This window comes from Primulina eburnea, chromosome 15 (genome assembly GCF_022965805.1).
Source record: "Primulina eburnea isolate SZY01 chromosome 15, ASM2296580v1, whole genome shotgun sequence".
Classification (NCBI taxonomy): domain Eukaryota; kingdom Viridiplantae; phylum Streptophyta; class Magnoliopsida; order Lamiales; family Gesneriaceae; genus Primulina; species Primulina eburnea.
The window spans coordinates 1908104-2048450 of record NC_133115.1 but is presented as its reverse complement, the minus strand read 5'-3'; the positions used below and the strand labels follow the sequence as shown (position 1 = coordinate 2048450).

General features: G+C 34.2%; 19 protein-coding genes, 1 non-coding gene and 1 pseudogene across 30 annotated transcripts in view; 10 read left to right on the top strand and 11 right to left on the bottom strand.

Annotated features, from left to right (window-relative positions):
• The window catches only part of LOC140814670 (LL-diaminopimelate aminotransferase, chloroplastic-like), a 3645-nt gene extending 1920 nt beyond the window's left edge, over positions 1–1725 (top strand). The window contains exons 8-10 of the mRNA XM_073173725.1: positions 1–303; positions 419–625; positions 1263–1725. The exon at positions 1–303 is cut by the window's left edge and continues 18 nt beyond it. Coding sequence (XP_073029826.1) covers positions 1–303; positions 419–625; positions 1263–1556 — 804 coding nt within the window. The 3' untranslated portion in view covers positions 1557–1725. The remainder of the gene's footprint in view (positions 304–418; positions 626–1262) is intronic.
• Positions 1726–3221: 1496 nt separating this feature from the next.
• On the bottom strand, positions 3222–7380 carry LOC140814922 (squalene monooxygenase SE1-like). Its single transcript, XM_073174016.1, has 8 exons — positions 7053–7380; positions 5896–6007; positions 5587–5761; positions 5228–5396; positions 4893–5111; positions 4074–4349; positions 3702–3980; positions 3222–3523 (listed from the first exon to the last, which is right to left on the bottom strand). Exons 1-8 carry the CDS (start codon positions 7293–7295, stop codon positions 3419–3421), a joined length of 1578 nt encoding a protein of 525 aa, XP_073030117.1. The 5' UTR covers positions 7296–7380; the 3' UTR covers positions 3222–3418.
• Positions 7381–12656: 5276 nt separating this feature from the next.
• LOC140814329 (uncharacterized) lies at positions 12657–15059 on the bottom strand (annotated as a pseudogene).
• Positions 15060–17702: 2643 nt separating this feature from the next.
• Positions 17703–20120, bottom strand: LOC140814959 (protein TUNICAMYCIN INDUCED 1-like). The gene is made up of 4 exons (XM_073174055.1): positions 19781–20120; positions 19351–19698; positions 18506–18869; positions 17703–18402 (listed from the first exon to the last, which is right to left on the bottom strand). Exons 1-4 carry the CDS (start codon positions 19931–19933, stop codon positions 17933–17935), a joined length of 1335 nt encoding a protein of 444 aa, XP_073030156.1. The 5' UTR covers positions 19934–20120; the 3' UTR covers positions 17703–17932.
• Positions 20121–20236: 116 nt separating this feature from the next.
• On the bottom strand, positions 20237–20310 carry TRNAV-AAC (transfer RNA valine (anticodon AAC)). The gene has a single exon. It is a non-coding gene; the product is annotated as a tRNA-Val (tRNA).
• An 8223-nt stretch (positions 20311–28533) lies between these two features.
• On the top strand, positions 28534–30782 carry LOC140814733 (transcription factor bHLH25-like). Its single transcript, XM_073173817.1, has 4 exons — positions 28534–28648; positions 28826–29275; positions 29896–30261; positions 30483–30782. The coding sequence occupies exons 1-4, from the start codon at positions 28610–28612 to the stop codon at positions 30558–30560; spliced, it is 933 nt and encodes a 310-aa protein (XP_073029918.1). The 5' UTR covers positions 28534–28609; the 3' UTR covers positions 30561–30782.
• A 1954-nt stretch (positions 30783–32736) lies between these two features.
• LOC140814629 (protein RMD5 homolog) lies at positions 32737–35673 on the top strand. Of its 6 annotated transcripts, none has more exons than XM_073173667.1 (4): positions 32753–32898; positions 33471–33524; positions 33686–33768; positions 34387–35673. In XM_073173667.1, exon 4 carries the CDS (start codon positions 34400–34402, stop codon positions 35549–35551), a length of 1152 nt encoding a protein of 383 aa, XP_073029768.1. In that variant the 5' UTR covers positions 32753–32898; positions 33471–33524; positions 33686–33768; positions 34387–34399; the 3' UTR covers positions 35552–35673. The 6 variants fall into 6 exon arrangements, with proteins under 6 accessions (XP_073029766.1, XP_073029768.1, XP_073029767.1 ...); XM_073173666.1 differs by having other exon boundaries at positions 33445–33524; XM_073173668.1 differs by lacking the exon at positions 33471–33524.
• Positions 35674–46387: 10714 nt separating this feature from the next.
• Positions 46388–48950, bottom strand: LOC140814207 (uncharacterized). Of its 2 annotated transcripts, XM_073173122.1 has the most exons (5): positions 48727–48950; positions 47573–48616; positions 47208–47287; positions 46838–47102; positions 46388–46767 (listed from the first exon to the last, which is right to left on the bottom strand). In XM_073173122.1, the coding sequence occupies exons 2-5, from the start codon at positions 48318–48320 to the stop codon at positions 46505–46507; spliced, it is 1356 nt and encodes a 451-aa protein (XP_073029223.1). In that variant the 5' UTR covers positions 48321–48616; positions 48727–48950; the 3' UTR covers positions 46388–46504. The 2 variants fall into 2 exon arrangements, with proteins under 2 accessions (XP_073029223.1, XP_073029224.1); XM_073173123.1 differs by having other exon boundaries at positions 47573–48950.
• Positions 48951–55097: 6147 nt separating this feature from the next.
• LOC140814393 (uncharacterized) lies at positions 55098–56250 on the top strand. Its single transcript, XM_073173351.1, has one exon. The coding sequence runs from the start codon at positions 55297–55299 to the stop codon at positions 56149–56151; it is 855 nt and encodes a 284-aa protein (XP_073029452.1). The 5' UTR covers positions 55098–55296; the 3' UTR covers positions 56152–56250.
• Positions 56251–63414: 7164 nt separating this feature from the next.
• Positions 63415–67166, top strand: LOC140815124 (gamma-glutamyl peptidase 5-like). Its single transcript, XM_073174236.1, has 4 exons — positions 63415–63832; positions 66213–66362; positions 66440–66607; positions 66881–67166. Exons 1-4 carry the CDS (start codon positions 63524–63526, stop codon positions 66980–66982), a joined length of 729 nt encoding a protein of 242 aa, XP_073030337.1. The 5' UTR covers positions 63415–63523; the 3' UTR covers positions 66983–67166.
• Positions 67167–67996: 830 nt separating this feature from the next.
• On the bottom strand, positions 67997–70722 carry LOC140814291 (uncharacterized). Its single transcript, XM_073173230.1, has 5 exons — positions 70591–70722; positions 69259–69318; positions 69018–69101; positions 68728–68906; positions 67997–68272 (listed from the first exon to the last, which is right to left on the bottom strand). The coding sequence occupies exons 1-5, from the start codon at positions 70610–70612 to the stop codon at positions 68174–68176; spliced, it is 444 nt and encodes a 147-aa protein (XP_073029331.1). The 5' UTR covers positions 70613–70722; the 3' UTR covers positions 67997–68173.
• A 1360-nt stretch (positions 70723–72082) lies between these two features.
• On the top strand, positions 72083–82665 carry LOC140813509 (dynamin-related protein 3A-like). The gene is made up of 20 exons (XM_073172008.1): positions 72083–72592; positions 73744–74026; positions 74148–74176; positions 74259–74360; positions 74817–74885; positions 74966–75025; positions 75304–75417; positions 75488–75536; positions 75942–76051; positions 76538–76630; positions 76744–76836; positions 76916–77053; positions 77675–77788; positions 77888–77983; positions 78086–78128; positions 78735–78916; positions 79015–79161; positions 80864–80916; positions 81582–81681; positions 82123–82665. Exons 1-20 carry the CDS (start codon positions 72215–72217, stop codon positions 82399–82401), a joined length of 2532 nt encoding a protein of 843 aa, XP_073028109.1. The 5' UTR covers positions 72083–72214; the 3' UTR covers positions 82402–82665.
• Positions 82666–83627: 962 nt separating this feature from the next.
• Positions 83628–86353, top strand: LOC140813636 (probable glycosyltransferase At5g03795). Of its 2 annotated transcripts, XM_073172241.1 has the most exons (6): positions 83628–83842; positions 83930–84205; positions 84642–84928; positions 85190–85410; positions 85493–85650; positions 85748–86353. In XM_073172241.1, the coding sequence occupies exons 1-6, from the start codon at positions 83711–83713 to the stop codon at positions 85844–85846; spliced, it is 1173 nt and encodes a 390-aa protein (XP_073028342.1). In that variant the 5' UTR covers positions 83628–83710; the 3' UTR covers positions 85847–86353. The 2 variants fall into 2 exon arrangements, with proteins under 2 accessions (XP_073028342.1, XP_073028341.1); XM_073172240.1 differs by having other exon boundaries at positions 83628–84205.
• On the bottom strand, positions 85945–89900 carry LOC140813637 (GATA transcription factor 24-like). 2 transcript variants are annotated; one of them, XM_073172242.1, is made up of 7 exons: positions 89456–89900; positions 88924–89007; positions 88698–88831; positions 87727–87831; positions 87432–87540; positions 86521–86592; positions 85945–86353 (listed from the first exon to the last, which is right to left on the bottom strand). In XM_073172242.1, exons 1-7 carry the CDS (start codon positions 89813–89815, stop codon positions 86264–86266), a joined length of 954 nt encoding a protein of 317 aa, XP_073028343.1. In that variant the 5' UTR covers positions 89816–89900; the 3' UTR covers positions 85945–86263. The 2 variants fall into 2 exon arrangements, with proteins under 2 accessions (XP_073028343.1, XP_073028344.1); XM_073172243.1 differs by having other exon boundaries at positions 87432–87537.
• Positions 89901–90045: 145 nt separating this feature from the next.
• On the top strand, positions 90046–93046 carry LOC140813638 (uncharacterized). 2 transcript variants are annotated; one of them, XM_073172246.1, is made up of 7 exons: positions 90046–90184; positions 90289–90524; positions 90608–90703; positions 91426–91466; positions 92066–92183; positions 92310–92390; positions 92705–93046. In XM_073172246.1, the coding sequence occupies exons 2-7, from the start codon at positions 90336–90338 to the stop codon at positions 92759–92761; spliced, it is 582 nt and encodes a 193-aa protein (XP_073028347.1). In that variant the 5' UTR covers positions 90046–90184; positions 90289–90335; the 3' UTR covers positions 92762–93046. The 2 variants fall into 2 exon arrangements, with proteins under 2 accessions (XP_073028347.1, XP_073028346.1); XM_073172245.1 differs by having other exon boundaries at positions 90047–90524.
• Positions 93047–93595: 549 nt separating this feature from the next.
• On the bottom strand, positions 93596–96082 carry LOC140815103 (uncharacterized). Its single transcript, XM_073174215.1, has 4 exons — positions 95923–96082; positions 94898–95069; positions 94209–94325; positions 93596–93985 (listed from the first exon to the last, which is right to left on the bottom strand). The coding sequence occupies exons 1-4, from the start codon at positions 96030–96032 to the stop codon at positions 93812–93814; spliced, it is 573 nt and encodes a 190-aa protein (XP_073030316.1). The 5' UTR covers positions 96033–96082; the 3' UTR covers positions 93596–93811.
• Positions 96083–99577: 3495 nt separating this feature from the next.
• LOC140814351 (guanosine nucleotide diphosphate dissociation inhibitor At5g09550-like) lies at positions 99578–103726 on the bottom strand. The gene is made up of 13 exons (XM_073173300.1): positions 103481–103726; positions 102795–102857; positions 102518–102601; positions 102198–102305; positions 101951–102123; positions 101581–101692; positions 101272–101352; positions 101115–101177; positions 100751–100852; positions 100528–100652; positions 100207–100417; positions 100012–100086; positions 99578–99943 (listed from the first exon to the last, which is right to left on the bottom strand). The coding sequence occupies exons 1-13, from the start codon at positions 103565–103567 to the stop codon at positions 99890–99892; spliced, it is 1338 nt and encodes a 445-aa protein (XP_073029401.1). The 5' UTR covers positions 103568–103726; the 3' UTR covers positions 99578–99889.
• Positions 103727–105158: 1432 nt separating this feature from the next.
• On the bottom strand, positions 105159–115415 carry LOC140814260 (MADS-box protein AGL24-like). Its single transcript, XM_073173190.1, has 9 exons — positions 115270–115415; positions 114735–114928; positions 113660–113744; positions 106922–106983; positions 106731–106830; positions 106431–106472; positions 106291–106338; positions 105477–105601; positions 105159–105360 (listed from the first exon to the last, which is right to left on the bottom strand). The coding sequence occupies exons 2-9, from the start codon at positions 114914–114916 to the stop codon at positions 105354–105356; spliced, it is 651 nt and encodes a 216-aa protein (XP_073029291.1). The 5' UTR covers positions 114917–114928; positions 115270–115415; the 3' UTR covers positions 105159–105353.
• A 12974-nt stretch (positions 115416–128389) lies between these two features.
• On the top strand, positions 128390–130388 carry LOC140814513 (uncharacterized). Its single transcript, XM_073173528.1, has one exon. It carries the CDS (start codon positions 128468–128470, stop codon positions 130205–130207), a length of 1740 nt encoding a protein of 579 aa, XP_073029629.1. The 5' UTR covers positions 128390–128467; the 3' UTR covers positions 130208–130388.
• Positions 130389–132221: 1833 nt separating this feature from the next.
• On the top strand, positions 132222–136095 carry LOC140815179 (beta carbonic anhydrase 5, chloroplastic-like). Of its 2 annotated transcripts, XM_073174296.1 has the most exons (10): positions 132222–132347; positions 132425–132536; positions 132650–132717; positions 133676–133825; positions 133901–133949; positions 134027–134140; positions 134279–134332; positions 134600–134688; positions 134770–134875; positions 135716–136095. In XM_073174296.1, coding segments are annotated over exons 1-10 (945 nt in total). In that variant the 5' UTR covers positions 132222–132345; the 3' UTR covers positions 135917–136095. The 2 variants fall into 2 exon arrangements, with proteins under 2 accessions (XP_073030397.1, XP_073030398.1); XM_073174297.1 differs by lacking the exon at positions 132222–132347 and having other exon boundaries at positions 132354–132536.
• A 2714-nt stretch (positions 136096–138809) lies between these two features.
• The window catches only part of LOC140815377 (uncharacterized), a 15011-nt gene continuing 13473 nt past the window's right edge, over positions 138810–140347 (bottom strand). The window contains exon 3 of the transcript XR_012114364.1: positions 138810–139016. The gene's annotated coding sequence lies outside the window, so the exon portion shown is untranslated. The remainder of the gene's footprint in view (positions 139017–140347) is intronic.

Below are 140347 nucleotides of genomic sequence, written 5' to 3'. Positions count from 1 at the left end.
GTGATTTTGGGTCAGACTGGGCAATTTCAGAAGGACATTGAGCAGTTTGAAAAAATTGAATACATGAAATGCACCCCAGAAAATGGTTTTTTCCCTGATTTATCCTCTGTTGGTCGAACCGATGTCATATTTTTCTGTTCACCCAATAATCCGACTGGTTATGCTGCCTCAAGAGACCAGCTGACAAGACTTGTGCAGTTTGCTAAAGAAAATGGATCCATCATAGTCTATGACTCAGCTTATGCTATGTATGTATCTGATGATAGTCCAAGATCCATTTTTGAAATTCCTGGAGCCAAAGAGGTTGGTTTGGAAACTGATTTTTGCATGTAATTCTTCCATATTAGTTCTCGTCTTCTGATCTTTGTTAGTTTCCTGCCTTGACGTTCACTTTTGGATTTTGTTAACCGTCTTGTAGGTTGCGCTCGAAGTTTCTTCCTTTTCCAAGTACGCTGGTTTCACCGGCGTTCGGCTTGGTTGGACTGCAGTTCCAAAAGAGCTCCTGTATTCTGATGGATTTCCTGTGGCGAAAGACTTCAACCGCATCGTCTGTACTTGTTTTAATGGTGCATCTAACATTGCCCAAGGCGGTGGTGTGGCTTGCGTTTCGCCTGAAGGCATTAAGGTTAGTCCCTTCTCTCATTTCAAGATGCATACCCGCGAAGAGTTTGCTCCTGTAACTATAGAGGCGTGAAATTTTTAGTCCTGTTTGTTTGCACGTATTGACTAGCCCTAAATTTATGCCTCACCTGCTACTTTTGTTTCTTAAAGCTGAAATCACTCAATTTGGGAACGTGACTCGTTCCTTTCTGATACTTTATTTACCTTTCAACTGAATTGAAACTGAGTTGGTGATATAGTTTTGGTCGAACTATACATACTTAAACTACGCACATAGTTTTTGAAACAAATCATGCACAAATTGTAGTTTAAAATCTTCTACCTACAGTTAGATCTTATATCAAATGAAATAACATCCTCACATGCAGCATCATTGACCACCTGATTTATGTATGGTTCGATCAAAATTGATGGTAATTATTTGGTATTAAACTGGCATTAATTGAACCACCCTGAAAGAGAAAATTGAGTGATTCCTGCAATGAACAGAAGTGATATTTGGAGCATATTTATAGGACACAAATCGATAGGTGATGCATGATAAACTATGCAGCATCACTATAGTTTTGAGGTCAAAATTGCATTGTACACAAAAAGCGCATCCAATCATTGAAAGATCGACATGACTTCTCTATTGACAGGCCATGCATGAGGTGGTCGGCTTCTACAAGGAAAACACCGGTATCATAGTCGACACGTTTGATTCTCTTGGATTTAAGGTCTACGGAGGTAAAAATGCACCGTATGTTTGGGTACACTTTCCCGGCCAAAGTTCATGGGAAGTCTTCAGTGAGATTCTTGAGAAGACCGATGTTGTTGTCACTCCTGGCAGTGGTTTTGGACCTGGTGGTGAAGGTTTTATCAGAGTGAGTGCCTTTGGGCACAGGGAAAATGTTTTGGAAGCCTGTAAAAGATTCAAGCAGTTGTACAAGTAAACCATACAACCTGTCTGATTAGAACAGGTACGTTGGTTCCGAGCCATTTTAACCTGATTTTGCAGAATCAGAGTTGATACATTTAAATACCTCTGTTTTAATAATTTTAAAAGTTGTATTTATTTCCAAATGTTTGATGTTTTAATAATTATTAAGCGATTTGGAGCCATAGTGTACATGTCCAAAGCTGAGCTCACTCTGAGGAATAGAATTAATAACAATAACAGAAAAGAGACTATCATCTACACGATGTCGCGGGTCCGAATTAGGACTTATATGGTTAGCTCTAGATTTCTAGAGAACAAACTTGCAACTTAAATCAACATTGCTTGCATGATTTTAACTGGAAGTTGATTTAATATTATTGAAATGTTTATACAAGCAATTAAATCATTAACACAAAAATATTAAACAAGGTTAACATGTATGCAAAATATTGCATATATAAGCAATCCTTTAGTCACCCTGTCCTTTTGATATTTGACACAAAAAAATCACACGAAATGGACTAAACATATACGGGTTCGATTTAAAAGAAATTACAAGAATCTTGCACACAAGAAATAGAGGGCAATTCGCATTTATGGATTGATTTGCTCAAAAGATGCAAAATGTGGAACTGATCAATCACGCTTCTTTCGTTTTTGAGACTTCAATTACGCAAAGCAGTAACCCTTTATGGACATGTCGTGTTTGCCAGCATTGATCTTTTGTATTGAAATACAAAAGATTTACGTACAAGAAATCTTTCAAGTTTCTTGTTTGTATGGGCTCAGATTCTGATGTATGTTAATGCTTTATCTTTTCCCATATTTTAAGGAAAGTGAATACTAACAATATTTTTTTTTGATAGTAATAGTTCAACTATTCTTTTATAAATATGCAAAAATATAACATGAGCTGACAAAATCGACTCCAGACTTGGGCATTTGCTTAACAAGAAAGCTTGGTAATATAATTGGAACCAAACATTTGACTCGACGATTTATTCGAGAATATGTCTCTTGTGATACGGTTTCACGAATTTTTATCTATGAGACTGGTTAACCCTACCGATATTCACAATAAAAATTAATATTTTTATGTAATATTTTTTCATAGATGACCCAAATACGATATTTGTCTCACAAAATACGATCTGTGATACCGTCTCACTTACTCTCACATAAGTTTTTGCCGTTATTAAACCCCTGTGACTTAATTGTGATTCGGGTAAATCAAGAAAAATAGAACAATTATGTAGGAAAATAGATGTTCGTAGTGTTGTGTATTGAAAAATTAGAACTTTTTTATGAACAATAAAGAACAAACAAAACTGGACTTGTACTTGTAATTCACTCCAGGGACTCACCAAAAGAAATTTAGCTCCCTACCAAATCCTTTTGGGAGAAGGAATCGGCAGCAGCAATAATCCTTTTTAATCATGAGTACTTATATTTTTTAAATTATGTTTTAAATTTTAATTATGTTTAATTGTATTTTTTCTAATTATGTGCAATTGTAATTTTTTTTAAAGTTTTTTTAAAATAAAAAATTAATACTTCAATATTACTTATACAACGTCTTCACATATAAACACACAGAGAAGATAACAGCTGCAGGAGTTTAACCGTGCAAATCGAAAGATAGCAACTACGAGTTCTCATGTTGTACGCTTAAAACTAATGAACCAAACCGAGCTCAAACAATTCAAATATTTTTTGAGCCGAATTATTCTATTTGATAGTGAACGTGTTCTAATACAATGAAAACATACATATATCATACGAGCTTATGAACTCAAGAATGAAGTTCCAACCAAACAATTTGATCGAGCTCAAACTCAGTTGTCAGAGAATAATGGGATATATTTTATTTGTGATTTAATTAAATGGAGGAGCTCTGTAGTACGCTGGAACAGTAGCAGGGAAGAACATTTGTCTGACTCCCTCTGCCTTTATAATCGGCAAAATAATTCTTGATGCACCCTGTGAATTGAAATTCACGAAAACAGATAATTGTTAGCATTCTTCATTGAGAAAATATAACTTTATATGAACAATAAATAACAAACAAAGAGCCGATGACTTATAGTCCATCTAGTAACCAGTTCTTCCAAATTCAGGACAAGGTCTCGAGTTCGGAAATGAACCTATGGAAACTCACCGAGAGCAATGTAACTCCCAACCAAATCCTTTTCGGAGAAGGAAAGGGAAGCAACAACCGGCCAACGCCATAGACTGCAACCGCGAAGAAATGGAGGACGAGGCTTAAAGGGCATGGATTCAGACCAGAAAGCAAAGACACAGGGCCATTGGAGAAGTTGCCTCCAAGACTCAAATAGTCGAAACATGCTTGTCGCATTTCCTGCCTTGCTTGGTCGGGAGATGCACAAAAGACTTTGTAAAGAGCTCCAGCTAATGTGTTAATTGTAGATGCCACCGGCTACAAACCACATAAACATACAGAATCACGAGTCGAAACCGGTAAAAATTTATTAACTAGGGAAATAATGAAGTTTGGTGATCTTGAACACACCTTTCTAAGGGTGTAGAAGGATTCAAGATACTTGCTTAGTGTAGTTGCATCGTGTAAATCATATATAGGTTTAAGAAGATTACGAAGAATGACAATATCTGATAGAGCGACAGTCATTCCTCCCCCAGTTAGAGGATGCCGCATATTAAAGGCGTCTCCCACCAAAAGTGCACCAGGGGTGGGATAAGGATTCGCAGGCATGCTTCTGTTTGGCATGGTTCTTATGTTTCCTTTATCAATCGCGGCGTTAAACGAATCGTTCAGCTGCGGAGGAATCTGAGGTAAAATCCATTAGTCAGTTCATATGAGAAGTTCATGCCATGTAAAAGATAATGAAACGTTTGTGTCACTGATAGAAAACTGCACTTCTTTTTCCATTTCATACTTGAGGTAGTACCAAGATAGGGTCCATGGAACCAAACTTTAACAAACGAACAAAATAAATTTATCTATAATTTTTTAACCGAATGAAATTTTTAAAGAAACTGAACTTGACAAATCGAAGTTTCGCAAAGCCAACCTAATGGACTAGCCTATACAGTTGAATTAGCAGAACTAGCCAAATCAGAATACCTATAAAAGCAAATTTTCTCTAAAGTTTTGTTGTTCAGTTTATGGGATTCTTACTTCTTAGAGAAAAAAATTAAAGTCAAAATGGAATTACTTGATAGTTTTTAAAAATAAAACTTCGATTTACCATACTAAATTACTATTTCCATTTGCTGGATAAGTTCTGTAAACCAAAATATTGCTTGCCTAGCTGCTTTCTCACTGCTTTTCAAGGGAATTTTCTTTCACCTCAACATTGATGAAGAGTACCTGTGGAGCCACCACCGTCTTCAAGTAACTAGCCATTTCACCATTGGCAATGGAAGGCACCTTCTGTCCGGGGATATCAACCAGACAACGGATCTCAGTACTGCTGATGGGATAAAATAAGACTGGTGACGGATCTCCAAGAACAACGTGCCCATGATTAGCAAATGGGAGTTCACAATTTTCCAGGACCAAACCAACGAAACAAGAGGGGTTTTCCACCTGTGATCATATCATGTAAAAGACCCTTTTCTTCAAGAACAATCACGAAGTAAGATTTAAGATAATGGCGCAAGAGGGCACAACAAACTTTCCTCGAGCCACATCTTAATTCTCACCTTGGGAGTGCAGAGAGAGCGTCTCAAGTTCGAAAAACAACCATCACAAACAATGGTTAGAGGAGCATAAGCAGTCATTTCTTGACCATTCTTGTTTCTGTATTGCACTCCTTTAACCGTTCCCTCTTCTTCAAGCAAGGACGTCACAGTTCCTTGTTCGAGCCTAACACTGTCGAAAGCAAATGGTTAAACACGAAATGATATCGGCCTATTTAGAAGAGTAATCACCAGGGTCCCTTATAAAAAAAAAACCCTTAAATTTTATGTGCAACATTTTTAAGATCTTATGTTTCACTCCTGTCGTCAAACTTTTTTGGTCCGCTCCTGCTGACAGTCTAATAATAACAGAAAGCTCATACTTTGAGAGAGTGCTGGCCTTTTCTCGCATCCGCTGTATGAAACGGCCATTGTGAAAGCTTCTCCCCGAGACATCTGAGTGAAACTTTTCCAAAGGATAAGATAGCATGGCATTTCTACCATCCTTGTAAAGGGCATATCCAAAAACTCGTTGAGCGTCGATGCCACCAACACAATCTGAGTTAAAATATAAATTTTACACAATATAAATATGGAAGTCCAAACCAAAGAGTACCATACATAAATGCAAAAGTGGAGGCAATAAAACTGCAGATGTGACAGAAATTTATTTTCGAAGCTGTCGGTGTCACCTTCTAAGCCCAACTCCATTAATTTTAGGTACCCTCCAGGCTGTAGAAGTTCCCCAACGATACGATCTGGCTCGCTCAAGTCTCTTTCAATGACATGAACTTGACGGCCCTCCTGCAATTAAATATCAAAACATAAAAAATGAGTAGATTTTACAGATGATCCCAGAATAATTAAGACTTAGTTTATTTGAACTGTTTATGCTTCGATTCATGATTAGCTAGCTTCATTGATAACACCAAAATGAGATGCGGGTCCTTGAACACTGTATTATCCTCTGGCAATATTCTGATCTTTGTTTCTTTGGAAGAAAATTTGAATGAAAAACTATACAAAAACCGTTCCAAAAATAGTTTTATACTTTGCCACGCGCATATTATGATCGATCAAATGTAAGCTGCAAACTGGATATGTGTTCTTGAAATGAAATCGACCTAAAAACTAGCTCATATTAGACAAACTTTATATACATACGAGATTTAGGTAGTGTTTAAATCTCATATTAGACCTAAAAATTAGCTCATATTAGACCAACTTTATATACAAAACTCGGCAATCTGATGTCTTCAGCATCAACTTTCTCATTCAGGCCTAGCTTGGTTAGTATTTAAATCTTATTTACTAATCGTCGAAACATTGCGAAACCGGTGATGCAGTGACATGAACATCTCGTGATCCCAGGTTATAAAGTAAGAAACCTCATGTCCATTGTAACATAAAAATGGAAAGAAATATCAATATGTTGCTTTCTGCAGAAAAATTGTTGGGATGCAACCAAAGTCCCACATTGGAAGATCTAGAAAAAGATCATGGGTTTATAAGATGGAATGATATCTCCATTGGTATGAGGCCTTTAGGGTGGTTCCAAAAGCAAAACCATGAGGGTTAAAACCCAAAGTGGACAATATCATACCTGTGTGGAGATATCCGGATTCCATTGGTCCTAACAAAACTGATCAGACATAGTATAAATTCGCATTGATTCACATATGCACTCTCGGTAAACGTAGAAAAACAAAAAAAAAATAATAATAACAAACAAATTTTGTAGTTCATAGAAAATTTATCATTTGAATATGCAACGGCCCAGCTGATTTTCTTGCCATAAAAAATAAAAAGAAAATACAGCAAACTGAAAGCAGTTATTTCCTGATCATACCTTGGCTAGAGTATAAGCCAGAGCCGCCCCGGCCACACCGGCTCCCACAATGATAATATCAACCGCTCCGCCTGCCTCCGCCGCCAAACCACCTCCAGCGGCAGAGCTCTCGTTGCACCCACCTTTACGTCCAATCTTTGAACCTATGGTTCTCTCATCCTCTCTACGCAAGCTGTGAAGCAAAACGAACCCCAACAACAAAGCAAATAAACCACCAAAAATATACTGATCCATCGCCACCATTTCCACAATCGGTCTAATTTGAGATCAGTACAGATGAACAAAAATTCCAAGAAACAAAAAAATTAACAGTGTCGTATTGAAACGTGTGGGATTTTCTATGCTGGGAAATGTGCAATGTTGGGATTTCTATCATGTGCATGAAACGTGTGAGCATCAACCAACCCACTGCCTACATACAGTTCCATTTAAGATTTTACCTCTTTTTGCTTTAAACTTGGATTCCTCCGCTTCATATGCTGGATTTTAGACATTTGATTAATGAATCTTTACATTCACCTCCTAAGTATTTATCGTATTTGCACGAAAATTACCGTAACACTGTCTCCATGGGCCGCCTGGGCGGAGCTTATTCAGGCCGGGCCCAAAAAAATTAGTATATATAGGTGGGTCAAAGAAATAATTTTTTAAATAATATGCTATATAAGTCCTTATTTTAATCATTTTCTTTAACTTGCAATTCGACTAATTACACAATTCACAAATCACAAATCATTTCTTTCCGGCCAAAAAATATCAGTCCAGTCACCATGCTCGTCAATTTTGCTAATTTCATTATAGATTGGGCTTCTTGCTTAGATATGTAAAATAGATTTAGGCAAAAACTTGTGTGAGACGGTCTCACGGGTATTATTTGTGAGACGGATCTCTTATTTGGGTCATCCACGAAAAAGTATTACTTTTTATGCTAAGAGTATTATTTTTTTATTGTGAATATGAGTAGGATTGACCCATCTCACATATTAAGATCCGTGAGACGGTCTCACATGAGACCCACTCGCAAATAATTTTGTTTGTGATAAGATATTACGTTTCAAACTGAAATTTTGAATTAAATATTGTCATGAAATATGAAATAATTTTGTTTATATGTCCAAATTTGTTCAGTTTTCCAGTTTTTTTTTTTTTTTATATATTTTTACTTTTTCCTTTGTCTTGAATGTAGAAGCCTACATTGAATCAAAATTCTAGCTCCGCCCCTGACTGTCTCGTTGTCAGTTTTGTGAGACAAATCTCAAACAATATCTAAAATATTATTTTTCGCTTATTTTTACTTGATTGTTGATTTTATTTTTATATAAAAATATTATTTTTTATTATAGGTATAAATCGGGTCGACAATGAGTCCGTTGCATGAGAGATGTCTTTTCATGCAAACTTATGTTAGGACACTGGTGTCATTTTATGCATGTTAGTTATTTTTAATTTAAATACATCAATGCTGTAAAATATAGTGTAAATACATCAATGCTGTAAAATATAGTGTAAGCAATTAAAATATAATTAATTTTACATAAATACCTTTAAACTATCATTTTCTTTTAAATATTCAATTTTTTCTTTTATTTCTATTTTATAATTCAGTCATATCTTATTTATATTTTAAAAATATTAGTTAGTCCATTACTTCTAATAAAAAAATATGAAATAGTCATTAATTTAAAAATTACAAATTTTTTAAATAAATCCAACTTTTCATTAACTTTTCGTATCTCTCAAAATAAAAATATTTTAATTAATCCAACTTTTCATTAAATACTCCACATAAATATAGAATCAATACATTTAAGGGGAAATTTATCACAATATATTATGTTCCATACTTCTTAAATTTCCTACATAATAATACAATATAGAATAAGTCTTATGTAAAACGAGTTCAACAAACTGCACAAGACTTCTCCCACTCGACGCTATGTACCATTATTTGCACAAAAATCTTCTTCAAGTGATGCCAACCAAGCATCTAGCTACATCACATGTTGCCCTCCATTGTAACAACTTTGGCCAAGTACATGTATCAATAAAATTTCTGTAAAACAGTCTCATGAGTCGATTTTGTGAGACAAATTTTCTACTTAGGTCACGATCTTCTATATCAAAAGTTAGAATTTTCTAATTAGAAAGTAGAGTGAATCTCATGTGAAACCGTCTCACGGATCATAATCTGTGAGACGGGCCAACCCTACCCATATTCACAATAAAAAGTAATACTCTTAGCATAAAAAGCAATACTTTTTCATGGGTGACCCAAATAAAAGATCTGTCTCACAAATACAACCTGTGAGACCGTCTCACACCAGTTTTTGTCTAGAAAGTAATATTTTTTTTATATGAGACGTTTTACTTTTTATTTTGAGAACAACATTCACCTACCTTTGTTTGTTGCAATAATTTTTCTTTAATTTTAAGGGAAGTAAACATATCAGAGCTCTGAAATATGAAGCTGGATCAGAAAGAGATCATTTGATCCGAATAATCTTCAGGAAACTCAATACATGGAGATTCAGATAAGTTTACACATCAAGAGCATTAATGGTAAAAAGACAGATAGTGCAAAGAATTAATGAGAATAGGACAAGTCGTTCAACGTTGGTGTCGAAGACTTTTGATCGTTGAAGATTAGACTATATAAATAGATTCAATGAATTTGTATTTTTAGTTATGTAATTTGAATTTTTTTATATCTCACGACTATATCTGTTAGACGGGTCAACCCTACCGATATTCACAATAAAAAGTAATATTCTTAACAAAAAAAATAATATTTTTTCATGGATGACCCAAATAAGAGATCTATCCCACAAAAGATGACATGTGAGACCGTCTCACACAAATTTTTGTCGTTCTAACAAGCCATTCCATATTCTTTCCTTATTGGAACTCTAAACCGATCCTGTTATATGTTATTTTTTGTCAGCTTTATTTTTTAGATTTGTCAAGAAAATTTTAAATACTGATTTGAAGATTTTTTGAGACAATGAGATAATTAAAGAAGATAAACGTTTGAATACATGTTTTTGATGTGTTGATTATATGATGAAGATATTTTATGACATTATCTTGAAAGATATATTGCAAGATTTAAAAAGATAATTAATGTCTATGCTGGATATGATGGAGCTTTCTATATAAAAGAATGTTAATTAATTTGAAGATTGTCGAGCGTGGTCAAGTGAAGTCCGGGGAATGTGTTTTGATCAAAGCGGAGTTGAAGAAGAGTTGTGATTGCCAAGTGCAGTGAATGTCTTAGGCATCTCCAACCCATATTCTCTATTTTTCATCATCTATCCTCTAAAATAGAGATTCACGATCTCTATTTTCAAAACCTTCTCCAACCCATATCCTCTAAATATTACCAAATACTCTATTTCTTTAATTTATTTCATTTTCAACCCATTTCCTTTAAATATTAAGAAATATTCTATTTTTTTTAATTTATTTCATTTTCAACCCATATATTTTAAATCTTACCAAATATTTCATTCGACTCGTTTATTATTTAACTAAACTTAATTAATTCGCTAAACATAATACAACTACATGTGTATTCGACTTGTTTATTTAAAACAATACATTTATTTTGTCATCAAATTGCAAACAAAAGACAACATTCATCAAACAGACATAAAATATAAATCAAGACAAACATAAACGACATATGATTTAAAGAACAACACACAAATTGACCATTAAAAATACTAATATTCCGAATTACTGTACTCCTCCCACAAATGGTCAATAAGAGCATCTCGGAGTGCATAGTGAGCTGATTTTGTGAAGGCCCGAAAATCCTTACTTGAAAATTTGCGGAAAAATTAAAAATTTTCTTTTAAACTAAATGAAGTATCAAATTCATAAAATAATCCGTTAAATAATGTTTACTGTTTAAAAATAGCAGCGGAAGAAATGAATACTGGCCAAAAGAACCAGTTAAAGTATTCCAACGACTGATAAAATATTTGAGCAATAAAAATAAAATGGCAAGTGCTGAAACTGAGGTCCTCGGGTGCCACTACTGCCGACCCAAGCTAGCTCACTGGTCCCCGCCCTCGGTCCCAACATCATCAGTACCTACAACAATCAAGTCTAGTGAGTCTAAAGACTCAACATGCATATATCGTAAATAGCAAGTAAATACTACAATAAAATTTGCATGGGATAAAATATCATGTTCTGAACAATTATAATACGTGCATAGCTGAACTGAAAAACTCATGATAGAAATGTTTGCTCCTTAGAGCGCTGTACTGAAATACTTGTAATAAATTTTCTTGTGAGATTATGGTCTATGCAAGTGGTCCCTGAACTGAACTGAACTGAGCTGACCGATACTGGGGACCGGACCGATACTGGGGATCGGATTTGCGTCTGATCAGACTACTGCCACAGTACTGGGTGAAACAACTGAAATAACCGGTAACTGGTGACCGGACCGATACTGGGGACCGGATTTAATACTGATAGTAAAGTGACCACAAGCAATATCGCATAAATCTCAAAATGAATATTTTTGCACGTAATATAATTAACCAACATAATTAAATATGAACAATTTCGATTTTCTTGCATTAAAATCATGTACTTGCGATATTTAAAAATATCTATATGGCTTGATTGAAGAGTGAAAGAAGATATAAACATGCCTTGGTTTGTTTTGACTGAAAACAAACAAAATAACGACTCGGCGCGGCGGAGACGGAGTGCTCTTCTCTTCCTCACTTAATTCCTTTAAATTAAGCATGCACCATAATTATTAAAATAGCATAAAAATCGTAAACGTGATGCATGAACATTTAAAAATATTATGATTCGTGCTCGGGGCGCTGCTAGGACAAAAATCTCGCCCCGGGTGCAAAATTACCATTTTGCCCCTGGAAACCCAAAAATTACCATTTTACCCCTGGACCTCTAAAATTGACCCGAAGCTTACCAAATTACTTAAAACATCCCAAAACATATTTAAAATATTCCTAGACGTAAATTCGAGCCAAAAGTCGCAGCTTATTTAATTCGTTTTAAAATTCGGACCGGAGTCTCGGTTTTAACCCGAATCGACTCGAAACTTTACCAAAATTTTCCCAACTTTTTACCATACTATAAAAACATCTAAAAGGTTCTAAAAACCTCAAAACCAGACATTTAGACACTTGAATAACAGGCCAACAAGCTGCTGTAGTTTTCGTGGCTCCTACCTCCAACACCCTAGTGCCCACTTCCCATTATTGCACTCCAGCATACAACCCAATCGATCCAGCTCTTGACTCAATTCTCCTAGACCACCCTAGTACTGTACTGAACCCAAAGGAAGCACGGCTACTCCCCCATGCACGAAGCACAGCCCACCCGATCGGAATTCACCTCAACCGCATTCCCGACAAATCTTCTACCCTATGCTTGATCGGCTTCATGGCTTGTCCCAGCCATGGCCGAGCCTTCCTGGGACGTAGCTCAGACCCAAGGGTCTGATCCAAGGCTCAGTTCGGCCCTTGCACCGCTGGACCAAGTCACACCACCGGTCCTCCCACTACAAGCCAAAATCCCAAGAAAACTCACTCGGCCCTTTCTCTACTCACCAAAGCTTCATCTCCAGCCTATATGCTCTTTCTTTTCTTGGTGAAAACAACCCCTTAACACAAGGTACAGCCGTCCCTTTGCAATAATTCAGAGAAAACATGAGTAGTGAACAAATGATGCATGTATTTGAACAAAAATCGAAAAGCTTCCTTGTACATGGCTGGATCGGAATTTACACACACACAAAAAAAACACAACAGCATGTATATGACATAAATGATGCAGAAATAAGGGTACATTGCGTGCCTTATGGTGTTTTGGTGATCAAAAACGAGGGGGGTGAAGCTCCTTTAGCAAGACAAGAGGCCACCGACGGTTTTTTGTTGGAGAATGGTGCTGAAACCGAGAGGGGAGGCAGCTGGGGTAGGGTGTCGGCTGATGGGATCTTTAGGTTTAGGTTAACCACACTTAGGTGCTAATTATATAGAAAAACTATAAGTTAATGGGCCTAGTTTGTTTAATTTAAATATTAAAAAGATGATTAAGCCCTATCAACTCAAAAGTAGGCCCATTAAGCTCGAACCCACTCCCGAAAAGTATATCGAGTTGAAAAGATTTTAAAAATATTAGCCGAACCATTAAAAGTTCCTCGATTCGATAAAATTTGCGTACCGTTAAAAATAAAGTCTCGCAGGTAAAAATACTCTAATAGAATCCTATTTTAGAAAAGTACACTTAAAAATATTTTAACTTAATTTATAAAATTAAATCATGTAATAAAATAATTTTTCTGAAAATTCCCCGGTCTCCGATCCTCGATCGAACGTGAAATGCACCTAGAAATCCTAATGCATGAACTTTTAAAATTTTAAGAACTAAATTCTATCATGCATGAATTATGCATAGAATGCATAAAATAATTAAACGTAATTTAATGAAATGAACATGCTAAATTACCACTTCTTAAATGAGTCTTTATGAGCTTATCTCAATACTCCATCTCCAGTCCGGCCTCACTTATTTAATCGAAAAGATGACAATTAAATTACTGCGTAAAATAAATAAATAAATAAATTTAAAGAAAGAGTTTAAATACTCATAAAAAAAAATCATTTTAATTTAAATACTAGGAATTATGCATGACTTATACGTAGTCTGAATTACGGGTTCTACAGATTTATCTTTTATTTTACGATAGCGTGCAAGAAACTCTTGAAATCAGACATGCTCATCACGTGCCATTTCAACATCTGGGATGGGTGCCTCGTGATAATCTGTGACTGGCACATTCAATTCTCTTTCGTCTTCAATAATCATATTATGCATTATAATACATGCTGTCCTGATATCATGCAACACTTGTTTGCTCCAATGCAGGTCCAGTGATTATCGCCCACTTTGATTGCAATACTCCAAATGCTCGTTCAACATCTTTTCTACAACTTTCTTGTCGTGCTGCAAAATATTTCTTCTTTGGACCTTGTGGATTGTGGATTGTGGATTGTTTGCACTAGAGTAGCCCACTTTGGATATATACCATCTGCTAGGTAGTATCCCATGGTATATTCTTTTCCTTGTATGACATAGTTAGCAGGGAGAGCTACACCATTGGCCAAATTAACAAAAAGATGAGATTTTGATAACACATTAATGTCATTGTTTGAACCTGGCAAACCAAAGTATGCATGCCATATCCACAACTCATAATCTGCTACGGCCTCCAAAATGATGGTTGGTTTTCCGCTACGACCAGCATATTGTCCAGCCCAACCTGTTGGACAGTTTTTTCCATTTCCAATGCATACAATCTAGGCTTCCTAGCATCCCCGGGAATCCACGTTGTTTTCCAATAAGGAGAATCCTTTCAATGTCCTCAGCATTTGGAGACCGAAGATACCAGTCACCAAAAACCTCCACCACAGCCCGACAAAATCTTTTTAAACTTTCAATCGCAGTAGACTCCCCGATTTTAATATACTCATCCGTTGAATCTGCCGCCATACCGTATGCTAAGATACGCATTGCAGGTGTTATCTTCTGGTATGGGGACAACCCGGGCCTCCCCAATGCATCTACTTTCTGTTTGAAATAATTGTCATGTTGTTGAACTGATTCCATAATTCGCAAGAATAACCGACGAGAGATTCGAAAACGTCTCTTGAACATTGATTCATTGTACATTGAAGACTCAGAAAAATAATCATTGTACAAGCGTTGTTCGGCTGCTAATCTGTCTCGATTAATCACAACATGGACAGTGATCGAGCCTCGACGGTGCAAATTATCACTTTCTTCGTAGTAATTTGAGACAACGATAACACTGTTTATGAGTTGGCTTAAAACCATTTGTTGTTCGTCAATGCGATTCAACTCATTCTGTATGTTGGCACTAGGTTGATCTTCGTCGTCAGATGACGACGAGGACGCATAGAAAGAAAAACTTGAAGGACCTCCTTCATGAAAATTCATTTTTGAACAAGTTGTGTAAATTATCAAGAAGTCACTGGTCTTTAAATAAGTGGTGACACTTATTAGTTTAGTTATGTTAGATATTTTAATTTAATTTTAATATTATATAGAATAAAAGCCAACTCATTTTTTTTTTGTCACAGATTGTGTATTTCAATAAAGCCAACTGAGATGCATTTCAAATAAAGGCAATGTGATGGGTTGTCTAGTGGTGTCTAGTCACAATCAGAGCCATGTGATGGGTTGTCTAGTTGCTATCATCTAATAAAGAAACTGAGATGCATTTCAAATAAAGCCAACAGGTTGTGCATTTCAAATCAAAGCCATGTGATGGGTTGTCTAGTTGCTGTCATCTAATAAAAAAACTCTATAGTATGTCAGAGATGCATTGTACATTTAAAGTAAAGTTCTTTCAATACACACATTTAGATCAGATTTAATTTTAATTGAGACCGTTGGTCCAGATTTTTTATCAAAATGTTTTGGCTATAAATTGAAGCATCATACGAAGCATTGAGACAACTCATACAAATTGAATAATTATTTTCAATCAAATGACTTCATCTAAACGTGGTGATGTCTTCTCAATCGAGGAGGACAAACTACTCGTGATGGCTTATCTTGATGTCTCCCAAAATCCAATAATTGGTATAAACCAATCACACGATAGGTTATGGTCACGAGTGGCAGCTACATACAACGAACAACTCGCTGGTAACTCAACAGAGCCTCGAACTACTAAGGCCCTCCAGTGTCGCTGGTTCAACATAAACAAGATTGTCCAAAACTTTAGTTCATGTGTTAGCCAGGAGGAACTTAGTCGTCCAAGTGGTGCTTCTGAGAAAGACATTGTGAGTAATTAATTTTTTTTATTTTCATATTTATGTGAAACTATATTTTTTTACTTTATGTGACTAAGATACAATTCATACCGTATTATAGTTGGATCAAGCAAAAGCCTTATTTAAGCAATCAGCTGGGTCGACTTGGCGGTTGGATCATGTATGGTCTTTGCTTAAGGACCAAGAGAAGTTTAGGTCATCAAACGCTATTTTACCGAATTTCATACCAAACCGCGGGAATATCGACTCATCCCAATCTGACTATTCTCCCAACACAGAATAACCAACACCCGATTCTGGAGGGCTATCTGGGTTTGCTATAAACCTGGATGAAGATAATCCATCAAGAGAGAGTTCTCAGCGTCCAATTGGCATAAAAAAGGCCAGAGCCAAAAGAAAAGCCACTGAAGAACACTTGAAGGACATTTCCACCATGGCCAAATGTACTGAGAAAATGGTGGCTGTTATGGAGAATGCTGAGGTACATCGACAACAACTCATTGCTGTGGAGAAACAAAGGAATGTGATAATGGCTTTTAAAGAAGAAAACAAAATACTAAGGATGAACCCTATGTGCGTTGATGAATCAGTCCGTGCATACTTGATCAAAGAACAACAAAAAATTTGGCAAAACGAATGGAGACGGGGGATGGCTCCGACGGAACTTCTACACCATTTGGACAGTTCTTCGGAGGAACTTCACCATCCGGGTCCGACCTTCCACCATACTAGTGTTCTCTCATGATTGCAATGAAATAAGAATGTGTTTATCTTTATTGTTGTGTGTGTTTTTATTTTTATTTTTGGTGATATGTTTATCTTAATTGTTGTGTGTGTTTCTTTATTGTCTACTTTATTATGTCTACAAATATTGCATGTTTATCAAGTTAAGTTAAATCGATAATAAATGTTTGTAGTAAATTATGTTATGTAATTTTTTTGTCATTATATTGTTCATTAATTCTATTTTGTGACTATTATAAATGGTAAATTATAAATAATTCATGCAAAAAAATAAAACAATTAAAATAAAATTTTCAGAATTAAATAATTCCAAATATAAAATATAAAATGGACAAAAAAATTATTTAAAATTAAAAACATTTAAAAAATTCGAAATTAAAAAAAATGGCCAAAAAAATATTTAACATTAAAAATAAATAAAAAAATTCGAAAATAATTAAAAAATTGGCCAAAAAAATTGATAAAACTACAAGGGTTATATTGCAATTTCATGATGGCAATTTTGTAATTAACTCATCCTCCATTTGCATCCTCCATTTGAACAGTTATCCTCCATTTTTAGAGGATTACTATTCCTTCCTCTAAAATGGAGTAGAGGAATGAAGATGGGTTGGAGGAGAATTGATGCTCTATAATGAAGGAATACTCTATTTTGGAGTTAGGGTTGGAGATGCTCTTAGAAACGTAATTGAAAAAGATAAAATATTTTTTTTTGAATAAGTCCTTTTATGATTGCAATCATATATATTTAGTTGATTTGCTTGGTAGTCGAGCGTGGTCTCGTGGATGTAGGTCGATAGGAACGAACGAGGTTAAAATTTCTTGTGTTCTTATTTTTTGCTTCTAGATTTACATTTATTAATTGTGCGGATTATGAAAACTAAACAAAACAAAAGAAAACCGGATCAACAAATCGGATCGACAAAATTAAATTCTTACTGCTATCCAAAATAACAACAATAATAACCGAAAGCCAGAACGACAAATCCATGGTTCCAGATTTTAGAGACGGTTCTACTATTTATGAGAAACGTGGTCGGGTCTACGTAACACATGGTTAATCTAATTAATTATATAACACAACCAATTATGATACATAAAATTACAATGCAGAGCTACCAGCTTTGCAGACCACAAGATATATGTATTTGCCTTTAAAATTATCATTTACTCCAAATTCATACAATGGAGTATGGCTCTGATTGATCCTACACGCCCACATAAAAAGGGGTAGAAAACATTACATTTCGCTATATTCCTAGACCAAATCATGTCTGCCGCGAGAATTCAAAGTGAGAACGGATTCTGAGGTGTATAAACTACAGGAATCTTCGACATAGTGATGTTACCGTTAAGGATGTTGGGTGCCACAGAATCCTCTCCTATCACGGGATTCACCGGTACGACCTTCTCTGGAACAACCTTATTCCCATCAACCTTAGCCAACACCTCAAAATGCATCATTACAGACTTAGGCTTAGTTCTCCATTCTGGGAATCCCTCGAATGAGAATTCATTCCCATCTTTTATCTTCTTCTCGACTCCAAAACTTATCTTCACAAAAGTTTGGGCAGATACATCCGCCTTCAAAAGCTTAAAGGAACCCTCCTTGTTGGCTTTGGGGCCCAAAACAGAAGAGAGCAGAGCTTCAAAACCAAGCAAGTTCGAGTTCGAGCCATTAATAGATGTGACAGGCCACAATGTGCTAAACTGGTCAGGTGCAAGAAGTGCGGTTGCTTCTCCTTTGAGATCAATGCCTGATACCGAGTGAATTTTGTTAGCTTAACTTTTCCCTTTTTAAAAGTGTTTGTCAACTATTATAACGATAACTACTTTTGAAAGTTGAGTTTTTTAACTCACCCATATTTTTTGCTTCCATGAAGTTTCTCTTCGATGCTGAGGACAACTCAACTAGACCAGGTGCAAGGCGCTTAAGCTTGAGTTTGTTAGTGGGAGAGGAGGTCGATGACAATGAAGAAGGGGACGTCAGTGATGTTGGGCCGACGATTCGAAGGGAAACGATAGGACCATTGGGGGAAGAAGCAGCATGTCGAAGATGCTTTGCCAGAGTCAAAAGGCCCCAAGCAAAACCATCATTTGTTCGATTCAAAGGGAGTGGAAGCTCGATAGGATTCCGCAGGCTCACTGATCTAGCACCCGTTACAGTGACTACCGCACCATCTGCCAGGATGACTTTCTTTAGCACACCAGCATCCACATCATGCTGCATAAAATTTTAACCAAAAAGATCACAGTCAAGCTAATACAAGCAGAAAAGAAACACTGAATTGCCAGAGAATCAGAGATATCCATAATTGCAACAGGTATTAAATAACATTCAATAAAAAACTCAATGGCTCAATCTCCAAATTTGAAAACCATTTAAAATCTACAATAGGAAAAACAAATGAAATTCGAGTGTCCATCTTGACATCAAGTTGAAAAATCAATTCCTCTAGCAACAAATGCTTCAGTAATAGGGCTCATCCACCATAGTCCTTCCACTGACTATATGCATTTACAAACAATAAAACACAACCTGCGTTTGCTCAAAGCTGACTGATCAAATTTCACACAATCACACATTGTAATGATAAATTTTTCTTCGCTTTAAAGTGAACCGAACCATGCAGATAGTGTATTATCTATCTTCAACCATATTCTTACTTCAAAACTTTTATTGATCACATAAAACAAGAGCTTACAGGCAAAGAAATTCTCATGTCCTTGGCATCCTGAATCCATAGCTCCATTGGACCCGCCAACTGAAAAGGGGCAAGAACTGGCATCTGATCATCCAATCTCCGCCCGTCTACTAACCGATTCTCGTACTGGGGCTTACTCGGATCTTCCATTTGAAAAATGGGCAGATCCACGTATTCCCAACGCTTCACATCCTCCAACAGTTTAAAGGGCAATACTTGATTATCTATCTGGACATCGAATTCATATGCTACTGACTTTCCCACCAAAGCGTCCCTCAAATCGAAACCGGATATCTTAATTTCGTCAGATTGGAACCCTAATCCCTTTACAATAGCTTCCTTCAAATCCTATACCAAACAACGAAATCAATAAATAACAAGCCCACGGGAAAATTTAGATTATAATAACGAAAACTCGGAAGTCGCCTACCTTAATAGCCTTGGGATACACAACATCGAAATCTTGTGTGGTAACCGAGGCGGCGGATGACGAAACTCGAATTGCAATCAAAACCAAACAAAACGATGCAGCAATATAAAGCGATCGCAACCTCGAATCCATCGAAATAGAATCAAAATTCATAATGCAATAATATCGAGAAATCGTCTTCGTCTCTCCTTTGCACAAATTCTATCGGACAAGAGGAATTGGGGGATTCGCGCTTCTTCACCGACCCGCGTTCACTTATATATTGAACATTGGCGGTGATGACGTGGAAGCGACGGACCAATAAGAATTGAGGGAATGATGCGCCACAGCGTCAGTCGCATTCGATTGGAGAGGAGAAATCATGGACGTGTCACGCGTACAATTCGGGGGAGGTAAACGGTGTCGTATCAAAATAGAATATTAAATAAATTAAATTCGTAAAAAGAATAAAAAATGTGGCGTCGCCCGGACTCGAACCGGAGACCTTCAGTGTGTTAGACTGACGTGATAACCAACTACACCACGACACCAATTCGGTAAATATCTCGAATTTTAACATATAATAATGTTATTAAACTAATTCTAAAGAAACACCACTAGGGATGTAAATGAGCCGAGCCGAGCAGTAGCTGGCTCGGGCTCGGCTCGTTTCATTATTTTCTCGGCTCGGGCTCGGCTCGTTCGGAATTTATGAAGTTCGGGCTCGGCTCGAGCTCGGCTTGTTAATGGCTCGTTTATCTTGTTTAATGAGCCTGGCTCGGGTTCGCTAATAGCGACGAGTTTTGATTAAAAGCGTCGCTAATAGCGACGGGTATAGACACAAACGTCGCTAATAGCGACGGGTATTTACAAAAACGTGGCCGATCTGGATCGACGACGTTTTTCTTAAACCGTCGCCAACAGCGAAGGTTATGATTAACCGTCGCCGATTTGATCGACGACGTTTTTCTACAATGTCGCAAATAGCGCTAGCTACAGACATCGTCGGCAAAAAGCGACGGTTATTTTAGACTGTCGCTATAATAGCGACAGTATGTCAAACATGTCGCCATTAGCGACGGGTTTTATAAAACCCGTCGCTAATGTCGCGACGGTTTGAACAAAAACCGCCGCTAAATGTTTTTTTTTAAAATGTTATGATTATTTAAATATGAAATAAAAATATATTGTGCTGTATAATCGAAAAAAAATTAACAAAATTTGAGAAATGTAATCATATTATTAATCTGCAAATAATAATACAAGTGTTTCATACAAAATGAATCAGGCATGTAGCGCTACATCTCCCCCTGTGATGTTGATTTAAAATGAATCAAATTGAATTTTCTTAATGTAACGTTGATGAGAATAACGAAATTTAATAAACTTACGTGGAGCAGGCGAATCGCGTGTCAACGAAAGATCCATCTGCATGTCGATGTGTGTGAACGTATAGCTCCCAAGACATTGGATCTCTGCCATGTCGTGCTCGCTAAAATAAATTCAATAATTGTAAAACATTAACATTTATAATTAATGAAATATATATTTTTTCCAAAGTACAATTCAATAAATGTCACGAACATCGTCGCTCGAATATTGAACCTCTTCTATTTCACTTTCAGTTCAAATCAATTTCGTTGTCGTACATAACATTAACATCGACTAGATTTTGAGACGATAAAAGAAATTGAGTTGAGATGTCATGAGGTCCACTTTCGTTGTTTTGAAATGCATCGTTCGCATCAATTTGATTATGCTCAGTATTTGGCTCAACATCAGTGACATAAGCTCGCCTACGTAGAGTACTCACATGCATCCAATCTAATTCTGCTCTCTTCGTTGTTGGATAAGTCAAATACACAACTTGCGAGGCTTGCGTAGGAAACATAAATGGTTCGTAGTATCCAAGACTTTTTTTTTCGATTGACATCCACAATTTTGTACTTTTTATTAGAAAACACAAATGGTTTGTAATTTCGTCTAAATATGGTTTGTTCTGATATTTTTTTCGATTGTAAGGACAACAGATATATCAATTTAATAAACACTCAAGATGACTAAGTGCAAATGTTACAAACGACTCTAAACGCGACAATTTATTTGCTAAAACCCTAAACCCGAAACCCCAAAATCGTCGCTGATATAAATCGGCGACGGTTTATTCATAACAGTCGCTATTATAGCGACGGTTTTATGTAAACCGTCGCTATAATAGCGACGGGTTTTAAGAAACCGTCGCTGATATCCCCCTTTTTTTACACCAGCAACTCCCGTGAACCACTTAAACGAGCCGAGCTCACGAGCCAGCATAACGAGCCGAGCTCAATTTTGAGCTCACGAACCTATTATCGAACATGTTCACGAGCTAACGAACCGAACATCATTAATCTCAAGCTCGGCTCCACAAAATTGTCGAGCCCAAAATATGGCTCGGGCTCGGCTCGATAAGCTTAACGAACGAGTCCGAACGAGCTTTTTAACGAGCTGAGATCCGAAAAACTCGCGAACAGTTCGGCTCATTTACATCCCTACCTACCACCCTTTTATGGGCTGGGCTTGAATTTAGTTGGGCTGTACAATTCTAAAATGGGCCATCGCCATTTCACTCTTGACAGTACTCTGAACCCGAACTTCGGATTTGTGGATTAGTTTGCAACTTTATTATTATTCAAACAATAAAAAGCCTAAGACTGCACAAGCCGTTTGACTTGATAATCCGAGGCCCTTCCATCTCAACGCCCAAAACTTCGTCCCTCCCGGATCCTACGAGTGAATCGAAGCTGACTAAGTAAATTATATTAGATAAATCTTGTGTGATAAACTCGTTCAAAAAAATTGTTGATAATAAAATTTTAACTTCTAACTATTGATTAAACGCTTACTTATTAGGCAAAAACTTGTGTAAAACGGTCTCACGTGTCATATTTTGTGAGACATTTATCTTATTTGGGTCATCCATGAAAAATTATTACTTTTTATTATGAATATCAGTAGAGCTGATCTGTCTCATAGATAAAGATTCGTGAGACCGTCTCACAAAAGAATTACTCTACTTATTACAGCAATTTGGTTAGTCTCATCGGGGAAATTGTTCTAATTTTTCGAAGAATCAGTGTATCGTTATAGGATGGGAAATTTTAGCTACATTGAAATAAAGGAAACTAATTTTTTTAACAAATCGCATACAATATCCTTTTTAAAAACAATTTAATTGGGTTCTTTTATTTAATATATCCAAACGTTGGCTAATTATATTAGAATATCGGGAAAAAAAAAATTTAATATACGATATCAATGTTAAAAACATTTTAATAAACTAATATAATATAAATTTTAGCCTTCCTCTCTCTCTCTCTCTATATATATATATATATATATATATATATATATATATATATATATATATATATATATATATATATATATATATATATATATATATATATTATATATATATTTTATCTATATATATATATATATATATATATATATATATATATATATATATATATATATATATATATTAAAATGGCGTATAAAAGGAGACCTCAAAGTTGCCCGTTTAAGCAACTCTCGCATGATTATACATAAAATAAAAACATAATCAGATATCGTCTTAGGGTATGGAATATTTAGTGGATCTATATATAAATATTTATCGTAACATATTAAAAAAATAACTATGTCATTAGAGTGAGTCTCATGTGAGACCGTCTCACGGATCATAATTCGTGAGACGGGTCAACCCTACCCATATTCACAATAAAAAGTAATACTCTTAGCATAAAAAGTAATACTTTTTCATGGGTGACCCAAATAAGAGATCCGTCTCACGAATATGACCCGTGAGACCGTCTCACACAAGTTTTTGCCATGTCATTAATCTAATATAAATCCGTACTCAAGATCAAACAACCCTATTCTACAATTTTATTGATTGAGATGAAATTATTATTTTCCACTTGTAAATTATAATTATCACAAAAAAAAATCACATGAGATCGTCTTACATATTAATTTTGTGAGACAAATATGTTACCTAATCTGAGTCACCTAACTCGTGAAAAAATTATTTTTTATGTAAGAAGTATTGATTTTCACTTAAAATATGAACCAGATTAACTAGATATATATCCGTGAAACCGTTTCATGAGATATTTATATTATTTGTTTCAATAATCTTTAACATAATAATAATACAACATGGGATGTTAAAAGTCAAAAGATTAACTTTTTTATAATAGACAAAAACTCATATGTCATCGTATCGCGGATAAATTTGGAAAATGGGTATCCTACTCAATCCTAATGATATAAAAAAATTTATTTTTTTATGTAAAAAATATTAATTTTCACCCCGGATATTTATTAGATCGATACATCTCACAAATATAGATGTGTGATATCGTCTCCCATAAAACGTGTTTTTTATAATAATAATAATAACGGGTATTGATTGGATCAACACATCTCACAAATATAAATGTATAAGATCGTCTCACATGAGACCTACTCTTTATACTAATAATAATATTTTTTGGCAATTGAATACCTTTTTTTCCAACATATGGCAGCTCCATATCCTTGATATTTTAGTAACAACGTTAAAAATGACTAAATCACAAAATAAAAATAAGGATAACAAACCAAAATTGAAGATTGAATAGATGAATCAAATTGAAAATAAATAAATATATAATATTAAAATTAGAGTTTTCCGAAAATTAAGCCTTGAAAACGACAAAAAAACTACTCGACAACGAAAGGATGAGAGTTTAATCGCAACATTTGACGTTTAATAATTAATAGTCTTTAATTGGTTAGTCTTCTCTCACTGATATTGACATTTTTTTATAGTGATAAAATCATGGAACAAATCCTGTCGTGTCTAATTATTGATATCACAATTCATAACAAGTCAGTCACATTTAATTCCATTGTATTTTTTATACACAAAAACTTTATAAGACTGTCTCATTAGTCAATTTTGTGAGAATAATATTTTATTTAGGTTACCCATAAAAAATATTATTTTTTATGTCAAATTATTACTTATTATTGTAAATATGAGCTGGATTGAGCCGTCTCGCCAGATAAATCTTCTCACAAGAGACCTCTACTATTTTTATATTGTCGAGGATAAATTTGTTTTCGGTGAATAATTTACTAGACAAAAATTTGTGTCTCATTTTGTGAGACGGATCTCTTATTTGAGTCATCCATAAAAAAGTATTACTTTCTATGCTAATATTATTATTTTTTATAGTGAATATCGGTAGAGTTGACCTGTCTCACAGAAAGAGATTCGTGAGACCGTCTCACAAAAGATCTACTCAATTTACTACTACTATAGTTACACAAATGTTGTAAAGAAATGAATAAAATATAATTTTATTTTGACTGTGTTAATGTTTATGTTAAAAATATCAGTTGATGGGGCAAACTGAATTTTATCAATTTAACAAATAGAATAACCCTAGTTTTCATTATTATTATTTTTCATTAATAAAATAGAAAATAGTTTAAATTCTCAAACCCATTAATCTAATTTTTTTCGTGTTAAAATTTAAGTACTTTTAAGTCAAATTGTTTGACAGTTTTTAGGGGAAAAGAATAATAAATTTTATTGGTTTGAATTCTTTATGTTGAAAAATAGTACAATATTGGGACATCACAACAATTGTGTATTAAAGACTTTTTTTTCTTTTTTCGAGTAATTTTTTACAAATAGATTTTGAATCTGCAACGTAGTTTCAAACTTAAGATCATAATGTCAGATAAATTATAAGTCATTCAATTGTCATATTAGAGACTTTGGCCTAATGGAATTATGAAAATGAATTAATGCCATTGTCACGGTTACGGATGTACGAGGTCGAGTGGTTTCTCGGTCCTCCACCGATACTTGTGGTTTCAAGGGTTTTATTTCATAGAGTTGAATCTCACGCATTAATAATCCCCCTAATTTCTTGTTATTTACACTCTTATATTATATTAAAATAATAAATATGTGGAGAAAGTTCAACCAATTCCAATCCGTTGTGAATTCAAAGTATAATTCTCTTACATACATCATATACTATGTTTTGATGTTTAATCTTGCATGTTTGTATAAGCATACAATTTTTATTCTAAATTATGAAGAAACAAGAAAAATAAGAAGTTGTCATTATTTGAAAATAAAAGTGAAAAACTGAAATTTCTTAAAGTATAATGTTTGATAAATACATTATTTTAATACTACTTTTTTTTATTAAAGACACAAAAAATTATATGAGAGTGTATCACATGTTAATTTTGTGGGACAGATTTCTAACCTGACCCAATCCATGAAAATAAATTATTTTTTATTTCAAAAGTATTATTTTTCGCTCAATATATGAATCGAGTTGACCCATAAAATAAAAAAATAAATTGGTAAAAACTTGTGTGAGACGGTCTCACGGGTCGTATTTTATGAGACAGATTTCTTATTTGGGTCATCCATAAAAAAATATTACTTTTTATGCTCTCACAAATAAAGATTTGTGATACCATCTCACAAGATACATACTCAAATAAATTTGTATGACCGTCTCGCAAGAAACCTACTAAAAAACACTACAACAACAAAACTTATCGCAAATAGGATTTGAATCATTTGATCTTGTGGTGTGAAATGTAAATTTATATTAGACAAAAATATTTGGATGATACCATCTTCTAGATTTGAGATTAAATCAAGTAGAAACAAAATTCGGGACAAAGATACACACAAAGAAAATGAGTTTTTTAAATGGCAAAAATTTGTGTGAGACGGTCTCACGGGTTGTATTTGTGAGACAGATCTCTTATTTAGGTCATCCATGAAAAAATATTACTTTTTATGCTAAGACTATTACTTTATATTATGAATATGGGTAAGGTTGACCCGTCTCACAGATATTCTTAAATCGAAAAGTGAATAACCATTTTTTTTAGAGGTCTCAAACCATTCCTAAATTCATGGACTAATCAATTTATTTAGATATAACTACAATCTTCTTTTCCAAACGTTTTTTACGTTTCGACATGTTGGATTTTTTTAAATAAATCTACCCATTTTCGTGGAAATCCACGACTGCCAATGTTTCACCAACCGTAGATATCAAATCAAAACCCCGTAAAATATGGGAGTTTTCCGAAGCCAAAATTAAATAATTATAGGTATGTCGACAAAAAGTCTTCGTTTAAATTAAAGTCAGCCAATTTAATTAATTATCATTAATTTAAATACAAGCCAGCTTACCCATTAAACATTTGTTTTGCCAAAGTTGCACGTTCTCATTACACACCGACCTAATTTTTTTTTTTAAAAAAAATATAGAATGTTCATTTACGGCACGTTGAGAAATTACGAGACTGGATTTGAACGTTTTAAATGTATACATAGTACGGCTCATCGATCAATTCAAGTTTCTCGTGAAAATTAAGGTTTTGGTGTAATAACAACGCGGTGATGTTCATGCGCGAGGCTCACATCGTGTTGGGTTTTTTCTTTTGATGTGATGCTAATGGAGTGTCAACGTGACATTCATGTGTGGTTAAGTGTGCATGAGCGAGAGTAATAATGAAATTTGTAACTTTATATAAGAAGTTCTAGTGCTTCAAGCTGGCGACGTTGCAAAGTTTGGTCGGATTGGTTAGGTGAACCGTAAAAGAGTGATATCACATCTTACCAGGTAATACTGAGTCTGCTGGGAACATAGCTGACGATAAGGAAACGTTAAGACTAATATTTAATATATATGAGACAACACCAGCAAATAGACAAACACCTCCACTGACTCATAGGTTTAACAGCTCGACCCATTAGAATGAAAGTAGGTGCACTCTACGCTGTCATTAATACAAAGAAATAAAGTTATGTTTTGGTGAACAGTTTTATCTGTTGATAAACGTTTTATTATAACACATCAGCAATTCTGAAGATAAATGACCAAAATCAAAAGATACATGATTGAAACCCGATTTTAACGATATAAAACTAAAATCGGAAACAAATATAGATAACACAATTGAAAAGTTTATTTAAAATAATTTTAAATCCAAATTATAAATCCCCTCTTGAAATTCAATTCCTTTATCTTGAAGACAAATTTTTTTTTTTGACCTTTTTTTAAGCGTGTATACATATATAGTTATATACTATTATTAACCATAAATTATCTACCATATTATAAAGTATTAGGGGCTTAGACTAAACGTCATTGTTATGTATTATCACACCATTTGTTTTCCAATTTTATCCATACCTCATATTTCGATACTAGGTATTTATTTTGCGGATTTATATTAAATTTAAAATTTATAATAATAGGCAAAAACTTGTGTGAGACGGTCTCACGGGTCGTATTTGTGAGACGAATCTCTTATTTGTGTCACCCATGAAAAAATATTACTTTTTATGCTAAAAGTATTACTTTTTATTGTGAATATGAATAGGGTTGACACGTCTCACAAATTATGATCCGTGAGACGGTTCACATGAGACTCACTCATAATAATAATAAATAAATAAAAATACACACACACACATGATCTGGATCGGACAATAGTGGGCAACTCGGCCTTGATCAGCTAGCCAACGACAATAGAAGACTTCCAAAAATAAAATAAGGTAACATTAATTGGAGACCAAACTAATTCATTGAATATATATATATATATATATATATATATATATATATATATATATATATATATATATATTATATATATATATATATATATATATATATATATATTTGTAGTGAAAAATATTGTATATCAGAAATAATTAGTTCTCCACGTAATTTGGCTCAATTCTCTTGCAGACTAGTACTGGTGATGATGGAGATTTCAAATTTAAGCAACTCTGCTGAATTGGTAAGAGATTCATCGTGTTAGAATCTGAACCATTTCTTGAAAACAACCTCGTTTCTGTTTTTTGTTTTCCCCAAACTTTTAAATTAGTTTCCTTGTGTAAATGTTATATATATTTTCATGATGTAAGAGTTATATATATACAATAGTGTGTTGAAAATATGCCTTCATGCCTAGCAGGGATTAATGGATGAACCGAGTTTCTTCCATCAATGGCCCCTGGAATTCGATCTCGGCTCGGTCTCAATCAGTTCCATGTTTGAAGATTCACATCAAGCTTTCTCTCTGCAGGCGGGACTGGACCATGAACGGGCACCAGAGTCGACACAATACGAATCGAACAAGCCATCCAAGTACCTCAGAAGTAGCACCTCCACCAGTACTTTTTACTTCACCGAAGGAATTTCGAAGCCTAAAATGGAAGCATGGACACTGGATTTTCCCTCTGAGTGTGTCATTTCCGAATCTTCGTTCGGGAACAAGAATCACGTGCTGAAACCTTGCCAAGGAGCTAAGAGAGTCAGCAATGACACAAGGACGAAGGACAATGTTTTAGCTGAGAGGAAAAGGAGAGAAAAACTCACCCAAAGATTCATAGATCTGTCTGCTCTTGTCCCTGATCTGAAAAAGGTTCTCTTTACTTCAACCTATACTAATCTGCTGAAAAATATTAATATAATAATAAAAAAAAACTATACCATCTATAATTTATGAAAGCTTAAACCTTATTTCTATTTCTTTTTATTATGTGATTTCGGTGCATATGAGATAAACTCATAGATTATATCAGTAGTAGCCTACAAACCATGCTACCTAGGTAAATCGCATTGGACAAATCACGTGCGACAGACTCTCGAGAATGTGTTGTTAATGAGTCAAACTCATGATCATTGATCAAACGCTCACGTACTTCTCCAGCTCGTTGAACCTTTTTTCATAGCACGATCGTGGCACGCCAGAGTTGCTTGAGCCATATTGTTATAGCAAGTTGTGCGTTTCGGGATAAAAGAGGGAACCCTAATATGATTTGCATAACATTGGTATGTTTAGCTATAACTTTGTTAGAACGACAAGTTTTCGATCATAAAAGATGTAAGTTTCGGGAGAGTAATTGTTCACTCGAACTAATATATTGATGTTTATCTGCGTCGTGAGTCCTAAATTGGACTCAAATTATCCAACTATAAGCAAACATATAGTAGGCAAAAGTTGAATCTATAATGATTAAACTTGGGTTTTTTCACAAACAGATGGACAAAGCTTCTATTCTCGGAGATGCCATCAAGTACACCAAACAACTCCAAGAAAGGCTGAAGATTCTTGAGCATCAAACCAAGAACAAATCCATCGAATCTGTCGTCTTCGCCAAGAAACATCTGCATTGTTCCGAGAATTCTTCCTCGGATCATAAAAGTGCCCCCATCATTGCAGAACCCCTCCCCGAAATCGAGGCAAGATTCTCAGAAAACGATGTCCTGATCAACATTCAATGCGTGAAAAGAAATGGTTTGCTGGAGAAAACAGTTGCTGAAATCGAGAAGCTGAAGTTATCAGTAGTAAACAGCAATGCTATTACCTTTGGAGACTCGGCTCTTTATATAGTAGTGATGGCTAAGGTACTTCCACATCCCACCTATATATTCATCTCACATCATAATGTTTCAAAACAGATTTATTTAAATATATATACATATCTTCTTGAACTTTCATATTTCGCTGCATGCATCGCCACTTACAAGTTACAGCTAGTCGACTACGACGAATATCGAACGAAATGCAAATCAGATTCACTTGAACATTAATTAATTAACTTTTTGTTCCATATAACGTTGTGCAGAAGGATGAAGACACTACCACGAACACAAGGGAACTAGTCCAGAACTTGTGTACTGCTCTCCAAACAAACCTGAAGTGAATTAAGTTGAAGAAATCTTGGTTCTTTCTGCCTCCCAAGCATTTCCTGCCTATGAATATTATTTAACCCTGCCACCTTAATTTTCACCATTTCAACCCCATTACTCATCTTGTTTTGCTCTGGCCTTCATGCTTTCTTTTTCCCCCCACCGAAAATGGCTTCTTCCACACCTCGTTTTTTTTCGATTGACCATGTTTCTTCACCCGGCCTTCTGTTTGTATAGTGAATAATCAATCGCTCACACCTTGGTGGATTGAAATCCAGAGATTTGTACGAGAATTAATGCGTTTCTTAATCAGGTCCCTCTATTTTGTGACTGATTAATCGAATTCGTTGACGTTTCATACACTAATGAATTTGCATGATGCACTGTGGATCATTTGATATGTGCGTATTATTGCAGCAATTCCTTAAATTTCCAATTGTTCTTCCTAGTTCTACTATCTTTGATATATATAGACACCATTTGGTCATTACATGCATGCATGCGTGCTTCGACTGCTCGTTTGCTTGCACCCATATTCCTCTAATTTACGGATACCACGATTTGGATGTACAGTCGGAGAATGATATAATAAATGATGTAGGATATGTAAATAATAAAATGAAAGAGGATGAAACAAAAATGTAAAAACAGTAAGGCATCGCTTGATTTATGAGATGAAATAATTTAATTGAAACTATATGAATAATAAAATTAGTTTTAACTCTATTTTTTTAAAAGTGATTATGATATGTTGGTAAATAAATAAAAAAATTATACATTCTTATCTCTAATATTTATCTAATCCAAAATTACTTTTTATATTCATTTATATTGAAGGCAAAAACTTGTGTGAGACGGTCTCATGGGTCATATTTGTGAGACGGATCTCTTATTTGGGTCATCCATGAATAAGTATTACTTTTTATGCTAAGAGTATTACTTTTTATTGTGAATATGGGTAGGGTTGACCCGTCTCACGGATTAAGATCCGTGAGACGGTCTCACATGAGACCTACTCTATATTGAAAGGACGTTGTTGATCATAAACAAACATGAAATAAATTAAACTGTATGTATCATTAGTTAATGTTGTGCTTGGATATTGTTAACACCAGAACACAACATGGGGCGACACAGAAGTATAACTTTAATAAATAGATACCAGATATAACTTACGCACAAGTACGAAGTGCAATGTCTCATATGTCAAAAATTCACTAGAAAATATGTAAATCGTTTACACAAAACAATACTAGTGATTTTAACAAAACTAAATTCTTTGACATTGTCTAAGGAATTAAAATGCATCAAAAACTCAAAGTAAATACTAGATGCATAAAACAAAAAGACATGTTGCTTAAAACCAAACAAAACCACTATTGACCCATGTAGTGTTATTCTTGAGTATCGTCGACACCAATCAGTAATACGGTAAGTATGTGAATCAATCACACAAACTCTTCACACGAAAATCTTCAACTCTGAACTCTATATATGTTCAGAAAAACTCCAGCAGCTGTGCAAAGTGATCAACCTTTCATACAAAAGCTTCTCATCAAAATATGCTCGGCTCTTGTATTTTTCTTATATGCAAAAGCTCATTCATCGACCACCCAAAGACACTCAGTCTCTCTATCTCATTAGAGATAAAACTCTTTTAAATAAGGATAAAATATCTTAGAAGTAAAAATCATATTAAAAATAAATCATATAATAGCAAGATATTATCATTTAGAAATAAATTAATCAAGATCTTATAATCTATAAAAGTAAAATACGGCAAAATAACAAAAGAATCAAATATTCTTTTCATATATAGCTAACAATACATTATTCAAACGATTTCTAATAAAAATATTTTATTTGAAATTAATTATAAAACATAATCTTTTCGAAATATTTCTCAAATGAAATATATTCTACAATGGACAACATATTATGTATAGTAAAATCCGAGACGTTTATGTTCGAAAATAAAATAAATCTTTGATAAAAAAAGGAAAAATTTACATAAATATTGTTAATAACAAATCAATTTTAAAAATAACAATACAAATTTTAATATAAAATAAATTAGTTTGAATGAGTAAATTTTTAAATTTTACCAAACCATCCTAATAGAATTTTAAATCCATAAATTTAAAATGTAATCTAAATCAGAGAATCCAAATCTAATTTTTTACTAGTCAAACATACCATAAAAGTTTGGAACTCTGGCCGAGGGTTCTTTGGTTTCGCTTGTCGTTCTACCTTCGGGCGGAAGAACCCAAAAACTTTTCTGATATCTCACGCCACTCGCTATAGTCACTCCACAGTTCCGTTCACAAATCCGCTTCGGAATCATTGATTTCGGTATGTATATCAATTTTTTTAAAAAATAATAATAATTCTTTTAACGCTTTCGTTTCATTTTTGTCAAGCTATTGATTCTTGAAATTTGAATTTTTCTTTGATTAAGTTCTTCAGTGTAGGGGGCATACATGATTGGTTGATTCTTTGATTACAAACTATTTTCCCGAGAAAGATATGGAATTTGTTTTGAATTTATTGTTTAAGCATTTGTTTCGACTTCGATGTACTTTTATTGCTCAGTTTTCTTCAAATACTTGTGGCTGTCTTGAATTAGTGGGGGGGTTTCGAGATTTGTTGAATATTTCTGCGTTTTCTGCCCTGGGAAACTGGAGGAAAACAAGAATGCTGATCTTCTTTACGTTTCAATAGATTTGGATTTTATTCATGATGAAACGAATCCATTCATTCTTGCAAGAATAAATATTATACTTCCTATTTAATTGATGTAGTCTTCTCTTCTTTTCTTCTTATTTAATGATTGTGGTTTTGTTATTCATCGCACGGAATTATCAAATCGATCAATTTTCCGGCTATTGGCCCGACTAGGTTTATGTATGTTGTGTTATATTCAGTGATCCTACATTCTGAGGTTGACTGAGATTTACATCCTTACCATTTCTGTTTAGGTGAGATTTACAATTCATGATTTTGTATTCATTCCAATACTTAATTTTTTTGTCATAAAATGGTTGGAGTAATAAAGACTACTTGGACTGGAAAACTGAGAATTAATTTGAAGGATCCAGTAAGGGCAAATGATGTATTTATCCTTGTAAATTATTTGCAGGGGACAAATTATTTGACTTGGGCATGGTAGTTTTATATTGAAAGTAGGGAACTGACATATTTCCAAGAGAGTCACTTAGACAGGTCTGTCTTTATTAATATGCTAATAATTGTTAATATCAGTGAATTTAGTAATATAGGACTTTTACAGAATCTATCCATTTTGTACCTGCAATTTTTTCAGATATTTGAAAATTTCATCTTGGAAATGAATTCAATGTGATATTCTGACATCCTTGTAGTCATTGTAAAATACTCCAACTTTAGCATTTTCTTTGCTTTTTTCCAGTTATGGAGTTTATTATCTTGAGAATATAATCTAAAATGTTCGGGCTAACCTTGGGAATGTAAATTAATTTACTGATTTTCTCAAATAACCAGTGCTCCCCTGAATGATCAGAAATAATTTGAATATGGAAGATAATATGTTATAGTTTGCGGTCTTGAACTTTACGTGAATTAGTGGAACAAGTTACTGGTTTTTGTGGATCTTTTAAATTTAAATTGCCATCTACCCACAATAGCTCTTTCCAGACTTTTTTGTTGTTTAGATTGTATACCATCCATTGTCATGAACTAGGTGTTATAGCGGCCACAATACCTTATCTGTGTAATAGTTTGATCACTGCCCAAGTACTCAGCATCCTTAATTATGCAGTATCTTGTTCCTCCGATTAAATCTATTTGAGCTGCTTTTTCCAGAAGCTTGTTAAGTATGGAGCTGAATACTTTTAAAGATTCATTTGAGAGGATAGCAAAAAAGCAAAAGCTATCATGTTCATTGACCAAAGAATTGATCGACCAAGTTAGTCAGGAAATCGAGCATACGTTATCGAGTATTCAATCAGGTAAAGCGGCTGACATTCATCAGCGATTAATTCTCGCAAATCAAAAGGCCAAGGATGCAGTGGTTGGCTCGAACAATCAATCTGTTGGAATGCTGCGAGAACTCAATATAAATATCACCAAGTTTCAGAAGCTTCTTGAGAAATTATTTAATCCTGACATATCAAAGGCATGTAGAGATATTGATTTTGAACCGGGTATAGTTAATCAGATCATCATCAACCACTTCTACCGTGAAGGTCAATTTGATATCGTAGACTGCTTACTAAAAGAAGCTGGTGAAGATGAACCAATTTCCCTGAAGTTGCAATTTAAAGAAATACATGAAATTCTGGAGGGCATTAAGTGTAGAAATTTTGAGCCTGCTCTCAGTTGGGTCGCTGCAAACCGTGACAAACTTAACGAATCTGGTTCTGATCTTGAGCTAAAACTTCACAAGCTGCAGTTTGTAGACATTTTACAGAATCAAGGCCGGGCCGGCGCTCTCAAATACGCCAGAATGCACCTTGGTCCTCTAGCTTCTTGTCACATGACAGAGTTACAAAAGCTAATGGGTAGCCTACTGTGGGGAGCAAAGCTCGAAAAATCTCCATATGCTGATTTGGTCTCCCCAGTCCTTTGGGAAGAACTGGCTGGTGAGATTATGCGGACATTCTGCAATTTCGCTGGACAATCCTTCCAGAACCCTCTGAAAGTTGCTTTGGCAGCTGGATTAGAAGGGCTGCCTACACTCTTAAAATTGGTCAACTTTATGTCTCCAAATACACAGGAGTGGCAAGATATGAAACAGTTACCCGTAGCAGTCGAGTTGGGGGAAGAATTTCGATTTCATTCAGTCTTTGTGTGCCCCGTGAGTCGCGAGCAGGCTAGTGAAGAAAATCCGCCTATGATGTTGCCGTGTGGGCACGTACTATGCAAGCAGTCCATCCACAAACTCTCGAAAGGAAATTCTCGGGGTTTCAAGTGTCCATACTGCCCTCTAGATGCTTCAGCAGCACAATGCAGGCAATTGTATTTCTGATATGGTAGGATCTTGATTTTTCTTGTTCAAACAAACATTTGACATTTTGTAGATACTGTTTTCCCAAATATGTCAATACATTTTAGCTCAAATGAGATTTCTGCTCGATGCACGGTCTCCAATCTTTTGAATTCTGTAGTGGATAATCTGATTCATACATGTCCTATATATATAGAGTTGATGAAAAATCTTATCTTATAATGTATGACACACTCGTCTTTGACATGATATATATTGTGTTTACGTATAAATAATAAAAAAGAAATTAAAAAAAAGTGACATCTTAGTTGCAAAGTAAGATGGACACATTTCAATGTTTGTTAGTTTAAACACCCACACATTTCCACTTGGCCCTCACCCACTTATTATTGTTATTACAAGTCATAAATATATATCATATTAATGAAGTAAAATTGTTACCATACTACGTTGCGACTTCTTTCTAGAGCTTTCTTTTCACAAATATAACTTTGAATGCAATGATATAGAAGAGCAGCAATTTTCTCCGGAGATAGGTTATATGGTTCTTTCCTCACTTTCAAACATTATACATATGTCAGAAATAATATAGCTCATGTCTAAAATACAGAGGCACAACCACAGTGGGCAAGAAGTGCGCACTGCACTCCTAATTTTTTCCAATACTTGAATGTTTTTATGCAAATCCAGGATTTCCCTCATTTTTATGAATTTCAAATTTGTCCATCCTACCGAAAGATTGTGGCTTTGCTGCTGTTAAAAAACTAGAAACATATGAAGACAACCAACCTCTCTTGATGAGGATACCCCGCGAATGAGCCTACGGATAGCATACGGGGCGCAGTTATTCAAGCCATCGTCCTTCTCTGCTTCCAGTTTCAACTTATCCTCTTAACTCATCTTTGTTCTCTAGCTTATCATACGCATTTTGAATTTCACTCAACTCTGTAACCAACACCTTAGCAGCAGCTTCCCGGATGCTTGCATTCGCAGCTGCCAAATCAGTAAATACCCCAATGTGGAACTCGGGCAATAGCCCGCCACTACTACCACTACTGATACTAATATTCTCAAAGCTTTGATTTTTTTTTATTCTAATTTCATTGTTTCAGAAACAAATTCTCCTTTCTTCTTCTCGGTCTTGTGCCTTCCCTTGTCCAAAGATTTCTTCTTCTTTTTTGTTTCCATAGAATTCATAGAAGGTTTGTGAATTTGCGAGGAGGTTGATGCAACATTTGCTTCATCCTGACCTCAGTTTTCAATACCTTCTCTTTCTTTCTTTCCTATCTTGACTCTCTTCTTTAATGGTTCTGTACTGGGATTCTCAGTTCCTGAGTTTACTTTCTGCTCAGGAACTAATTTTGTTCCAGATTCTTCCATGGAACTAGATTCTCTCTTTTTGCTATCCATTCTCGTCAATCTCACCTGCAATGAAGTGTGGGAAAAATTTCAGACGAGGCAGCGCCGCCGGTTGGAGAAGATGCGTAGAGGAGAGGCGCAGCGGAGGACAGAGGCGTTGGAGAGGGTGGCGGTCTGAGGGTTTTTGGCCGAAGAGTTGAACTTATATACTGTTTTTTTTAGTCTCATTTTTATATGATCAAATCATGCTAGAAATGTCTCCGTGATTTTATGAAAAAAGTGATATTTAGTTACTTGCGAGATCGACTTTGGAACCTTATTCAAAACCTAAATAGCTTATAATCTTTTCATTCTTATTTTTGTCATTGCGCATTTTGTCACACATTCGTGTCAGCATATACATTTATGTTACCGCTATCATATGCATATGTAGTCCTGTAGTAGCCCAACACTCTGAGCTATACAGTATAGATGATCGAACAATAGTCTTATTAAATATTTTCTTTTCAATCTCGCAGACATCCTTCTATTACATATGACTCCTGATGCCATCTTTCATTTCATTCACCATATGCTTTAAATATATGGTCTATAACCTCTCTAATTTCCCTTGTCTTTTAGATAATAGATCATAAATAGCGAAAAGCTTCACATTCTGGGTCTTTTCGACCTTCAATCTCGATTGAGCTACCTATTCCTCTAGATTCAGGACTACAGGTACAAGCTAAATATTCTTTTTTTGAGCTATTAGTTTAAAAACATTTACTCTCAAGAGCTTCAAATGATCTATCTAATTTTTTTATTTACACCTTCTTTAGTTTTGTCTATCAAAACAATATCATTTGCAAACATCATATATCAAGGTATCTCATTCTGAACATGTCATGTCAGCTCATCCATAATCAAAGCAAAGAGGTAATGACTTAAAACCGATCTTTGATGAATTCCTACCGCCACACATAACATCCCTCCAAAATATCTAACCCTATTGGGGCACATGTTTTCTTCTAAGTACCCACCAGATTAATTCTTTTAGATACTCTATCGTATGCTTTTTTCTAAGTCAATAACAATAATAATTCGTAATTGAGTAAATTGGAAAAAAATCTTCAATCATATATTCAAGTTAAAGGTCTCTACCCTATGGCATAAAATTTTAGTTTGCACTCCTCGACTTTGACAAAAATGATAATATATATATATATATATATATATATATATATATATATATATATATATATATATATATATATATATATATATATATATATATCTTTAATTTTATTTTGGGCTAAAAATTATATCAAAGTCTAGGTAAAATAGTTCAAACATATAATATTATTATTATTGTATAATTAAATGTTTGAGGAGGAGCTATTTTCAAAAAATATGGATCTGAACATATGCTCGAGATTTATCATTTTCATATTTAATTCCAATATTTTGGAATATTTGAGATAAGAAAATCGAACTAAGATTAGATACCAAAAACAACTAAGAATGAACCAAATTACTGAGATGAAATTATAATTCAAAGTAATATATTCTTAGAAATAGTCTCGGATTCCTCTAAACTCTTGGGAGATAATAGAGCAATCCAAAAGACTATTAAAATTATGACAATTAACTATAATATGTAGAGTTATAAACAAATATATCCCTAGAAGATATCAAAAAAAGTATTAAACAAAATTATAATCAAAATCTATGGACATTGTGGGAAAGAAACAAACTTCAAACCAGTCTTAAAATCAAGGAAAACAAAGAATATGAATTCGTAAGGCGTAAGCGTGATGAAGATACTTGATCAAAAGGATACGCATATTATTATCAAGAAACATTTGGACATTAGTTTTATAAAAGTAGAAGTATCGTCATACAACAGTCCAGATTTTCTGGTAAGAAATTATGGTGAGATCAAAAGGAACAAACTCAAGTTATTAACTAACTATCAAGAAATAAATAAAATTGTGGTGTTTTCTGGATATCTATACCCAGTAGATATCATTTAATTAGTTGTACGCACAATGCAAAAATGTTCTATAAATTTGATTGTAAGTCTGGATTTTTTCATATTCGGATGGAAGAATAAAGCAAGAAATTCACGGTTTCTCCACATCATATTGTCATTATATTTGAAAGTATTACCAATTGTTAATGTACTCCAAATACTTCAAAGAAATATAAATAATCTATTCAAATATTATTTTAAATTTATATTTGTTTATATTAATGATATTTTAATATGTCTAAAAATATAGATGAATATATTAAATATATAGAAATTTTCTCTTATGTTTGTAAAAATGAATAATTGGTCCTATATAAAAAAAAAAGCAGTCATTGTTATAAAAAAAATTGAATTCCTTGGAGTAAAAATTGATGAGTCACGAATAATTCTACAAGAATACAAAGTTATAAAATGTGCAGAATTTTTCCAGATGAACTAAAAAAAAGAAACAATTTCAAAGTTTCTGATGAGTTGTTAAATTTTTTGGAATGTTCATTAAGAACCTAGTAAATTACAAGAACATTTTTGGTTCATTACGAGAAAATGCAAGATTTACATGGAGAGAAGAACACACAAACAAACTTGGCCAACTAAAGGATATTTGAAAAAATCTTCCAAAAATTGTTGTTCCTCAATACGAAAATGACTTTGTATTATATATAGATGTCCGCGATCATTCATTCATTTGTGACCAGGAAATCTTATAAAGCTCACACAAAAGGAGAACAATGATGCATATATTACAATAGATTATTTTCAGATACAAAAGTCATAAGATGACACATCGACGAAAAAGAATTTTATGCATTAAAAATGGCTTTTGAGAAATGATCACTATTTTTACTTACTAAGAAATTTACTTTCAAAGTTGATAATACACATGTAAAAGCTTTCTTGAAAAATAGAATTGAATATAAACCCGAGAAGACAAGATTATTAAGATGACGAGTTTTATGTCAAAATTATATTTTTGATACTGTTTTTATTAAATCTCATGAAAATATTAATGTGGATTTCTTAACAAGATATGGACAACGGTGATGTCGATGTCATCTTGAAAATGCACAGGCTTTTAGGGAACACCTTGAAATGCTTCAAAACGAGTTTAACAAACTTGTCCTAAATGCAAAAATTGTGGGTAGGCTACAACAAGTCAATAAGAGCATTGTCTCTGATCAAATTACAGAATATTTACAGACTTATACTCAGTTGTAGTTTGTATCGCAAAATTTATCCTCCAGGCTATTGATAAACCACTGGATTCTCAAAATGAGAGTTTTCGAGCAAAAATATCAACACGTGGAGCATAGATTCAAGTACCCCTAGCACAAGTACTAAGCAGGGTACATCTTTAGATGAGTTGGTCCAAGGCAAAATTAAGACTACAGATCTTTATCTCGAGTCACCAAGTCAAACCCTTCACCTTAGATATTAAATAGAAAGATAGATCAAACCTTAAAATCAAGGAAAACAAAGAATATGAATTCGTAAGACGTAAGCGTGATGAAGATACTTGATCAAAAGGATACGCAAATTATTATCAAGAAATATTTGGACATTAGTTTTATAAAAGTAGAAGTATCATCATACAACAGTCCAGATTTTCTGGTAAGAAATGATGGTGAGATCAAAAGGAACAAACTCAAGTTATTAACTAACTATCAAGAAATAAATAAAATTATGGTATTTTCTGGATATTTATACCCAGTAGATATCATTTAGTTAGTTGGACGCACAATGCAAAAATGTTCTCTAAATTTGATTGTAAATCTGGATTTTTTCATATTCGGATGGAAGAATAAAGTAAGAAATTCACGTTTTCTCCACACCACATTATCATTATATTTGAAAGTATTACCAATTGAATTAACTAATGTACTCCAAATACTTCAAAGAAATATAAATAATCTATTCAAATATTATTTTAAATTTATATTTGTTTATATTAATGATATTTTAATATGTATAAAATTATAGATGAATATATTAAATATATAGAAATTTTCTCTAATTTTTGTAAAAATGAATGACTGGTCCTATCTAAAAAAAAGGGCAGTCGTTGTTATAAAAAAAATGAATTCCTTGAAGTAAAAATTGATGAGTCATGAATAATTCTACAAGAATACAGAGTAGAAAATGTGCAGAATTTTTCCAGATGAACTAAAAAAAAACAATTTCAAAGTTTCTGATGAGTTGTTAAAATTTTTTTGGAAAATGTTCATTAAGAACCTAGTAAATTATAAGAAAATGTTTGGTTCATTACTCGAAAATGCAAGATTTACATGGAGAGAAGAACACACAAAAAGACTTGACCAACTAAAGGATATTTGAAAAAATCTACCAAAAATTTTTATTCCTCAAGATGAAGATAACTCGTTATTATATATAGATATCAGTGATCATTTGTGGGGACCCGGACGCTAATCAAGTTCTTAATCATCGTTGGGATTTAATTATCTGTTCTGATAAACAGGGTCTAAAATTTTTCTTTTTAAATTATATAACTGCAGAAGGTAATGTAATCTAAATACTATACATGTCTGTATATAAAATACAATTCAGTATTAAAAATACAATAATGTACAACATTCTAATCTAAGGTTCACTACTAAAATTCTAGTATTAAAATCCAATCTACTGTAAGTCCGGAATCACCACGCTAAACTCGTCTTCTCTCATCATCTTCGTGACCCCGATCCTGCCTCCCCTGATGTCATGCACACATACAAACAAGACACCAGCCGGATAACTCCGGTGAGAATAAATCCCAGTATAAAACATGGTAAGCATGTATATAAACAAACTAATTCATAAAACATGCGATCCTGTATAAACCAATATATTTCATAATCTATGAAATAAATCAAATCAGCATGTAACTCAATTCAGATAACCATGCATATAAACGATCTAAATCATAAAAACATGCTAGCACAACTGGAAGCAATAACGATGGGTCCCATGATCTAGGAGCCACATCCATATAAGCATGAAGTCCTAATCAAATCATGTCTAGACTTGACTCGATCTATAACTCTAGGGATCCCGGTGTGAATAAGACGATCTATCACCTACCCTACCACTCGGGGTGACTGTACGTCTTATTCCTAGACTTCGGTCTGATCTGTATCCACATCTACAATAGGAGAGGTGATCTTCTCCTAAGCTGTGATATCACCGAACGTCTAGCAGTCTGGCTGATCTCCAAACTGTCCTAACTTAAATGCATGAATACAATCAGTAAACAAAGCATAATCATATAAAACATAAACAAGAATATAGTATGTGATTTATTGGGCAACTCAAGTAGTGATCTCAATTGAGTTTTTTTTTACCGAATATCACATGAATTATACCTTTGTCGTCCCGGTCTGACGAAGACGATGATCTGTATTCAAATCTGTCCATATCAATCTGAAATGACAATATCGAATACATTGTATTAGTGAATAACTCAATATACAATCTGTTTGATCAATACTTAATTCAGTATACAATCTGATCAATGTCTGAACAAGATACAATATGAGTCATATCAATAATATCCCAATCTAATCGACATCATATCTGAATCTGATCAATCTAAATCAACTGATGTTTAAACGGCATAACAACACAGTCTTGATACCCCGTCAGTCTAAACATCATAAATATAATATCAGACTTCATAATCAATAACAATACTAGTCATAATCTCAATAACAATACAATTCTGATATGAAATCTCAGTCAAATCAACTCTGAAAAACATAACAAATACAGAAACAGTCTGTTCTTTAATCTGTCTTCAATTCTACATTGTCTACGGTAGTAGAAACACCATATCTGAATCACATGCAATTCTAGCAACATCATATTCTCAAAATATCTCAAAACGTAACGAAACTTACGTCCTTACGTAGCTATAGAAGGAAGGAGCACGAATCTGCGTTCAGATTCAAATTCTGATACCCGGATCTTCCACAAAAGGCGTAAGGATTTTCACCCTTTTTCCTTAAACTTTTCTCGAATTTATGCTGTTCTGAGGAAGAGAAGAACGAGCCCCACCTATATATACTACATGCAACAGCAGGAGACGTGGCAGCATTTGTCAAGCAACACGCATGACCGCGGGTGCGGTCATGACATGCACCGCGGGTGCGGTCGTGCAATGCCTATCCTGGCATTTCTCGAAAGCTCAGACCGCGGGTGCGGTCCTTCCAATACCGCGGGTGCGGTAATGCTACGGGATTGCCACCGCGGGTGCGGTCTATCTTGCACCGCAGGTGCGGTGTGGCTACGGGCAAAATGCTCAACTTTCTGTCCGGGCACCACGGGTGCGGTCTTGTCTGAAACCGCAGGTGCGGTGATGCTTCGACCTTTCTGACAAAAATCCACAATTGCATGACCGCGGGTGCACTCCTGTTCTGGGCGCGGGTGCGGTCTTGCAAACCCTATTTTCTCATGTCTTTTCTTCCCTCATTGCATGTCATGCGTTTTCATATCTTCCGAGTCTCACGTTAATAACGATTAATAATCTGGGTTTATCAATTCTATACTTCTTGGGCATTACATCATTGGTAAGTAGGAAATCTTATAAAGCTCACACAAAAGGAGAACAATGATGCATATATTACAATAGATTATTTTCAGATGAAAAAGTCATGAAATGAAACATCGATGAAAAAGAATTTTATGCATTAAAAATGGCTTTTGTGAAATGATCAATATTTTTACTTACTAAAAAATTTATTTTCAAAGTTGATAAATGATAATACACATGTAAAAGCTTTCTTGAAAAATAGAATTGTATATAAACCCGAAAGGACAAGATTATTAAGATGACAAGTTTTATGTCAAAATTATATTTTTGATATTGTTATTATTAAATCTAATGAAAATATTTATGTGGATTTTTTATCAAGATATGGACAATGCTGATATCGATGTCATCATAAAAATGTATAGGCTTTTAGGGAACACCTTGAAATGCTTCAAAACGAGTTCAACAAATTTGTCCTAAATGCAGAAGTTGCGGGTAGGCTACAACAAGTCAATAACTGAGTATAAGTCTGTAAATATCATGTAATTCGATCAGAGACAGTGTTCATCTTTAGATGAGTTGGTTCAAGCAAAAATTAAGGCTACGGATCTTTATCTCGAGTCATCAAGTCAAACCCTTCACCTCAAAGATTAAATAGAAAGATAGATCAACCTTAAAATTCAAACTGACAAGAGAAAAACTAAGCTTGGTCCTAAAGAAATTATAATTTCTCCATTTCAGATATACCAACAGAATTGGGAGAAATTAAAAACTAGAATAGGAATCAAACCGGCCACAATACAGGTTGATATAGCAGGAAAGTTTGTGAGGGTATGAATGGAACCAAATTCATATACAAGGGAGATCAAGACATGATATGAATTTTGGGCTCTTGCATTGGTCTATACTACATCACCCATGCATCGGTCTATACTAAATCATCAACTTCCCAGACTCAGCACTACCAAAGTGGATCCAGGAAGCTTTCATGAAACGTGGGCAAACAACGATTATTTTTCCAGATGAGATAGATCAAGCTCTATTTTTTCAATGCACTGCCGAAACCAACGAAAAAAACTCACACGAAGCTTTTCGTTTCATCAATCTCATTAGACCATATATGAACATCCAAAAGTTCATCAAGGATCCTCTAGAGAATGAAACATCTATTGCTTCATCATTTACTGAAAACGATATCTCCATTCGACGAGAATGGGATTATAGGTCTGTCTCACAGAGATTGACAAAGTAAAGTTTTCATTTAAGTTTTATCAAAATTCTGTAAATGAGTATTTTTTTTTAAATAATATGACAGGAAAAACTACAAGTTTTGCATAAGAATCATTTGAAAAGAAAAGAAATTTATGTGGAATAACAAGCTACCTGAGAGTAAATAAACTTGCCAGAAATTCTGCAATATGGCACATGTGGGAAGATGGTCAGGAAAAATCTGCCCAAAATGCCCGAAACAGAAAGACTCGAAATTTGGGAATGGTTTTCAGCCCAGATTTGACCAAAAACATAATGCAGAAACAAGTTCAAGTGATAAAAGACCACACAAGTTGTGTTTTCATCGGGGACCATACGATAGCAACAGATTCCCCGACAAAAGTAAAAAAATCCAACCATTCCAATAGTGAAGAATGGATCACTCAACCATCACAAATGGACGAACCAATAACTAGTGGTTTAAGAGGACTGCCTATCACAAGATGTCATCGGTCACAACTAGCAAGAAAAACAATTCACAAGTTTGAAGTAGGAGTTTCAAATCTGGAAAGGCTTCTATAAATACCAATGCAAAAAAAAAAAGACATCATTCAACATCTTCATTTTCTTTCTAAATAAAATTCGTAATGTTTTCTTTCAGTTTTTAGGTATATTGTAATTTCAATAACAATACATCTATAAACAAGTTTCTCTTTCTCTATAGGAGGTTAATATTATGTTAATATTTTATATGTTAGAATAAAATAATCAAGGCTTTCTACCCTCTCATATATTATTTTCAAATTAAACTTATTTACTATACACTCTGAAATATAAAACGATACATGGTTGTGCTAAGTGCTATTGAAGAGATCTACTTCAAGAACTGTCTGTTACAACTTTGTGGTTACACTATGAAGACCAGTCTATACAACACGTGGATATGACCCGACGACATTCCAGTCAACGAGATAAAATGTTTAGCTTATATTACGGAAGCATGATGTGATATATATGGTATTTAGGCTGGAAAGCTGGCATAACCTTATGTCTTTAGGCATGTTCGATATGTGTAACAACATCACATGCCTAAAAAGAGACTCTAAGATGATTTTGAATTTTTTAAAATAGGTCAAGGAACTTAAACTAACTTTTGATTGGCAAAGGACTAAAGTTCAAGTAAAACAAGAGTTTGGGGATTTATTGAAAAATTACCCTTAATAATAAAATAGTAAAATATTATTATTATTAAATTTATGAAAACTTCATAATATCAGGAAATTATTAGGATCCGAATTCATTTAAAAAAAATTTAAACTCTATGGGAATTATATGATTCAATTTCAACCTAATTTAAAGTTATATCAGAAACTTGAGAAAAACAACTCATTACGATACATATATTTTTTGGAACCACAACCACTACGTATTCTTCATGCATGCACATTGGATGGATACCTTCAGGTTTGATGTTTCATTAAAAAATCGTTACATGATAGGTTCTATCGAAAAGATGGATGTGCATACCTTCAGGTTTGATGTTTCATTAAAAAATCGTTACATGATAGGTTCTATCGAAAAGATGTTGACAGAGAGAATAAAACTCATTACTCTTTAGTCTCATACCAAACTCGAACACCTCGCGGGACATCAATATGATACTTTAGTCGACTCCTTCGGAGTTCAACCTTTAGTCCTCGAACAACTCCAATATGCCGTGATGGTTCGAAAGTAATCGTATCATGATATCGATCTATTGATTCACATCACCTTTTTATAAAAAAATATGACAAGAAATTCAAGAACAAAGAATGGAACAAGAAGCTATCTGCACACAAATTTACCAGAAAACAAAGGCTGATGAATTCAAGGCCTAAAGCCGCAAGTATCCTTCCTTTTCAGATCTTTCTACCCCAGTTCTCCTGATATAGGATTTCTTATTTAGTGAATAACTTCTTTTCAAGACCTGCTTTCTACGCCACTCGGTTATACGGCCATAGATAGCTGGGAAAATGAAGCACAAGAGAACAATCACTAGCATTGTCAAACAAAGAAACATCACGTTGCGAAAACCGTCTTTCAAAGCTGGATCTCGTTGCACGGTCCAAGGAACTCCTCCCACGTTCATCCCAAAGACTGTGAAAATAAAGAGAAACTAATTACTGGGGTGTGGAAGATACAAAGGAGAGTTAGGTGAATAACTGACCTCCAGTGATTATTGATAATGGAAGAAATATGATGGAAAGGAAAGAAAGATAGTATAGTTTTCTGTTTATTTGCTCGGATTGCCAGCTGTCGAGGCCAGCTTGAATCGCTGTGACACGATTCGCGATAAACCCAACGTTCTCCTTCAGTCTCCTTATCCGTCCAATCAACTCCTCTAAGGCGTTTACATCTTCGTGGGCGAACCAGTCTTTTGATGAACATTTCTCCTTAACTCGAGGGAATACTTGCTCCCCGTGTGCAATCACCTGTAGTTTGGTAAAACATGGATAAAATCACAATGAAAGTAGAATATGAATCAGAATTTAGCTCTTTATTAACTTCATTTGACCATTTATCAAAATGTTAAGAACCTGCAACAGTCGTTGCAAGTCGAGATGCAATTTTGGAAATTTTCTGTCATCTAACATTTGTTTCTTCAAAGCAAAACCACCTGTAACCAGATCAAAAGGTTATGTATTATAAAGGAAATGTTACTCAAAAAGTCGAAAGGAAAATCAAATTTTCATCTTATTTCTTATGCTCAGAAAAGCGCAGTTGAAAATTCTATTCAGCATTATTTCTCGAATTCCAAATGCAGTCACGAGAACTAGTTCCATCTACATACTCCGGCGGCACAAGATTGACAAAACATGACATAACTTACTGATTCAAAAGACAGACCAAGATCAGCATTTTCGTCAATCAGTACACATATTGCATTCGAAACAAAATGTACCTCTGTCCAGCTCAAACTCGATCGAGTTCAGGTCAATCTCAAGCTCGGAAACAACATCTTGAAGTTGATCCACATGAGTATCGATTATATGAACAACAAGATTTGAAACTTTTCTAGGAACTGGATTATCAGCTTCCTCCGAATGATTCATAGTCAAAAGAAAATCAAGAACATGTTCTTGAATCACAATCCCACCACCCCTATCCTTTTGCTCTGTATTCTCATAACCAAGACTCTCCACGACCGGAATCTCCGACAGCAAAGATTCATATGCTGGAGAGAATCCCAGTCTCGGAACACGGCCCAAAGACACCGTAATAATCGAACGCTCCGTAACTCTTGCAGCAATTCTAAACGTAAATTTGCTAGAAGCAGGACCAGGTGAATTAACTCGGAACACTAGAGCACCATCAACATAACCACAAAAGGGTCCATTGCTAACGAGTGAGAGGATGTCTTGAAGCTTCAGGGGCGGGCAAAGAACGTCAATAAGATATTGTGCTGATTGTGAAAGTTTCTGGTTTCCTTTTGGAAGCTCCACGTGATACCAACAGAATTCTTTGCCTCTACCCTCCATAAGATCCCAATCCTTGTTATAATAATTCCCTTCACCATCAAATATATAAGCCTTTTGTCTCACAGCACCGGGGTAACGGGAGAGGTGAAAATGGTTCTCTTCAACTTTTCTGCCCGCTAGTGGTTCTCTATCTGGATCCTCACCCTCTCCATTCACAAAGTTGAGCTCCATTAATTTTCAAAAATTATCACTAATTGATAAATACAGGAACGCTAGCAAAGAATCCCAATAATGCACTCTTCTTATTCAACCTTGGCGCCCCATTTTCAAAGTTCAATTAATATGAATTGAACAAGCAAGAAAATCTACCAACTTCTGGATGAAATGTCTGAACAATAACTTTAGATCATCGAAGAAACAACCATAAATCCCCAACATATACCAAGATCAAGTCAAACCCCAAACTTGCATCATCATTCATCACTTCAACAGAAAAAGAATCAACCACAATCCAAATGACTCGCAACCTAAACAACAATCAAAGTCATCGATCATTACAGCTCACCAGAAAAATTAACGAAACCAAATGCTTCAGCTTTCATCAACGCAATTCAATGCAGAAAATCAAAGGATTTACCTTCGTAGCTGCCACCACGACTTGAAATTTAAAAGTCAAAACACTTGAATGACGAGAACCCAATTGAGAACAATCAAAACCCACGAGAAAAAACCGATCCGAAACAATAAAAAGTCAATCTTGAATGAGTCTATTCCCAATCAATAGACAGACAGACCCCGAAGATATGAAACCCAGTTGTACTTCCTCATCTGCTGGAGTGGGACAAATAGTACTATCCACACGCAACTAGGACAGAATCAATTTTATTTTTATTTTTATTTTTTTTTACAGAGTACTATTGCCTGATATTGTTTCACAAAATGGTCAATTGATTCATACTTTGAACCAAAATAACGACTCGGGTGGGATAAAATATTTGTCTAACAAAATTGATTCGTAAGTTAATTTAATATAAATTTTTGATAAAATAATCAAAGAAATTAAATAAAATACCACAATTTAATGTGATCTATATTCATATGTACTGATTAGATTTTGAAACACATATATATATATATATATATATATATATATATATATATATATATATATATATATATATATTTATATGATGAAAAAATTATTTTATATATAACAAAGGAGGCTATAATTATATACTAATATTTTTAAGAGGGTCTATGAATTTATTACAAAAACATAGGGTTTAAAATGTTGAGTAGGTTTCTTGTGAGACGTTCTCACAATATTTATATGTGAGATAGAACAATCCTATCGATATTCAAAAAAAATAATACTCTTAGCATAAAAAGTAATATTTTTTCATAGATGACCTAAATAAGAGATATATCTCACAAAATACAACTCGTGACACCGTCTCACACAAGTTTTTGTCATATACTTTGTTAACAAAAATATAATAACCCTCCACTCTTTTCAACTTTCAGCACTAAAATGTGGTATCTAAAATATTAGTAAATGTATAATTTATTTTTTATTTCCACAAATAATATTTAACTAAAAAAATTTAATTTTGTTAAATAATATATTTTTATATGTGAAGAGTTAAAAGAAATTAACTATATAATATTTTTATTCATAAATATTTTCGTTAGAAGTTATATATACTTCTTGTATATAAAAGGTTTGGCACCAAAATAGTATTATAATGGCTTTTTAAGAGCGTTTTTTCAGCCAAACAATTTTTAAGATGTACTTTTAAATCTAACTAGTATTTAACATGTGCGACGCACGAGATGATATTATTAAAAATTAGTAAAAAATTAATAGACAATGAAATTGAAAAAAATAATATAATTATAAAAACTATTTTTTCGCTAATAGTACTTAAATACAACGCATGTTGATTAGTTTTTTTGGCTAAGAATCATTATCATATATCAAAATTTTAGATTGTGTTAGCCTACAACAATTACATTATGCTTATCATGTTTAGTGTATTGATGTCGACTACCAACTTTAATACATATTTAATTCTTTAATTTTTGATAAGCTATATATTATTATTTTTTTAATATGTGATAACAAATATTTTTAAAACAAATTCAATAAATTAATGAAAAAAATTTTTTAAAAAATTCAATAATTTCATATAAATCTACATTCACAAACAATTTTGTGACATGACACGTGTTTGACACATTTGAATGATAACAATAATTGTTCCATCAATATCTTTATTAAAATGGGTTGTGATTTTATCAACAAAATCTCTTCATAATATACACAACAACCTATTATTCCTAAAAAATGAAATATGCGATTATAAATAAATTATGTATAAACAAAAAAAGTTATTTTATTAACATTTATTATGTGTATTCCAAAACAATGCCAATAAATTTTATAATATGTCTCCTAGTAAAATGCATACTTTCTTTAGAATTGGTTTAATTATTTCCATTACGAGACATTTTATACTTTCATGTATCCATGAACTTTGTAACATAGAAAAAAATTATCACATTAGTAAATACGTAATAATTAAAATTTTGTACAAATAGAAGAATAAATTTTTTTTACTTCTCCATCATGAAAGTTAGATTTCAAACTTAATGTTTCGTTGTTTCCATATGTAGGTAGTTCATAACAACGAACAAATCTAAATTTAAACGAACATTACATCTTGGAAAGATTCAACTCAGATATGGTGCTGAAAAGATGAGTCATTTCAGAATTCAATTTTGGAGTAGATAAATAAAATAAAATTGGTTTTTAATATAATATGAAATATTGCATTATTTATAATTTAAAATTCAAATAAGACATCCCAAGGGACAAAAATTATACATTGGATGTTTTTGGCATAATTATATCGTCCTTTAACTCTTTGAAATTATGAAAATCTCGAATTGCATGCATTGAGTGTCAACATTTCTAATTATTGAGGGTAGTATACATGTTTATTGAGAGTAATTTACTGTCCATTTGAAATTCTTTTGAATCTATCTCTTTTAATTTTCTTGAGTTTTCTTATTTGAATGTTTAAGAAGACAATTCAAGATATACAATATACATATGGTTTTGGAAGAAAACTACAATACATTAATTCTTTCAAATTAAGGTAATCTCGAAATAATATGCATTTGCCATTTAGGATAAAAAAATATAATTATTAAATGATAATTTAATGTCCATTGAAAAATCTTTTTGTAGGGATAACTTTTAATACTCAACCAATTTTATTTTTAGAAAAATTAAAGTAACTAATTAAATATTGTATTTTTTATTAATTATTTTAGATAGGAAATTGCTTAAAATAGCAAAATGTTTTTTTTGAATGATTTACCTCATGAGTGATATTTAACATTGCAATTATTTGTATTTTAAATTTATTTATACAGTTTTTAATAAAAATTAAATATATCATAATAACACAAAATCATATCACAAATTAAATTGATTGAAATAATCAATGCAAAACAAGCTTGAGGAAAAAAAAACAGTTAATTCTTCTAATAAAAACGATGAGAAAGAAAAAAACATTTTGGAGAGATGTTTTGAAGAGAATTATAAGAATTATAAGTAATTTTGGGTTTTGTGGAAGTAATGAAAAAACTTGATGATCATAATAGTGGAAATTTTCTAACTATATAATTCGGATGATTGTTTATTTTGATATGATCATGGAAGAGCACCTTCGGCGCATATGGAGAAAGGAGACCCGTTGTGTCCATTATCTTGGCCATAATGTTCAGATTGAATTTAAAATTTTACCAACAGTAATAAATTTTAGTAAAAAGGCAAGTATTTGTTCCTACAATTGGTATTAGATCAAGGTCATGGGTTCGAGTATTCCAAGAATTACATTTCTATATTTTTTGAGAGGATGTTGGGTTAAACATGCATGAGTGAGAGTAGTACTGTGATGGATAACCTCATGACAAGTTTTCGTGCATCAAGCTGCTGAAGTTGCGACACTTGATCTGATTGGCTAATTAAGTTGATCGTAAAAGAGTGATACTAGATCTTAACGAGTAATATTGTATCTGTTGGAAACATGGCTGACATTAAGTAAAAGGTAATATTGATCTCTAAGGGATATAAGACAATATCAGCAATAGACACATACTTTTTCGGACTCATGAACCTAACAACCTGGTCAATTAACACTCAATTAGGTGAACTATTTATTGCCACAAGTATAAAGAATAAAATTGCGCTTTGACTAACATCTATAGTTTTTGGCCTAATGATAATCGATTGATCCTAACAGTTGGTATCAGAGTCAAGGTCACGAGTTCGATTTTCACTTATTGCAAGAAGTACAATTATTAGAATGGAGACTGTTGGGTGCAATAATTATCTCTGCTTGTTAGAGAAATCAAAATATGATGCTAGAGATGTTGTGCGAATTAAAATATTTGAGTTACACTATTACCATCAGCTATAACTTTTGGTAAAACGACAAATTTTCAATCCTACTATCATGTTCATTAGAATATGCATTCTCACCATGTTGGCTGATATACCGTTTACCCATTCTCGTTTCAAGTCTCCCAACTTTTTTATTTAGATATATATTCTCATTTTTAAAAAAATATTCTGATAAAAATATTTATCATTTATCTTTTATAAATAAGGCTCGAGCTCGGTTTGTACAGAAATTACTAAGCTCGAGAAAAGCTCGAGATCGGTTCGTTAAAAGGCCGTTTATTATGTTAATCAAGTTGGACTCGAGCTTGATTCATTAATATCTCGTTTATCATGTTTAACAAGTCTGGTTTGAGCTCGGCTCGTTTTCAAGCTCGTAAAGTATAGAATTGAGCTCGAGATTGAGTTTGATTCGAGCTTATTATAAATTAAATCTATCTATAAATTAATTTTAAATCAAACATAAAAATATAAATTCATTCATAAATAGTAGATAACCAAAATGAAAACAATAACAACTGAAAAAACATAAACTCATTATATTATTGAACATCCCAAAATAATATATGTAGCATCCAGATAACAAATATTCGTCATACATTGACATCATCATATAAATAACATTGCAATAATTTCATTCCTTTAACACTCCATTCGTTGTGTTCCAAATATGTTTTATTTTTTAATCAAAATAAATTCATTATATTAATTTAATATAATATTTTAGGAAAATAATTAGTAAAGTTACTCAATGTGTATATGACTTGGTGATGTAAATTTTTTGGGGAAAATAGAATAAGTTGGTGTATTTATGTTAATTTATTATATTTTAAAGAACATTTTAGCATAATGATATGCAAGTAAGATTAAAAATATAATTGTGACTATTTGATAAATTTATCTTTTTTTTCAACTATATTTTTTGTTCAATTCCTTCTATTGACATTAGTACTAATTTTTTTTATTTGTCAACTCAACATATGAGCCAAGTTCGAGCTTACAAGCCATCTAAACAAGTCAAGCTCGAGCTCGCGAGCTTATTATCGAACATGTTTGCGAGATCAAGCATGTTTGCGAGCTCACGAGCCGAATATACTTAGGTCTGATCTTGGTTTGATCAAATTTTAGAGCTCGGAATCGAGCTTGAGCTTGACTTGATATGATTAACAAACGAACTTGTTATCGAGCCAAACTCCGAATAGCTCGCAAACTGTTTCGTTCGTTTACATCCCTAATAGTAATAATAAATAATTTTCGAATATTTTTTATTTTGATATTTAATTAATTAGTAAGTCTGAGATGTTGTCACATATCTATATTTATGATACGAGTTAATATTGTTCATATTTATAATAATAAGTAATATTTTTGACATAAAAAATAATATTTTTTATAAGTGACACAAATAAAATATATGTATCACAAAATTGACTTGATATCGCCTCATTAATATTTTTGTGTTAATTAAAATATGATTTATTATTAAAATTAATTGTATCACAATAATTTTGTTCTGAAAGGAGTAAAACCCCAATTCACTTCAGTATGACATAAGTTTAGTTATATAATATATATATATATATATATATATATATATATATAAAGTCCAATGTTTAAGCCCATCACGTTATTAATTTGTGAGTCCAATAATTCATAGACTAAATTAGAGCTCTTGATGATCATTAATTAGTTAGTTAGTTAGTTATTGAAAGGTTTTCCTTTTCATTTATTTATATTTTCTTCAGTTAAATAATATTGTCAATGGAACTGCTTTTTATTATGTGAATTTTAAATGAGTGAGTCCCATGTAAAACCGTCTCACGGGTCATAATCCGTGAGACGGGTCAATCCTACCCATATTCACAATAAAAATAATACTCTTTGCATAAAAAGTAATACTTTTTCATTGATGATCCAAATAAAAAATCCGTCTCACAAATATGATCCGTGAGACCGTCTCACACAAATTTTTGTCATTTTAAATTTCCAACTCAAATCATTAAATTATGTATTTCAAATTACATATTTTACTTCAATATTTTACTAAAGAAACGAGTACAAAAACATCGTAACTTTTTTTTTTATTTTTCCCATTAGTTGCTCCACATATTTTCATAACACTTATACCTGACTTGAGCCTCGGAACGATACCCGGAAAACCTTTTGTCTCCCTGCTCATATTTGTTCTGTTATTTCCCGTCATGATCGTATCGGATGCGCACACATTTTTAACGACTAGACTGAAAGAATTTTATATGTCGATAAAGACTTTAAAAAATATATACAAACTTTATTATATCAACTCCGACCCGTGCATTTACAACAAATAAATAGTCATAAATTTCTTGAAAATTTAAAAAAATTCAAAAATATATATGCGTATCTGCCTAATTAAAATAGCATTTTAAAATTTCCTTATTGTGACAATTTTTACCTATTCCACATTATCCTAAAATAAATATATAATTAATTAATATATATATATTAATATATATATATATATATAGAACAATAAAGTATCGTAAAAATGTCCACATGCTGCACTCGTTTCTGATTCGGGCCCGTTTCTGCCACTGATTATCAATCTTTTGGCCTCGTTTCTCTGTTCCGCATGAACATCGTCAATCTCGACATCTCTCCTTCCTGTGGATTTTGGATGTCTGGAATGAACAGATCACTGTATTTTTAGCACGTATCAATGTATCAGTGTTAAGTACCAAATAAGTTGTTTCCCAGATGCTGATTTATGTTTGTTTTTACCCTTTCATAATCGCGGGCCCTGTTCTTGGATTCCACGAGTGGTTTCTGAAGTTCATTTTGATGGATTCTGTCTGGTTGTTGAAGCAATTCACCCTGGTTTATGAATGTTTGGGCATGTTTTTGCTGTTTGGTTTTGGGTTGAAGTTGTTGTATTCGGATTGGTTCCCGTGGAGTTTGATTCAGCTTTTACGTGATCTGACCGTGAAATCCGGTGGATTAAAGAACGGATTTTGTCTAAGAAATGTTCTTGATGGGAATTGGGTGATTCTCAAATTCTTGAAGGATGATCCGGGAGTCTCGCTGGCTGATGAAACCGAGGAGAAAAGGGACGAAAAATCTGACATTTTAACTGATTCTGATCAAGAGTTTAATGCTGAAAATGATTTCGAAACGGAGGATGTTTCAGAGTTAGAAAAATTGATTAAAATTGAGCGTCGGAGAGTGAGTGCAGCTCGCGCAGAACTCGAACAAGAAAGGGCTGCGTCTGCCTCCGCTGCTGCCGAGGCAATGGCGATGATTTTACGCCTTCAGAACGAGAAGAGCTCGATCGAGTTAGAGTTGAATCAGTACCGAAGACTAGCTTTAGAGAAGCAGATTCATGATCAACAAGTGATTCAATCACTGCAAAATCTTGTGTGGAGCCACGAATCCGAAAGGCAAATGCTCGAGCATCAGCCGAAATCGTGCGGGTTTTCCAATGTCGACGAAAGGGATGAATTTGAGGGAGATTTGAGGAGTTGTTTTGAAGAAATTGAGGATGTTCTCGAAAATGTTTTGTATAGCTCCCGCTGCCTTGATTTTAACTTGTCGCAGGAGACAGTTCTTGTATAGGCACTTGGATGCTCTGTTTCGTCTTTTGTGCCAAGAGGAATCAGGATTTGGATATACTAACCTTAAGGTATCAAATGTAATTTTAGTATCTTTGCAATAACGGGCTGTGGTATCTGTATTTTTCTAAAGTCAGAAACTCGTATGAGACGGTCTCACGTGTCGTATTTTTTGAGACATATCTCTTATTTGGATCATCCATGGAAAAATATTATTTTTTATGCTAATAGTATTACTTTTTATTGTGAATATCGGTAGGGTTGACCCGTTTCACAGATAAATATTCGTGAGACTGTCCCACAAGAGACCTACTCTTTTTTAGTTATTACATAATCACAAGTCAATTTTGTGAGATATATATTTTATTTGGGTCACTCACGAAATATATTATTTTTTATGCCAAAAATTATAATTTTTATTCTAAATACAAACATAATTGACTTTATTCGTGAGATCATATTAGAGATTTTTTTTCGTTGTCATGTTTCTTCTGAGACAATTATGTTACTCTGCGCCATATAAAAAATTCTATACATAACAAGTCTAATTTCTAGAGGGAAAATGGCATCACACATTCATATATTTCAAGAATTTCACTTTTTAAAATCGATCGATATTTGCAAAACTTTACTCTTTGAATAATCATTACGTTTTATAACTTCAATCCCATTAAAAATGTATGGTACTAGAGAAAATTGGAGCAGCATTGTGAGAAAGAAGACACAGGCGTACGAGATACCCAAGCAATCCAGCAAAGGGCGAAATGTTCATTTTTACTGATATTCGTAAAAAAAAATATATATAACCATTTGCCATGTACATTTTTAAGTTTAAATTACCCTAAGTTTTGGCAATAGAAAAACAACATCGAGTTGTTGCTGGTTTAGTTGTCATTCTCATATAATTACAAGACTCTAGCTGCTAGACAAGACAAACCACTTAAGAGTTCTATCAGCAGTTCAAGCTGCAGACATCGTCAAAAGATCATCTATTGAATTTGTCTCTAACCGGATTGTTTTATCAAAGAAGTGTCTGGAGTCATACCATTCAAATCTCTAACCACACTCCAGCCGGCCAGATATTAGCAGATCAAGATGGATATAACAACTCAAGTTGTTCAATGCTACCAGATAAAATATCAATAACAGTATCCTATCAAGTTCTGATTGATATTAATGTTTCCTAAATGTCAAAAGTTTATCAACTTTTTATAAGCTAAAAGAGCTGAAGCGGTAAAAACCAAAGAAACATTAAATGTAATATACGATGAAGAGACATTGACAATACTAATATGTTGGGAAAATATACATATGACTATTGAAACGTTTCCGACCGTTGAAAAACTTTGGGTATAAATATGCACATTCAAAATTTCAGAAACACATAACAACAAGACGAATACAAGATTCAAACGTTTACAACAGTATTATACAAGAACACAAGCACACTTATTGTTCATATATCAAGCCGCTCAACTAGCACACACCTATTTGTGTATATCAGATTATTAATGATCAACTTGTGCTATCGTACTAACTCAAGTAGTTCAAAGCTTTTCATTGGAAATTTTTATTTTATTTTTTATTTTCATGAACAGATGGTTCTTAAACAAGCTAGAACTAGTTGTGTTCATTTATTACTAAGAGCTTCAAATTAGGCAATATGATAAATCCTAGTCGAAGTGAATTTGTATAAGTACTGTATAAATCAAAACTTTTTATTGAATTCTTTTCTAAGTGGAAGAAGGGGTGACGTATGAGTTGTTATCTCCGAACATCCACAAAATATTATCCATTTAAATCAAGCACTTATTCATCCTTTATTTATCTAGCTGGTGTGTTGATTGATTCCTTGCATTAAATATAGTACATCACTAGTCTAACCAGACTGTTTCCACACTCAAATTTATTTTAGTGATCCAGTTAAGTTTAGGAGTTCAAGAAATGATTTTAACAGTTAATAATTGTTAAAGCCAGCTCCATTTTTTTAAAAAAAATTAAAATAGTTTAATAATTTCTTTTAAACTCTTTTTTGATCCCAACAAGTGGTATTAGAGTGAAATTTTCATGAACTCTGATATTCACATATTCAAATGAAATCATTTAACAAAATTCATATGTTTTTCAAAAAGAATATGAAAATTGAAAAATATGTATGCTGGCACATCTAGCCGTATAAGATGATGACATTTGGTATGTCATCACGTAAAACCCGATTTAGATCCTCAAAGCCAAAATAATAATTATTTCAGAAGGTGCACCACAGCTTGTAGAAAAGCATCTGTCAGAGTGGACCCTGAGGATAACAAGAAAGCTAATCTAGACAATGTGACCAAAAACATTATCTAAAAGAACTTTGACAAGAACATGTTTAGCAAGATCAAGACTTGTTCCACTGCCGAATAAATTTGATAAAAGTTGACCCAACTCCACGAGGAAAATAATCAAATAAAGAAGAATAAGCTGACCGCCGCAATTCAAAAATTTGACAAAAGCCCGCCAAATTCTTAAATGAGTTTGATAAACGATTTAACATATAATTGAACTTGTTTCACTTAGAAAAAAATACTTTAACCTTGAACTTGACTTGAAGGTAATGAAATGTAAAGACGATGATAATGAGAGAGTCCAAGAATATCAACCAACCTGAGTTGTATTATCTATTTGCAAATTTAAGAGCATATAAATTCAAGCTAGGGATCTAGACAGAAGACGAGCCTTCCACTCCTCAACCCACAAAAGCCCTAACCGCCACAACTCTCACTCCAACCGCCTGTGAATAATCTTCATGTAGAAAATCTGCTGATCAGATAAACAATGATATTATGTTTTTATTTGTCAAGAAATTTGAAAAATGTATGATAAAAAATCAATCCAAGTTTAATTATTATTGTAAAAATGATCAAACTATCATAATCAAGCTTGTTTTAATTATAAAAAGAAGGGCTACTTCATTGCAACTTGTAACATGCCAAAGAAAGATGATATAATATATATGGGAACAACTACAATTCATCTCAATCAATTATAGACAAGATGCAATCTCTTGAGTGACAACAAAATCCAACAAGTATATTAGTGTATCATGTAATCTCAAGTACAGTGTCTCAAAGAATAGCCAGGAAAAAACTTTCATGCTCGAGGATTAAACATTAAAGAACATACTAAGTATTGTGATGTGAAACAAAGCAATCAATCCCTCCATATTTTAAAGATTGACGATGTCCTAAATGTCATGCAGTTATAAAATAAAACGAGAAAAAAAATAAAAAGTAAAAACAATTCCATAACACTATCGTAGTCTTGAATGATCCTTGGGAAGTGCCAGAAATCCTCAAGTGATAATACTTTATGTTGAAAATTCCTTGGGATACAAGCTAAACTATTGCTGAGAATTCAACATCTATAAAATAAAATAAAATAATAGAATGAAAAACACTTAAAAAATAGAAGCAAACAAAAAAAAAACATTGTTGTCTTCCAGTAAACGCTAAATTTATTGTCTATAGCTTGACTATGTGATATGAATCCACCTAACTCCATCTCAAAAGCTAGCTCATGAGAGGAGGATTGTGAATTCATATATATTTTGCCCAAGACAACTCTTGCTAACCGATGTGGGACACATCATTCCCGACCCCTTTAGACCGCACGTCCTCGTGGCAACTCCTTCGTTAACCCGCACTCCAGGGCACTTCCAGGCATTCCCGACCCCGTTAGACTGCACGTCCTCGTGCCAACTCTTTCGTTAACCCGCACTCCAGGGCACTTCCAGGAATTCCCGACCCCTTTAGACTGTATGTCCTCGTGCCAACTCCTTCGTTAACCCGCACTCCAGGGCACTTCCAAGAACATGCATCCACACGACCAGTCAAGAGTATGGCTCTGATACCATATGATATGAATCCACCTAACTCCATCTCAAAAGCTAGCTCATGAGAGAATGATTGTGAATTCATATATATTTTGCCCAAGACAACTCTTGCTAACCGATCTGGGACACATCATTTATGATACGAATCTGGCCGGGCATGACGTTCAACGGATTGGGAGGATGTTCAAGGATGCATTGCATGGACGCATGAGCGATCGAGGAGAGCTTGCAATCAAGATTTCATGTCTTGAAGAGTTCGTGATACATGGGAATGAGCTTGGAGGCCATAAAATCATTGTGGAAGTGTTAAATGAGCATGAAGGCAGAACGCTTCGCGCCCGAGCGGTAAAACATTACCGTCCGAGCGCCAAACTTACTGTGCGAGAAGTGAACTCCAGAACCATCTGCGCCCGAGCGGTAAAACATTACCGCCCGAGCGCAAACAGTCCAGAAGGCACCGCGCCTGAGCGGTAGAAACTCGCGCCCGAGCGCGCCCTGTTGCGAGAAAAATAATTGTTTCCTACTTTAGAGTTTTAATTGATTAGGTAGCTAGATTTATCATATCTTTTTGATTTGTAGTCAATATATGGACGAATTATTGATGGAAGAGACACAACTTTTGACATTATTATTGAGTTGTATCAAATTTGTGAGTTTTTCTCTCAACTTTCAAAGCTTGGCTTTGTATACACCTTGTGTGTTTCTCAAATCAAACTTATAAAAGTTGAACACTTTGTGGCGTTTGTCGATTGTTCTTCACTCGGATTGTCAAAGACGAGTTCTTTGAAGGTTTGCTTGAATTTTGATTGTTTATCTCGTTAATATTTGTTGCTAAGTTCTTCGTAATTTAGAGGTGAATATTACACACTTACTTGTTCAAAAAGATCAGGACAAAAACAAAGATTCTTTGTTCGTCATTGAATTTAGGGCGCGATTTGATTTTAATCGTGTTTGCTATTCGTTCGTACGAAGATTCACATCATTTGGTATCAGAGCTTTATGTTCCCTTTGATTCAAGTAAGTTTATCCCTTTTATTTTCATATCTGTGTTTATCCTTTATTTGTTATCAGATATGTTTTATCTTTCATTCTTCATCTTCTTGAATCTTGTGATTCTCGAAATTTTCTGATTTTTTTTCTCTGTTTATCTCGTTAATATTTGTTGCTAAGTTCTTCATAATTTAGAGGTGAATATTACACACTTACTTGTTCAAAAAGATCGGGACAAAAACACTGTTTCTTTGTTTCATCGAATCGAGGGCGTGACTCCGTTTTTTGAGCGCGTTTGCTTTTCGTGGTTCGAAGGATCGCATCACTATGGAAAAACAATCATCGAAGAGCGGCTTCCGCTCATAGTAAGTATCTTACATTATTACATATGAGACTTGTTCATGTATGCCCTCAAGCTTGACATAATATTAACATTGTAATCTCGTCGTTCCACCAACACTCGACATGAAATGAGTAATAGGGAAAAACAATCTAATGCAGGATGAACCTCGTAGATGATGTAACATTGTGGAGTTGGTGGAAATAAAGGATTTGCCGATGGAATATATGTTAGGACCATATATGAGTTCAAATCATTTATCTTGTGTCTCTCTTCATCCTCCAATTTCATCGTTGGCCCATCTTCACATTGAGATTCCTTGAAAAATTCTTCTTTATCCAGCTCAATTACTTGTAGAAGATTAGATTCAGGTGAAGTTTCTACATGATTTGAATCACTCTTCCAACTTTAGTTATTTGAGTTGTCATTGTTTAGCCACACATGATTGGTCACTAATGGATGGGCAAAAATCGCTCGTTCTCTTGGTGGATCTCAGACACTTGTTGCATAAGAAGCTCAATTTGCTCATCCAGAAAACACATAGAGTTTGCATGACTTTCTAAAAATTTCTTATTTATCTCTGTTTGATTATTCACCATGTCTTCCAACTAGGTCGCAATTTCATCCAAATGTGCACTACAAGGTTTTTTTTTTTATTCTCAAAAGGATGGTTCTCAGAATTTGGGTAGTAGAATTGACTTGGATGATATTGGTGACTCCAACTCTGAAGTGAAGGATCACAATGTCAGTGGTAGTATAAATATGCCATATAATTTAACAATTGAAGCACATTGTTGTAATCTATGTTAAACATATGACCACAAATTGCCAAAAGTCAATAAATTTACCCAACTTCTTGTTTCAAAATCCAAATCAATATAGAAAATTTGAATAAGATTATAGTTTGACAAATCATGATACCGGCATTTGTTTGTCAAATGACTCAAATCATTAAATCTCCTCCAAGCAACAAAAATTGGTTACGAGTATTATTGTGCAAAATTATTGAATATTTGCCGATAATCATCTTAAAGTACTTCACAAGAAAAAAAATTAAAAATAACATAAAAAAGAAATAAAAATAAATAAATAAACAAACAAAATGTTTTTTTTTTTTTAAAAAAATATAGTTTCAAGCAAGCAATTTATCCATCTACTGAATATGCAGATTTTATTACGTCATTATCCCAAGAATAACGATCGGAGAGAAAATCTAAATGTAATCAATTCTTTCTTTATGGTAAAAATATTTGACCACCAATCTTGCTTTATAAAGATTGATATTGTCATACTTTTACTTTTATCTCATAAACTCGTTTATTCTGAAACGTTTTCTTCTCATTTGGTAACTCTTTTAACTAACTTTTTTAATTAGGCACACAAAATTATCTTATCATTCATGACTGATTTCCACTTGATTGATTAATGGCAAAAACTTGTGTGAGACGGCCTCACAGATCGTATTTGTGAGACAGATCTCTTATTTGAGTCATCCATGAAAAATTATTACTTTTATACTAAGGGTGTGTTTGGTTGAGTGGATTAGATAAGGATGGATTAATAATCAAATATTTATCGTTAAAATTTTAAGTTGTTTTAATAATCATTTTGACCCGGTTTAAGATCTAATTTTATAGATAACTATTTGATTAATAAAATTGGATCTTAAACCGGGTCAAAATGATTATTAAAACATCTTAAAATTTTAACGATAAATATTTGACTATTAATATATCATTATCTAATCCACTCAACCAAACACACCCTAAGAGTATTACTTTTTGTTGTAAATATGAGTAGACTTGACCCGTCTCACAGATTAAGATCCGTGACACGGTCTCACATGAGACTCAATCTTGATTAATTGACCTGCATTGCCTTTCACTAGGGGTGGGCACGGGTCCGTTGGGAAACCAAAGGAATTTACTATAATCTCCTTGCTTAAGATTTAATAAGCCAATTGAGTGAGGAGCAATTCAGTCAATTGACCTTGAAGGACAGAACCGTAAATTCACTCGCGCAGGCCCCTTTATAAGAAAGCGGCTGTCGTCGTTTAAGTTCGTTCCAACCAAATTTCAACAAGATCCCCTCTCTCCTCTTCCCCCACGATCCCCCCTTTCTCTCTCTACATATACATACATATATATATAGATACAGAGAGAGGAGAGGGAAATGGGAGGCCAGAAGTTCGCCGTCCTTCTGTGCGCGGACGATTCAGACTACGTGAAGAAGGTGTACGGCGGTTATTACGGGGTTTTCGTGAGAATGCTGCGGGAAGAGGGGGAGGTGTGGGACCTGTTCAGGGTGGCCGAGGGCGAGTTCCCGACGGACGATGATATCGGCGAGTACGAAGGCTTCGTGATCACCGGAAGTTGCAATGACGCGCACGGGAGCGACATGTGGATCTCCAAACTCGTGATTCTGCTGAATAAATTGGACGCCATGAAGAAGAAGGTCCTCGGGATTTGCTTCGGCCACCAGGTTGTTATTTTTTAATTAATTTATTTATTTCTGCCTTTTTCGTTGCCTTCCATTGACAGCTCAGAGTTCGGCGCGTTTTCTGCCATCCTACTCGCCTCTTGTTTTAGCACGCCAACTACTATAGTTTTGAGTATCCCCTAATCACTGAGAATTATTTTTGTTACTAATTTTTATTGAAAATTTATTTTTTTGAGCTTCATATTTAGATTAAATTTATGCTAAATGAGGTCAACTCATCCATCTCAATTTTATGATCATTAAAATATATTTTACTTGCATAACGTTAGTAATATTCTTAGCATTTTTTTTTAAAAAAATGCTATAGAAAAATTCAACATGAATTAATAAAGAATTTTTGGTTTCGATATTGTTAAAAGTTCGATGTAATTTCTTGCAGTTCGTGGTTGTTTTTGCACAATTGTCCTTTCTTTTTCAGGTTCATGTCAGCTGCACGGGTCTTCGCTTAGTTCTAACTCATTTCTCCACTTTTTTTTATATTCAGAAAATTTATAAGATTGTTCTTTGAAAAAATATTTCTACTAGATATTTTGAAGATCTACGACGATAATAAAGTTTTGGATTTAAATCCTATATATTGCAAGATTTTCATTACATCTTCTATAATAATAATACTTTTTTTAGAAATAATTGGTGTATAAACTCATCAATCACTCCGGATTTTATTATGAAATTAAAGTAGAAAACATAGCCTTGTTCTCCACATTGCCAATCTGTTGCCGCGACGCGGCCTCGCTAAATTTATCTGATTAGTGGGGAATTGATTTTCTAGCTACTAAATAAATGTATTGCATGCCAAGTTTAAACCCTTTTTTTTCCCAGAGAAATTGAAAGTTAACTTTACGTGGCCTATCTTAAATTAAAATATAAGTTGGATTGCAAATGTAGATGTCACATTTTTCATGGAAACCTAATTGTGACCTAAAATTTTAACTAAAGGCTAGAATTTGTCTGACTCGTAGTGGTTGGAGGTTGGAAAGGTCACACTAAAGTTCAATTCAATCAGCCTGAAAAGCACCCAACTCAGATTACTTTATAGTTCTAACTAAATGTTAAAACTTTTTCATAAATAGAAAATTTCAAAAACTTTTATGTTTGGTTTCTGAGATGGAGTTGTGTACTTGTATATGATTTGGATTTGGACATTTTTGCATTACGTTCTTTTAGAAAGCCTAGAGGGTTCTTTGCTTCTTATGAATTAACAAACATATATCAAATTCAACCAAATTATTCAAAATTTATTTCAAAGTAGCTAGTAATGTCTTTGGTGGCATATATAATTGATGCCAAGATTCTGAATATTCCCTTGGATAAATTTTGTTTGGTTTCAAAAGGCAGTATAAAACAAGAAACTTGTTACACCTCTTTCACATTATCTTTTCACACTTTTCTCCATATTTTACCGTTAAATTATTGTTTAGTCTTGATGATGTAAGTTCCGATATATACCAAAAGGAACCAAGTTATTACTCTCGTGTCCAGCTCGGAGATAGTTGGCAAAACCTTTTAATGTTTTTATAATCGATCATGCTTTTCTGAGATACATATGGGATAAAAATGTATCCGTCTGTGCTTTTATATTTGAAGTTGTTCTAGATTTTTTTAATTCAGCCACTAACATGACTTCCTAGATAATTATCCTAGCTAGCAATTGTGCTTGCGTGTACGGGACGATTATAATCTTTAGTTAAGATGATATGTTTATAAAATGTTGATTAAAAATAACATGAAAAGAAATTTTGTGTGTGTCATGCTTCACACCGTAAATATCGAAAAACATATATCTCGAACAAAATAGTATTATAGGTTTTATTTTTTGCCTGCATACCTAGGAAAGAAAGTTTAAATGGTGAGTTTGATTGCTTTAAAAAATGAATTCACATCTTATTTTATTTCATTTTCATCAAAACGTTTATAAATTAGTTCCCAGTCTTGTCACACATGCTTTAAGCTCAAGAAATCTTTATGTATCAGTGTTGCACATCACTCGCCGTAGGATTTGACTTGCTTCGTGTGAATAGCAATTATGGTTTTCATAGTGGCCATGTAAGGGTGTCCGTCCCATAAAATATAAAATGGTCCAAATGATTTTAAATAAGTCACAATAATTTTCTTGAATTTTTGACTTCTAAATTTTGTGGGGTCTGCGCTGAGTATAATTGCTATGCCTTTACAACTCCTTAAATAACACAATATTATAGTAAATTAGTATACTTATTTTCATTTTTAGTAGTAGATATTAGTAGACATAATTTTCCGTCATGGGAATTCAAGAATTTGATGATATCCAAATCATACCTTAAGCTTGCTTTGTAACGACATTGTTTATACATGTAACGGATTTTTTCTTCTGTATTATTAGATTTTGGGACGAGCACTTGGTGGAAAGACGGGCCGAGCGACCACAGGATGGGACATTGGTATTAGGGAAGTTGAGTTCTTGCCATCACAAATATTTACTTCTCTGAAAATCCCTGCTTCCCTCTCTATCATTGAGTTCCATAGGGATGAGGTTTGGATCAAGAAAACTTACCGCTTCATTATTCTGATCAACTTTGTACAAATTGTAATTAACGTGGGATTATCCAGGTATGGGAAATCCCTCCAAAAGCTGAGGTCCTAGCTTGGTCAAACAAGACCGGAGTTGAGATGTTTAGGTATGGCAATCACATTATGGGAATCCAAGGCCATCCGGAGTACACTAAAGACATCGTTTTACACATAATTGATCGCCTTCTCAATCACAAGCTCATCGAGGTACTTGATTATGTCCCTAGAATTTAAAGAAGAGTGATCAAATCAAGGCAGTATATTTAGCCGGTTCTTGATATCGTGTATCGATGTTCTGACATGACTAATGAGAAAGGTTTCCCCATCTAATATATATGTTTATAGTTTGGATCCCTCGTGAAAATGTGAAGCCTATAATGAGACAGGACATTAAAAGTTGGCTTCGACAGACTGCGGTAAACATTACTTATATTTTTCGGTGCTTTCATTATAACAATTTATTCACTGGTAAATGTACAGGAGGCTCTTGTTGAAGAGGCCAAGTCTAGGTTACATGCTGGTGAACCAGACAGGGAGGCGTGGAAGAAAGTATGCCTAAGCTTCCTTAAAGGAAGATTGTGATAGGAACCCAAGAGTTGTAAATGTAAATAGATGGGGCAATTTGGCAAAAAGAATTGACTAGTTGAGGCTCCCATTAACATCTAAGGAATTGAGTTAAATTAAAGACGTCGTCGGATGTCGTCAAAATGAAGCACTGTATTTGCTTAAATTGGGCTGATCAATTTAATGATTATGTTCCATTAAATGTCTCTTTCTTCTGGTTTTATTCAAATTCTTATATATGATACATGTCACGCTCGAACCCAAGCGTCCAGTTATGTTATTATCTGACCAAATTTGCTACAAGACCGCGACCTTTCAAAATAAATATAATAATACTCATAAGATGATTTCACTGAAATATCAGTGATCTATATTTATCATGAAAAGTAATATTGACATAAAAAATATATGTCCAATATTTGAATTGGTGTCTCGGATATTTTAAACAATTTTCCGGGAATTCAGCACTCGACCGCCTGCCTTTCGTCAACGCATGCCAAATTGAATATTATTTCAATACGTTTTTATTTCTTGTTTCATTTTAAATTATTAATACTTCACATTTTTATCTTTGGTAGAAGTAATTCACCTTGAAATTAATTAATTAAAATTCTCAAAATGGAAAACACAATTTCACCTGTGAATGTGATAAAGACATTAATGTCTCACACACCTGTCTAAAGGTTCATTACCTCGAGAGTGATTCTTGCTTTGGAATAGGAAGATAGGAAATGGTCCTCGACCCATTAAAATTGTCGTTGGCAATTTCAAAAATTTACACGGAAAGGTATAATAATATTGAAAACCACGAATTTAGATGCCTAACAAGGTAGATATTCACGAGTAAGGGTGTCCTGTCCCTCTCTACAAGTCCCAAGTGTTTTCTTAAAATTTAATTTGCGGAAAATAAAAAATTCGTGATTCTTACGGCTTACCCTATCAAAAGCTAAAAATAAATTAGACAAGTTGCAGATATATAAATTTGAAGACAAGATACATAGCCAACAAATTTGAAGGCAAGACGAAACTGAATATCCAATTTACACGCGCAAGATAAATTTGATTCCACCAGATATGCTCTCAAAGCATTATTTATGTCGAGTTATGTCAAATTCAATACCAAGTGATGGAAAATTCGTCACAATAGATTCATAGCAATAAATATAGCAATTCAAGCATCAATGATGAATCTGAGAGGGAGCGATACACTTAAGAACCCATCACAGAACCAGAGTTTCTCCTGCATTCAGCCAGCATATCCATGTAGAACTGACACTTGCTGATGTCATTTCCATAGCTATTCAGACACTGGAAAAGAAAAGAGAGATGTCACACACTTGCACTCATCATCAGGAGAACTTTCTTTTAAATGACAAGGTAAGAACATATTGTCATCTACACATTCATCAACCGAAGGAAAAGAAACATAGAGAATTATTAAAGCTCCGAGAACATCGAGTCCAACAGATTAAGATTTGGTTTAGCTATCATCAATCTAACACGGGATTTAGCAATAGGTTTTAACAATCCAGACATAAATTCAAAAACACTTTGCAACATCTATTTCAGATACTGTCCAAGCAAAGAGAGATCTTTTGAAAGGAAATATTGACTATGTTTTCTAACAAGTTAGGATGATATGTTTTCAATAAGTGGATGGAACACCATGTGAAGGTTTTATAATCAAGCTACTAGCCATTCCAACTTTTATAAACGTCACAGGTTCGTTAAGTCACTAAAATAAAGTTCCTCATTGTACTTACATCTTGGAATGCCTTGGAATGCACAATACAAGCATCAGAACCACCCAAACTAGCTGAGGTTGGTGCTGGTTCAGCAGTAGCAGCTTTCAAGAGAACTGTCTCTTGATGAATTGTACGAGGACCCATAACAGCATCCACAGCTCTGTGAGCAACTGCACTTCCGGTTCCAAATGCAATTCCTACACAAATAGAAAGAAAGTAGAAAGTGAAAAAGATAGAATGTCGTCTCTCTCTTCCAATTCCCAGAGTATTCAGATCATATGTCTAAACTTCAGATAATTTCCAAGTACCTTGGCCTATGGTTGACCCAATGTTTCCAAGCATAGATCCACCAGAGCTGCTTTGGAGGGGGGCAGGAGGAGGAGCATGATTTACTGTGCATATGACAAGCTATACTATTATCTCCAAGTCCAAATAAATATGCACAACCTTGAGGTTGGGCAACAAGAACTTGACATGCTCAACAATAATTCAGTTCTTTTAGTTGTGAGGAAAGCGAGTAAATTTCGTTAAATCGCAACACATAGATACCTGGTTGAGGTGGGGGATTCCGTGCAGCTGCAGGGCGAGGAGCTGGACGTGCAGATCTTCCTGTGAGAAGTCATTCACACATAACATCAGATAACGACGAATCGAGAATCCATGATTGCTACATTTCAACTTGTAAAGCCACAAAAACAAAGCATTACTTCAGCAACTTGTTTGCTTACAAATAAATAAATAAATAGTTAAAAGCTTTAAGACTCCATATTAAAAAGTTTCAAGACTCCAAGACAACAGAGGAAAGCAAGTATACAACAAACTATAGTCATTAGTAGCCCATAAAGCGTGTGCTCGTAATGCATGTACCACATAGGTTCAAGCTATAGCGAGGCTCAGCATTTGTGCCCACCAACAAAGTGTGCAATTTGGCCATAAAATATAAGCTTTCATGCACTTTAAAGTTCTGAAGGAAACTTTTAAGCACGCACTGAGCATAAAGAGAGTGAATCCAAGATAAAATTTATGATGATGATAATTCATTTCCACATATGGGTTACTGAACATATGATTTATTTCGGGTCCATAGTTTGTAAAGTTAACAACAGATTATATTTTATTGACTTACTTTGTAGTAGCAACTCACGCGATGATTTGCACACACATATTTTACCATAATTAGTTATTATTTTTAAAAAATTTAAAATATTGATTATACATTTAAGTTATTGATTATGATTAAAAAATCATTTAATTATTTTTCAAAATTTAATAAAATAGCTTCTTAAAATAATTTTTATTGGATTAAAAGAAGTGGTGTTTTTGTTCATCCATTAAAATGACCGACAGTATATATTTTGGATTCTGATAAAGTGTTTGCCATATCTACGGCGTTGCACCTATGCTCCGCACTGCACATCTTAGCAGGCCACACGCCTCTAATAAGTAACAAATATACAACAGACTAAGAATGTTCTTCCTTCTATAAAGGCAGAATGATCATAGTGAAGAAAAAATGACAACAAAACTCAGTCGAGCTTCCAGAGAAGCCGCAGTCGCAATTCTCCAATATCAATATTTAATTTTAAAAAATTTAATCAAACTGAATGCATCTACACCACCACAAGAAAACAGAAACTTAGTACGAGAAAAAATTGGCATTTCACAAACAAAGATTACATAAGATCTCTAGCGATTAAGACTGTAAATCCAACTCAAGCCTGAAAAATTCTATATACATAAAAAAGAAGAAGATAAACACGTACTATAATGCAGCAGGAAACGAAAACTAAAAAAATCCTTGGTAGAAATAAATCCTCTCAAATCCCAAACCAATATAGCATAATATCACTAAAAAATGAAGACATTAAGCAACCGACTTACCACCGGAGCTACGGCGAGGCATGTTTGATTTCGAGCAAACGACGACGTAGAAAACCTAGGAGAGAAAATGAGGATTGGCGGTCACGAAACCTCCTTATATATATACATATATTGTGGACAAGGAGCGAGAGATTTTTTTGCCAATTATGACGTGTCGCACTATTATTGGTTAGTACTCTTGGTTCGGTCTAACTTGTCAAAAAAGCCCAACAGCATCTCCCCTCGCACATTCGGGAAGGTTCTATTTGATATTTATTTATTTATTTATTTTTATTACAAATCACTCCTACCGTTTTAGATATACATAATGTTAATTCAGACAAATATAATAGTCTGTAAATTACGTATAAGTTCGAATATATATAATAACATGTAAATCACGTGTAAATAAAGAAGATTTTTGTCGATAATTGAAACTTTGGTTTCAAATTTAACGTACGCAATAAATAAATTATAAATTACAATATATTTGATTTTTATTTTTAGACTGAAAAACATGTTGTCTGAAAAATGCCCAAGATGGAGCCCAATTACGAGGTTTTGGTTTAAGTTGGAATATACGATGATATATTCTTTTGGATTTAATTTGAAAGATTTTTATACTTTTTTTTTTCCAAGATTTCAATAAAACTTGTACATGAAAATACCTAAAAAAAATAAGTACACTTTAATTAATATCATTTCATAAAATTTTTGTATGTTTATTCAATGTAATTTTGTATCTTCATAATTTTTTTTTAAAAATACATTAACTTTGTAAATAAATTAATTCACAATAAATAAATATACATTCTGTATTTTGGTGCGGCACGAGACAAGTCTAGAACTGAGGAGGATGTACGAATTTCATTTGATTGTTAACATTTATTAGCCTCATAAAGTTTATGGTTTAAATAAATAATAAGTATATTATGAGACAGAAATGTGTTCATATTTAAAATAAAAACAATATTTTTGGTATAATAAATAATATTTTTTAATAAAATATTTGTATTATAAAATTGACATGTGATATCATTTTACAGGAGTTTTTGTGTTAAATCAAATATAAAAAATATACTGTATGATATTTTAAATGCTAATAAATTTTAAAAAATTCGTATCAAGAATAAATTTGTCATTAAATTTATATTAGTTAAAGATAATAATTAGTAAAGAGTAGGTATCTTGTGAGACGCTCTCGCAAATCTCTATCTGTGAGATGAACCATACTCATATTTACAATAAAAAAATAATTTTTCATGGATGACCCAAATAATAGATTCGTCTAATAAAATATGACTTGTGAGATCATCTCACACAAGATTTTATGTAAAAGTCATGCGATTGTAATCATATCTATGTGAAATTTAATTAAAAATGTATATTTTTGGTACCAAATTTTGTATTATTTTTAGTTTTTCCAATTATAAATTTTAAATTAATAAAAAAAATTGGGAATTCTCAAATTTACGAAAATGAGATTTCAAATTAATTTGAGAGAACCACACGAAATTCATTTGAAACCCTTTCAACTGTGAATCAATCATTTATACACAATTATTCAGCTTTAGGTTTTCAAAATCTCTCTCGATCGAAAAAGTAGTGATACATTTAATCTATCACCTAATTGTTGATCAATCTCATGGCGGACGAGCAGGCGTCGGCGTCGGCAGCTGCAGCCGGCGGTGGTTCAGCGGCGACGCCGTTGTGTCACTCTGTCATACCTATAGCGAACAAGCTGCAGGATATATTTGCGCAAGTCGGAAGCCAGTCAATGATCGAATTACCGCAGGTGGCGGTGGTCGGTAGCCAGAGCAGCGGCAAATCCAGTGTGTTGGAGGCGTTGGTGGGCCGTGATTTCCTGCCTCGTGGCAATGATATCTGCACTCGGCGCCCTCTTGTGCTGCAACTGCAGCAGACTAAGAGGAAGACAGATGGAGCGGACGAGGAGTGGGGGGAGTTCTTGCATTTGCCGGGGAAGAAGTTCTTTGATTTCAATGAAATCCGGAAGGAAATTCAGGTTTTTTTTTCCCATTAGCGTGTGGGTTTTTTTTTTTTATGGGACGGTGTTTTTAAATTCGAAATCAATTACCGTCTCGTTTTGTCAGATAATCTTTACGTGTATGCTTATATTTGCGAAAATGAAGTCGATAGCTAACTTCATATTTTTTTATTTCCGGAGGTTTAGACGGATGTTTGGACAAAATAGTTTCTTTTTTGTCCATTCTCTATTTCTGAACTAATTGGTAAAATTATACCTTGCCGTCTATGTAGATATAATTATGGGGATTTAAATCAGTATCTGCTCAGTGGGTTGGTGGTTTCGACTCTCTTTATTTCTAGGATGCAAATAGAAGACTTGCAATTTTTTTTCCTTTCGTAAAGATCAATGTGAGCATTGGCTGTACAGTTGCTGCCTTTTTCTGCATATTATTTTGGTCCATGGTGCCTGATCGATTCTTATTGCGGTTTTTTTGAGTGAACTCTTTGTTATGGTAGTTGATGGTTACATTGGTTATCAACTAGCTTCTGAAAACCAAAGATTTCAAAAGGGTTACTTATTTGTGTTTTTGGTTCGAGGTCTGAGTTTGACCGCATACATTTTCTTTTTGGCTCGTTCGGATTTATCGATTTGACCTATATGGTTTTAAAATCTATCATCTAAATCCATAGTGCAGGTTTGGCAACAAAAAAATTGGGAATTTGAACTCACCTTTTGAATCTAATATATTTTTAGTTCATATTCGTATTCATTTGACATTCTCTCAGAAGTTGCAATTGCAAATCCGCTGATTATCAGATGAAGTCATTCAAAATTACTTTGCCAAAACCAGATGACTGTGGATCAACCAAATAAAGCAAATTTACGTTGAATTCTCATAGTTAATTGAGTTATTTAAATGGTTAGAATTCTAGTACCATGCTGATTTTGTTTGCGAAAGATCTGGTCAGCATGCTTCATGGTTACCACTGGGCAAACCATATCTTTATGCTATTCTCATTTCTTTGATTGCTATAATCTTACTTTCTTCTTCACTTATTTTCAAACCAAATCTTTATGCTATTCTCATTGCTTTGATTGCTATAATCTTACTTTCTTCTTCACTTATTTTCCTACACTCTTTTTTCTTGTTGATTATTCTTGAATTTGACCGTTGAAATTTTATTTAGGCTGATACAGAGAGAGAAGCAGGAAAAAACAAGGGTGTTTCAGACAAACAAATTCGTTTAAAGATTTTTTCGCCAAATGTTCTTGACATAACTCTCGTGGATCTACCAGGACTTACAAAAGTTCCTGTCGGTGACCAGCCGACTGATATTGAAGCTCGCATTAGAACTATGATAATGTCGTACATTAAAATTCCAAGTTGTTTGATACTGGCTGTATCGCCTGCAAATTCTGATCTAGCCAACTCAGATGCCCTTCAGATGGCTGGAATTGCTGATCCTGATGGTTGGTTCTGTTGTTAATCCATTAATTTTCAGAAAAACTTTATTACCAAAACTCATTTCAATAAACAGCAATATGCTCTGTTTTGGACTCTCAAACTAATTTGTGAAGTTTTTGCCTGCAGGTAATAGAACTATTGGTGTAATTACGAAGGTGAGGAATTTAAGTACCTAATTCTCGTGTGGTAGGCATTTTTTCTAAGATATTGTTTTTTATGCTAACTTTGGTTCTTCAGTTGGATATTATGGACAGAGGTACCGATGCCCGCAACTTTTTGCTCGGAAAAGTGATTCCTCTTCAGCTTGGTTATGTAGGTGTTGTGAATCGTAGTCAAGAGGTAATACTTAAATTTCAGAAAGATGCATATGATACCTGCATATGATAGAGAACGCTACCTTGTAATCTGTTTAGCTGCTAAGCTTGAATTGTTCCTTTTCTGTTTAGTTATTAAAATGCTATTTTTCAGGTCTTAAAATTTTAGCTGATTTGAACCTTTTAGACTGTCGGAAAGCTTTCAATCTGAAAGTTTTGCATCTTCTTATTATTAATTTTTTTAATAGTAATTAGTTTACAAATCTTTCGGCATTTGTTTAGTTGTGTCTCTGCAATTGACTATGGTTTGAAAAATATAATGCACGCTGTTCAAGACCCATTAGGAAGTGATTTTGTTGTTTAATGTTCTGATGACTTGATTGGTACCTCATTTTGACAGATGAGAATCAATGCTGTATGAAAAGTTCTCAATAACTTTCAATGCTTTTTCCTTGATGGAGTTGTTTTTATCATCAAGCAGGACATTCTCTTGAATCGGAGCATCAAGGATGCACTTATAGCAGAGGAGAAATTTTTTCGCAGCCGGCCAGTATGATCTTGATATTGTTATTGATAGTTTTAATTTCCCATTCATATCCGATCACTTGAATGGGCTAATCTTCTTTGCAGGTATACAGTGATCTTGCCGATCGCTGTGGAGTTCCTCAGTTGGCCAAGAAGTTGAACCAGGTATATATGTTTGAGATTGAGCCTGACATTTGTCTTTCTAATCTATATAATTTATTGACCTTGATCATCAAGTCGAGTTAAATAGCATTTCTAGTTAGTATGTTTGTGAAGCACGTAGCTCTGTCAACATTTGGCAGTTTCTGGAGTAATTGTTTAGTCAACAACTCTACCTTGGCATAAAGTTTAGTTTGTTGCCATTCTCTCCGTCTCACTACAATTGTATAGAAGATTTTTTTCTGTGATAGGTGTACGGTATAATCTTTCTCCTTGTTAAACAGATTCTTGTGCAGCATATTAAGGCAATTCTTCCAGGACTGAAGGCACGCATAAGTGCTGCTCTTGTTTCTGTTGCAAAGGAGCATGCAAGCTATGGAGAGATTACTGAATCTAAGGTTTTTTTAAACTTGTCTACGTGTACTATTTTCTTTGTTTGCTACTCTCTGAACTTTTACTGACTTACAGGCTGGCCAGGGAGCACTATTGCTTAACATTCTTTCAAAATATTCTGATGGTATATTTCCTCTAATTATCTTGTTCAGACATTACTTTGGATATTAATTTTTACATATATTTGTTGGCCTGCGAATGAATCAAGCCATTCGCGAGCAGTTTGGTGCGGGTTTTGCGTAGAGCTCATTTGTTGTTGATGTCATTGGCTTATTTTGCAAAATAGCCTATCGTGATTCATCAGTGTTCCTTATTTGAATCGTTTGGTATATGGAACAATAAATTTTTTGGATTGATAATTATAATGCAATAAATATATTGGTTACATAGCAGTTTCTCTTCTTTCAGCATTTGTCGTTGTCGTCTAACATTTAATCAAGCATGAGAAGTCCAAGCTTGTGTTGCCTTTATTCATTTTCAGCATTACCCGGCGTCTCGTATTAATTGATATCTGTTTTGTTTGAAACAGCATTTTCTTCTATGATAGAAGGAAAAAATGAAGAAATGTCAACATCCGAGTTGTCTGGTGGGGCTAGAATCCATTACATTTTCCAAAATATATTTGTGAAGTGCTTGGAGGTTTGTGCTCTTGATTAGAATGTCGTGGATATGCTTTGTAAAATATTTTACTGTAGATCAGTTTTAAATATCTCACAAGTGTAAAATATTGTACTGAAGATCTGTTTTAAATCTCACGGGTGAAAATTTAACACTGTTTTCTTAATATAATCCATCCTTTGGTTACTCTGTAGAACAAAGAGTTTTTCCTCACTGGGGCAACCATAAGTGTTTTGTTGGGTAAGAGAAAGGAAGATTATTGAGTGAACGAAGACATGACATATGTTGAGCTGCCCTGTATTCTTTCCCGTGTGAATTTAAAGTGGCATAATTTTAGCCCTAAAAGTTGAATACTGCTGTCTTGACCAATGCTTGCTTGATCTTTTTAAGTGAAAAATATTTTTTGTCAAATCTTCTCATGGCCAGTAATTTGTTGAGCTTTGGAATTCTTGAAGATGTTAAATTGAATGTTAGATTAAACTTTTTTTTCATTATCCCTTTCTGCAGGAGGTAGATCCATGTGCAGATTTAACAGATGATGACATCCACACTGCCATTCAAAATGCAACGGGTCCCAAATCTGCATTGTTTGTGCCAGAAGTAAGTCTCAGCTGTGTCTTTTTCGTTTTTTCTAAAAAAAGAAAATCTAAGATAATTTATTTAGCATTCGACATTCCTCCTGACATGTTCTTGAAATAAATACAAACATGTAGGTTCCTTTTGAAGTTCTCATTCGGAGACAAATAGCTCGCTTGCTGGATCCAAGTCTTCAGTGTGCTAGATTTATTTATGATGAGCTAATCAAGGTGCTTGCTTTTATAAATTATCATAGTTTATAGATGTGTTTTATTTTGCTAGGGATATTAACACTGTTTTTTTTTCCAGATGAGTCATCGATGTATGGTTAATGAATTGCAGCGTTTTCCAATTCTCAGAAAGCGCATGGACGAGGTGGTTGGAAATTTTTTGAGAGAAGGTCTTGAACCATCAGAGACAATGATAGGACACATTGTGGAAATGGAGGTAATATGCAATTTTGAAGTTCCATAGCTTGTTTCTTTTTTCCATATCATTTCTGAATCCTAAAAATATAGAACATTGGTTCTGCATAGCAATCTAGGAGCATTGAGATTTGAGAGCCAGATGTTTAAAAATATCAGTGTCCGCAGTGTTATAATTGCTTCTCGTTATCACTTTTATTATTGTCGCTATTATTATCTTTTGAACTTACAATTTCAGAATGCTTGTGTTTATATGATTAAAAAATTCACAGTAATGTAGCATTTATTTCTTATTAGAGTGAAGACTGTGAAGTACATGCTTTTCCATTCTAGCCCCTTTTTTCAATAACTTTAACAATCTACCTGTATCCAAACTGGCACAACTCATGCAGAAGGATTGTAGTATGCCAAGCAGCCAACATAAATTGTGTTTTATATGTGAAACCTGACCCCCCATTATGTTTTCCTCTGACATGTATTCAATACCGTCCTCATATATACCTTGGTGCTCTTTTCTTTTGCATCATTATAAAGTAGACACATCATCTTTTGCCTTAAATTTCCTTGCAAATGTTTTTTATGGATTAATTTTTTTTATTCTTGGATATTTTTGGATTGAGATTCTTTTTTTTCTGTTCTGTAGATGGATTACGTAAACACTTCCCATCCAAATTTTATTGGTGGAAATAAAGCTTTAGAAACCGCTTTGCAACAGAACAAGTCATCAAAGTTTGCTGCATCAGTTCCTAGGCAAAAGGTAAAAAGACGTGCACTTGCTGCATTTGTAATTTATATTTCCATATGGGTTGTTAACAAGGGTATGCTCATCCATTCTTGGTTTGTATTTATTAATTAGGATGCAGTAGAGTTAGATAAATCACAAAATTCAGAAAAAAATGTAAAGTCTCGTGCTATTCTTGCTCGACAAGTGAATGGCATTGTTCCTGAGCTGGTAAGTTTGTTCGGCAATAGCCTCCAAGTTAAATCCCGAACTTTAATTTTTCCCAGTTATTCTGTTGATTAATCATGTTGACGTTCTTTCCATGGGCAAAAGGGCATTCGACCAGTTGCAGATGTTGAAAAAACTGCACCATCTGGTAATTCTTGTGACTTTTCTTTGTTAAAAATGATTATGATGCTACCATTAACTTTTGCCTGTATATTACTCTTCCAAGAGGGAAAATGTAAAAATATTATTGGTTAAATTTTATTTCACCATGACCAATACATTGATATCAAATTAAATCAAATAGTAAAACCTAATTGATCAAATTGACTGCTTGCTTGGTGAGAGTTTGACACACACCATCTGTTTACAATCACCCCAACTTGAAAGCACGTGATGACAGAGGAACTTAGACTTTGTCTTCAATTCAACAAGAGTGGAAGAATTATTAAGCTGTAAAAACAAGTTCTTCCTCTCTAAAAGCAAGCTGTTAGCCACGCGACCTTGTTCTTATGACTAACGAAATATATGTCCAAATCTAAATCCTAAATTTAGCTATTTGAATGAGATCTGAGTCTATTTACCTTGAGCATACATTCTAAATCCTAAATTTAGCTATTTGAATGAGATCTGAGTCGCTCTACCAGTCTACATTGAGCATACATTTACATTTATTTGCTCAAGTGCAATGGTTCTCGCATAGGAGAAGTTAATTACCACCTGAAAGACTTAATGTCAATTATATGTTACCGACCAGTTAGCAATGCTGGTTCAACCTGGGGGATATCTTCGATCTTTGGTGGTCATGACAATCGAACGGCTGTTAAAGATAATTCTTCAACTAGCAAACCATTCAGTGGACATGTTATGAACTTGGAGCAGATGAATGGACATGTTATGAACTTGGAGCAGAGTTTTTCGATGATTCATTTGAGAGAGGTATGTGGTATTCTTTTTAGCTGAGCTACATTCTGCTTTTATTGCTTTATTTCGTCTTGCTCGCCGTCCTAACACGTGTATTTCCTGTTCACTTAAAGCCCCCTGCTGTATTAAGGCCCTCAGAAGCTCATTCGGATCATGAGACTATCGAGATTGCTGTTACCAAGCTGTTGTTGAGGTCATATTATGACATTGTCCGGAAGAATATTGAGGATTCTGTACCGAAAGCAATCATGCATTTTCTGGTAATTTGTTTTTATCATTTTCTTTCAATTCTCTTTCTTTACTTGGTTCTTACATCCCATGGACATTCTCACTTCAGCATTTAGTGATGATTTCCTTATATGCGATAAAGAAAGCAATCATATATGCCATTTGTTGTGATCTCAGGTTTGGATCATGTTATGAGAGGATTAATGTATTTTGGATCGGGTTTCAAAGCTCGTTTCGAGAGAATGTCGTGATCTCACATTCATTATTTGATTTTAGATGTCTGGATTTATTCCTTGCAACAATAGCCATTTAAATGCAAAGACAACATTTAATTTCCTAGCAAGAAATCAGCCGTGATTCCCCCTATCCAGGGCTAGAATGGATGCAATATTAAAAAAGGAAACTAAATAAAATCATTATAACTAATTCTTTATTTCCAAATCTTCCATCAGTTGATCCTTGATTTCAGCAGTTTGTCCTTAATTATTTTGCCTATTACATCTGCCTCTCTTTGGAAATCGTGCTTGATTCCAGAATCTTCCAAATTGTTGTTGCTCTCTTGCTATTCTGAAAAATTCTCCACCATCTCAAGAACAATTGTTATAGGAGTATCTCAAGGATTAAGCGCAAATGGCGGTACTTCTTAAATTCTTCCCACTATAACTTTGGATGATCTCGTTACCATTTGGGGAATTAGGGTTCACCATCTCACTGAAAGTGGAAAGAGACCAATCCTTTCTTGTCTTTCTCTTGTCCGTGTTGGTGTCAATTTTTTTTTTCACATTGCTAAGATATCTCACCAGATCTGATTGACTATTGTACCAGGGAAAATCTAGCTTCAAATTTTTAGGTACTTTTGATTAGTCATCCTCGTTGTCTCGATGTCCTTCAGAATGCTGGTCACTGGGGCCCCGTTGACTGCTGCTGTCTTTGCCCCGATCTTCTTCGGTTATTCCAATCTCATGGTTGACTGACATTTGGATATCTCCTCCAATTGTTGAAGAAGAGCTTGCTGCCTTCTTTCATTGGCTGCCATGTCCTCTCGATACAACTTTACAAAAGCTTCTAATTGTGGTTGTAGTGCTTGGAATCCCCCATGACGACTGGTTCTAATACCAACTTGTTATGGTCTCAAGTTTGGATCATGTTATGAGATGATAATTGTGGTTGTAGTGCTTGGAATCCCCCATGACGACTGGTTCTAATAGCAACTTGTTATGGTCTCAAGTTTGGATCATGTTATGAGATGATCAATATATTTTAGATAGGTTCGAGGCTCGTTTTGAGAGAATTTCGCTTTCTCAGATATTCTTATTCCTTTCAACAATAGCCATTTAAACACATTGAATACAATTAATTTCCCCAGCGAGAAATCTGTCGTCGTGGCTAGAATGCATGAATGCATGTAATATTAAAAAAGAAAACAAAATAAAATCCTTCTAATTAATTCCTTATTTCTGAATCTTCCAGCACTTTATCCTTGATTTCAGCAGTCTGTCCTTAATTCTTGCCCATTGCACCATTGTTTCTGACCAAATTCTAATCCCGACAAATCAGTTGTCCTATTTGTGTTTTGATGGTTAAAGCTGTTCAGTATTCTCTTATTCTCTTTTTTTCCTGGGCAAATTTTTGTAGCAGTTGCTGCTGTTCAGATATTGACTTGTCCTCTTTGTGACTTTAAATTACATACATATTTGTTTAATAATTTTATTTATTGTTGTTATGGTAATGCAGGTAAACCACACCAAGCGGGAGCTGCACAATGTTTTCATCAAAAAGCTTTACAGGCATGTTATGTTTCTAAAAGCTTTGTGTAATTTTGTATAGTCAAAGAGATAAAAACCAAACAAGCAAAGTCAAATGGATATGTCAGCTTTCTTTTTTCAATCAATAGGTTATATCTGAAATCAGAATAATACACAGGCTAGCGGAGAGACACTTGCATGCCTTAGTTGGAAAAACTTTGTCACTTCATTTCTGTCTCATCACACTCTAGAATGAGTCGAAGGGATATAAATTACTACAACTTTCCTTTTCTTTCCCATCCATGTTTTACACAGAAGTTTTCTTACATGTGTTCTTCTGTCCAAACAGAAGCCTATTTTATTATCTTTTCACGGTAACTTTATTGCTTGGCTTGGGTCTGTAAGTTGTAATCTGCATTGATTCATCCTTCTCTCATCCTACTCGAGAACAAACAAAGGGATAGAAATTACTACTACAGCTTCCTTTCACATCCATGTTTTAATGAAGTTTTCTTAACCGTGTTCTTTGCATGGTGTCATTTATTGATTGGATTGAGTTCAAGAGTTGTTCAATATATAACATTTTTTCCCTGTTTGCAAGGGTTTGAAGTGTCGATTATTATTTTAGCTAAATACATTTCATGCCTTTCATAGTTTCCTCAATTGCCTAAATTTGGATTTTTTGTAATTTTTTATGTTTTGGGCAGAGACAACTTGCTCGAAGAGATGTTACAGGAACCAGACGAGGTAGCCATGAAGAGAAAGCGTACCCGGGAGTCACTTCGTGTCCTGCAGCAAGCTTTCCGGGTTAGTGCTGGAATTTTAAGTGTTACAGGCATCCCTTGTCGGCTTGTAGTACCTCAAGAGCTTACTCGAAATATTTGAATATTTCCTTCAGAAATGCCTGATCACGTTTTTATTCTCTCTTGCCCCGTTATGGCCTTGTTTGCTTTTCTTTTCAATATTTGTGATGGTTGATAGCTTTATTTCGCATAGATTTATGTTTCTTGGTGCATTGAACATTCTTGGTATGGAGTCTCATCCATTCAGAGCTACGTCAAGCAACAGTTCGACTTTTCACCAATCTTTGTTTAGAAAGTTAATGGCCGTTGAGTTATTAACACAATTAAACCAGCCGTCACATCACTATTCATAATCATATTTATGTCGAACCTATATGTGCTGTGCTGTGTTTTATTAGACGATAGAATTCTGGTTTTTTCTCACTTCTCCTTTTCTGAACGTTAGACGTTGGATGAACTGCCTCTTGAAGCTGAGTCAGTAGAAAGGGGATACAGCTTGAACACTGACCCAACAGGCTTGCCAAGGATCCACGGGCTTCCCACCTCATCCTTTTATAACACTAGCAGTGGTTCCTCCGAATCATACTCTGCATCTCCCAAAAACCCTAAGTCACGAAAGTCATCACATTCTGGGGAGCTCCACTCACCTTTTTATGGTAATTCCGATTCCAATGGTGCTGGACGAAATTCTACTACTGGTCTATATCCATCAGTTGACATCTAGATTGGTGAAGAATTCAACTACCATCACCACATTCGTGTCACGCCCACGTGTCGTTATTCCTGAAAACATGTAAATTCATATGTTTTGCTTCTGGTACTTGGTAAGACGCATATCTTTCTATTAAATGAATACATAAGTGATGTTGACCATTTGTTTTCCGACCCATATAGTATTTTTTTTGTCCTAATGATGATCGGATTGTTATAAATGCAATTGTTAAAAATGCCTCAATGAAATAGGAGATGTTGCTTCCCTCCTTATAATGTTTGTAGCAAATATTCATCCTTTTTTTTGGTTTGCCGTGAGAAATTTACTTGTATGTAACTACTGTCATATCTTTTGCTTACTTTTCTCACTTTTATCAACCTGTAAATTGTATTCTTATAGCATGTTTTGATTTCTGTCGCTCTCCTTTTCTTTGTTTTTTCGTGCACAAATTATGATCTAACAATATATGCATACTAAGGTTCTACCCTTCCATACGATTTGATTTATTTATTTTTTCTTTTTCTTGTCCTAAAGGCTAAAAGCCACAATCGACTTTGGTCCATGGCATTTGAAAGGGTTTCGACTGAATGACTGTCGACTATATGGCCAATTAAAATAAGTAGGAAATCACTCCACTTGAAGATTGCTTTTTTGTGATCCTGGATTGGAACAGAAGGCCTGTTTATCTATATTTTTTAGTTCTAGTTTCAATTGTCCTAAATCTTTTGACTGATTGTCCACTCGATTCTAATGGCATATTACATCAAGTCCTTCCGAAAGTACAAGATATATAAAACCCTCTAAAAAACTTAATATACTAATATATCTTCTATTTTTTTTTTTAAAAAAAAGGTAAGTAAGCACATTTAACCCTTATTTTAAAAAGACTTGAGCATATTCACCCTATTTGACTGTTTGTAACAAGTTCTATGTCATTTTAAAAAACGAAGGTTTTAGATGCAATTTATTTTATACATGGGGTTTTTTATTTTTTCATAATTTTAACAAGATGTACTTGTGCAATTTTTCTTAAGAATAATGTTAAAAAATACATGTATCGTTACATGGATAATATACAAATATTTAATATACGTATAGCCACTAAGCTAGTTTACCTGTACTTCACTCTCTCGCCGCACTTAACCAACTTAACTACCAAAAATTCATAAAAAAAAATCCTCATAATCCCTCTAATTTTGATTCGTCCTTCAAAATCCTCCGCTGATTTCTTCAAGAATACCACTCTCTCTCCCACACAAACACCAAAAATTAATCAAAAAGACGAAAAGCGATAATTCTTTACTTCTTCTCACAATCGACAATGCTCAGATATTTTCTTCTCCGTGCAGTTCATCGCCATCTCTTCGCCATTTGCATCTGTTCCCTCCTCTGTTATTCACTCTTGTCAATCTTTCTCGTCACCATTCCAATCTTGCCATCGGATTTCGCCACAGTAAATGCTCCCTTTCTTGTCCTTTGTCTTTTTCCTTTAACCTTTTCAAATTATTTTCCAACATTTTTTCGTGGGTTTCCTGATCAGACGCAGTGGAATGGTTCTGTAGAGATTGTTGAAGATGTTTATCACTCGGCAGATGTTTTTCGGAGAAATTACGACGAAATGGAGAGGAAGTTCAAGATTTATGCATACAGAGATGGAGATGAATATGATGATAGTACACCAAGAACGATTCATTGGAAGTATGCAAGTGAAAGCTATTTTTTCAAGAATATCAGAGAGAGCTCGTTTCTGACAGACGATCCTCATCATGCCCATTTGTTCTTCATCCCACTTTCTTGTCACAAAATTCGCCAAAAGGTAAGCAAATTCTAATTACGTACAAATCTTTATATATATATATATATATATAAATTCATTTTCTTTGTTTCTTGTTTCTGAACAGTTGCCAGCGAAAAAACGCCATGCAAATTAAACTTATATATAAGTATAATTATTTATTATTCTAAAGTTGGATTCCATAGATTCTTCCTGTAAAGAAATAGTAAAATAATTACGATAATGTGGCGGGCTGAGGCGGAACACGGCGGCTGGGGTGTGGGTCCGGTGGTGGCATTGCTGTGTGTAGTAATGTTTTTGATATTCTGCCGCTGGGGATTGGTCCGGCCCGATTCAGCCTCCGCCATTTGCGATACTCCCCGTCTTCCAATCGTAGCCTTTTATCTCCCTCTTCAAGTCTAATATTTATAGGAATTAAATTGGCATTTCTTTGGATTGACGTCCTCTGCTACGCCAGGTATCCTCGTACCAGAAAATGGAATCATATGTCAAGGATTATGTCGAGGGCTTAATCCTCAAGTACCCGTACTGGAACAGAACACTCGGCTCCGACCACTTCTTCGTATCATGCCATGAATTCGACTTAGGAGCGACTCAAGGCGTTCATATGCTCGTCAAGAACTCCATACGAGCTGCCTGTTCTTCTAGTTATAGACATGGATTCATCCCACACAAAGATTTTGCAGTTCCTCAAATAAATCAGCCATTTGCACAACCAGCTGGAGGATATGCCTTACACAGGAGGTATTTATGGCGTTTCGAGCTCAATAATCTTAGCTACAGCGATGAAACACAAAATCTGAACTATGCATAGTTCCAAGTTTTGGGGTCCAATTATTAGTTGAAGCAATCACTTTCGAGAGATTGTTGGATATGCTTTCATGACAATAATATATTAGGTTTTGCACTTGATTCGATTACGACCAAAAGTTCTTTGGCCACAATTTATCGATCAATTTCTTCTATCCAAAACATGTTGCATAGGCTGATGTTTGATAGTGGCAGGACAATTCTTGGCTACTGGGAAGGCAAATGCAATTCGGATATAAGAAAGAAGCTGGTGCATCTATGGGGAAAAGACAAAGAACTTTATTTTCAGAACCAAACAGTGCCTAAACTAAGTACAATTTACAAATTTTACAGTGCAAAATTCTGCATTTGTCCTGCCAGCTCAAGTCACACAAGTGCTCGAATCACTAGGGCGATTCATTACGGATGTGTTCCTGGTAAATCACATCATATTACTGTAGCATTTTTTCCAAATCCTTTTTTGCTTCTATAATTTGATCTGGGATCTGCCATTTGCAGTAATCTTGGGAGATCACTTTGATTTGCCATTTGTTGACATTCTTGAATGGCGAAAATTTGCTCTTCTTTTGAAAGAGGCAGATGTGTACAAACTCAAGGACATTTTGAAGGCCAAAGCAGGTGCAGAATACAGAATGTTACACAACAATCTACTCAAGGTCGGTAAGATAAAAATATGGAAAAAAAATCTATTTTAGACCCAAGAGTCAATCTTGAATATTGCAACTACTTACCTTATTTTCTATGGATCAACAGGTGCAGAAACATTTCCAGTGGAATGCGCCCCCGGTGAAATTTGATGCATTCCATATGGTAATATATGATCTATGGTTGAGGAGGAACGTCGTTAAGTAATGAGCTCCACCAAGTTGTTACTCTGTTCTTACTCTTTTCTCCAAATTGTAGTGTGAAATGACAAACCATACTTGGGATCGTTGTTACGGCAAACATGATATAAAGAAGTCGACATTACATACAAATTTTAAAGCTAATAAAGCAGCGGATTTAATACATTTCTGGTCTCCCATTATGTTTGTTCTCCAGGAACAACAAATTTGTGAACAAGATTTTCATGCAACTTAAATCGGAAAAAGAAAAGGAAAAGGAAAGGCCTATATGTACTCTAGCTGATCCCGCATATCCAACTAATAGTACGTGAAGTATATGTACAAGAAACTCTCATATTCAAACAAGTCGAAAGACGGTTCAAGTCTCACTCCATTCATCAGCATCTAATTCATCACAACTGGCAGAGTAATTTCTTAATCACCTTTAAGCGTTCAACACTGTCTTTTCTGCGTTGGAAGTAATTGCATTAGCAGCAGGGGTAATGGTATCTGCGCCGCGAGCTTCACCATTGCTCTGTGCATGAAAATGAAAGTGTACACTAAGAAAACATAAAACTCTTCATATGAAATTTAGGAGAATAAATGAAAGAAAGAATATGTGGCTTTCATCACAGATATGAGAAACTTCTCAATTCTTTCATCGCAGATATGATAAACTTTTAAATTTAAATAGTGACGTACAATTTCAACAGCATCCATAAAATGTGGTTGCACGGCAACAATTGGAACTTTTGAAAGGTCTCTAAGTACTCCCTGCAACAGCAAAAGCTTCAATATGAGTAATTTAGAGAGAAGTAATTGCATCGATTCAACAATAAGAAAATTTAGAATGGACTAGATGTGGTATCATTGAATTTTATCCACACACAATAATTTATTTGGACTTCATGAAATGAGTTTTTATTGCTATCTTGTATTTGAAGTGTTTTTCCATATAAAAAGGTCAAAATGATCTTAATGTAAAAACTGACTCGCAAGTAGCAAAGAGCAGAATCTGGGTTCAAACGCACACGAGGGAGGGCAACTTTCTTCAGCTGGTAATGTTAAATAGAGATAACCGGACTAAAAATATAAAAATGGAAATGATGAAATTTCAGGAATTTTTGTAAAAATTTGTAGAGAGAGAACACTTTCAAAGTTATGACAGAATTTAGAAATATGCTTTCAGAAGTCATTTTAGCAGTCAAGCATTTTACTAAAATGGATCATATAAAACTCTTGTGCATGAACTCATCAAAGCCAATAGCACCAAACAAAGAATTTACTGCATGCGTATAAATAACTTAAAAAAGGCAAATCAAAGACTAACACAATCAGATAGGTGTTATTACCACAGCAAGTGTTCTCGATAATGAACAAATATAAGCACTGAATTTAAATAACCAGTTGAATGACTAATTTAAATATCAAGTTTTTGTTGTGGTTGGTTTGTTTAAAACGAATGAGTACATATACATATGAGAATTTTTATTTGGACATGGCGTCGACATTTACTAAAAGTGGCATTCACAGTACGCAGATAAAGTTCCACATTAGAAAAATCAAACTCATGGCCGATCTGAAAGAAATACTAAACCAGTGATATACAACACCTTGTTGGCCCACTTGAGACCACATGCATTGCACAGTGTCCTTGGTCCATCTGGCCCACGTCTCATCATAGGAGTGGACTTCGAACTAATCCCACAATGTCTACATCTGCTATAGGCAAGGAAATCCAACTGACACTTAAAAATCCATTAACAAACTAAAGCATAGATCAATACATCTCCACTGTGGCTCAATGTAATTATTTACCTGCTATGTCAAAATAACAAGAAAAGAAAGGAAGAGGACAACGAGGCTTAACAGATAACAGAATCACAAAAGTGAAAAAATGACACTCACAAGGTCTCCCGTTCTTCTTGGCCAGCATCAAAATCTGCAGTGGATGAACCTGGTTCCTCAGAAACTGACTTGGATGATGTAAACTGACCTTTCTTGCGCTGCATCCTGGAAGATTCATAATACATGTACTATATAAAGATGCAGATTTAAAATCAGTATGTCAATGAGTTGTGCTAGCCATTGATTTTTAAATATGATAATTAGGAATTTAGGATTGACATGATTTGCTACCAGTTTCTGGACACCAATCTTATGCCGAATCCAAACATTATGATTTGAAGATATTGATCCTGAAACCATCATAAAGTATGTCTCGATGTAGAATCTCTCTTGTTACCTAAGAATAGCAAGCTGCTTAATCTCGTAGAACATAAGAGCACACTGTTTAATTAGTCAAACTAATTTACAACATATAGTATGTTTTAGAACTAGCCAAGCGCATCTTGAATATCGAGTGAAAACTTTGTTGTGACATGTTTTTAAGTCCGTAGTGACCACCAATATCACATCATATCAATTTGATAAACCATAATTGAACACACTTCAACCCAGCATAAAGAAAACAAAAAACTTATGTTGAATGGAACACAAAGGTTACACTAAACTTATCCATTGAAACAATAAATGGAAGTATACATTCTTCCCCTCTCAAAAAAATTGAGAACTACAGTGTGCTGTCTCACAAGCACAGTCACACCTAATGCTTAAATGTTCACTGAATCAGGTGATTTATACACATCACATCAAAAAAATAATACACTCTGAAAGACTCATTTTATGCAAATCATAAAAAAAAAACAATCAGAATAAAAGTTTGACAAACTGAAGCGAAACTACAATATAGGCTGCTATCCATAAAAATTTAGCATACAAGACTTTCCAATGAGTCAAGAAGCGGAAATAAGAGACTGAATATGAGAACAATAACAAATCACCCATCATTACTGGACATTCTCTGATAGTTATATTACCTGAGAGCAACTTCCTTGCGCACAATATAGCGAATCTTCTTATCAAAGCATCTTTCTTTTCTCTTTTCTCTGAAACGGTTCAAAGAAGCAACCCTTTGTGGCTGACTCGACCTTCCGGCTTGATCAGCCAAGCCCTGTTGAGGCAAATGGAAAAGTCTTAACAGGTGTAAATTCATGACATGTCAAGATATTTCAGTACACGAAAATCAAATTAATTTATCCACACCCTATGGTTTGGAGGAGTCATCCCAGGCGTAGGAATAACAGTGGGTACTTCATAGCCGCCCAACAGTAACAGTACTGCCTGAACCTGAACATAAATGAAGGGGAGGAAAACCCTTAAATTGTCACAGACAAGCTAAGCACAAGGCAACTAAAGATAAAAAGCCTAAAACCGTGGCCACATGTCACACTACAATGTCAATGATCCATAATAACCTACATTCACTTCAGATTCTCGAGTTGACCTATGAAAAATCAAAGATGAATACTTCCATTCTGTATGAGAAAACAATCTTATACCATCCATCATCTCATCTCTCTGACTAGTTAAGCTTTATTCTACAGTTAATTCAACACACAATCAGGTAAACCAAAGAGACTAGCGAATCACACCACCCACGTAAAGAATGAAGGTTCCAAAGCAACAAATTTCCAACAGCAAAGTTAATTTCAAACACGATAAACTAAATTCCGTAACTTCTAAGTCAAAAATCCATGCAATTACCAAACGAAAAACAGAATGAGGGGCAAAATACCTTCTCCGGCGTAACGGAGTCGAAAACATAAACTTCCCCCTGAAACGACAGCGTAAGCTGGTCCGCACCAACATCCCCACCAGCAGAAGCCACGACCGGGGCCAAAGCCGAATCGTAGAGCGCGTGAGGGCCAACAACCTCCACGCCGTCCATGACCCCACCTCCAGCGGAATCATGGAGCGCGTGCGGCGAGTGGGGGGCGTCGTAACCGATCTGAGATGAGGGAATCTGTTCTATGGAGTCTCCATTGGAGCACTGAATGACATCTTCTTTCTCGTCCTTGCCGGCGCGATTTGTTCCATGCTTCTGGAGGAGTTGTACGTTGGCGCTGTTCATGGAGGAATGTGGTTGTCCGTACATGGGATGTGGAGATTTGACGATACGGGGTGTCCAAGTCTATGGCAAGTCCCTCGGAGGAAGGGCTCTTTTGCAATTTTAGCACAAATCTACGGCCCAATTTTACTAATTAAAAGCAAATTAACCCCCACAAATCATTAAATAGCCGAACACACCTTTGGGTCTGTACTAATTAACAATTTGCGCCTCCTCGCTTCTCTCAATATGTATATATTCTATAACTACCATGGAAATGGGCCAACCCAGCAGCCCTTGGAGTTCCAAACCAATCCCTTCCCCCACCCCGTACGAGTATAAGAGACACGCGGCGGCTTCTACGAATTCTTAATACAGTGGAATACCATTTCTTGACCAGCTGGCGCGAGTAAAGTGGTTGTCTTTCTTTTTATATTATACAAACAATTATAATCTGTATAAAGTTGTTCATATCTCGCTAATTCGAGTTTCCCACTAACAAATCTGCTCGAGGATTGCAGAAATTCCCATTCAAACCAATAATAGCAGTGTTTTCGGGAGGACCAGGATGGACGGAGAGAGTTCGCTCGTGGGTCACCGCAACGATGGACATTCGTCCGCCCGGTCGCGGTCAAGGGGGCCGGACCTATTCTTGATTACCTGTCGGGGCTTCGGCGTCGTTACTGCGCTATCTGCTATTTTCTGCATTGCGATTAACGTCATGTCCGCCATTCAATCCTTCAGGAACGTAAACGACGTGAGTTTAAGAATTTTCTTCATTTTTTTGCGGACTTTGGGCATGCTTAATTCTTTTTTACTTTTTTTTTTTTTTGTGTTCAGATATTTGATGGGATTTTCCGGTGTTATGCGGTGGTTATAGCTATATTTGTGGTTATTGCGGAGACCGAGTGGGAATTCTTTCTAAACTTCTCCAAGGTTTGCTCCGTTTACTCATCTTTTCTCACTCTATGTTTTTAACCTAGAAACAGTGCTGTAAAATCTTGAATATAAATTTTAGTGTAAATATTATAAGATAGTTCAAGAAATTTGAGCATAAATTCAGGCATGAAATCATGTAGGCATTTTGAGAAGAGGGTCCCCTGCAATTACATCTTACTGCTAGTTTTCCAGTTCAGTTTTTTTATCTCCTTTCCAGTGAAATGATTGTACCCAACTGTTCATGGATGATTTAAATTTTTCTTAAAAGAAAACTAGAAATGCTAAACGACTTCCCTAAGCGTTTATTTTGTCACCGGTGTATATAGCTTTTTGATAAACCTAGCCAGAAAAATTGAAAGATGGTCCCATGGGGGGGGGGGGGGGGGGGAGGTTGCAATTTTAGAAAATTTACAGATAAAAATTTGGCACCTATCGGTTCTGTCCCAGCGGTATCACCTTCAAAACCAAGATAAAAAATTTCATTTGCTTCAATAGGTATGATTATTTGAGTTTGAGAATCCAGATGCTTCTGGAGTAATAAATAAAACAAAGATTAATCTGATGGGATGGGATTAAAAATTTGAAACCTGTATCTGTAAAGACCCTGTCTTGGCCACAGTCTTACCATGTTTGAAGATTTAAATGTTATTTTGTGAGATTGATATCCATACAATGCGATGAGAGGGTAAATGTATTAAGTATTCATCATAATGTTGCAGGTTCTGCAGTATTGGGTTGGCAGAGGAATGCTGCAGATCTTGTAAGTATATACCAGGGAAAATAATGCATGCATATTTCAAAAAACACGAATCTTAATTTTTTCATAAAGTGAATTTATACTAGTGACATAACTTTCGAAAACCGTTCTATCCCTTGCCGTCCAACTCTGCAAGACAGCAGTAGATTATCATCATGCTCATATTGATAGGTAAATATTAATGCTTACTAGATTAATTGAGTATGGGTGCACAGTTAGACAAAGCTACTTCCTTGTTTTATAACACAAATAGTAGTCAGTCACGCGGTGAGCACGCATGATATTTTAAAATTTAAAATGGAATAAAATATAAAATTTTCTGATGAGAGAAGTTGTAGTTGGAAAGAAATTAAAGTAAATAGCAATCGGAAAATAAAAAAGGTGAGATAAGAAGAACAGGAAAAGGTGAAAATGCCTCACCTAGAGACCACTAAGGTGGTCTTCCATTGTAACGCTAGATTGCTGTTGTTGCGTATATTGGATAATGGGTCAAATGAAATTTAACTGCATCTGTTTATTTTTGGAGACCCTGTATGTATACATACAGCGTCTTTACATCTATGGTGTCGCTGATCTTAATTATCTTATTTGGGCAATTCAAGTGTTGCAGTAATGACCAGAGCGTACCCTGAGCATTTACGGAACCATCAAGAACTTTTTATTCTCCAGAGCATAGCATCCTATTTGCTCCTTGGATGTGGTGTTATTTATGTTATATCCGTAAGTTCAAGAAATCATGTACCTACTAGTTGATATGTTATTACTTGTTAGGCTCATTGCATCAGTTGCGTATGCATAATCAAGTCAGGGCACAAATGACTTCTTACATAAATCCGTTTGTGTCAGGGGATATTTTGCCTGGGTATGCTCAAACGCACTCACCAAAAAAGCCATGTGTCACGAGATCAAGCGATAAAGGATCTCGAGGTAATCCCCTGAGTTGCCTTACTAAAGTTTAGCTGTTAAGATACTTGTTGAACGATAAAATTAGCATATAGTATTCTCATTTTCTAGTCATCTCATTCAGCATTTAGCTGTTCTTGAGATCCAAGTTTTAAAAAGTAACAAGGGTCTGTAGTTGTTCCAAATCAGAGTTCATATATTGTGAAAGATTTGATGATTCCAAACCCTTCAACTCTATTTGTTGTTCTTTCAACGCTTCCTACTTTGGATTGGATCTTGTTGTATCTGTTCCATGTTTGAAGAATCACATAATAAATATGATGCAATGACAATGACAGAAACTCCAGCGTCGTAGAGAAGAGCTTGAGGCGTTATTGCTTGAAGATCAAGCATGAAAAACCAGATTGCCACAAAGTTAATGTTGAGCTTTGTAAATCATGTCATCTCAATATGTTACAAGTAAAAGAATTAGTTTGCCAGGAGTAGTTATTTCGCTATTTGTTTGGATCCCAGATTGCATTGTGTTGTATAGTTTGTGAAATTTTAGCTCTTTTCAGTTTGTGGTTCTCTGTTCAGGAACAATTCCTGTTGTATTCATTTGATCTGTTTGTTTGGTGGTGTTACTTGGACTGAAAAACAGTAAAAATAATTTCTGGAATTTCAGTCCAATATTATCAACAGGTGTTTTTTTGTTGTATTATTGGTATTTGTGTGTTATAAGGTCTTTAAGCACCAATAAGTATCATGTTCTGATTGAAAAATAATCGAAACTAAATTGACATTTTTTCATAATCAAAATAGATCACGAGTCAATTGCAATCTCGGAAAAAGAATTATTTACGGGCTCAATTTCAGTTGAAAATAATTAACGATGGCTTGGTTAATTTCCAGTTTTTGTGTGAAAGTACACCAAACTTCGTTTTTATTATTTCAGTAGACTTTACTTGATTTTTAAATAAATACAAAATTTATACTTGGATTGGTGTTGAAAACTACTAAATATCAAAATTAAGAACTTTTAAATGGTATAAATTTTAAGAGTGTAATTTTTCAAATCATCCGTTTGTATCATTTTATTTTTAATTGATTGGATAATTTTTGAAATTTTATTTCCAGAGATTCAAAATTAATATTTTTGAGATATAATAATCACTTAATGAAGTGAGGTTTATCAGGAGGCCTAAATCTGATTGTCTAGAATGAACTTTCTTGATATATTGGGAGAGAGGTTCAAAAGCACACGTTCTTATTAAAGATCAGACACCTATATTTTCTGACTAAATCCAGTATGTCTTGGATTCAGAAACATACAAGGGAGAAATAATTCAGACATCCACAAGCCAAAGGAAAACTGTTTTTTTAATAATGCGTCACCAAATTGGTGAATATCCGAATTCAAATCTAAAATGATCTTGAGTTGATATACTTATAATAGGACGGAAAAATTACGAGTGGCCTTTCGTTTCTGATGAACTTGATTTCTGTGAAAATTTGCGCCACCTTTGCTTGCTTTTCTCCAGTGACACCTTGCTTTGAGAAAAGTTAGAGAGCCCCTGTCTAAAAGCTCCTAGATTCACGCCATTGCCCACCAAGATGCTTGTAACACCCATTTTAGAAACCTATGTGAGAGTCAAAGAGAGAAACTGTGATAACAGCCAATAACAGCAGAGGAATCATACATTTTGTTGTTGTTGTTGGGGGGGGGGGTGGATATGGGATATAAACCTAAAACTCTTAGGGGCAGCAAAAACTTCCTAGTATAGTGCATTTGCAAAAATAATTTTCCAGAATCTCTTCTTGTAAGCCGTTGAATAAATAACACAACTGGAGAAGATATCTCACCGTATCTATGTTGCGATCCTCATCATCAAAAAAAAGCATTTCATTATATGGAATGCCTGTCTTCCGATGGATTTTCTGAAAGTGGTCGGTTTTGTGGGTCCAGCTGGAAAATATCTCCTGGAATTTTTAAAATATTCAGTACATGTCTCCTTGCTAACAATATACGAAAAGTCTTCATTTGGCAATGCATGATACATCTCAAACACTAGAACTGCCGAAAATTAATTTGAATACATACAAGGATTGGCAAGTAGCTCAACTAATCACATCTTTACATCAAATCCCCATTTGAGAGCAATGTGAAATTTACATTCATGTTTCCAGGGCAAGTCGAGATTAACACAAAAATTGACATTTCACACCTTATATCTTGCATCTTAATGGTCAAACTCCCACATTTTCGTTTGCTGAATTGAACAAAAAATTTTCATTAAAATTAAAAAACCGACCAAATTTTATTCTAGTTTTGATTGAGGTATAGAAAAGTCAAAAATATCTCCATGCATACAAAAAACTAAGCCATGAGACATGTTGTCTTAATATTGTTGGCAATGTCATTATTCTCTGCACAAGCCTCTTATAATGGAGGAGCATAATCTCTTTTCACATTACTTATTTTGAAGAGGAAAATCATGGGATGCTATTGACATAAAAACTCGGTACACAACAAAATAAAATATTTAGCTCACCTGAGAAACAAACATTGATTTTACCCCTAATTTCTCAAGGAAAGTGTTCGCTATATCAGGAGTAGGCGACCTTGATGCAATAGCAATATCAACGCCTTTCTCTTCAAGAGCATTCAATATGCCTTTGGCATGAGGATATAATGATGGCATCTCGCGTTTAGAAAGACATTCACTGAAATAAATCAACATATTAGATTAGCATACCAATGTTCTCAAGAAACTAAAAAGGCAAGCATGCAATTCAGGATAAGACAATTAAAGCATATACATCAGTCACAGCCACCAAGAAAATAAATCGATCAGCATAATTTTAAAAAAATGCAATCTAGTTACCATCTGTTTGCTAATTAACATACCACCATGACTAAAAGGCACAACAAATCAAATTAAACTATTGAAGTAAAATGGTTATGTCGTTGCTGATATAAAATCCCAAAATCGCAGTTCGAATCCAGTTCTAACTGGTTATATAACAGATTTAACACATTCAAGCACTGGCATGTGGCAGTTGTGGCACTAAACTCTCGAAGCCTTTGAGGATGGGTACAAGGGTTATGAACACAACCATTAACCAACAGAGTAACAATCACCATCATTTCTCGGCCTAGAAGCTTTTCGAAATTGGTGTCAATTTCCATTACGAAGTTCATTTCAATTAGTTTCTGTGGTAAATTGGACTCGTTAACACAAAAGAGAAGATTAAAATTTTGAAATTCTTACGCAAAGTATCGCATAACTTAATCAACCTGACGATAGTTCCTTTTAAATGGATTCATAAAAACAGAAAATACAGCAACATCCATACTTGTACCACCTTCGATCATCAGCATCCCGCGCAATATAGAAACAGCTGCGGGAATTTCCAAGATTTTTTTTTTCGCAAACTGAGCCAAAAAATACACTAATACGGATGTCTTTAACATATTCCAAGATAGAAAATTTCAATCGGCACAAATCAAAATGCATCAGCGGAAAAAAATTCATAAAAATAACACGGGAAAAGAGGTAGAAAAGAAGATCAATACCAGTAGAAAGGCCAGAGGGTATAATCTAGATCGAAAACAACAAGACGCGGGAGAGCTTGAAACAATCCGAGGATCTCCATTGCTTCATTCTTCACCCCATCGTCTCCCATGATTCCCTCTGTTGATGATTTTGAGTCCTCGCGGTCTCATTTGGAATTTATACAGAAACTTTTCCCTGGATTCTTCAAATTACAGGGCCACCCCATAATTTATCACTTCTTACAAAATCACCCCAAAAAATTATTTTTATGGTAATTTAAAATATAACTTTTATTTGACCAAAATTTTGATATAAGATTATTTTCAATCTATCTAGGTCAACTTATACTTGTCCAAAATAATTATTTTACAATTCCATCAAATATCTATTTATTAATATATATTTACATGATATTTCATATAATAATTATATTAAAAAAATTAATACTTTACTACAATTATTTAAAACATAAACTAAATTAATTAAAATAATTATAAATACTTTAAGTCTATAATTAAAATCAAACTTATTTTACAAGAATTAAGAAAAATTGCGGCCACAACTGCCATCCTCGTTCAACTTTTTCCATCGACATTCTATCTAGATCCGCAGTACTTTCTACAAATTTACGCGAAAATAATATAATCTTTCTCGTACAAGTACTCGTTCATCTTTTTTCCCGCCATGCGCATCAAACCCCTCACATGTTCTTTTGCCTCTTCTTTGGATGCACTACTTTGATTCATGTAACATTGGATTGATGTTGGTGCATCACCTCTCTCCATCTCCTCCTAGTTAGATCATAAATGGACGTCACATTTTTCTAGATTTTGTCCGCAAAATGGTAACATAATCCAATTTTGGATTATAGTCTTCTTGGATTGTAGTCTTCTTGGATTTATAAACTACACAAAACTCCTCTGAGACGTCTCACGGGTCAATTTTGTGAAACAAATATTCTATATGGTCATCCACAAAAAAATATTACTTTTTATATCAAATATATTAATTTCTATTGTGAATATAAACATGATCGATCCGTTTCACGAATAAAGATCTGTGAGACTATCTTATGAAAGATTTACTCTATAAACTAATAGATACATAACAACAACACGCGGGTCGAATTCTTTTAAACACAAGCATTTTGTAGATCCCTTGGATAGTTGTTGGTGATTTAGAATTATATAGGTAGACAACCAAAAATTCAACATAAAGTTCTAGTCAACATAACAAACAAAGAGATTACATATTAAAAAGTTAGAAACTAAGAAAAAGATATATCATAATTAGAGCTGTTACACAGACAAACTCAAGGAAAGAGGGGATGGACCGCAAAAAACACGTCATTTGGTTGGGCAGGTTAGGCCAGCTTCCATCTCGACATGATGGAAATCTTCAACTCAACCCAACCCAAGATAGGTTGTGGATTAATAAAAAATAATTTTTTTATAATTAATTAAATCTATCATTTCGTAAATAAATATTTATAAAAAAAATCTCAACGAAATTATTAATTATTATTTCACATTTGTACATTTTATACAAAGTATTTGACAAAAAAAATCACAACTTTCCCTAAAAAAAATACACATATCACCATAAATCCATAATGCCTTAAAAAATTTCATTCCAGGCCAACGGACCAATCTGAGCCAGCTCACCTGGGCCCGTGCAAGCTCATTTATGTCCATCTTTAAATGAGTTGACAAAATTTTAACCCAACCTACTTAAATTACTTGCGGAGTGGATCAACCCGACAGACTCAACTCAAATTGAAAGCTCTATCATAATGATTTTTTAGTGTGTTTTATTCAAGCAACTTATAAATGTAAACCGCAAAAAAAAATGTTGGTTGCAATTTTTTTCATTTAAACACATAAGTTATATTCAACGTTCCGAAGTAAAGAGATTTAAAAATTTAAAACTTTTTTTAAAAAAAATATATCATAATTATCTTTGTGACCATATTTTATTAAAGTAATTTATAAATACAAACCATAAAAATTTAAAAAGAATAAAAAATATAAATTAAATATCAGGAAAACCACATTATATAGTTGATATTTTTTATTATATAATTTAACAAAAAAATCATATGATACAGTCTTATAGGTTAATTTTATGACACCCCGGAAAAAAAATTATTTTTTATACCAAAAAAAATATTACTTTTTATTGTAATATGAGAATTGTTGATCCGTCTCACAAATAAAGATCCGTGAAACAGTTTCACAAAAGACCTACTCTTAATTTAAACATATAATTTCTAGCTAATTGCCACAAATAGAATAAAGATATTAGAAAATTAAAAAATCTAAGAAAAACATATAAATTATATTTAAACATATAATTTATAGCTAATGACCACAAGTAGAATTAAGATATTTGAAAATTATAACTCTAAAAAAGAAATATAACTTTTATTTAAACATATAATTTTTTTATAATGACCATAAGTAGAATAAAGAAATTAGAAAATTATAAACTCTAAAAAATATATCACAAAGATTTTACCATATTTATTCGAGTAATTTATAAATATAAAAGTCATATAACTTTTATTCAAATATATAATTTTTGGTTAATAACTACAAGTAAAATAAATAAATTAGAAAATTATAAATCTAAAAGTAGATGTATCACAGTGATCTTTTATCATATTTTATTTAGGAAATTTATAAATGTGTACCCAAAAAATTTTGGTCCCAAAAAATATTTTTGTAAACACATCAGTTCTAGCCAACGTCACAGACAAATAAATTACATGTTAAAAAATTGAAAACTCTAGAAAAATGCATATAAGAATGATATTTTGTCATGTTTTATTCAAATAATTTATAGATATAGACGACAAAAAAAATTTGATTGACTCATCTCATGAATAGAGATCTGTAAACCGTATAATAAGAGACATACTTTAATTAAATATGTAGAGAGGATATAATTTAATTTAGTGAATATAATTAATATAATAAAATTGTATTATTGTCAAGTGAATTCATGTATTTGTAAGAAATAAAGGCTTATATAATGCTATATTATTTATCAACCTTGTTAATTTACCAAAATTTATATACAATGTAAGCTAAAAATAAAAATAAAATAAAACTCAGATTTTTGAAATTCATGTGGCAATTTTGCCTAGCAAAGTCCTTTTATATTAAGAGTATAGTCTATTGTCGTATTATCTCATATATCTATATTTGTGAAATGTATCAACTCATTCTATATATACAATTTAAAACAAAATTTTTGACAAAAAATAATATTTTTTATGGGTTGAATCGAATCGAAAATTTATCTACCAAAGTTAATCCACGAAACAATCTCACACGATATTTTGTGCTGGCAACTAAGAAACCAGAAAATTGTCATTAGCTTTGATGCTAGTTGTACAATCGAGCATGTAAAGTATTACTCAAATTTATAATACTTCGTACAATAATAATCGCTATCCTTTCTTTCAAGAGAAACTGCAATCATTGTCTTCCAATATTATCCATCTAAACCTACCATTTGAAGTCCTTTTTTTTTATCATTGTCTTCCAATATCATCCATCAAAACTTATCATTTGAAGATGCACGTCAAAAACTCTTACGAGAATATCTCACAAGTCAATTTTGTGATATAACTTTTTTACTCGACTCGATTCAGTATATATGTACCCACTCTTGAAGAAAATTGAAGTATGTTAATCATGTTGGTGACAAATACAACTAGACAAATCTACTTCCTTTTCAGAATTAGATTTTGAATCGAACTCCCAATTGCTTTTATGAGATCAAACTAGAGCATTCCAATGAGAAGGAAAAACAACTCTAGAAAATAGAGTAAAAGAATGAAGATACTACAGGGACCTAACACACTTGTCCTAATATATTCCTAGGAAATGAATTGTCTCAACAAAATCACGCACTCAAGTTGTCCGTATATTAGAAATAGAAGTTGATGATCCATGAAAATTCGAGGACGTCAAAAGATGTTTATTCTTCAGCACCAGCACTGGCCGAACTCAGGTCCACCGACAAATTGAGAACCTAGAACAACATAATGAGTTACATAAAATCAAGAAGTTTCTGTGATGTTGGCAAATCAAATTCACTACCTTTCCAGTTATCTTCGTGTACATGGCCAATACATCAGTAACTGTGGATTCGAAGTGTGTCGTCGCATCATAACTCTGAAACACACGATAAAAAGAATGATTTCTTGACAACAAATGGTTTGATAAGATTACATGTATGCATGTATTAATGTCAGTCTTGTACAAAAACGATAGGAAAATAGACAAGCATAACACCTTAGATATGTAACAATTGTCAGCATCATTGTCGTTGGTGGGTAGAAATGTGTCGTAGGTCTCGTAAAAGATTTCGTCAATTGTTCCAAGAAGGTCTACTCCAGGCTTTAGTTCGACCTCTGGGTTGTCAGTTTCCGCTTCTGCAGTAACAAATGCTATATACTTTCCTTTAGGAGCCACATTATGAGCATATGAGCAGCAGAACAGATACCTTTATCATCAGAGACACGATCAAACTCGAGACGAAAATGATATAATGATATACAAGATCAGTTTTTCATAGCATGCAAAAGATGGACATCAGGAAGTTAATGGACGCACATATCTGATTTACGACCAAGTTGCTTCTGTGGCAGAATGACTTGGGCTGAGTGAGACTCATTGGTGTCTGGAATTGGGTGACTCATGATACAAATAGCACGAGCAACCTTTCCAACCTTATGAACCTGTGTGGATATAGGCATTCATATTTACACTATTTTCTGGACATCAAGAACTTGCAACTTATGAACTTGTGTTATCGTATGCGATGCGTCATTCTAACCTTATCAGGCAAATACGTAGGATCGCAGACGACCTTCTTGCATTTAGCAGTTTCTCCTTCAGATGTTACTCCAATTACCTTTCCATCTGCACCAAACTCCACCTGTAAAATCGAAAATCTAAAACAATTAGAAGGATTGAAATTTTAAAGGCAAGGAACACCTCTCTTGTTTGCATTGGCATCAGCCTAAAAAATTCAGTAAACATGAAAGCTGAAGCCTCTATTGAAAACAGATTCTATATATATACTTAAAAGAAATTCGCGAAACTATTTAATTTCTTCAAAGAAGGTATGACGCTTGACAAAGATACCAAGGGAAGATAGGTTGTTCTGGTAAGAAAGACTAAATTAGTCGAAACATTACCTTACATTGTGGCTTGTTCAGCATATATGTCCCACCATAAACAGCACTTAAGCGTGCAAATGCCTGTGAATTGTGATACATGCATGCTCAATCATGCACCAACAAAATTAAGATGACTCTAAACATGAAATCGATATACAGATCGAGGCACACAAACCTGAGGCAATTCTCCCAGTCCATACAGTGGATAGATGTATGGAGATCCCGCTTGGAAGCGTGCCAAAGATTCGGCATACAGCTTTTCGGAGAATGAAATAATAGTTATTAACGCTACCTCTTTAGCAAGAAAAACTCCACTAACGCATACATATATACTGCTATATAAATTACATTCTCAAAGCAACCATACATCAACAGATTTGTTGTTGTTGCTCCTTGTTCTAACCTTAAAAGGCGAGGCTAAGAAAAGAAAAGAAAAGCTTGATATTCATCAGACATGCTGACTACAATTGATTAAAACATCTACCTTCATTCTCTTAACAAAATCCATAGCTGGCTGATCCAAGTAACTATCATTACTATGCAGTGCCAAAGCATGGCCAATAAAATCAATCGTGTCATCTTCGAGTTCATATTTTCTGCATCAGAAAGATGGTTGTTAATTTAAACTAAAAGATGTTCATACAAAAAAAAATTAAGCTAACTTTCCGTAATTCCATAACCATTGTGACACATGATCAATCAAATTCAATGGGAAAAGTTAGCTGATAAGGAGCTAATCAAAGAATAATTCCTTGTATTAACTAATTGAATAGATATTCAAATCCCTATCAAAGATCAAGGAAATGACAAAAATTGCAGCATGATTGAATAATATGAAATGCTGAAAAACTAACGCAATAAGTTCTCTCGCTGTGATTGTATCCAGATTCATCCCTTCGTGAGATTTGGGATTGTTCTCTTCAAATTCTTGCACAAAAATAAAAAACTTTCTTGCACGCCGCTTTTCAAACAGCCCCATTAATGGAGATTTTAGTGCTTCAACATCAGATGCAGGAACTTTATAGATCTGAGTGGATTAAGTTTAATAAGATAAGGAGAATGAAAGAAAAAGAACTGTTAAACTTTACCCAAGCAGCCTACCTTTCCTTTATTGTAGACAAAACTACCATCTACTGCCTTGAAGTTCAGATACTTGGTAACATTCGCATGGATAAGCACCCGTACCAATGTTCCATTTGCCATCATGAACTAGAAAAGATAAAATAATATCGAACTCAAACTTAACTATTAAAATTTCAAAAATGCAAGAAGACAATCTATTTCCAGAACTTGAAACTCAAGAGGAAAGTGGCATTGCAATAGCTTGAGATTTGATGGATCCAAATGACAGATGAACCTTGGAGCATTGAGGCAAAACGAGGAAGGCAGAAGAGTGAATATCATCAGAAAATCTCAAATACCTTTGGGATCATATCAACATTGTACTCTCTGCTTGCTCCTAATTGCTCTGTAGGCTGGTCATTTCCCCTGAAGCGTCTCCAGAGCTGTGGAACAAAATATAAATTGTTAAAACAAACAGGGGAAACCCCATCAATAATAATGTGGCTATTTACTCTAATTAACTATTTGTATATGATCAATACGGTTTTTCATAAATATTATTAAACTGACCAAAGGGCTTGGGATTTTGCATTTGTTAAGAGAGAACATATATTCCATGATTGTATCAAGTATTACCTGATTTAAATTGAGAGAGCAGGATTCTCCTCCATAGTAGTCATTTTTGTCCATGTGAAGCACCTGCTCAGAGAATCCAATATTAAATCTTTGAAGCTCCATTGTTAATAAATTCTGAAGCAATGATGAGGGTAAGCGAACATCAAATTTCACAACAGTCAAATGATCAAGCCACTAGTTAGTGGACATCAAAACATGGAAATGCCAAATTGGAAATGCCAAATTGGAAGATTCATAGCAAATCAATCCAAATTTGGGAATGACACAATCATGTCTTCGCATTTATGCAGTGCCAAACACACCATTAGTTTTACAAATCCAGAAATCATCAGATCCTGATCTTTCTATTACAAAGAAAACCATGATCGACTCTGCAAACAAGAAAGAACAAGTGATTGTGCGACTCTGATATCATACTGAAAAAGGCCAAAAAACACTCTGGGCTTAATCTAAGAAACCCGCAAACTAGACCAAGAAAATCACTGCAAGCAAAATCAAAACACGCAATCTTACAAATAATATCGCATCCATGCGTAAATCCCATATTATATTGAAATCATCCCAGAAATTACTGGGCTCGATCAAAGGACCTTTTAAATTGGTCAAGAAATCTCGCAATCACTCACACAATCCTACATTCATTCACAAAAATCCATGCATGGAGAGTGGAGATTAATAGTACTAACTTTGAGGCCATCAACAGAGAGGAGGCCACTGAGAATGCACTCTTTTAGTCCAGTTCCCAGAACAATCACATCATACTCTTCATCCATGTCGACGAACAAATTAAATTCGCCTCAAATTCCCAAAAATAAAAATACCCAGAAAAATTGCAGAGAGATAGAGGGGAAGAGAAAACAATACAACAAACGGATCAATGGAGAAAATAGAGTGAAGAAGGGAGAGAGAAGATGATTATTGGAAACGAGAACAGTGGGAGATTTACGAAGCGGACACGTTCTGTGCCATGCAGGGGAGCGAGTCTTCAGCGTGGGGGTATTTTAATTTCTATTATATAGTGTGATAATGTATTTAAAAAAATAAATAGATTTAATTTTTTAAAAAAAGATTATTTTTTTATTTAAAAAAAGTAGATTTAAAATATAAATTTTTAATTTATTGATACATGATAGATTAGAATCGTATTAGTAATCAATTCTTTTTATTAAATATTTCATTATAATTTTGTACCTCATATTCTATCACGTATTCAAAGTTCCAATAATATTTTATTGGTCGACAATTTATAAATAAATTATAATATAAATTTTAAGAGCATTTTACAGTTTTGAATTAAAAGTTAACCAATGATTAAAAATAATAATTAAATAACTGTCACGTATGATAATTGTCTAGATTTAGATAGTGATCGAAATATAGTGTTTAGATGATTTACAATTTTAAAAAATTTATTTGATATATATATCTCTTACTATTTATTAAGGCTGAGTAGGTTAGAGTAACTTCCTTGGTCTGTTTTTTAAAATACCTAAAATACCCTTCACCCCCACTCTCTACATAATAATAAAGTGTTAAAAAATAAAAGCAAGTCACATGTAGTTTAGTGGATAAAGTCTATGTTTCTTAATCATGAGGTTGGAGGTTCAAATTTTGCTTGGGTTTTTTTAATTCTTTTTTAATTTATTTTTTAGTTCATATATCAAAATTATAATGTAGCCACTCATTATTTCTTATAAATATATTTTAATCCTCATTTAAATATAAATCAAATAAATTATAAAAACATATCGTACAAGCACGCAACGCGTGCGTCGTTGTACTAGTATATATTAAAGAATAGGTTTCTTGTGAATCTGTGAGATGAGTGAACCCAACCGATATTCACAATAAAAAATAATACTCTTGGCATAAAAAATAATATTTTTTCATGACTGATTTAAATAAGAAACATGTCTCACAAAATACGACCCGTGAGACCGTTTTACACAAATTTTTACCTATATTAAAATTAAATGTACTACTTTTCACAAGTATTTTAATATAGCTTGATGCCTATAATAGTTTGAATCTTTTATATTAAGACTATTTATATTGCAATCTAAGAAGAAAATTGATATATAATTGCCTTGATTTGTAAAAATAAAAAATAAAAAAATTCATATAACAAGTTCTTTAAAATATAAATTTAGGAGGAAAAGGATATGATTAATAATTCATAAAAATTCTCATGAGATCATGAATGTCAATTTTGTAAACCAAAATACTCGATATCCGATTCAACCCATAAAAAATATTAGTTTTACGTTAAAATCATTTTTTAGTACATATATAAACCAGATCGACTCGTTTCACAAAAACAGACTTTATTCGAAGTTATTTTTGTTACCTCAATAAAGATTGATATATTTATTGCTATATTTATTCTAAAAAATGAACATCTCGAACCTATTAAGTAGTGAAATATCATGCCCTGAACCGGAAACTTCCGGTCCAACTTATTTTATACAATAATATATAAATTAGTATCTATAAACCCAAATTATGAGAACCCGGTTCTCCAGTGCTTAATGTCATCAACCCTTCACTTGATTGAATAGTTTACAGGCTGCAACAATTGGTAGTTAAGTAAAATTGAATTTTTCATTAAAATAAAATAGGTCTATACAATTTATTTACTAGAAGCACAAAAAATATTCCAAGTATGTGTAGTTCCGTACGTACCAAAGCCTGAGTGAAGTGTCGGAGTCGCTTTTGTCCTCACAGACCGCGAAGCTATGACTGTTGGTAATGGAGCTGGCTGAATTCCCTCGATCAATTTCAACTGCGATTCTCATGCCTTCATGTCTCTGAATAAACAACATTTATCACATTATACACACTTTCTAATGCATCTAATCTAATTAACAATGTATGATTCATGTTTTTTTAAAAATCTAATACTTTCAAACATGAAATTAAAATTTGATCATGATCTCGTTCAATTCCAAAGATGGAAAGTTCAATACAAATGAGTTTTTATATAATAAAAAATAGGAAACATTTATTGATTGATAATATGCCATGTACAGAATAAAAACTTCATTTTCGATTATAAGAGAATTTTTATGAAAGCCTTTTCATTTGCTTCTATTCCATGGAAGTTTGATTTTCCTAGAATCTATGCTAATTTTTTATCTGATTCTTCTTCTGACGATCAATTTAACCTCTCGTCTCTTCGACAAGTTTAGTAATGAGCATAACAACCCTATTGTTCTGATAAAAACGATAACATATTATCAACTTTACAGGAAACTTCCAAATGATCAATTTCAACTGAATATGTTTGATCGATATACGAAACAAGCATTTGATTATAAATTACATAAAGTTCAACAATTACATCAACCATTCGAATCGAAACCATAAAATTTATGGCGTACAAAGATCACACAGGTCATGAAATGAGAGTTGTACGTATAGATAAAGAACTAATAAAATCACAAACAACTAGCGGAACCAAAAACAGATTCGATGCTTGGGGAAATCTAAAACTCACCTGTGCTTGGAGTTTCAATCGTGCATTTTCTTCAATCAGCTTTGATTCCTGGAAGTTTTGGACAACATTTTACGGCCATTAATGTTCTTGGATAAATATTAAAATCAAGGTTATAAATCAGGTCTGGTTTCAGTACATGCCTTAGACTTGAGGATGCTGATTTCATTCAAGAACTTCTCATCCTGTGCCATTCAAATATAGCAATTAAGTTGCAATTTTAAGCACAGGCATGCAATATAATTTCATATTTTATTATATGAAATATATATGCGAGATAATTAACAAATTATATTTTTTCAGTAAATATGCTTGGAATTTAAACATTACTGATAAAAGTAAATGAACTTACAATAACTTCTCATAAATTATTCTTGTTGCATTAGCAGTAGTAATAGACCCTAAGTGGACTAAAGAGCCTAATAGAATTGAAACAACCTAACCTTAAATTTTGCAACTCGGCTTAATCCACCTTCTACATATTTCTCTAGTCTCATCAAATCGTCTAAGCTAAGTCCTTCAAGCTCTTCTCCCTTGAGTTGCCTGTCGGATAAATTCGTTCCAGGTATCATTTCGATATGTGTATACGTATAGATTGAACAAGCCACATGAGTGAGGAGATGCTACAACATACTGTAACTCGATAGTCCGCTTCGCAAGTTCCTTGTTGAGCATGTCATGCCTGGTACCTGCGGCCTGAAACGACAAACTATAAGAGTGAAATGATATGATTGGAAAGGTTATTAGCGCTAGCAAACACACAAGGTTTTTCTCTCGTGCAGTACACGTAATATCAAATATTATCAGACAAAAATCTGTTATGGCCCTTTGAAACAGATGGCATTATCAAAGAGAACCTCAAGATCTTGTAGATGATTCGAGGCTCGTTGAAGCTAATATCTCGATCCATTAGCAGATTGCATTTTTAGATCATTCTTTAGTTGATTTTATTACAAATAAGCAAATATCTCATAGATACAGGATCGGGGTCTAGCTAGAGATCATGATTTGGCTCTTTGAATGCTTTGATATCCACATGACTTGTATAATATTGTTTACATGCAAATTGTTTTTGAATCAACTCTAAAATCATGAGCCATTGATTTTCGGTCATGTATATCATAAGCCACATTTCTGGAAAAACTTCGTCCGGTAAAGGTAGATCTTTAGATAAAGAAAGATGGCATCTTTGCCATTTGACATTCCATCTGTTTCGATTTCTAACCAAGTTCTCCTCTTGTAAGAGAGCCTCAGCCATAGTGTAAGCTTGCTAACTAACACCTTTACTAATAAATCTATACCCTTTGCAAATTCGTATGTACTGTCTAAGATATTTGCTTATTAGGTTTTTTCTGGACTTTCCAATAGCTAATAATTGACAAGTTCCGCCATTGCTCTCTCAATCTATCTTACGTCATGAGTATAGTGAAGATAAGAATATTAGATAAGATTTATAAATTTATGGATACTATAGCCCTATGTTTTATGTGTTCTTTAAATATCTTAAGATTGTTTTTGCAAGAAGAAAATGTGATTGTTTTGTATTTGATTGAAATCTTGCACACGCACAAATTGAGAACATGATAACTGGTCTATTGGCAGTAAGGTAAAGTAAAGTAAAGTGATGATCATACTCCTATACCTCCATAAATCTTGGGCTACTTTCCTGTTTTCTGTTAGACCCGTATATAACGCATCGTGCTCAATTCGAGCTTTGAGCAATATTTCAATAACATAGCTATTGCTGCTCATTTTGTATTTTCAGCACAGAAATATATATCAGCCGTCCTCCTGTATATCCTTTTCGTCTATAAATCAGTCCGAATATGATTACAAATATATGTACACAACACTTGAAATGATCTTCATTTTTTAAAGTTTTGTGCACGTTATAAGTAAAATTATATCCAAATTCTGAGTTGGACCAAGCATTAACAGTCTACACTCAACAAAAATCCTACTTAATTCCTAATCAACGAAAGAGCATAGAAATGATAAACCATAAATGAGCGTTTTTTCCTTTGAATTTGGCAAATCGAGAACGTATTTTTTCTGTGTTGATATCTTCTATTGTCAGGAAACCTTTAAAATTGTTTAAAAAATATTGCTTTATAATAATCATAAACAAAAAAGTAAGCACATACACAAAGTGTTGGAATTTTAGTTGGAAATCGTTTGAAGTTTTTCTGAATCAAGATTCAAAGAATTCATCAGGCATTTGGTATTATAATTAGTCCATGTACAAAGTAAGTAAGTAACTAATAAAGTAGATTACCCTTCTATTTAGTATAACATAGCTACATAATATGTTGGTCTCACGTGCGACATCTGGAAATAATAAATATGAAAATAAAGAATAAAATGAATATTAAGATTTATGTGGAAAAACCCTTAAAATTATTGGGGTAAAATCAACGGACAATATGAAAAAAAATTCACTATAATATCTTATGGTGCACTACCACTCACTGTATTTCCAAAAATAATGCACTCTCTTAATACAGGAGAACAAACAACACTTAATTAATATTATAGAACTAAGCACTCAAATGTTATAAGATGAGAGAAAAACTTGATGCAGAAATGATATCTAAATAAGAGGACAGAGCTTCTATTTATAGAGTTCCTCGTTCGTGTAAAGCCTTGTATTGGCAGTTTCCTTCCATCTGCAATTTTCAACAAATTTTGCCCCAACCACCACAATAAATCTTTGTCTGCCACCAACCAATCAAGTTGCTGACTTTTTCTCACTTGGAGATTTAATTTGATTCATAATCATATACATTTCCAAACATCCTTTCAATCTTATCGTTTCCTGCTGCTTACGTTTCTTCTTGGCTACTTGAGGATCTACACAATCCAAACTTATTTGTATTCACTAGCTTGATCAGAAAATCAGATACATTGTCCTTCGTATGAAGTTTCTACATATTCACACTTCTTTCTTTTACTACTTCTCGCACAAAATTAAATTGAACTCCAATGTGTTTAGTCCTCGAATGAAAAGTTGGATTCCCTTGTAATGTATAAGGCACTCTAACTATCACAAAATAAATGAATTTTTTCTTGTTTGTGCTAGATTTCTTCCAATAATCTTTTAATCCATATTATCTCCTACAAGCTTGAGTAACTACCATATATTATATCTCTATTGTAGATAACGCTACAATTGTTTGTAATTTTGAAACCCAACTTACTACTCCCCCGCAAGTGTAAACACATAAACAATAGTAGATTTTCTCTTATCAGGTGCACATGCATAATCTGAATCGACATAGCCTCTGAGTGTAAAATCAGATCCTCCATAACATAATGCAGCATTTGAGGTATCTTTAATGTATCTAAGAATCCTCTTAACAATGCTCCAATGCTCTCGTCCAGGATTCAACATATACCGACTAACTGCTCCCACTGCTTGAGCAATGTCTGGTCTTGTTCAGATCATGACGAACACCAAATTTCCCACTACTGATGCATATGGTACTTGAGACATCTTCATCCTTTCTGCTTCACTGCCAAGACACATCTCGGAGGATAACTTGAAGTTAACAAGAAGAGGGGTCGAGATTGGTTAACAAGCCTTTCATGTTGAAGCTTTACAAAACTTTCTTCAAATAATTATTCTGGGAAAGCCAAATCTTTCAGTTACTTCTGCCTCGGTGAACTTGCATCCCTAGAATCTTGCTTGTTGATCTCAAGTCTTTCATATCAAATTCCCTAGTCAAATGTGCCTTCAATTCTTGGAATTGATATTTGTTGGCTCGTGCTACAACATGTCATCCACATACAACTGCAAAATGATATAATCATCAGTCCTCTTGAAATATGTACAAGGGTCAACACTCAGTCTGTCGTATCCAAAGCTCGTGATATATGAATCAAATCTCTTGTACCAATATCTCGGCGCTTGTTTGAGACTATACAGAGATTTGTTCAACTTGCAAACCAAGTTCTCTTTGTCTTTTTCTGCAAAACCTTATGATCGGAGCATATAGATTTCTTCTTCAAGATCTCCATGAAAAATGTCATTTTCACATCTAGTTGTTCTAGATGTAGGTCAATCACCACACACAAATACCAACACTATTATGACAGTTGAAAGCCGAACCACATGAGAAAATATCTCATTGAAGTCAACCTGTCTAGCACGATACCGCTCAACTTGGTTATTACCATTATGCTTGATTTTATAGACCCATCTGTTTACAATGAATTTCCTTTCTTGTGGTAGCGTAACAAGATCCCAAGTTTTATTCTTGTTTAATGCCTCCAACTCTTCTTGCATTGCTATCAACTCATTGGTGGCAGACAATGATTTATGGTGGTGGTTCGGGCCCGCTTTGTTGAAAATTGCAGATGGATGGAAACCGTCGTGTCTGTATTCTCTTTCGAAACACAGTGAGTGATTGTACACCATAAAATATTATAGTAGAATTCTTTTCATCTTACCCGTAGTTTTTACCCTAATAATTTTAAGGGTTATCTATGTAAATCTCGGTGTCCAATTTATTATTTATTTTCATATTTATTAGCTCCAGATGTCGCACGTGGGACAACCAAGATAGAAGTACATAAGAGTCAAATGTACTTGAGACACGATAACTCAAAACTGACTGCTGAAAAATGTACAAATTCAATGTCATTGTGACTTTCACAATATAAAATGCTCATGTAGAGATTCCATGACGCCCGAGACCAAAAACGGTGGGGGTGATCATCGGTGCGATGAGATTTTACGGATAATGAGCGGCTCTTAGCAGACTTCTAGATGAATGGAGCATGAATTAACCGATCTCACATCGGAATGAGAAGGATTCCACAATTGTTTAGGTATGAGAATGTGTATTTGAAGAGTGCTTAAAAGATATTATATGCACTATTATACCTCTTCTTTTTTAGAGCTAATTACATAAAAACTCCAAAGTTAAGTGTACTTTGGGATGGTGACCCCCTGAGAAGTTTTTAGGGTGTTTGTGAGTGAGAATATAAGAATTATGGAAAGACTCGTCTTGGTACAGTAGAGACATTCATTAAATTTTGGACATAACAGTTGGTCTCAAAGTCGACCTCTCTTAGTACGGTGTGGTCCAAGGACTAATCAAGCGGAAGCTGGTGGACATATGATGCCCGGGGCGGAAGAGGACAAGAGGTGATCGCCGGCGCCATGAGATTGCACGGATAATGAGCGGTTCCTGACAGATCTCTAGGCGTAGAGAACATGAATGAACCAATCTCACACTAGAAAGAGAGAGATTCCAAATCTGTTCAGGTATGAGACTGTGTAGTTGAAGATTGCCTAAAAGATTTGATAGATACTACTCATATAAAGAAGGTGCATATTATTTTCGGGAGCTCATCATATAAGAACTCCAAAGTTAAATGTACTTGATTTGGGGAAATTCTAGGATGAATGACGATCTGAGAAGTTTTCTATGGTGCGTGTGAGTAATGACATAATCATGATGAAAGACTTGTCTTGGTATAATAGGGACAATCTTCGAATCTGGGGTGTTATAGTCATGTGACGTCTGGGACCGAAGAGAGCGGGGAGTGATGGCCGGTGACATATGGTTGCACGAACAATGATCGGCTCCTGGCAGAATTCTAGGTGAAAGGAACATGAATGAACCTATTTCACACCGGAATGAGAGGGATTTCAAAATTTTTTATGTATGGACTGTGCAGTTGAGGAATACCTAAAAGATTTGATAGGTACTGCTCATATTAAGAAGGCGCGGGAACATGAATGAACCAATCCCACACCGAAATGACAAGGATTCCAAAATTTTTTAAGTATGAGCCTGTGAGGAATACCAAAAAGATTTATAAGAACTCTAAAATTAAGCGTGCTTGACATGGGACAATTCTGGTATGGGTGACCCCTGGAAGTTTTCTAGGATGCGTGTGAGTGAGGACATAAGAATGCTAGAAAGACTCGTCTTAGTACATTGGAGACATTCATCGAATCTGAGGCATTACAATTGGTATCAAATCCGACCTCTCATAGTATGGTGTGTGGTTAGGGGACAAACCAAGCGGAAGCTAGTGGGATGTGACGCCCGAGGTTGAAGTGGGCGGGGAGTGATGGCCAGTGCCATAAGGTTGCACGGACAATGAGCTGATCCTGATAGGCTTATAGTCGAAGGGACATGAATAAACCGATCTCACATCGGAATGAGAGAGATTCCAAATCTGTTCAAGTATGTGATTGTGCAGTTGAGAAGTATCTAAAAGATTGATAGATACTACTCATATCAAGAAGGTGCATCTTCTTTTCGGGAACTCCTCATATAAGAACTCCAAAGTTAAACGTGCTTAATTATGGGCAATCCTTGGATGGGTGACTCCCTAGGAAGTTTCCTAGGGTCGAGTCTTAGTACATTGAAGACAGTCGTCGAATCTGGGGCATTACAGATTCAATTTTTGTTTCTTATTTTTCAAAAAAAAATTCAATTTTATTCCTGTAAATTGATATATTTTGGATTTTTGTCATGTAAACTTGTCAATGAATTTTTTTTTTGTTTTGGTCATTTTTTCACCCGAATAAACTAAATCAACCAAATATTGGTTTTTGACATTGTTGTTCTTCTAGACAACTCATATAAGAAAAATAAAACCTATATTATACAAATTAAAATCTATCTCAGCACAAATAAAGAGAAACTACAAGTTTTTTCTTCCGATTTTGAAATATTGTATTTTTTTGTTTTATTTTTTCTTTCGATTATGGTTATATATATTGTAATATATGTTTATTCTCATTACAAAAGCTACGTAATAGAACATGCATCGATGTCAAATAAACAATATTCAATGTGTTTAATGACTTTCGGTAAAAAAAACAACCAAAACAAGTAAAATCTAAGTTATTAGATACAAACCAAATATTGACAAGATACAAGACTAAAACCCAACACATGTCAACTTACAAGAGTATGTAATTTTTCCTCTTTAAAATATTGGCAATTTTATTGTTGTTTCATCGAGAGTGCTGATGTGATATTGCACACATCAGCATCATGTCGGCGAAACGCTGGACAAATAACTAAAATCGCAAAAAACAAAGATAACAGATTAAGACTGAAAGGACAATATATCACATCAGCATCATGTCGGCAAAACGCTGGACAAATAACTAAAATCGCAAAAAACAAAGATAACAGATTAAGACTGAAAGGACAATATATCACATCAGCATCATGTCGGCAAAACGCTGGACAAATAACTAAAATCGCAAAAAACAAAGATAACATATTAAGACTGAAAGGACAATATATAATCAAAATGACAAAAAGATAAATATATTATACCAAAATCGCCATTTATCCAAATATTACATAAAAAAAAGTTAGATATAGTGAAATTTAATAACCTGCTGATCGATGAGGAGAGGTTGCTGGCTTAGATTATTAGAGTTCTCCGTTTTCACAGTATACTTTTGTATGAGTTGCATCATGCTCCAAAACACAAGAAACAGTAAAATATTTGGGATAAGTTAGTAATTTCCTTGTCGTCAACTGAATGAGTGTACAAGAACAAGTTTCCATGAGAAATATGGCATAATTTTCATATGCAATCAAGTCCATTTTACAATTCTTGAATCTATAAAATCTAATTGCATGCATGTATATGCGACATATTGATTAACATGAAAAATGATCTTTTTCGAATCGGCAAAGAAAAGATAGGTAAATAGTATATCATAAAATAAAAGGAATAGCGAAATTTCAAGTCCATTCAATAGGATAATTAACACCCGTTTTCTTCATTGAAATCATAGAGTTCATCCATCTTAAACAAAGAGATCCTAAATAATAGGAAGAGGGTTTGAATGAGAAAACACCAAATTAAAGTATTGCCACAAAATCATCTTTTTTTTTTCTTCGTATTTAATCAACACAACACCTTGATTTACAACTTAATAATTTTTTTCCGATAAGAATACGGATTCTTATTTATTCGTTAATCGAGAAAAAAATCCATATAATTTATACTTTACACACAATGAAAACTTCATTAATTCTTTATTTAAAAAAATAGTTTTTTTACCATTTTCATAAAAGTTTAAGCTTCATTCCACCCGAAAAAAAAAAGAAAGAAAAAGAAAAGGATCCCTTGTATCTCAAATGATCAGACTGTGTTTAATGTGCGTGAGATTTTACTTTTGATCGATTTACCTGTCATACATATACAAAATCAAACATTACAATATATGGCAAACATGGTACTATTTGGTTTGATTGATGGTGCTAAAATAAGAACATCATTAAATGAAGATTTCTTTGGGATTTTACGGTACGGAATCAGTACAATTTACGCTGATACACTATTTGCATTCAAGATTCAGCCATTTTTAGTGAAGAACACGGAAAGATGGATGAAAAAGAAGATAGCTAGCTCGTGTGTTGCTAGTGTGGGAGAGAGAGAGAGAGAGAACAGAAGAGAACCTTGTGCTTGAGAAATCAAAAAGCTTTCCAGTAGCTGAGAAAACAATGAGGGCGATTTCAGCATCACAGAGAACCGAGAGTTCTTGAGCTTTCTTGAAGAGCCCTTTTCTTCTCTTCGAAAAGGTCACCTGCCTCGCCGTTAGGTTGTCAATCTTGTTGATCTGAATCTTTTGCCTCACCATTTTTGTGGATCTCTACACAAATAATTATAGAAAATAGGAATAAGCGATTTATGCAGACACTAATAACATGATGATATAGGGAGATTTCTTCGTGGGTTTTTGATGAAATTAAGGAATACAAAAGTTAAAATGTGTGTGTGTGTGTGTGTGTGTATATATATATTATAAAGAAAAAGGAACCGTGTATCCAAATACAGCAATCTGCAAACAAACCCTTGGTTTACCAAAAATAAACACAAAAATGGCAGAGAATCTGGCAAATTTCACAGCAATAAAAAGGAAGGGAAAGATGAGACTTCCGCGTGAATAAAAAAAGCATTCGAAATTCTAATTCAGGGAAGAAATGAGATCACCTCCTCCACGAGAGACACACAAAATCAAGGAGCCCTAGACTGTTCACAAGAGAGAGAAAGTCAGCTGAAAAGCTTACTATTCTGAGCTGACTCTATGCTCTATCCTATTGGTGCATGATGTGACTCCAATGGTAATATCTCTAGGGATCCAATGCGTCGGGTCGGATATGATATATGAGTATTGAATTTCGATTCTTGATATCTAATTTATCTTAGATAATCTGTCTTCTCTTCTTTCTCTTCTCGTGTGTTTTTCTTCTTGTTGATCCGATTTTTTCTTTTGTTTTTTTCAAATCTTAGCAATTTTTTTTTTTGTTTCTATGTACATCAAAGAGATCAAATACATTATCAAAGTTATAACTTTGGTTAATTTAAGAAAAATTATAATTTTAGTATCGTATAGTTGTTCTAATTTGGATTTTAATATTATAACTTGTCAGAGTTTGTTTTCATTTAATAATTTGAATTTTTTTGTTTTTTTCTTTTTTTATTGAAACCGTTAAATCCATCGGATATTCTTTATTTGACAACGATTATTTTTTATGTGGCTCATGTTGCAAAGATAAAGCTTATATTACACACATTAAAATCCACTTAAACAAATATAAGTTTAGAGAAACCAACAAAAAAAATTTCTCTAATTTTTAAGTATCAGTGTTGTTTTTGATTTATTTTTCTCTTTACTTTTTCTTAGATGAATTTTAATGTGTATAATATAAACTTCATTCTCACCACATGTGTCATTTACGAAAGCATCGATACAACTAAACCATATTTAATGGATTTAGTGATTGACAAGAAATTACTAAATCAAAAACAAAAAAATCCGACTTATTGAATTTAAATCAAATTTTGACAAGTTAAATGACTAAAATTCAGAACATGTCAACTTACTGTACTAAAATTATAATTTCACACTACTTGATTTATATTTTTTTATTATTGTATTCGTTAAAAATTAGATGTCAAAATACGGTATAAATATCATTATCTGATGAGTCTAACGAGCTGAACCTATTACACTTCAAGTATGGGTCGTGTGGGTATGTATTTATGATTTAACGGATTGAACATGTATGATTTTTTAAAGTTAACGGAGAGTAGGTTTTGTGTTATACGGTCTCACGAATCTTTATCTGTGTGACGGATGAACCCAGCCGATATTCACAATAAAAACTAATACTCTTAGCATAAAAAGTAATAATTTTTCATGGATGACCCAAATAAGATATCTATCTCACAAAATACGATCTGTGAGACCGTCTCACACAAATTTTTGCCTAACAAAGAATATGAGGTCTATTAAGACCATGATTCATTGTCATCCATACTCAGTTCGAATCACTTGATGAACAACAAAATAAAATTAAAAACCTACTTTTTGCGAGAAGCAAATAAATAATTGAAAAAAGTAATACAAATTTATCTTGGAAAATTTACAATAATTTTTTCCTAAATTAGCAATATCTGTTGGACTGTAACCTATAATAAGTTTCGATGTAAAAGTTTATTATCAAACAAATTTTTTATGTTGATTATTATTTGGATCTATTTCAATTTTCTTTTACTAAAAAAGAAAGTCATGGTATGGTCATAAACTAAAAATATATTAAACATATGTTACAAGACTCATGCACGCCACGACCCGTTCTAAAGTAAACATATATTTCCAAAAACAAGAAATTAAATTTTACAAAAAATTTAAAAAATATATCGAAAACTGTACTGAATTAATTTAGTTTGGGTTGAAATTAAAATTTGAGAATCCCAAGAAAAGCACGTAATAAATTCAAGTATATTGCCCAAAAACAAATGTGGCTGCCTCGCGTTTGCATTTTATATAATTAATTAGTCTTGTTTCCGTACCACATTGCATCGGTTTATGTGAATGAAACCATGGACCACGTTACACATTAAAAATAGCGATAATAATAATAAAAAAAAAAAAATTCATTATTTATTTATAGAGTAAAGATAAAATTTTGTATTCTCTTTTTTTTCCTAAACACTAGAGATCCAGATTTGAGTTTCATATCTGCTGCAATGCTATTCAATATTCTCAACATTTTATTGAAGTTTTGACTAGTGTTATATTGTGATCGACCAAATATTTTACGAATCAAGCAATATCTAGTATTTTGACCGAAAACAAGTAAAAGTGATAAGCATTTCTTCAATACAAATGTATCTTGTATCTAGTAATGATTTTTTTCTCTAAGGATGTTGCAAAATTTTAAAAATACATCATGGTACATTCTATAAATTTCTCAAAAATTTGTTGGATCCTCTTTTAATATTTTATGAATATAATCATATCCACTTTAAGTTATTGGCAGTCTATTTAATGGACGATGGACATGTTCGCGTTGCATGTTAGTTATATGCTTAGTTAACATATAGAAGATCTCAAGAATATTCCATCAAAAAATACTTGATAGTTTCGTGAAATTCTTACTTCAAATTCTTCTTCTTCCATTTGATATTCTACTTCATACACGTTGATATATGACATTTATTAAACTACCTGATATCATGCAAGGAATTAAATAAAAAAATCCACTAATTATTGAAAATCATCTCTTGTATAACTCAAAACTTATATAAATAATCCAAAAGTCCAGAATTTGTAAATATTTTAACAATAAGAAAAAAAATAAAAATATATCCAGAATTGTAACATGATATAACTCATTATTGATCATATCCTTAATAATACTCATTCATTTAATTTATAGTCTATCCATCCCGAATGCTCTTCAATTGTCATTTTCAAAAAATCCATCTTATTTGATCTGGTGTTGAGTAAATCAAACACTTTGTATCGAGTACGATTATCCAAATTTTAGATCTCATTGATAGCATCCCAACAAATGTCTCATGCATTTCCTGTTGATTCTATATTAGAAACTACATTCTCAAGAATGTTAGATATATCGCGTATATTATTTGGGTCTGTATTATTGAATGTGCTTGATTTTGCTTGAACGCGGCCCTATCTCGTTTTCTAGTTGTTGGTGGAATCTCTGAACTTATGGGCCGAGGGGGTAATGGTGAAGCACTCCCCTAAAAAAAAGGAGGCTCGTATGAAGATTCTTGTCTATCACTTTGCAGCAGTTCACCACTATTATAATCAAACAAATAATCATATAATAAATTAGTTTCCTTATTTTCTTCTATCTCAAATATTCTTGCATCAATGTCATCTCCTAATCCAATTGAGTATTTTCTGGTAGCAGTTCTAGTCCCAACCACAATTCTCAAATCTTCATAATCTTCAAAAGTATATGTTTGATAGTCATGCATAGGATGCGATTGTTAATGAACCAAAAAAAGAATTTAGGTGTTAAAACTAGTTATACTTCTAATTATAAATATAAAATTTATTATTTTGACTCAAAGACTCTTACTTTAAAATAATCCTCACATACTTCGTCATTAGAATTTGATTTCTTTGTCACGGGATCCCATCCAAAACCAAAGTTATGACGTATAAGCTTACAATAATTGTTGTATCATTGTTTGAACCACATTAAATGACTTTGATATGGTGTAATAGTTGTTCACATCCAAGTTTTTTGTTTAGAGTGGGAATTATTTTTTTATCTATGATTTTTTTGTGTTAAATACTTCATTCTTTATCACGTCATTCTTGACATAAACCAGGGGTGGATTTATGTTAGGGCCAACAAGGGCCACAATAATTTTTGAAAAATTGCGTGTATATATAGTGGCCCACCATAATTAATTGAAAGTGCATGTGAAGAATTTCTATACATGTAAACCTAGTTCGAATCATCTCTAGATTTTTTTAATTTTTTATAATTGTTTTACTTTTAATTTTTTAATACTTTTTTTTTAAATTTATCACCTATAAAAAATTTTTTCTAGTCAATCTATTACTACGCTCAAATAAAACTCTTCCAAAAATCGATTACCATAATTTAATTTTTTTCCCAAATCAAATCTTCGTTGGTGGTGCAGTGGTGTTGTAGAAGTTAAACCAGTGAAATCGTTATGTCTTTGGACTATGATGTTGGTGGAGTTTTTCTCCAATTATTTTTCTCAATTACCATTTTCATTTTGGTTTGTGCATTTGGGCATATTGGGAAAGATAATGTATCTTCACCCCCATCGTATGGCTGAAAAGGCATGTGAGGATTTAATGAACCAACCTCGACATATACCAAGATTTTTCAACAAAATTAGCTCAGAAGCAGTTGAAAGGAATCGCCTTTGGTTGAAAGTTTGTATACATGTATCTCGGTTGCTTGCGCTTCAGGGCGTTCCTTTTAGAGGTCATGATGAGATCTCTAATTCATCTGTGGAAACTTTCTTGAATTTCTTGATGTGATGGCCTTGTATAAAATGATCTTTCAGATGCAATAAAGAAAGCTCCAAAAAATTACATGCCATGATATTTAAAATCAAATAGTTCACATGTTCTCAGTGAGAGTGAAAAATGTAATTCGTGAAGAAATTGCAGCCACAAGTATTGCATAGTCATCGATGAAGCCCGTGATGAGTCAAAAAGAGAACAAATGTCTATAGTGTTGAGGTTCGTGGACAAAAATGGATGTACGTAAGAACGTTTTTTTGGGCTTGTTCATGTGTTAGATACGACAGCTTTGAAATTAAAGAATGCTATATATTCTTATTTGAGTCATTACAATTTGGATGTCCAAAATATTAGGGTTCAATGTTACGATGGTGCTAGCAATATGAGATGTGAGTTCAATTGACTGCAAGCTTTGATTATGAAATATTGTAAGAATGCTTATTATGTGCATTGCTTTGACCATCGATTGCAGTTGTCTCTTGTTGCGGCAGCGAAAAATGTAAATCATATTCATCAATTTTTTGGTAAAGGTTGGTGTTTCGTGCAAGCATAATGATGAATTAGAGGAAGCTCACGGAGATGACATTGCTTATTTGATTTCTGTAATGCCCGGGATTTTATTTTATAATTTGCGATTATTGATTTATAATTTGTTGTAATTATGGACGGAAAGGATCGGACCAGGAAAGACGAGAAAATACATAGAATGTGTGCGAGGAACAGTACCCCTCGTGCATATGCGCGAAGTGGGCAGAGAACCTCGCGCATATGCGCGGAGGGTGTGCGCGCATATGCGCGAGCTGTGCAGAAGCTAAGCACAATTCCAGAGAACCTCGCGCATATGCGCAGAGATGAGGCGCGCATATGCGCGAGCTGCCGAGAGGCTTATCGCGGAGACCAGTAGGTCTCGCACATATGCGCCAGTTGAGGTCGCGCATATGCGCGAGACGTGCAACACATAGGTTGAGCAACTTGCCCCTAGACATGCATTGTATATATAATAACAAGCCATTCCATTTTCTCATAAATAAAGGAAGAAAGAATCGAGACTTCAGAGAAAGCTTCAAGTTCTTTATACTAGAATTTGATTTGCGAGAAATTCGTCCGTTCAAATTTCAATCCGAGTACAGTACTGTGTTCCTATCGACGCAGGCCACAACTGGACGTAAGTTTTATTAAGTTTTGATATGTCTTGAAATTATGATATTACCAGAATCGAATATGATTCATATATGATGTTCTTGGCATATTAGACATCATAGAATCGAAGTCAGATTGAGAAACAAATTGATTATGGAATTGTTATGATTTTTCAGAGTATATCGATTGATATCGGACAAATTTGGATTATTGATTGATTACAGATTGTATGGAATATTGGTTATATATTGTAATTATTATCTGCTGATGTTGTACTGATCGGGACATCGGGATTGTTCCGTTATGCCGTTGGTTTTGAGTTAAATCCAGATTGATCAGGTTGGTATTGATTTGATCAGTATATTGATATGATATTATTGATATTGTCATTGCCAGATTGAGTGTTGAGAGACTTTGAATTCCAGACGGGAACGGCGTCAGAACTGCAATAAAAGAAAGGTATAAGTCAATGTGGTACCGGGCGAACGACTCGAGTATGATATACTCGAGTTTCCCTAAATCACATACTTATTGTTATTATGTGCATTGATTTGATTTGATATGCTTGTTCTATTGATTTATAGAAAACATGTATTAGACGAGTATTAGACGAGTGATCTTGTGACAATGGTGCCGATAGTGATGGAATCGTCACTGGCACATTGCACATTGTCACAAGATAGTGAATCGGCAAAAGTGCCAAAGTCTGTGACGGATAGGTCAAGACACCAGATGTTTGGTTATATCGATGTTGAATAGAATTGGAGTTTCTTCTATTACTGATATTCGATATGGAATGCCAACGTCTGGAAACCGGGATCCCTAGACTAGGATTGAGTCTAGTATGAGACGTGGAGTCACGAGTCTGATTGACGTTTTATATTGGTTATGTTTCAGATTTTGATACATGTTACTGATACCTGTTACATGCTTTTACATTGTTTATATGATTGCATGTTTCGTTGATTTATACTGGGATGTATTTCTCACCGGAGTTATCCGGCTGTTGTCGTGTTTGTATGTGTGCATGGCAACATGTGGGACATGATAAGGGTCGAGGAGATGATGAGAGATCGTGATTAGAGTGGAGACTACGGACTTTGACGTTGCTGTAGATAGGATTCATCACTTGACGTTTAGTTGTTGAACCTTAGTTAAAGTTTGATGTTTGTTGTACAAGACTTGTACTTTTATACTGTTTTATGTACATTAGATTGAATACCATTACGTTCCGCAATTTTTTTAAAAAAAATTTAGACCCTGTTTATTATTATTGATTAAATGGTCCCAATGATGTTTAAGAACTTGATTAGCGTCCGGGTCCCCACAATTTCTATCAATGAACTCGAGATAGGGCGTGGACTTAATCAGATATGTAATTTACAACGAGCAGCTGATACGCGTTGGAGTTTTCATTATAGATCATTATCGAGCTTGATCAAGATGTTTAGTGCAGCATGTATTGTATTGCTCAAAGTTATGGATGACTGACCTCCTTCCCAAAGAGCAGATGCAACGTCTGTTTATGATAAAATGAATTTATTTGATTTTGTATTCATATTGTATATAATGAACGGGATTATGGAGATCATATATGTGCTTTGTTAGACATTACAAAGCAAGTCTCAAGATTTTTGAATGCAATGGAGCTAATTTCATCTACAAAAAAATTAATTCAAGAGCTAAGGATGACAAATGGGATGATTTGCTTGAACAAATGAAGTCTTTTTGTGTTGCTCGTAATATTGATGTTCCTGATTTTTGTGCACAGTATGTTGATAGGCGAGGTCAAGCCCATCGTCATCAAGGCAATTTCCCATTAAGCATCATTATAGGGTAAACTTTTTTTTTATGCCATGATAGATTCACAAATGCAAGAAATTGATGTGTGTTTTAATGAAGATGCGATGGAGTTACTCATGCTTAGTTCAACTTTAAATCCTCAAAATGTAAGTGATTCATTGAAATATCTCGATATATGCAAATTGGTTGAAACGTATTATCCACAAGATTTTACTAGTGAAGAAAAAGAACGGTTAAAGATGCAGTTGAAGCACTATGAGCATAATGTAGTCAAAGGATCATACTACAAAAGTCTTTCAACCATTTCTGAGTTGTGTCAAAGCTGCTATATATGACCTTGTTTTTAGAGTGATCGTGCTTGTGCTAGCTCATCCAGTTTCTACTGCTACTACAGAACGATCATTCTTAGCTATGAATATCGGCAAAACTAGACTTCGAAGCAAAATGAATGATGTTTTTCTTCTTTTAATATTTTGTCCGTATTTTATAATCGGCCCCCACAAAGTAGAAATCCTAGATCCGCCCTGGCATCAACCATGAGTTTTAACCATTCATTACTCTCTTCAGTCGTCCACACATTATATTTTGCTTGTGAATCTCTCAATGATAGTATTACTTTAGTATAATGAGATATTGATCAAAAGTAACAAAAAGATCTAGAGAGAATGATAGAGAGAGAGAGAGATACAAACATTCAAGCCATTTGGGAAAAGTTGAAGAAATGAAATATCAAAAAATAGTTCATACTTCAAATGAAAATAAAACTCAACTCCTAAATGACAACCTATGAAAATAATATCAACTTCCAATGAAACCAAACAAAATGCTATACAAATTTTAAATGATGAGACCAAATGTGATATCACCCTAAATCATTGGATGGACAGTGAAACCACTACAAGAAAAACGACTTTCCGCAGCACGTCATCAACAGCGTACATTAAAAGTACGCTGCGAATACTACTTTTCACGGCGTGCACCCACCCGTGCGCCGTTAATAGTGTTGCACTTGATACTATTAACGGCGTGCATTAAAAGCACGCTGCGGATAGTACTATCGACGGCGTGCATATAAAGCACGCTGCGGATAGTAACTTGATACTATTAACAGCGTGCATTAAAAGCACGCTGCGGATATTACTATGGACAGCGTGCATTAAACGCATGCTGCGGATAGTAATATTTGCAGCATGCTTTTTTGTATGCTGTTAATAAATTATATAAACAACAACGCACAATAAACGCACACCGTTAATAGTAATATTAACGACGTGCAAGTTTATGCGTGTTGTTAAAAATAAATCTTTTTTTTTAAAAAAAATCGTTTTCAGACATTAACAGCGTACATTAATCGCAAGCCGTTAATAGTATTATTCACGGCCTGCATATTATTAGCACGCTGCGGAAAATGAGGTCGAATTTCGATTTCAGGCCACATTTAGCGACGGTTTATCTAAAACCGTCGCCGATGTAAACTCGAATGGCATAAACATTTAACGACGGTATCTAAAACCGTCGCCGATGTACATCGGCAACGGTTATCAAATACCGTCGCTAAAAGAAACATCGGCGACGGTTTAGTAACAAACCGTCGCAAACAATCGCAAATTATCTATTTAAATCCTATCTCCGTTGCACTGTCCTCCACACCATTTAACAAGACTTAAAATTTTCTCTGCTAATATGATTTTAGTTTCGATTTAGATACCTGTTTTATTTCAATTTTTGGTTAATTTTTTAATTGTATTTTTTATTAAAATTTGTTAAATTATAAAAGTTAATTTTTTTTATATTTACGCAAATTTAGCGACGGTTTTTAGAACCGTCGCAGAATTTTAAACCGTCGCTCTAATTAAAGACCGTCGCTATATCAGCGACAGAATTACAATTCCGAACCGTCGCTGCCAGGCGAGGCGACGGTTTTATATAAACCGTCGCTAATATTTTGTTTTTTTATGACTTTTAACGGTGTACGCATGAATGCTGTGGAAAGTTGTATTAACAGCGTACATAAGCACGCCGTTGATAATAGTATTAACAGCGTGCAATGCACGCCGCGGATAATCTTGTACTTTTAACCGCTTGCAACTTTGCAGCGTGCAATGCGCGCTGCGGAAAGCCCGTATGCGCGCTGCGGAAAACCATTTTTGTTGTAGTGAACGAGCCCAAAGCAAGGGGACAAAGGAAAATTCCCATAAGAAAAAAGGGATGAAACATGTAATTGTCTAGTTAACAAGTAAGATCCATAAAGAATAATCCAAGGATCTTTTCATAACTCAGTTTTAGGTCTCAGTAACATGAGTTAATGCAAGGCAAGATAACAATAATGAAAAAGCATAAACTACGTGATATGTTTTTCTTCCCTCATTTAATCACAACAATCATCGATATTCCAAGGTGGATAAAATGTGTTTAGAAACCACAAATCACACGCAACCCATTCAACGTCACTATCATATTCAATCCAGATAGTCTATGTTTCCACATCTAGGACTAACAAGAAATCTAAAAAAGAAGCTCCTAAGTTCTATGCTTATCACGATTACAGACTGCACAAAAAACACAAATTTTAGCCACCATAAAAACAATCTTTCCGCTTAAGTATCCCTCTTCTCAAATATAATTAAAAATAATTTTAAGATTTACACGTAAAGACAAATATTAAAATCATTGAAAATCTATGAAAATATCGGATATCTATAGATTTTTAAAAAAAGTTAAATTTAAATATTATTAGATTTTTTAAAACTCTATAAAAATCTAATTTAAATACCAATAAAATTATACAGAGTTTATAAAAATCTATATTCAATATCTCTATATTTTTAAATTTTATAAAAATCAATAAAAATAATTAAATTTTCAAGAATGGATACATTCCTATCGTTTCAAAATAGAGACCTATTGAAAAAACCCTCAAACGTAACTCAAACCTTCTTTGATTTCACCAGTTCCAATTTGCAGAGATCAATAAAATATATATGATTCATTTAAAATTTAATCAAATAGAAGGGAGTTTGAGTTTTTTTTAAATCGAGAAAATGGAGTTGACTTTGTTAAGTATGTGAAATCATTAATTAGGGGTCAATAAAATGTATATGATTCATTTAAGATTTAATTAAATAGAAGGGAGTTTGATTTTTTTAAAAAATAGAAAAAATGGAGTTGACTTTGTTAGGTATGTGAGATCATTAATTAGCTTCATTAATTAGTTAGGTTTAACTTTTGAATTTTTTTAAAAAATATTTTTAATTGCTCTAGTCCGTACGTTCAATTCAGTTATTTCTCTCTTTTCATTCAAGCTATTTTCTTTTCCATTCTCGCTATTTTTGTGTTCTCTCAAATGAAACAAAACAAAATATAATCAAATATCATTTGAAGATTTGTAAGAGAAGTATGTGTGTGGTGGGTCGAGCATGGGTGGAGTGGGTCGAGCAAGGGTGGAGTCTTGCTGCATATTTCGAATGGGTCGTAGGTTGAGTGGGTCGGAAATGTTGCATATGTTAGTATTGCCCCTGTGATCAAGAAAAGACGTGAAATAAAAAAAAACAAAACCGATTTTCTTCCATTGGAGAATTTAGTAGAAGATCTGGTTGAATGATATGCAATTTGTTTGAATTTAAAGACAATCGATTTTATTAATGTGTTGAGTTTTGTTGTTTCTTGACAGATATTTTAATGTGTTTGTGGTAGAGTAGTGGGTGGAGTTCGGGTGGAGTGAGTTATTGTAATGTGTTTGTAGTGAAGTTTGTGTGGAGTGTGGTTGGAGTGCATGAAGTTTGGGTGTAGTGAGTTATTGTATTGTGTTTGTAGTGGAATGGGTCGAGTGAATGGAATTTGGGTAAAGTTTGGGTGGAGTGGGGTAGAGTTTTGGGTTGAGTTGGTGTATTTTGGGTGGAGTTTGGGTTGAATGGTGCATTTTGGGTGGAGTGGGTTGAGTTTGGGGTTTGAGGTTTAGGGTTTAGGATTTGGGTCGAGTTTGAGTCGATTTTAGTTCGAGTAAATAATTTGAGTTGAGATTAAGTCTAATTATTAAACATGTTAACGCATAAATAATTTATATTTATGTTAAACATTTTAATATGCGATAATTAAAAGATACTGATTGAGTTTAACATAAAAATTGGTAGTGTTATAATATATAATTAGTATCTAATGATGATGACGTAAAATATAATTAGAATGTATATCAAGTATATAAAATTTATAATTATGTAAACATTTTAATATGAGATATATATTATAATTTAAGTAAGTTGTTAAAAGATACTCATAAAATTGATAATGTTATAACATCATCATAAATGTTATCAAATGTTAATTTGTTTAGTCGAGCCTAATGTTAAGAATGTGTCATTTAGTCGAGACTAATGTTAAGAATTAATGCAAAGCCACTTGCTCGACCAATCGAGCACACTGTTTAGTGGAACTATGTTCACTCGACTCATGTTTAATATGCGTTGAATGTTTAATGTATCTCAATGAGTCGAGCTTCAATGTTTAGTAGCGTGAGAGTGGGTCGATAGGTCTCATTTTTAGTCATGTAAGCGTGCGTTGAGCATCAGTCGATGGGTCGTAAAGTTAACTTACAATCAAAGAATTGATTCATTCCAAGTTTCGTGGAAAAGTAAATCTGCAAAAAAAAGTTATTAATTGTAAAAATTATAATTGTTTCGTGTTATAGAGTAAAAAATTGGTCGAGGCTCGACCTAATGCCTCTAGGGGTGAGCATTCGGTCGGTTAGGTTACCGACCGAACCGAATTAGCCATAACCGAACCAAACCGAAATATTTTTCCATAACCGAACCGACCGAATTATTTTTCATAACCGATGAAAACCGAACCGAATTAACCGATTAGTTTTTTTTTATATAAAAAAAATTGTGATTTAACTTTAATTATATATATAATTTTTCTTGAATACTACAATCTACACAAATACATAAAAACATAAAATCACACACATCACAAATGTATAAGTTTTGTTTGAACACAATTAATATATATTATATCGATTTTAAAATTAAAAATTAAAATATATTTACAAATTGATAAATAATAGTATTTATTATATCGGTTAATCAATTTCAAAATTTTGAAAACCGTAACCGAACCGAATTAATCGATATAACCGAATTTTTTAAATTTGAAAATAGAATTTTCGAAATAACCGAATCGAATTTCTGAATTGGCTCGGTTCGGTCGGTTAATTCGGTCTAACCGAAATCTTGCTCATCCCTAAATGCCTCGACCCACCACTTGGGTCGAGTCTTAACATAGGGTCGAGCTCGAGATGTACATAACTCGACCCAAGTGGGTCGAGTTTCTTACAAGCTCGACTCAATGTTAAGCCTCGACCCAAAATATGTTGCGTGTGTGTTGTATGTCGAAATCGATCTATTTAGGATGAACAACAGGTTGAACAAGAAACCAACAAATAGGTCTACACTTGAAGAACCTACTAACCATGAGTAGAGCTCGATCTAATAAAAAAATTAGTGGTAAAAATCAAAATAATAAGTTGATTGTCTCGTTAGATTTCTTTCGAATAAATATCTTGTGGACACATTGTTGCAGCGTGTATATGGAAAAACCAAACAAATTTGACATAAATGGTGATAAGAAGAATGTTACAAAAAAAAAAAACCAGAAAAATTGAGAAAGACGTAATGGAACGTAGGTCGTGGGTATTTTAAATTTTATTAACTTTTAATTTTTTTATTATATATAAAGTTAAATTAAAATTTAAATACACTAATCGACAAAATTAAATTTTAAATAAATATAAATGAAAAGTGAAAAAATAAAATACCACTCGACTCCTTTTTACTGAAAAAACACTTGCGACTCTCCCAATTTCCTCATTTTCCCCAATGTGCAGTCTGTCGATCCATATTTTTCCAGAAACAGTAAAGAAAAATGGAGCATCCATTTTTTCCGACGGCCACCACGCGGGCGGAGGCTCTGCGTTGGCTGACAATCTCGGAAAAGCTACTATCTGGACGTGATCTGATGGGGAGCAAATCCTTTGCGACACGCGCGCGTGACGCGGATCCGACGCTCTCCCCCGCCGACGATATCCTGGCCATCGTCGATACGCTTCTCGTCGGAGACAGTCGGATCAGAAACAACCAGCAGGACTGGTACTCAATCCTGCGCCTCACTCCGCAGCAGGGCCAGGACTCCGAGCTCGTCGCGACCCGGTACCGGAACCTTGCGCTTACCCTCAACCCGCAAAGAAACAAATACCCTTTAGCTGAGGAGGCCTTCCGCCTTGTTGTCGACGCATGGTCGGTACTATCCAACCCTTCGCGTAAAGCCATTTACGATAAAGAACTCTCTTTCTATTTTCAAGCTCAGCAGCAGCAGCCAGATCCATTTCATAACCATAGCACCAGAATGCCGCAAAATTTAATCTATTTTGGTGCTGGCGGTCCGAGTACCGTAGCTCAGCCGGAGGTACACGCTAGGGGAAGCAGTAGCGTTGGTGGGAGTAATTTTTTTTGCGATCAACAGGTACATACACAACCGCAACAGCATCATCTTGTGGATTTTCCTTCGGGTTCTAATTTATTTTTTGGGTCTGGGTCAAAGTCGAGTCAAGAGCCTGCATATAAGCAGGCACCACCAACTTATACTAATTTTTCTGGTAATGCAACTGGTGTTTCTGGGTCAATCCAGGAGCCTGTGAATGATAAGCAGAAACAGCCAATGCAAGATTACTCTAATGTTAGTGATGAGGATAATGCTAATGCTGGTGAGACTGTAGAAGACGATGAAGCGAATGAGGTAGAAATGGATACAATGGAAGTGCAGGATGAGGATGTTGATGAGGACGTGCCTTTTTGGACGGCATGTCCATATTGCTATTACATGTACCAGTATTCTGGGGTGTATTCCGACTGTACTCTGAGATGCCAAAACTGTAAAAGAGCTTTTCAGGCTGTGGAAATCCCCGCGCCACCACCAGTCATGGCAGGGCAAGAAGCTTACTTCTGCTGCTGGGGGTTCTTTCCATTGGGTGTTTCAATGGAGAATTGGGGGAAAAATAAGTCTGCATCTTCCACTTGGACACCATTTTCGCCTATGTTCAGTGGCCCACGAAATGGGAATGAAAAGATGTTTGAACCCAAGAATTCGGGTCCTAGAATTTATGTTGATGAAGATGAGGTTTTTGTCGAGGTCTCGGACTCGAGTGGGCCTGACAATGAATGGCAAAATGACAAGGAGCCAAAAAACAAGAAAGAGAAAAATGTCAAGTGGAAGGGGAGTAATGGCATGAGGCCTACCAGTAGTGCCAAGAAAGTTCGAGATGATAAGCATAAGAATTTCAATGTAGAAGATGGATTTGCATCCCAAAATGGGGTGGTAGAGATGCTGAATGAGACAGCTAGCGAGCCTACTAAGAAAGGGGCAACCGTCAATGCTCGAAAGCAGCCTAACAGGGTTGTCAAGAACTTTGGAAAGTTAGATTTAAATGTTGAATTTAGCAATGAAACTGAGGAGCCTGCGCCTAAGGTGTACCAAGGAAATGGACCTGGTCGTGGTGAGGATGATAACATTGAAGGGATTGGCTTTTTTGAGGGTCTTGATGAATTTCTAAATAGTCTCCCGATTCTTAATGTTGTTGGTGATGATAAAGTTGTGAAGGCTGCTTAGTAAAGCAAGACCTGTTGGTTTTGTAGCGTTTGGTAACTGCAGGTTCTGGAGGCAGTTTGGTGTAGAAAGTCATGTTTTGTGGTGGTGTTTTGATATGTGGTAGTAAACTATTTAGATCTACCTGGATATCCCTCTTTGTGACCAAATTATGTGTATATATATGCTAAGTATACTTTCTTGACTTGTTTTCTAGCTGACACTGGTTTTTTGGTGATTGGGTCACTTGCATGACTGTCACCCTTAAGAAGGTACCTTTGTGTCGAATTGCATTTTGGTTAGTTCTCTAAATAATCGAGTTTTCCGTAATATTTTGTTTCTATGGCACCAAAATGTTTTGTATCTTTGGATTTAACACAACACCTAGTCACACTACGTGCTTATGTCTTACGAAGTTGTACCCTTGTCGTTCAGCGTGAATGGATTTCTTTTAGAAATTGTCCAGGCATGTTTTATAACTTTATTACCAGTGGAAGGAATCTCATTATCAATAATGAAGAACGTTTCAATACATTCCGTTCCTTCCAAATATTTACTGTAACTTGGGTATTTTGGTTACTTATGTCTAATAGTTATTTCATCTTTTTGAAGATATTATGCTCGAGTTTAATTGTCACTATGACCTAGAAACAGAACACACGTTTAATTATTTAAAGTTGAGTCTTGTTTCCATCCTGCAATTTGTGATCTTTCCATGATAAGAGAGCTGCTAAATGTGATTGAGGTATCCTTCAGAATGCAGATAATTTGCAATGATCCCGTTCAAGCAATGCTTTTTCTTTTGCCTTCTTTTCCATCTTTCATTTGTAGTGAATCACCAACTTCATGCCGTAGGATGTAACATCAAAATTGAAGTATTTGGCTTCTGTTGTCACCTGTCGATGCCTTAAATTTACGAGAAAAGTATGGGTTTTTTGGTTCATGTCTTGTACATGCCGATATGGAACAAAATACTGCTTGCAGATTTTGATGGTTCCTCCTAAAATCCAGCGTCTGGGGATAGTCGAAGCATTCTGCATCCATCATTTCTGGTCTAGTTTTTGTCGTTTTTTTTTTTTTTTTGTAGCATGAAGCTTTCTTTCTTCTTAGCATTGGTTTTTTCCTGTGAAATTTTATTGACATGTAATTCTGAGTTGGGGAAGTTGTATCCTTCATCGGAGCTTCTTCTCAAGCTCAACCTTAACCTATCGACGGTTCGCGCTGGACGAATAAAAATGGCGACTTTTAACGGAACCATAATGCCCACGTCTGGTTTTTTGCTAAAACATCAAAATCATACTTCATCCAAACGATCAAATTGATTTGAAACTCATGATTTCAAATATATTAATCTAAAAGGTTTTTGCATATCGGGAAATTGATAGTTTATTTTATTTATAAAAAAAAAACAATGGGCACAGCAGCATACCGATATATTGAATAAATTTTAAAACGTGAAATATATAATAAACTTGAATTATAGAGAAATTAAATGTGATTGCTGGACGATATTCGACTTTAATGATGACGAAAATTAAGTCTAATTGCACTTGGTGTTAATCATTGATGCTAAACTTTTACATGCTCTAATAATTTATAATTTATAATGTGTATTTTATTAAATGCGACTTCATTTTGACAAAACAATACGTGTACGCTACTTTCTTATAAAATTCACCAACATACAAAATTATTTTAATTTTATCGAATATTATATAAGATTATATCACCCTATCACTATGTCATCTAACAAATGTTACGTAGAGTAAAACTGTCAAAAGAATTGGTGTCATATTGATATATCAAAATTACTTATTACAAAGCGCGGACGCTCATCCACGTATTGATATATCAAAATTACTTATTACAAAGTGGACGTTCGTCCACGTGGAGCGTCTGCGCTTTGTAAACGCGTTTTAGAGTAGTTTTGCCAAAAAAAAATTTAAATTATTTTTGAATTTTTTTTTTATTTTTACATTAATTATAAAAAAAATCCAGAGCTTAGCTATCCAATTTTTATTTTATTTATTTGTCAACATTTGTACTCGATTCAATCGATCCATTTTTAACAACTAGAAAACGTTGTTATCTCCGTCTTTCTTGGAGGACACGTGGCCAGCGATCTTACCAACGAACATGTGTTCCAGACTGACACTAGATTCATGTATTTATGCAACTATCAGCTGTATGATTTCTTCAACATTTCTTGATTTATCGTTGGCTTAGAAGCACATTCTGCAGGTTGGAAGTGCTGGAAAGAAATCTGTTAATGGCTAAGGCACTGTTTCATTCTTCACCACTGTCTTCTTCCTCTTCTGTCGATATATCCATGACTCCAGCAAAAGCCTCCACCGTAAACTTTTGTTCTTCCTCTTGTTATCTGTCTATGTAAAATGTATGCAATCCTGTCTGATTTAATTTGGCTTGATTCTTGAAATTGAAGTGTTGTTTCTTCTTTTGGAGCAGATCTTTGGTACCCGTTTGAGATCTTTGGAAATTGAGCAGACCCATTTTAGATTTCCGGATTCTTTCGGGTAGGTGCTGCAAAGTTCAGATCTTTCTGCTTATTGTTTTCTGTGGGTCTTGTTTGTTGATAAAATCGTTCTTTCTTTCCTTGTGAGCACAGCAGTTGTGTTGTGTATAGGCATTTCATTTGCCATAATATATGGTTTTTGATTAAAATAAAACAAAAGTACGTAGTGTGTCATTGTTGTTTCTTCTTTGTCTCACACCACTGCATGTCGAATATAACATATTTGATGAAAATTTTATGTTTTCTGAGATTTGGTCATAGCGTTAGTCAGATCTTACTCGTGGTAGGATAATCGCAAATGATAATTTGAGAACAAAATTTCAGTCCAAGGATTAATTTGTTTAGAGCACCTAACCGAATATTCCAAGGAAGATCAAGTTTCATATTTCATGCCTACACGTGTTTGTTTAGAAACTGGTGTTTGATCTTCTTGTATAGGCACTGGTATGTTTATGTTGCAGATTTAAGGAATTTGAGTATGTTTGCCTCTCTGTTTTTGCATATGTTCTTCATGAAAGGACAGGTGTAAGTCTTGATGGTGGGTTTATCTCCAAGATTCCATCTCATCAAAACCAGAAACACTGGCCTTCAATATCACCAATAATATTATTTGGAATTTGTAGTAAGATTCTGTACTATGGTTCTACTAGTTACCATTTCACATTCATTTTCGATTTAGGAAGATGAGTAACTTGAGTTACTACAGGATTCATTTATTTAGCCTTATAATCCTACAAATATAAACGGGACAGGTATTTTAGGTATATTCGTATTCTCTTGTGGTGTTTCTATGATGTGCTTAACTTTTAAGATTCTAGACTCCCATGAAACAATATGAGGTTGATCCAAAAGAGACAAGCATGCTTCTGTTTAGAATTAAATTTGCATCTTGAGATATATGGTCTTGTACTAATTCAGTGTCTTTTATACTGTCAACTTCCTTTCATGGATACTTGAAGGAATCCAACACTCCGATTGAATGCTTTAATGGAGTCTCCAGTCCTAACTTCGGAGATCATGGATAAAAGTGCAGCAGTAACCGACAAGGCACTCAATCAATTCAAGGAGTTGAGACATCGATTTCTTGGTTTCAAAAAAGAGAAATACTTGTAAGATAATGTAAATCTACCTGAAATTATAAAATCAAAAACTTCCTTTGTTTTACATTCATCTCATTTTTGTAGGCAAAACTTAGAACGTTACCAAAGCCTTTCCCAAAACCAAGCACCTAAGGTATCATTTTCGGTTCCTTTCCATCAATTTTTAAAAATCTTGAATTCACGATAAAATCCTAACATTTTCAAGAACAGTTCATGGTGATTGCATGTGCGGACTCACGAGTTTGCCCTACCAGCATCTTAGGATTTGAACCAGGAGAAGCCTTCGTGGTTCGCAATGTGGCAAACTTGGTGCCTCCTCACGAGGTATGATGTAGACATTATCTTGGGCTGACAACTTTAAATTCAGAAGCATGATAGTTAACTCTATATGAATTTGATTTTTGTGATGTACTATTAAAGATGCTATCTTGTACTTGATTCCCATATATTCTTCTGATGCAGAATGGACCTTCAGAAACAAATGCTGCCCTTGAATTTGCTGTTAATTCTCTTGAAGTAAGTTATTATCCGCTACAAAAAAATTATCGAACTTTAGATTGTCTGCCACTCTTATCAATTTTCTCTAGCAACCATCTATTAAAAAACTGATGAAAATTTTAGGAATTTAGGAAACATCTGCTAAGATATCACTTTGAAAGGTTTTAAGAAAACCACAAACGGTTAAAAAGATTAAAAAGAGATGTTTTTGTTGCTTGAAATCTGAACATTTTCATTTTATCATAATGTGTATCATGCCATCGGAACATCAACCAATTTCCACAGGTTGAAAATATACTAGTTGTTGGCCACAGCTGCTGTGGAGGAATCAAAGCATTAATGAGCTATGAAGATGAAATACATTCAAATTCAAGGTCTTGGTTAATTTCTCACTTCTTAAATTATGTTCGTCTTGATTTCATAGCGTTTCTTACGCCCTCTTACTTGCGTTACAGTAGCTTCATTAAAAATTGGGTGGTTGTTGGAAAGACAGCAAAGTTGAAAACCAAAGCTGCTGCTTCGAACCTCAACTTTGATCAGCAGTGCAGACACTGTGAAAAGGTGTATTTCCTGTCATTCTCTGGTTGTATTTACTGCCTAGCCTCTTATAGATGTTATCAGATTTAGATTTTTAATGCACCATGTCGTATAAAATGCAATAAAGGTTGTTTTTTAGCTCTTGTATCATGAATATGCCCAAACATGCAAATTTATGAAACTTATGAAAGGAAATCTGTTTTCAATCATGCGTTTTAAATGAAGATTGCAAACCCCAAAAGTGGAAGTTGAAGTATGATCAAACATAGTCTTAAATCGTTTGTAGATTTGCTACATTATGGTTGTCATAGGAGTTTTCTTAAATAGCTTAAGAAGAATAAGTCCTGAGAACATATTAATAAGATAAAATTTTAAGACCGATGACATTTTACTATAGCAAAATTATATTTGATTACAGGGATGTATTCGAGTCGTCTATTAGTGTTTTAACAGCTGCCTACTTGAACTCTGCTCGAAAAAAAATAAATACCGAAGCTTGAGTAGGGTCAATTAGTAGTTTTTAAGCTCAATCTCTATTCTAGTATTTTTTTGAGTAATTTGAGATCGAACTCCATGAGTTCAATTTTTAGCAACAATGGAGCTCCATTTTTTTCAGTTATTGATATAAATACTCTTCAACTTTTGGAAAGATAATCGTTAAGACATATTGTTATATTTTGAAATAAAAAATAAAAAGTCTTGTGCTCGAGATGCTCCACGAGCCTCCTGCCTCAGTATCCGTCGTTAAATTTTTGGTCCATATAACAACTCAAGTTCCGCATTGCCATTGTTGGTGCATACACAGTCTAGGGTACATCCAGTCTCGTGGCTGAATATTCATTACACTCTGTTCAACTCGTGCAGGAATCTATTAACAGGTCATTACTGAACTTACTCAGTTATCCATGGATAGAAGAACGGGTGAAAAACGGGATGCTTTCAATTCATGGTGGCTACTATGACTTCATCGATTGTACGTTTGAGAAGTGGACACTTGACTACGAGGGAAGCAGTTCGAAAGCCGATGGTGGTTACTCAATTGGAAACCGAGAATTTTGGAGCTGAGCTTGCTGTCATAGGTGATGCTGTATATTTGATACCATACTAGATTGTTGTATCAGTCTCTAAGAGATTATGTAAGAAATGAAATGATTAATGTCTGAATTTCTTATTTCAGCTTTTTGTACATTTTAACTTTTACAGATACAGAATGTAGACTCTTTGAAAATGAATTTTTGGATGAACTGGTTGTGCTTTAATTTGATTTCAGTTGATGAGTTGTTTCAGTTCAACTCCTAAATTAAATTGTACTTTGTAAACAATTTATTAATTCATATGAATTAAATCGGAACTTATAAAATAGCCAATAATGTGTGTGTATAAAGAACTCTTCCACGGGTATTTTCATTTATGATTTTACATGGAAAAAAGAGTCTGAGTAATGTTTGGTCTTGTCATATATAAGAATATGATTATTCAGAAGTTAGACAAAGTTAAAGTATTTTTACAAGAGTTTATTTTAAACACTTTCAAACTTTTAACCAACGAAATGTATGGAAATTTTACGTAGAATTTAAGAATAATTTAAAATAAAATCTTGTAAATAATACCTTAATATCTTACGTCGTACCCATATTATAACATGATAATGAATGCTCGAACTTGAACTTTGTTGCTCTTATCACAAGCTAGACTTATTTATGTATGCGTAATTGTCGTATCACACAACTTCACAGATTGATTAAACCAAGTTGTTATAGGAAATCTTATGTATTATCTTATAAACTGTTAAAAAGTTTATTATAAATTTTTACTAAACTTGACATAGGACAGAGTTATTACGGCTGAAGCTAGGTAGACTCGATAATTTCATAGGAGCTTGATTGAAGCCTGTGGACTTTTAAGAAACTCGAGTTGAACACTAGTGTATATCATCACCTACCAGTTTGAATCATCATTGTAGGTGTCCAACTAGAAAATTGTGATTTGAGTTAACCGATACATAATTGGCATTATCAATAAAGAAGTTGAACTAATCTGTATTTTTCCTGCCAACCAGGCCAAGAGAGCTCTTGTTCTGCACATCCCATCTCTATATAAACAGGTGCGTGTACTTTTCATGCATCATCGGGTCAGAGAAATTTGCTCAAAAATATATTGAATTATCAATCTGTTTCCTGCTGAAAACAATGGCTTATAGCAACAATCATACTATTTTCTTTCTGTTGCTTATTGCTTTATCTTCGATAAGCAGTAACAGGATTCAAGCAGAGGCACGGCACCTCCTGGTAACAAATTTGGATGAAGTTCCAAAGCCTGAGTTGCCCACTTTGCCAAAACCTGAGATTCCGACTCTTCCTAAGCCGGAGCTGCCATATTTGCCAAAACCCGAGCTTCCTACACTGCCAAAGCCTGAGCTTCCCACATTCCCAAAGCCAGAGCTGCCAACTTTATCAAAACCGGAGCTGCCCACATTGCCGAAACTCGAGCTTCCTACGTTGCATAACCCTGAGCACCCGACATTCTCAAAGACAGAGTTGCCAACTTTGCCAAAACCGGAGCTTCCCGTGTTTCCTACACTCCCGAAGACTGAACTGCCAACTTTGCCAAAACCGGAGCTTCCTACATTGCCAAAACCTGAGCTTCCCAATCTACCAAAACCTGAGCTTCCGACACTGCAAAAGCCTGAGCTTCCCGCACTCCCGAAGCCAGAGCTATCAACTTTGTCAAAACCTGAGCTTCCCACGTTGCCAAAGCCCGAGCTTCCTACACTCACAAAGCCTGAGCTGCCAACTTTGCCAAAACCAGAGCTTCCGACATTGCCAAAGCCCGAGCTTCCTACACTCCCAAAGCCTGAGCTGCCAACTTTGCAAAAACCAGAGCTTCCCACATTGCCAAAACCTGAGTTTCCTACGCTGCCAAAACCCGAATTGCCTTAACTGACAGTGCCAGAAGTGCCAAAAGCTCCATAAGTTATTGATTGGGATTTTAAAATGATTATCATGAAGGTGGAGTGCTAGAATTTGTTTCGAAGGTCATTTGGGGTGATTGATACCTGTTTCTATTGTTGAGTTTGTTTGTTATTTTTCATTTTTTTCATTTGCTTGTAGCTTTGTTTAGAGATGTTGCCTTTCCAGTGTCCTGATGTTCTTCAGTGAATCCTTATACATTTCATATATAGTTTCAGTTTGCTTGGTTTCTGCTGCCTATTTCGACGATAGCATCTATCACCTTTTCTTTTCTTGTCTGTCTTTCTTTGCTTACTGTGCAGTTTCTTTAGTTTAAGGAACAAGCAGTATTCATTGATAAAGCAGACAGCAAAGCAACCATCCGCAGAACATTTGCGCAAAAAAATAAATATTCTGAAATATGCTCATCTAGCGCCTTCATAGAGTTTAGATTTTGAATATTTCCTGAAGTTTTGAACTTTCAGATCTCTACAAAATCTGAAAATGAAAGGGGGGAAAATATTAAATAAGTGACTGCTAATCGACATATGAACCAAGTACCACAGGTCAAATACAGCTTAATGCATGGATGTTGATTTTGGTTTACATGGTTCGTCAAGTCTTCTACGCCTGTCAAGAACCAACTTGCTGCTAGGTTTCAAAATTTCTTAGTTAATCCATCATTTAAACTCAGATGAAAAAAATTAAAACAGAAATTTTTTAGCTTGAGGTAATTTATTTACCCATTCATGATTTAAGCTTATTAAGATGACGGAAAAGGCCAGCAACTAGATAATGTGTAATGTCCAAAAAAATTTCCAAACAAATCCACCTTTTCCACCTCTTATAATCGACATACATCATCTATAAGTAGAACTAGAGAATCAGAACTCGGGAAATAAAGCAATTTCTTCTGCGAAAAACAACCTTTTTCTCACTTGTCTCAAACATGGCATACCACGACTACCGTCGTTTGTTTTATAGTTTATGCTGATCAAGTTGCAACGACTATAATCCTGACAGTTGTCAGTCATAACTGAATTTACTAGAGCTTCCTTTACCCAAACTGCATGGCCTCTTGGGTACATGGGAACTCAAGCTTCCACCGTTGCCAAAGGTGGAGTCTACTCATTTTTATAGTCTCCCAGAGCACAGCCTTACCACTTTCCCTAAAGTAGGATGGACTAAATTCCTAATCTTTGGTCATTTTCTGAACTCTCCGAGCTTGTAAGCCCATTCACTAATTTCTGAGTACTCCATTGTTTCTTCTCATTTAACCACTGATCCGTGAGATAGAAACTGATCCATACTCATGATTGATTGACAAATTTTTCCGTCAGCTAGATGCGATTCTTGGAAAGAATTTCTACTACATGCGCTGCTTGCCTTCTCTATCCAGACATAAGTTCTCGATATTATCCCAGATAATACATGACATCTAGGGTTGACTGTGAATACCGTTAAACATATCGTTTTTTATTACTGAGAACCTGAGATGCATCAATATGATTGAATATGATGCACGTTATTTCTTTGCTTTCATTCATCAACATGAATGCTAACTAAGCAAAAATGAAGATGAATTAGGTCATGGGCCTATACTCCTGGTGCCAAAACGTTGAAATATATATGACGAAGATTAAATTTATACTTCAATGTCATGACGATTATGAGCAGAACCAGCCATGATCATTCTCAACCAAAAACTAAGGAGTATTCCTTATTTTTTAGTAAAAACCATGAGAAGAAGAGAAACTATCAAGCACCACAGTCCATGGTAACTTTAGTTAATAAAAAAATGTCATACAGTACAAGATCTTCAGTCCTAAAGAGGGAATTGAGGAAAGAAAAAAAAAAGTAATTCCTTAAAGTTGGAGATTCATTCAATTCTATCTGCTTAATAAAATCAATCTAAGATTATCTACCACTAATTAATCTGCCTACATTAAGTCACAGGTTCTTCGTGTTGTTCTGAGATGATTTTTTAGTCGCTTTACGTTAGAGCCAAAGGGAAAAGGATAGTTCACGCCTGGTGAAATTCACCCGGTGTACATAGAATCCACCAAGCAGAAGTGCCTCGAAACTCAGAAATGGTTAAATCTTTCGAGGGCCAAAGCAGCCTGGCATGATATTATCACTTACAGCCCTGCCATCAACAGCATGTGCAAATTTTATTGCTCGCTGTAACTTTTACTACTCTGGACCACCCCCTCAATTCATGTTTCTTGATGGCATTTATGCATTTATTTGTTACTGTAATAATATATTTATAAGCACATACATGTAGTTGTTTGGTAGTCAACAACCAGATCAACTGCCTTTATAGGTGAAGCTGGAGTAAAGTGAAGTAGATTCAAGAAAAATAAATGCTCAACGGGTGGGGGGGTTCCATATTCAAGAATCCTTATTTTTCAACTATATAAACCCTCTCCCAATCTTTACATTCTTGCATCATTCCGCTAATCCACTTAACCATGGCTTCTTGCAAATTTTTCTGTTTATTAATCCTCATTTCCATGTCATTTTCAGGCATGGAGAAAGCCTCAGC

What these genes read in the sequence shown, in the direction of transcription:
- LOC140814922 (XM_073174016.1), bottom strand. Translation starts at nt 7,295, where the DNA reads ATGGTGGCGATGGATCAGTATATTTTTGGTGGTTTATTTGCTTTGTTG. An exon ending in AAGGCCAGCACTCTCTCAAA is followed by an intron (nt 5,397 to 5,586) that starts GTATGAGCTTTC and finishes TGCTTTCGACAG; the next exon opens with TGTTAGGCTCGAACAAGGAA. An exon ending in AGACGGTGGTGGCTCCACAG is followed by an intron (nt 4,350 to 4,892) that starts GTACTCTTCATC and finishes ATTTTACCTCAG; the next exon opens with ATTCCTCCGCAGCTGAACGA.
- LOC140814959 (XM_073174055.1), bottom strand. Translation starts at nt 19,933, where the DNA reads ATGAATTTTGATTCTATTTCGATGGATTCGAGGTTGCGATCGCTTTAT. An exon ending in ACATGAGAATTTCTTTGCCT is followed by an intron (nt 18,870 to 19,350) that starts GTAAGCTCTTGT and finishes AATTTTATGCAG; the next exon opens with CATGATGTGGATGCTGGTGT. An exon ending in CATGGAAGCAAAAAATATGG is followed by an intron (nt 18,403 to 18,505) that starts GTGAGTTAAAAA and finishes ACTCGGTATCAG; the next exon opens with GCATTGATCTCAAAGGAGAA.
- LOC140814733 (XM_073173817.1), top strand. Translation starts at nt 28,610, where the DNA reads ATGATGGAGATTTCAAATTTAAGCAACTCTGCTGAATTG. An exon ending in TAAGCAACTCTGCTGAATTG is followed by an intron (nt 28,649 to 28,825) that starts GTAAGAGATTCA and finishes CATGCCTAGCAG; the next exon opens with GGATTAATGGATGAACCGAG. An exon ending in ATATAGTAGTGATGGCTAAG is followed by an intron (nt 30,262 to 30,482) that starts GTACTTCCACAT and finishes AACGTTGTGCAG; the next exon opens with AAGGATGAAGACACTACCAC.
- LOC140814629 (XM_073173665.1), top strand. Translation starts at nt 34,400, where the DNA reads ATGGAGCTGAATACTTTTAAAGATTCATTTGAGAGGATAGCAAAAAAG.
- LOC140814207 (XM_073173123.1), bottom strand. Translation starts at nt 48,320, where the DNA reads ATGGAGCTCAACTTTGTGAATGGAGAGGGTGAGGATCCAGATAGAGAA. An exon ending in CGAGTTTGAGCTGGACAGAG is followed by an intron (nt 47,288 to 47,572) that starts GTACATTTTGTT and finishes ATCTGGTTACAG; the next exon opens with GTGGTTTTGCTTTGAAGAAA. An exon ending in ACTTGCAACGACTGTTGCAG is followed by an intron (nt 47,103 to 47,207) that starts GTTCTTAACATT and finishes ACCAAACTACAG; the next exon opens with GTGATTGCACACGGGGAGCA.
- LOC140814393 (XM_073173351.1), top strand. Translation starts at nt 55,297, where the DNA reads ATGCTGATTTATGTTTGTTTTTACCCTTTCATAATCGCGGGCCCTGTT.
- LOC140815124 (XM_073174236.1), top strand. Translation starts at nt 63,524, where the DNA reads ATGGGAGGCCAGAAGTTCGCCGTCCTTCTGTGCGCGGACGATTCAGAC. An exon ending in TTGAGTTCCATAGGGATGAG is followed by an intron (nt 66,363 to 66,439) that starts GTTTGGATCAAG and finishes GGGATTATCCAG; the next exon opens with GTATGGGAAATCCCTCCAAA. An exon ending in TCAATCACAAGCTCATCGAG is followed by an intron (nt 66,608 to 66,880) that starts GTACTTGATTAT and finishes GTAAATGTACAG; the next exon opens with GAGGCTCTTGTTGAAGAGGC.
- LOC140814291 (XM_073173230.1), bottom strand. Translation starts at nt 70,612, where the DNA reads ATGCCTCGCCGTAGCTCCGGTG. An exon ending in GCCTCGCCGTAGCTCCGGTG is followed by an intron (nt 69,319 to 70,590) that starts GTAAGTCGGTTG and finishes GACTTCTCACAG; the next exon opens with GAAGATCTGCACGTCCAGCT. An exon ending in TGGGTCAACCATAGGCCAAG is followed by an intron (nt 68,907 to 69,017) that starts GTACTTGGAAAT and finishes CTATTTGTGTAG; the next exon opens with GAATTGCATTTGGAACCGGA.
- LOC140813509 (XM_073172008.1), top strand. Translation starts at nt 72,215, where the DNA reads ATGGCGGACGAGCAGGCGTCGGCGTCGGCAGCTGCAGCCGGCGGTGGT. An exon ending in CTGCATTGTTTGTGCCAGAA is followed by an intron (nt 76,631 to 76,743) that starts GTAAGTCTCAGC and finishes ACAAACATGTAG; the next exon opens with GTTCCTTTTGAAGTTCTCAT. An exon ending in TGAAAAAACTGCACCATCTG is followed by an intron (nt 78,129 to 78,734) that starts GTAATTCTTGTG and finishes GTTACCGACCAG; the next exon opens with TTAGCAATGCTGGTTCAACC.
- LOC140813636 (XM_073172240.1), top strand. Translation starts at nt 83,711, where the DNA reads ATGCTCAGATATTTTCTTCTCCGTGCAGTTCATCGCCATCTCTTCGCC. An exon ending in GGATATGCCTTACACAGGAG is followed by an intron (nt 84,929 to 85,189) that starts GTATTTATGGCG and finishes TGATAGTGGCAG; the next exon opens with GACAATTCTTGGCTACTGGG. An exon ending in TCATTACGGATGTGTTCCTG is followed by an intron (nt 85,411 to 85,492) that starts GTAAATCACATC and finishes TGCCATTTGCAG; the next exon opens with TAATCTTGGGAGATCACTTT.
- LOC140813637 (XM_073172242.1), bottom strand. Translation starts at nt 89,815, where the DNA reads ATGTACGGACAACCACATTCCTCCATGAACAGCGCCAACGTACAACTC. An exon ending in CAAGAAGAACGGGAGACCTT is followed by an intron (nt 87,541 to 87,726) that starts GTGAGTGTCATT and finishes CCTTGCCTATAG; the next exon opens with CAGATGTAGACATTGTGGGA. An exon ending in TTATGGATGCTGTTGAAATT is followed by an intron (nt 86,354 to 86,520) that starts GTACGTCACTAT and finishes TTTCATGCACAG; the next exon opens with AGCAATGGTGAAGCTCGCGG.
- LOC140813638 (XM_073172246.1), top strand. Translation starts at nt 90,336, where the DNA reads ATGGACGGAGAGAGTTCGCTCGTGGGTCACCGCAACGATGGACATTCG. An exon ending in TCTTTCTAAACTTCTCCAAG is followed by an intron (nt 90,704 to 91,425) that starts GTTTGCTCCGTT and finishes ATAATGTTGCAG; the next exon opens with GTTCTGCAGTATTGGGTTGG. An exon ending in AAGCGATAAAGGATCTCGAG is followed by an intron (nt 92,391 to 92,704) that starts GTAATCCCCTGA and finishes TGACAATGACAG; the next exon opens with AAACTCCAGCGTCGTAGAGA.
- LOC140815103 (XM_073174215.1), bottom strand. Translation starts at nt 96,032, where the DNA reads ATGGGAGACGATGGGGTGAAGAATGAAGCAATGGAGATCCTCGGATTG. An exon ending in ACCCTCTGGCCTTTCTACTG is followed by an intron (nt 95,070 to 95,922) that starts GTATTGATCTTC and finishes GATTTATTTCAG; the next exon opens with TGAATGTCTTTCTAAACGCG. An exon ending in AGGATCGCAACATAGATACG is followed by an intron (nt 93,986 to 94,208) that starts GTGAGATATCTT and finishes ACTCTCACATAG; the next exon opens with GTTTCTAAAATGGGTGTTAC.
- LOC140814351 (XM_073173300.1), bottom strand. Translation starts at nt 103,567, where the DNA reads ATGGATGAAGAGTATGATGTGATTGTTCTGGGAACTGGACTAAAAGAG. An exon ending in CTTGGTCGTAAATCAGATAT is followed by an intron (nt 100,418 to 100,527) that starts GTGCGTCCATTA and finishes CTGATGATAAAG; the next exon opens with GTATCTGTTCTGCTGCTCAT. An exon ending in ACAATTGTTACATATCTAAG is followed by an intron (nt 100,087 to 100,206) that starts GTGTTATGCTTG and finishes CGTGTGTTTCAG; the next exon opens with AGTTATGATGCGACGACACA.
- LOC140814260 (XM_073173190.1), bottom strand. Translation starts at nt 114,916, where the DNA reads ATGGTGAGGCAAAAGATTCAGATCAACAAGATTGACAACCTAACGGCG. An exon ending in CTCTCCTCATCGATCAGCAG is followed by an intron (nt 106,984 to 113,659) that starts GTTATTAAATTT and finishes TTGTCGTTTCAG; the next exon opens with GCCGCAGGTACCAGGCATGA. An exon ending in GCCGAGTTGCAAAATTTAAG is followed by an intron (nt 106,473 to 106,730) that starts GTTAGGTTGTTT and finishes TGAATGGCACAG; the next exon opens with GATGAGAAGTTCTTGAATGA.
- LOC140814513 (XM_073173528.1), top strand. Translation starts at nt 128,468, where the DNA reads ATGGAGCATCCATTTTTTCCGACGGCCACCACGCGGGCGGAGGCTCTG.
- LOC140815179 (XM_073174296.1), top strand. An exon ending in CTCCAGCAAAAGCCTCCACC is followed by an intron (nt 132,537 to 132,649) that starts GTAAACTTTTGT and finishes CTTTTGGAGCAG; the next exon opens with ATCTTTGGTACCCGTTTGAG. An exon ending in GAAATACATTCAAATTCAAG is followed by an intron (nt 134,689 to 134,769) that starts GTCTTGGTTAAT and finishes CTTGCGTTACAG; the next exon opens with TAGCTTCATTAAAAATTGGG.